The sequence below is a fragment of the Lytechinus pictus genome, chromosome 1 (genome assembly GCF_037042905.1).
Source record: "Lytechinus pictus isolate F3 Inbred chromosome 1, Lp3.0, whole genome shotgun sequence".
In the NCBI taxonomy this organism is placed as follows: Eukaryota; Metazoa; Echinodermata; class Echinoidea; order Temnopleuroida; family Toxopneustidae; genus Lytechinus; species Lytechinus pictus.
In genome coordinates, this window is record NC_087245.1 from 24,559,279 (window position 1) to 24,679,990 (window position 120,712).

Sequence of the window (120,712 nt, forward strand, 5' to 3'; positions counted from 1 at the left end):
TCTTGGTTGATCTTTGTCACGAAGGGCATTCGACAATACATTTTCTATGTTCTTGAAAGCGTTTTGGTTCGAAAACTCCCTGATTGCCGTATTTCAACGGAAAACCCAAGCTATCATGAATTGTTCCAATACACAGAGCAAGCAAACAGTCGAATTTCAAAAGAGAGCAGCGTCTTAAATTCTTCAGTTTCCTTCGTTTCCCGAAAGGACCGGTCGCACGCCTTATCCGACAAAGTTTAATCCAACGGTTACCATAGTAGCAACGCTTCTCAGTCAATCAAAACCAAGGAAAGTTTTCAAATCTGACAGCTTGTCAGACTACAAAATGTTGATAAAATGCTCCCAATAACAGACTCCCTTTAAACACCGCCATGTAAAAGTAAAAGTAAAAAAAAACACGTTGGTATAGTATCATCATGCTCAGCATGGGCATTTTAGGAGCAACGGTTAACGTATTAAGGAGTGGGTGTGCGTTTATTGAATGATTTTATGAAGATGGTGAATGGAATAAAAATCAAAGAAATTTTTTGTCGTCAGATAGGTGTTGGGTCTTGTGAGCAAACAATGCATTCTCTGCATGTGATAATATAAGAAGACTTGGAATTGGGGATAGAGGAGGGTGTGGTGTGGAATGATGAATATGCAGAAGAAGTTAAAAAAATATGTTTTTATTTCCTCTTTTCTTTATCTTTATAAAACATAAAAAAGGAAAGCAGAAAGAGACAGACATGACATGCAATTCAAATGAATTTCTGGAGTCGGGGACATTAAAATAAACGAATTATTTCAGTTTGGGCGACGTCATGAGTCGATTGTCTAGCGAAACCTCGTAACCTTACACCTCAAATTCTTTCACTGGCAAAATCTCAGCGATAGAGTGTCCTTTGTATCATGTGAGGAAGCGCTAGAATATTTCATCTCAACACTAATCCTTTGAGACACCGTTGACGCCGAACGAATGCACCAATTACTCGTTCCACCTCTTTCCCTTTGTAACTTGTTCCTTCTCATTGTTCGATCTGACTATGGTATCTTCAAAGTTTCACGATGTTCTTTAAAATGCATGTAATCGCCAGAAGCATGACCACATTTAGATGCAACATGAACATGATACTGATAGGTGTCACTCCCTCCGGGGTTCTATGTATTCACTCGTAAACCGATTTTTCTATCCGTCTATCTGTTCGTTTCTTTAGTTAAGATTCTTAAAGGAAGAACTATTTTCCCTGTCTTTCCAGATTATTCCATGCATTAATATGTTTCAGAAAATTTCGGATATCTTGTCTTCTACAATAAATGGCGAAAATAATATATCATTTCAGATTAACATTTCATAAGATATTCAATCGTGTGCTTGCTACTATAATTGTTTTTGCAGAGTTGTGTTTTGGTAGAAATTTAAAAAAGATACAAGGACTCAATTTACAGGTCAAGAGTAAATTATCGAAGTGCAAGAAAAGTAAATTCACGATTAATAAATTGGATTAAGTTTGATAGTTCGAGGAATAGAATTACATTAAGCATTGTTAATTTAGAATTATGTAATAAAGGATCATTATTATTGGCGTAAATCTAAACCAACATTGGCGACTCCGTTGAAACATCTAATAAATGTATTTCATACCCTACATCTTCTAACATACATAGTACTCTTCTCGTTATATGAAATATTCTGACTGTTTAGTAAAACATCGATGGATTGGTTTTGATATATTTCATGCCAGGAGCCAAAGTTTATTGAAGGGGGGGGGGGGCAAGAGTATACAAAGGGACATTATATTTCTCTGTACGATAAAAGGGTATTACAAAAGCTCGACACCCATGTCCCACTTTTCGATAATTTAATGTTTTATGGCTTTCGGTTCCTATCCCATGTTATGTTGATTTTTTTATCCCTTGATTATAGGTTAAAGAGGTCAGTTGCCCTCTGCGCCCCACCCACTTTGCTTTTTATCTAAAGAAATTCAATTTGTGTCACTTGCTTCTTTTCCTATTTTGCGACAGATTAATAAGGCCTTGTAAACTCTACAAAAAATATGGCTTTTGACTGATAGGAGAGCGCCCTCTGAGTTTATAACGAATCAAGAACACCACGATTCTAGCTGCTTTTATTATGTTTCATAATACCAAATTTTATTATGTTTCATGATTCTTGGTAATGCATTAAGCATTTCATTTAAGTAGAAAATGAAGAATGTACAGACTTATACTTCCATCTAAAGTACAATGTTTCCCATGACATGTTTTGCACCTAGGAACATTAATTCAAGGATGATCTATTGTCTTCGTTATCGCGTTTAAGGAGTTCGTGGCAACATGGTGAATGTTTGATTGATTGATCCTGTATGAGACTTCTTAACCATCAAGACTCGATCTTTAACAGAAAACAATGCGTACAGGCTTCCAACCTGACCGAATACTTCGCCCTGCCATTCTCCTCTTTCCCCGGTGGACGAAAAACTAATTTAGCGACGAGTTAAATATTCATGGATTCGAGCGAGAAACATTAATTTGGACGGAATGCGAGTTCGGGGACCCTAACCTTCCACCAGAGAAATAATTTAAGACGAGAGTTTTAGATATCGGTCACGTCTGTTTCATGGAGAACTATGAGAAACAAATCAAAACAAATAAACTTTGGAATATGGATGCCTGGGAACAAACTGCTAACGGATAAAGAACGACGACTCGGGAATATTATAAACATTTTCTTTGATAGAAAAGTTGCCTTTCCGTCCTATAATTTTATGGCAAAGAAAGTGCACGAAATAAAGACTTAGCCAAGTATGCTTTTTTTTCGTTTAAAAAACGTAAGGGAGATAAAGTCGTTTTAGCTCCTTCTACCCCCCCCCCCCTCCTCTCTCTCTTTCTTTCTTTCTTTCTCTATCTCTCTCTATTTCCCTAACTCTAGATCTGACTCCCCAAGAATAAATGTTTTTTTATTCACATATTCTCATTTTGAAGAAGATAAAACAGCAACATTATCAAATATAATTTCTTCTTTTCTTTTTAATTCCTTGTGTCAAAAGAAAATGCATTTTTCTTTTTTGTTCTTTTTTTCCAACATGAGAAAATATTAGATTGGTGATATACTTGTATTCTATTACGCTTTTCATGCTTTGGCGCCTTCTGAAAAATAACTGTCATATTTTTTTCTTTCAGGAATTATAATATTAAGGCATTTCCAAGACGAAAACAGAATTTAATGTAGTGGATTAACGACTTACAAAGCTTTTAAAAGTCGTTTCCCTTTACATTTTCAGTGGGGATTGCACTACCGTTAGTACTACCGTTAGTATTAATTATCAATCGATACAGTTGTCACTCTATTAACATTTGCTGATTTAAGAAATAAATGTATGGCAATGGGAACCTTCCTTGTAAATCTAACGATTTATGAGACAATCCAAATATAATGTCTGTAGGCCTGATTCAAGATTAATTTGATGGATGAACTGTCATCATCTCCACACAACACAACAATAAAAATATGGCTTATTGAATATTATCACATCCTTTAGAAATATGCTTTTAAGTTCTACTTAATCTGAAGGCGATTAAATTCCATTAAAGAATCCGATATAGGGTAAAGAGTTTTGTTACCTCACTTTATCGTGGAGATAAACTTTCATTTAGAAGGCAATACGCAACAACAACAAAAATTGAAATATAATTTCATAAACTCTTTATTTTCTCAATATTTTCTACCCAGAATGCAACATTCTCATCACAACTTGCCATCATGGTCTATTAAAATGTTTGCATAAATTGTGGGAAAATGTCAAAGAAATTGTATATGTTACATAACAATTTACTATGTTCTTTGCATACTTTGATCATGAAACAGGCATAAATCGGGTACACCGTAAAAAAAAATATTGGGTAAATTTTTAACCAGCGCGAGGGCAATTATATGTCCAACCAATTTGGGGCAGTATTTTACCCAATGCGGGAAGAATATTGTCCAGTAAGATTAAACAATAAACAGCAATTATTGGCAAAATTTTCATGACACTGGATGAATAAAAATGCCCAAAAGAAATGCCCAATATTACCTTATAATGTATCTCGATTGATATTAGCATTGTCATTTTTAATGTCATTTTATTTATTCTATTTAATATATTGTGTAATGATATACATATATATGTTTTTACTTTGTTAATATGCTATTATGAGTCTTTGGACATTTGTAATGTAACCATTCACAATAAAACCGGAATCAAATGTTGGCTGGACACATTATTACCCTCATGGAGCATTTTTACCCAATGTTATTTTAGAGTGTAACATTCCAAGATATTTACCAATTATTTGACGTAAGTGTGGTTATAATGTATTTTGAGTGTCAAATGATTATTCAAAATATTTGACGATCTGTTATTGTTCCTGATGAAATCCATTTCATTAGCACTACGATAACAAATTACCGAGAGCCTAAATAACAGAAAATCATTACGGAATAGTGATATATAACAATTTACAAATCAAAATGTCATATTCAACGACTTGTCAACCCGAAGAAAGACTGAAAACGATCGATTACATTTGAAGTTTCCAGACTGACCACAAACAAGCAGTTTATGTTTGATTGGGGGAAATGTCGATATTATACCTCCCAGGAAAGAGACAACTGAAGAAAGATGGAAAAGCTTTGCCATCGATAAGAGAGTGAAAATGTCACAGGAAAATTGAAGCAAATTGAGGAAGCGACGTCACAATCAAAAGTTGAATCAAAATTTCATATCTTAGAAATGGTTAAAAATAACCACCGAAAAACCTTTTCGTCTGCATATCCAGGTCCATTGAGATGATTCGGAAGTATCTAACATTGTAATTTAATCAGGTCACCCTCATTTTCTTTTTCTTTTACCTCATTGTCACTGTAAATGTGAACGTACTCTTCTTAGTGGACCGAACTTTTTTAGTTTTACAGCGTTAATACTTTTTTTTTATCCTTTGGTTAAATTCTGACCTATCCTTTCTTTCACCCCACCCTCCCCTTCTCTCTTGTCATTTGCATTCATGTTTTGTCGGAATAGAGTACATCTCTTTGTGCGACAATTTTGGCTAATACTTTCATTACAATTTTCAGTTTAAGTACATTCTTGCAATAGATCTTCATAATATTTATAACTGAATAGATACTACATGTACTTCGAACAACTAAGGCGTCGAGATGACAATGTTTATCGTGTTGATAAACTGTTTTATAATTTGTTTTAGTTCTATATAGCTTGGCTTCGTCCTGAATTAGAATGGCAACTAAAATTGCATCAGAGGGCACATTCGCCCCCCCCCCCCCCCTGAGGACCATACCCAAATTATAATTATAATGGAAAACGTCGGGCATACGCAAGTAACGATTTTTTGTGTGTTGTTTTTCAGAACAAAAATTTCCCTTTGGATCCGCTCCTAAACTCCATCATAAGAAAATATCGATCTTTTTTGCCATTTCGCAATACTGTACACCAAAATAAGTTTATTTTATAGCAAATCATAGGTTTGACATAGGTTTGGTACATTACACAGCCAAATCTAACTTACTTCCGGTCATCTTCCGGAAAGGGGCGCCAAGATGCAATAATCGTAGATTTCTGGTAGATTTGCAAAGGTAAATTTTTTGTGAAAGTATCATCAAAAGTTATGATTCATAACCCCAACACCTATAGTTTATAAGATTTCAAAGAACTTCTTTAATCAAAGGTTTTAATTCAATTGCTTAAATATGATAATTTTGGCCCGAAATGTGAATTGCTACCAAACAAAGATACAAAAATACCAGACAATTAGATTATTGGTTCGGTGATTTCATTCGTTATTATTAATTTATCTATTTTAAGTCAATTCAATTTGATTGAATTTTATATTTCAAAAAAATCATTCCTCCATTTGTTTTCTTAATCAATTCACTTGTTTCCGTTACTTTCTTCAATCTATATTCCCATGTGTGGTAGGGGGTGTACAACGGATGGGCCAAGTACCTTTTGATGTCCCGCTGGGTAATGGTATCTTCTGCTATCTATCAGGAGCCACGACCTCCAGTCTCGTCACGAACTGTATCTTGCAACAATTAATGTGATGCAAATGCTACACTTTCGTGGAGAAAAATCGATTTCGTTATAAAATAATAATCACGAGCAAGAAGGAAAAAAAAGAACACCACGTTTTCTCGATTATACCGATTGACGATGGAAGATCAGACCTGAAGGCGTTTAAAGAGAAAAGAGCGATCTTTTACGACAAATGTCAAGGTCGAACACTCATTCATTGATCTCAGCGCTACAGTCAAATCAACGAAACCGACTCCAGACCGATCACAGTTATTGTGTTTTAAGCATGGCATATCGTCCAGCGGTTTGAAGTCGGTTCGTTGATATGGCTGTCGCTTAAGATACCACACTCATTCTACCGAAGAATGGCTCTGACGAGAAAGTATAAAGTAATCTATTCAGATCGAAACGTTATCACGTTTTCAGCATTTGATATTTCTATTCCCGTGTGTCCTATTGATGTTATTCGTGGCCATGGGTCTTCTGCTGTGATTATGACAGTGAAGGCTTTCTTTATACGAGGTATAATGCGACTCTTAAAAAAAAATGAAGTTGCCACTAAGATTGCTGTTATCTTGGTTTTGCAAACCTCTCTTTGGCTCATAGGGATTCTTCTGTACGGAACAGGTAGAATTTTTTTCTACCACGGATTTAATAAAAATGGATATTGACCTTGCACCTCAGCAAATGCAATCCACATGAAAAGAAAATAGTTACGTTACATCAGGAATTTTTTACAAAAAACTCCCTGGTTACAGAGCTGTAATCCCTAAAGGTTTAATGATTATCAAGATGGCAGTCACATCGTTCTCTATTCCAGTAATGTAACACATGGGGAAAAAATGAAAACCCATATTTTATTTTTCGTAATATAAATTTGAGAATATAAATATTTCGAAAAATTATTTTGCCCAAAGGACCGACAGCCACTGTGCAACCCAAGATCGACGTAGCTCTATCAGGGCAGCAGCGACTCCCATCTTCTAACGTCTCTTGGGTTGACGCGGCCGGGGTTCGGTTTGAACTCCCGAACTCCCTGTTGCGAGACGGACACCGTACCAGCTGAGCCAACACACATGGGCTTTGTAAGATTTGATGAAGAATCAGCTTCTGGGTTATTTCCCTCTCGTAACATGATGAAATTCATGTACCATAAAATCGTTATGAATATAAATGACACATTAACACCGTTCTTCATTGCATGATGGAAATCACGTGGGGTATAAACTTGATCGATTCTAGCTTTTAAAGGCTCGGTCCCATTGGCCGATGGACACAAAACGTATACATAAGGACGAATGGACGAGCAAAATTTCGGGGGTGATGCCATCCGTTTTCATCCGCTCCAGAAATGGACAACATTGGCGAAAATCACAGTGAACGGATTTGGATTAGGGCGTATGGAACACGTATGCAATGAGTGCACAACCGATGCATTCATTGCGTTTTCCAACGGATGGCAATATTTGTTTACGTTTCACGCCCTCTTCGCATCCGTATGGAAGTGCAGTGGGACCGTGCCTTAATCAGCGAACTCGAATCCCCGAAGTCTGGCAGTGTCCACACCGTTTACTCTATCAGAGCTGCTCTGAAACATGAGGTATACTTTCCATGGCCTTGGCAGTCCGTGCATGCATCAGTATGAACTGCCACATTCACAGCCGAGAAACCGATCCCAGACCAACCAAATATATGACGTAATTTCACATGGCATGTCATCGGTCGGTTTGGAGTCGGTTTCGTGTGTGTGACCTTTGGTGTGACCGTATCATTGCGCGTTTCTTTTCAAGGAATACATCTCCGGTCCTATACATATCCTCTTGACCTGACTTGGATGAATGTGAGCGCTACGAAGAACTACTCTGCGATACAGAAGTAGGATATATTCATTATAGATAGCGGGATTGAGAAAACTGATTGGTTGACATAACTAAGATGTTATAGGGTAATGAATAAAATATATTTTGACAGTTCACCTTAAATGACAGATTCGGACAAGTCTACCACATCAGAAAGTTGATTTGAATAAGAAGAGAAAAAATACAACACTGAAAATTTCATCGAAATGGGATAAAAAAAAATAAGAAAGTTATGACATTTTGAAGTTAAGCTTAATATCACAAAACAGTTAGATGCACATCCTGGAGGGTATACAAATGAGAGGACTGATGGCATCACCCACTCACTATTTATTTTGTGCTTTTTTATCTAAAATATAAAATATTTTGATTTTCACCTTATTGTCCTTTGAAACAAAGTTTTATTTCTCCCTGAATATGTGGAACTACCATTATTATAACATTTTATGGTTAGGTAAAGTTGGTCCTGAATGTCGAATCTGTAAAAATGAAAATATTGTATAATACAAACAATAAAAAAAAAATCGTGAGTGAGGGACATCATCGACTCTCTAGTTTGCAGAACACAGAGTTGTGCATGTAACTGTTTTGTGAAAAATATTAAGCAAAACTTTGAAATGTCGGAACTTTCTTATTTTACATCCGATTTTGATGAAATTGTGAACGTTATGTTCGTTTGATTATTCTCTATTGATTCAAATCAACATTTTCCTGGGCTGGTCTTGACCTCTAAAACTCATGTTTCTAAAGAACGAAGGGATTTTATTTTGCAAAATGTTCCAATGTGTCACGATATCAAGAAGTGATATTACTGATCGGTTCAGTAATAGACAACATAATGGAGTATAAAAGGTCAAGGGAACACACCCTTTCTTGCAAAACGGGCTTCTCTGAATAAAATAGGTTAAGGTATGAAACGGCAAATGAAAGCACTTTAAATGCAAATTTTTCAATATGATCCAAAGTCATGCGAGACAGGGTGTTATGTTTCTAACTATAAATGACTAAATCCAAGGTCTTACAGACCCCTCTGTCTTCACATCTATAGCAAGTGGGTATAAGCGTGCTGGCGCGTGAGTCCCACGGCCTTGCATGATTGTCGGCCTTCGCAAATGAGATCCCATTTTAGGCAAATGATACCTCTGACTTTCCAGTTCTCAATTTCGAATTTCCATTTTTCGTGGAGGTAGATATGTCCTTACTAAAATAAAACGATTTAAAATCTGGTACTTTTGTGTTGTGGTTTTTTATCACAGATTTGAAAATGCGAATTATTTAACTAGCAACCCCTCACCTCCTATAAATTCCAAACCCTGACCCTCCCCCATCAATCATAAGTAAGTCAAAATGAAGTTGGTAATGTTCATGGACTTAAGAGTTAAGAAATTATCAGATTTATCAGTACGTATTATTTTCAGCTTCAAAATACACTGCCATCTATCCATTGATTCGATAAAAGGAGAGGGATTCCTGAAATTTTAGGCTTGTTGGTATGAAATGATAAAGAATTTCACTTTTTGTACGAAACACCTTAAGGCCTTCCTCCTCCCATTTTTTACACGGCCATTCCAAAGAACTCCACTGAACACCGATCAAAGGCTATTCCTTTATTTCAAATGGCAAAATGTTGGTCGGTTTTGCTAATGTGACAGCAGTATAATGCTGATGTAATCTTTTTTAAAAGCTGAAATATTCCAATGCAATGACGTTGTGGTCCTACTTTTAAAGATGAAAATTATAAGGGGGAGAAAACATGCGATACAAATATATCATCAAATCCTACCATTACACCAAAATTGATTCGTAAGTGTACCATTCAGATATGACAATTGAATCTGAGCAGACCAGGACCCTGTTGCATAAAAGCTACCATTATGGTATCCTTGTGATCCAAAGGTAACTTGCATGGAATCCTTGATTCTTATTGGCTATTGATCAGCGTTACCATTGGATGCAAAGTTACCATAATATTAACTTCGATGCAACGGGGTCCAGATACTAGTCGAAATCATCAACGAAATCGATGGGCGAGGTGAGTCTCGAATCGCAATTGGCTCGGTAAAGCTGTATTCTTCAAAGTAGCTGGATTAAGCACCATTCAAAGTTGATACTGTAACTATTATGATTGCACGACAGGCTCTTTTAATCTCCGATCGCAATCGATTTCATCAGGTCACAAAAAGACAGTCACAATATTAATTTTTTATTAGAAGTGCCGACCAACGCGACTAAGCTCGTTTGATTAGCCGTGTGTTCACATGCCCATGTTGCACAAATGGATTGGCGCCAATCGTAGCCCATTTGCATGTTCGTGGGAGGGGACGTGTGACCGAGCGATCGGTCTCGCGATTTGATGGGACTAGTCTTTACGACTTGTATTACGATCATAAATACCTAGTTCCCATTGTAACGATTTGCGCCACAATTCAAACGGCGTACTCAATCGTGGAGTAATCGTAGTGATCTTATCAGATCATTAAGATCAGTCGTGGCAATCGCATTGATCGTAGAAAATTTTTGAATGGTTAAAAAAAATCGCGATCGGTAGCGGCCACTTGTGCCTTTCGCAAAGGATCACACGACATTGGGAACGGGGTATAAACCAATTTCACCATTGGTCTGCGACTATTTGCGACCTTTTGGTCGCACGACAGGCTGCAACAGGCGTCAATCTTTTTCTTTCTCATAAGATCGCAGAAAGGCTTTAACAAAATAAACAGCTGTCGTACAACAAACGTGATCAGTAAACACCGTTACACCAGTAAGTCGCATATGATCGTGCGAGTGGTCGTGCGTTCACGTACGAATGTTGCACGAGTGATATCGAGTCAGAAAAAAATATTGAAGGCGGTCGTAATCTAATTGGGGATCAATTGTAAAAGGGCCTTATGTGACAAAAATAATCTCTGAAAAACAAAGCATACACGCGAATGTTTCACAACAACCATCCACACATTGCGCAACAAATCGTGACGACCTCTGTGCATGCGAATGTCGCAGCATTTTGCTTTTTCTTTTATGATTTTTTTCATGGTCAAACTATAATGACAGTCTACAGTAATGGTCCCCAATTCGGGAGCGTTGGCATCATTATCACAAGGCGCAGACTCTTCGGTTTGCTATTGTAAAGATTGGATTAAAGTATTGATATATGTAATTTATGTCAAATACTACTGCTTTAGATCCTTGATCCTGAATGAGAATGGATTAAAGACTCTAACTAAACAATATTTTTATGCATTATTGCTAAAATGATACATTCCACAGTTAAGCTCGACATTATATACACATATATATTAATGATGAGATTGTGCCACGATGTGTGAGTTTAAGAGCATGCGTTGTTGATAATGTGGATAGGTGTTGTGTAACAGTCACACCATCGAGTCCGACACAAAACCTATATAAAATAGAAATAGTCTGCTTCGGCATATTATGGAACAAAGCGATCACAAAAGGTTTAGTAAATGCCGTGGAAATAAAATAGATTTTGAAAGGAACATAACTCTCTCAAAATATGTATATATATATATATATTATATATATGCATCCATTGCCCCAACCGAGGGCCCCCACCAAATCCAACTAGCTTCAGTGTCCTGATGAGCCGCCCGTGATCGAGGCGCGAAACCATTGGTAGACCAGAGGTGAGGAAATTTCTATATATATATATATATATATTATATATATGTGTGAAGTTATACATGTACTACAGCTTTGGCAACTCTTTTATTTAAATATTGTGTGAAAGAAAGGGATGAAGAGAACAATGGTAGGCGTAGCTTAAATCAAGGTTCCCCAGAGCTATCTACCCTTTTGGAAAAATTGGTGATGCCGAAAAAATGTCTCTGCCGGGAATCGAACCCGGGCCCCCAGCTTTGAACGCCGGTGCCTTAACCACTATATATTATATATATATATATATATATATATATATGCATACGGCATGTGCGATGCACTTTCGTGAAATAAAGTGAAATCGCTTCAAACAAGTAGTTACTCTTTGCCTACTCTTCCATCATCTTAGAAACGAAATATATTGACGGTATAATTCGAATTTCTAAATACCAGAACGCCGTCTTACAAAGAGTTACGATTGATCCGATCAACCTCAAGTATATGGAAATCCATCAATGTCATGGGTTTTTTTTTTCTTCAGGAAAGTTGTACAATATCCTTTGTAAACAAAGAGAAGCACACTGGATTATCAAGTAAAATGTGAATATAATATATACATCATATCTAGAAATTATTTTTAAACAAACATATATTTTAGATGTTTTACGTTGCTGGCTTTCCATAGATATGGTTGATTGGATCAATCGTTTTGTAAGACGGGGGACGGATGGATTTTCTGATATTCCAACGCAGCAGTGCGTGGACATATAAAAGGGCAATGTTATTCATAGGCTGAATAATTATGACATGATGTAAAGAAAAAAAAAAACCTTCGAACGGAAGAATGTCGTTTTAATATTTAATGTCCGGATATAAGTAAAGGATTGCTGAATACGTTAGCTACATGAACCATGCATGCATAAAGAAGAATCGCCGATAACTTACCTTCCACTGCTTCGGTTTTCCTGACAGACCTCTGTTCCGAGTTTGGGCAGAATCCTTTTCTTTTTAAGAAAGTAATTTCACAAAATTTACCTATAGGGAGAAGACTCTTTTCAAGATGAGATGTTCTTGTGATGATGACTTGGGAACGAAAGAATGCTGACGGTGATGCAGAATTACGTGGGTTAGATACGGTAGCAGAAAGGATGGATGGATTTCTTATCCCCTAATTCGTTGTCTTCAATGGACATCCGTGGATTAACTAAAGTGACGGCTCACCAATCCAAGCTTGGGGTATTTATGCCCGCCCCACTAACTCTTTTGCCTTCAAAGTGACGTAGCTGCGCAGACAACTCGAAGATGATTCATTTACCATCCTCATCTTATGCCCTCTTTCATAGCTCTCTCTCTCTCTCTCTCTCTCTCTCTCTCCCTTTCACTCACTCGATCTCCCTTGCCACTTGTTTTTAGTACGTAATAAATTACTAGTATTTCATTAATTTGTAGAATTCTGTATTAGATGTGTTTACCTTGTATTCATTCTTACAAGGAAAAGAAAAAGATGATTGTTAATAGCAATTATCATCATCTTTCACCTTGTCTTTCTGTACGTGTGTATCTGTCTGTTCGCCTGTCTCTGTCTGTCTGCATCTCTTGCTAAAATGACTCTCTCTCTCTCCCTTTCTGACCTTCTCTCTCCCCATCTCCGTCTATCTTTCCCTCAAGCTCAACAGTACCCCCCCCCCCTCTCCCCCTTTCTGACGTTCTCTCTCTCTCCATGTCCGCGCCTTTCTCACTCTTATATATATAATTATGTTTCTCTTTACCCCCCCCCCTCCTTCTCACATTCTGTCTGCCTGTGTATGCGATATGCGAGGATCGTCATCTTTTAGAGTGCGTGGGTGAGGGATGTGTATGTGGGTGACTTTTGGTCCCCTGATTTTATCTCTCCTAATATCAGTCGCATCCAATTTACATTCATCCCCTCTCTTTATCTTTTACTTTTCTCTACTTCCCTCTGTATTCAAATCTCGTTTACCATTACTACCAACTTTTTTTCTTTTTACACCTCCGCCTCACTCCCCCCCCCCTGAATTCTCTTCATTTCTCTCTAGTTTGGTCTGTCTCTCAAACATGTCATCCGTCTTTTTTTTTAGCTTTCCACATTATTCAAAATAAATAATAAAGGATTTGTATAGCGCACGTATCCACCTTGCTAGGTGCTCAAGGCGCTCCTATATTACCCAGGCTAAGCTGTCGTCTGCTAGTTCCGGTGCGCACAGCTTTTTCAGGAATTACTTCCTGCCGGTACCCATTTACCTCACCTGGGTTGAGTGCAGCACAATGCAGGTGAATTTCTTGCTGAAGGAAAACACGCCATGGCTTGGAATCGAACTCATGTCCTTCATATTACATTTCCAGATGAGATAGTTAATATATTTTGTCCTTAGATATAAGATAATCGAACTGATTTCTGCCCTACTTTGGCAAAAGGAAGCAAGTTACAAAAGTATGATTTGTTGTAAATGAGTAATGTGTGTTCATCATTTACGTAGGCGTCAATGCAATTGAGCAGCACATTTTCTTCATTATCTTTCCATAAAACAATCATTTCTTCCCCACGTGCAACATACAAAGGGTGTTTCAGAAACAACAATAACTCAAATTTGACTGATGAGTCACTTGCTTCCTTTTGCCAAAGTTGGACAGGTTTATTCGCGATGTATTTGAGACATCTCGATGATGTATACATGAATGATCATGATATCAAGACATATTTCTTATCAACGTTTCAAATCTATTTTTTATTACATGTAGGGCTTAAGATATATGATTCAAAATCATTTATAATCTTTGCCATGAAATCTTCCGGGACACCCCCATGTCATGTGATTGAGTTATTACAGTACCCTTTAATTACACCGAAAAGAAATAAACCAACTTGGCGTTCCATACCTCTCAAGTTGCAAGTTGCCCGGTGGTCATGATCCAATTAAAACAAAAAGACGGAGTAATTTAGGACAGAATAAATTTGCTCGTATGACATAAAGGCATTTTCCATATTAATTTGTACACTTTCCCCTTCTTTGCTTCCATATTGACAATGACAAATCCTCGTGTTTTCTCTTCTTTCTCTCACAATTAAATATATAGATATGTATCTCTTCAAGTCCCGGGGGTGTCAAAGTATTGGTTTCAAAGTAGTATAACTTCATACATCTCCGTCTTTCATTGTTTCCACTTTCTGTTTCTGTTGATAGTGAGACAAGATATCAAAGTGTTCCATATTGCAAATACCTCACTTTTATACACCGCTCAAACATGCCAACAGAATTAATGGAATTATGGAATATAACTAGAAGTTGTACAAACATCATTCAAAATGTATTTGGAGAGATCTCCCACATCAGTTCTAAACATTTGAAAGGTTTTATTCAAAAGATTCTTATCTTACCTTTGTAAATGTCGTCACCCTTTGCGAACTCTCTTATCCCCGTGTGGAATAATTATGGAAGAAGGAAATCTGATTTATGTGACAAAATAGTGAGACGAATAACTTTTTTTTTCATTCGATATGAGTAATAATAAACAATACACATGGATTTTGAAGGCACTGGAAATGCACTATAGTTGTCTGTGAAAGATCGCCTCAAGAAAATTTCAAAGATATCTTGAGCTCGTGTTAAAAATCTACGCTTGAAATAATAATTCCATCTCTTTTTTATTATTATTCATTAAAATAAAAATGATGCATCACATTTTCATGATTCAGCATCAATCAACGTCATACGCCATTCAATTAGTGTCAATCTGACAAGAATCCTTCGAGTATAAAATTATGTTCAAGAAAATGTAACAATATTCATCTTTATTGCGAACGTGTCAACGAGGAAATTGAAAAGAAAAACGTTCGTTTTCCCCCTTATTTATTCATATTCACTTTTTATTCACTGTAGCTTCCCCTGTTAAATAAATTACCACCCTCGAGCGCCCCATTAAAAGAACGCATATATCGTATTATTGCATAATCATGGAAAGCTCCTTTTTCTTTTGTTTTTCGTGAGAAGAAATACACTCACACAGGTATTAATATGCTAATCACCATTTATGTATTCAATACATAGAGTAAAGCTCTACTGGAGGGCATTACGCTTTCCACTCGGCTATTACCTAGCAAGAAATAAAGTCCTGCTTGTTCTTTTGATTCAATATAGTCCACTTACTTTAATTTTTGCGATATGATTGGTTATCGTAGAATGGTTGGCATGTCTTTCTTTATAGATAAAGGTGTGGATTATCAATAACCATTTTCGTTTCTGTTTGTACTATCATGGCTATGACAACTCCTATAGGAACTCGGCGGGACAGGTTATTTGCTGGTATAACGCCAAGCTGGTGTATAACTAAATGTAATTACATAGGTAACACTGTACGTCTGAGTTAATCAGGCATAGGGTCTTACTCGGGTCTTTTTTTTTTTTAATCTAAGTGGAGACAATTTCAGAGCGGGGATCGAAGCTCACAACCGTACGATTAAGAGCCCAATGCTCTAACCACTAGACCACACTTTTGATATCAGATCATGAAGTATTTTATCAATATTGTTCATCGAAAATGTTCAATCAAAACTATAGCAAGATTCATATTTCATTTGAAATTAATTCCTGTAAACTGCAATCTCATTATTCCATAATAACAGTTTAAGCCTTCAAAAGAGGACAGAGGCTTTGAAGCAGGGATTGGGTTACCGACCCTAAAGATTATATGGAGAAAAAAAGAAAAGAGAAATATTAATAAGAATTAAGTACGAAACAGAGACGATTCGGTGGTGAATACAATAACCCAATTTTGTCATTTCAAAATTAACTGAAATCAGCGTTAGGTTATCTAGTCTTCCCCTCTTAAAACACAAGGGCATCTTCCCGTTAGATGGGGGGGAAACGCACTTGAATGCTAATAATACAACAAGCTATGTGATATTCAATTCATTGGATCATTAAAAGATTAGGTCAATCATCAGCAGAACCGAACTAAAAAGAGGAAGCGATTTACAAAATAAAGATAATTACAATGGTCTTCCTTGATTAGAGAAGCAGTCAGTGACGCCGACGCCTGTCAGACAAAAGTTTTGGAGGGGCGATAATTGTTTACACACGATCGTTCGATCCTCTAAAGTTTGTCTGCTCGAGTTTTCCGGAAACAATAAGTTATGAATTGGAATATAATCATTATATTTCTCGTATTCACAAGATAACTTGAATTCGTGCTATATATTGTGTTCTTCCTTTGTGACGCCAATTAAGACACGTATATTACGGGGGACACGTGTTCTAATAAACATTCCGTTTTCTAGTCATTGTACACGAAATACATTTCCTCGCGCTTCGAGTTATTATTGTTTTATGTAGTGACATTTTCTTCTTTTTCATGACTACTAAAACTGATTTCCCCATTTTAAGGTCTTAATATAAAACATTTCCATTCCGTGCTTACGCTCGCATTAGTAGATTGGTGAGATATGTTTGCTCTTCATGAATTCCTAAGAACAGTCCTTAAAATGTCCCTCTTTCTTGTCTGAATATAAAAAAATTTCAGCTCGCGCTTCGCTCCCCCATCATTTGGTGAGTGAAATACGTATGGTCCTAGTGAATTCCTCCAAACGCCTTAGAATGTTCCTCTTTAGGTCTAAATTTCCCAAAAAAAATCAGCTCGCGCTTCGTGCTCGCACTTTTGATTAGTGGGATACGTATTATATTAATGATTACAAAGACTACAGAAAATGCTTTATGTGTTTAGGTGTAATTCTAACAAAAGCAGCATGAGATGACTATGGTGAGATATATGTACTACGCTCTTCATAAATTCCTAGAAACTAGTCCTTAAAATGTCCGTTCGGGGTCAATACATACAAACATTACTGCTCGCGTTCGTATTTTTTCTTTAGTGAGACAGGTACGTACCATGATTACAAAACTTTGCTCGGTTTTTTAGGTCTTAATATCAACAAGTTTCAGCTCGCATTCTTTGATCAGCGAGATACATATCCCTTTAATCCGTACTTAAAATGTCTCTAAGTGACACAAATTTTTAGCTGGTACCCCCCCCCCTCCCCCCCCCCTCCCCCCCCCCCCCCATGCCGTGACCTACGGTATGCCACTGCTTCCTGGGAATAAAAGTGTGATAGCCTGTCAACACTGGTAGAATGCGTCACATTTGACTATCTATAGATAAATCGTGAGTTTAACTGCAAAACCTACTACCCCTTTCTGAACACTTGGAGAACTGCCTTTAATAGTCATCGAGTGAATTATCGAAAATGTTGCTTTAATGGCGGTAGTTTAAACGAATACAGTACCCTAAAAAAAAACTTCATGTGCTTCACTGCCCAATAATCGGCAAAATCCCCTCGCTCATTTCACGCTTGGATTTAAGCTGCCACACCGTATCTAATCAAAGCGTGAACACGTGAATAGCCAACAAACTTCGTCAAGCACACCTTGAATACAGACCAATCAATGATGACAGCACATCATTTCACTCTTACCCCAAGCATCGAACACTATAATCATTCTTATCTACTTTCATCATGTTCACCATCATAAATGGAATGTTATTTTGGACGAAACATCCCCAGGTAAATCGGAGAATGATATTTATCATAAAGACTTGCATTATGAGATCCCTCATATCCCGCCCCAAGCGTGAAACACAGATTGATCCGCGTTGCAGCTAAGGCATACTCTGTCCATTGTTGAACTTTAAATTAGATGTTGCGGCTATAGCAGGTAATAGCTTCCATGTTGTTTCACATGTGTTACCTGTATCAAACCCATATGTATGAGGTAACTGGATAAAAATTCCATCGACAGAGGAGGACTTTTATCTGGGCTGAGTATCCATCTGATTATTCTGTCCAATAAACATTCAGAACAGGGAAGCGTTTCATGAAAGGATTTGTCGGACGTTTTATCCGACAAGTATCATTTTATCCGAGTTAACGTGGTAACAATACCTCTCAGCCAATCAGAATCAAGGAAAGATATCAGATCTGACTGCTTGTCGAACGAAAATGTTGATGAAACGCTCCCCAGGACACTTCTACTGGGTGCAGCCGAGACTTGGTAATATCAAAGGTTTGATATTACTTACAAATCAGCGAACGATAAGATGTGAACATGTTTAAAAGCAGAAAATATCTATCCTCATTGCTGATATATTCCTTTATTGATGCTCGGTGTCCTTAATATTTATAATCAGTTCTAATCAAACCAAAATAAATTTAAAAGAATTCATGCCAAGTATCCAGATATTATGGTATGTATGATATAATAGAGATATCAGAGATATACATCTTAAGTAGATGTGAACATAATGCAGCAATTATGACAACGAATATACACAAACGTTAATTTGATTGTCACCTACTAACTGCCTCAACCAAAGCAGGGAAGTCATATGCTCACACTTTGTGGTTGTCACTGACGAATTCCTTTTCGACCAATTAGATGTCAGGATTTTGAAGTAGGTTTTTTATGTCAGTGAAAACACCGACAACTCGTTTCACATAACGCTTTCCATGTGTTCCTGAAGCAATTAATGGTACTGTACATGAAGAAAAGGTAGATATGTGAGTACTTAATGGGAAAGGCTGAAGAAGAAGTAGTAGTAGTAGTAGTAGTAGAAGAAGAAGAAGATGATGATGATGATGATTATGCTATCGAATTATCCACAGTCCTCTATATATTTTACACCATGTAACTTGTGTAAGAAGAAAGTATTCAGAGCGATATGACGAAACAGATCAGATAAAAAAATGAATACGGTACGCTTGATACCAATCTGGAAAAGGTCAGATATAAGGTCTGTGAGACCGTACTCCCAGTAAGAGCGAGGATGTTAAAAAATCACTCGATTTTAAGAACGCTTTCAACAATAATCAAACCACGTTTAACCTCGATATGCATTCATGTTTTTATGGAACCGAAATTTTTTTAACGATTTGTATATTACCCCACAATTTTATCCCAGAATATTGAAAATTATGTTCCTTCTATTGACGAAAAAATGGCTTCACATTTTTCATACTCCAATTGTCCTAAAAGCCGACAGCTTTTCGAAAAGCCCTTATAAATTTGAGCACCATAATCATTATTCCTTTAAACTGATTTTTACAAACATGCACAGTTGGCCTTGGGAGGCACTTAAATAGGCGGTTACATTCTGAATTGTCAAAACATATTGATTCTCCAGTAAATAACTAAAATATATTCTTTTCATGAAGAGTTTAATCGCAACACTGATAAAATTACATTTCATAAATGTTAAAACACGTCAACAAATCCATGTACTCAAAGATAGGGGGAGGGATATTTGTTTTTGCAAGCTTCTATTTGTGTTTCATATTTGAAAATTATTTAATGACAATAAGAAGAAAAAGAATTAGAAGAGAAAAATGAACAGATTTCTTTTTAAATACTCGAACACAACGATATTTATTTTTTTCATAAACGGATGCTCATTATTTGATAGGTCACTCACATCTAATGTCATGATGTGTCATAATGTCAATCAACATGCATAAGTATAACTACGTAACAGGCACAATTCATGTCCCTTCATGACTGTGTACGCTATCAACCATTCGTTGATATCCAATTCGTCACCCTGCATCGAACCTCATTATCATACCATACATGTATCCATGGAGCTAGTAGATCCATGATGTATCTATCGAAACAAGGCTAGCTCCATGGCTAAACACATTGGCCCGTATTCTGTGTAGGAAGTATAAATATATGACTGTCTTTACCATCGATGAATCAGGAAAGAGCACAGTAAACATAAGAAACATACAACTTAATAAAAAAAATTTTGATACTATTGGCTTCCCATACTTAAACCACAACTTTAAACCTGAGTTTAACTTAGACCCGACTTCAGAATACGGGCCATTGTCGTCTACCAGCATTTTTTTAACGCATTAAACATAACAAAGCTAATTATGTCCAAAGGTTCATTTTGATCGACACAATCACGAATGTTCACTTCCATTGCGCAGGAGTAAATTGAAAACATTGCATTTTTAATGGACATTTTCTGTTTTGCAACGCATTTGTTTTCTTTTATTACACCGAAGCAGGTGGTCTTTGAAGTATAACATATTCTTACCTTGAATTTGAGCCTGAAACAGTATTTTCTGATAAAACGATGCTTTCTACCTATAATATATGGTTAATACCACCAATTTATTTCAAATCTCTAGCAAACCACCTGTTTGTGTCAGAGGTAGAATTTATTTTGCCAAACAGCTATTATATATTTTTCTTAAAACTTCCATCGAGAGCAATGCTTTGAAGCTTTACAAAAATATAGAGTTCATGTTGCGTGAAAATACATATTTTTTATATATATATGATTTGATTGTTAAAAATCACCCATTTCTTTTCTTTGTTTACACATTACTTTTATATATTTTACCACCATTTAGACGCGTCATGTACCTCAAGATCATACAAACCTGTCAAACCTACTGATTGAAATGTAGACTGGAAACGGAATAAGCACTCGATAAATTTACTGCAAAGTCTACGGACGTATGAGTGATTAAAACATCTTAACATAGCACGATTGTCCATTTTTAAAAGTCAAGTTCATACTATCGAGTCCATCTCCTGCCGCCAGCGTCATCACCACTGGCAGAATTAGAAGTATGGTACTCGTAGTCCGGATACAGTTACCAGGTCAGAGGCGAATGGTACAAATCAGAGGCAAGATTTCCATGCAGAATTTTTATTCAAATTCGAACACGAAGCTTTGGTGCTTGTTATTATTGTGGTGGATCCAGGAAGGAGGGGGGGCTCCCCTTCCTTTGGATGATCCGCAAATTGGACAGAAGGTTGCGCTCCAGCCCCCCCCCCCGTCTTGATGTAGCGATCCTTTTGGCACCTTAAACAGGAAGTTATACTGGGATGATTCGTTATAAATTCTTTTTGCCGACGTTTGCGCAGTTTGCAAAGTTTAACGGCACCTTCTTCTGAGGTGGTCTAATAACACTTCTAATCCCCCCTCTTCTTCTCCTTAAGAAAATCTTATATCCGATACTGACGGTATTTACAGAGAAAAGTAGACTGGCTAGCAGCACAAGCATAGACCCCTAACCCTGACTCAGTCACGGAACCAATTATGGAACTATTTCTTAATATTTCGATATTAAGGCTCTGTAATGTAGTTCATGCTTTTAACCATTGGTTCGAGTCGCTCTCCATCTACAGTGGCTAGGATATACTTATCTGCCAACATGGAATGGTGTTTGTAAAAGTGCTCATTTTTGGCACTGTAAGATACCCAACAATGATTATTTTGTCTCAGATTTTCTTTTTTACTCCTGTGGACAATCATCTTTTTACATTTGCCTTCTCGACTTTTCCCCATGTATAAAACTTAAAATGGATAATTGTTTAAACTTTTGTCCTGTATTTTTTTTCCTGTTTTACAGGTTTAAGGACAAAGAACTTGAAACCTATTGTTAATCCTCACGAAGAAATAATCTGAGCTAAAATATCAGTTTGCCACAACAAACAACTTTCGCTAAATCTAAGTGAATTTTCATTTGTCATTAAAATAGGAAAGTTGATGGCGGTGACTCTTTTTACCCATACTGCACGTTGCAAACAATGGAGTCTCCAGAGATATGGGCTTTTCACCAGATTGATGAAGGATGTCATGCAGAGTATCATTTACAAACAATTTGACCCCAGAAATGTTATTGTGAGTTCTATTTTAGCCTTTACATAACATCTACAGTGCATGTAATTGTTATGCCATGCCCGTTAGTTGGTTGTTGTACTTGACCCAATTCGTGCCAGGTGGAATCATGTTTTCTGTGATTGTCCATCTAATTTATGGTATATTTCGGTTTAAAGGACAATTTTACAGTTATTTCTGAGGTTAATGACCTAAAAAAAGAGGAACATCATAAAAATGACCATAAGTCAAATAATGATACATGAAGTTGCAGTAATGATAATGAAACAAGGACCATTAATGACAAATGATGTCTCACCCATTCTATTCGTCTGTCTCTGCATATCTGTCTGTCTTGTCTGTCTACCCACCACCCACCCCCCCCCCCCCACTCTCTCTCTCTAAAAATAAGACACAACACTTTTTATTTTGAATAAATCCTTTAAATTTTAATACACGATACATTACTGCAGGCTTCAGGAAAGATGGCATCACATCGATGACGTCATATTGATGACGTCCTATCTAAACAAGATATGAAGTAAGCATTCCTCTTGATGAACTCGTGTACAAGCCCTGAATATTTTAACCAGGTATGAAGAGGAGGAGGAAAACCGAGCAAAGTTCCACAGATCATTGGTGTTTTTTTCACGTGAGATGAGAGATTATATTACAAGTTTTTTAACTCCCAACAACTCGAACAAATTACTTTCAAAGTTGAGTAGCAACTACCACATGACGTGTGTACTTAGTACGTGGCATAAACACATCAATGTACCAAATCCTTTTCTCTCTCTCTCACTTACACGCACACACTCTCTCTCTCCCTTTCTCTCTCCCCTTTCTCCATCTCTCTCTCTTCCATTTCTCTATCTCATTATGATGATTGTAGTTGAAAAGACACTAAGCCGAAACTACAAGCCAACATTGCAGTAAGTCCATCCCTCCCCCTCAAAATGTTATCATGGTGCGCCAAAATTCTGGGGCGGCCATCCCTCTTGATTTTTCAAGAAGCAAAGAAAAATATATTTTAAAAAGCGCAGAAATACAAAAATATAGGAGAGAAAATTAAAAGAGAGGTAACAGGGAAGAAAAAAACGAAAAAGTATATAAAAGGAGAGATCGAGGCCGCGTAGCTATGCATGTATATTAACCCTATAATTCAATTGCCCCCCCCCCCCGTCAAACCCTACCCAAAATATTATAGTGTGCTACTTCATAGGTGTGCCACAGTGTAGAAAACAATGTGAAATCCCCTTTCACACTGTTAATAAGGATCATTCAATCAGTATGAAACACAACATTTTATTCATATAATCGACCGTGTGAACACGTTGTGAACAGTCACACTGTCGAGGTCTCCACAGTGTGAAAATATTTTCACACTGTTGAAATTTGAACATTTTACCAGAGTGAATCATATCATCACAATAAGTCCACTGTGTGAACACACTGTGATCACACTGTGTGAAATTGTGTTCTTTCCAGCGGGGAAATAACCTGGTGCCGCCTCTGTATACCATTGCTAACTTATCGCTTGTGTACCATTCATTTCATTTGCCAGAAAGACGTAATGATCACCTTAAAGTCACATGATCGATCGAAGTATCGCAAAATAAGAACAAAAAATTATTGTAAATCCCCAGCTTGTGTAGTTTGAAGTCGAAGGGAGGTATTCATTGCATATGATACATATAGCAAACCATATCCGATGGGGCTGCTCTAACCCGGTTAACCAGTATTGCTATCACTCTTTTATACATTCCAAAACATGACGCTAAAAGTATTACAATCTTACAACTCGAAATATATCTTCGTTGCCATCGCTCATATCTCGCATTTGAAGAGCCTCGGGTTATTCACTCGATGTAGTCGTCATTAATGTCTACTGTATTTAGGGAAAGTTTAGATACTTTATCCATGAGGGAAGTGAAAGTGAGCATAGCCGCAGTAATTGCAAAATGCATTATGGTCACAAAGTAAATTTATCGGATTTCGATTATCAAAGTAAATGCACATTTCTGTTTTGTTTCTGAAAGCAATCATTTTCTTCGTCCCCCTTTCTGCGATTAACTCCATCTCTTTCTATCTCTCTCATTCTCTTTCTTTTTTCTTTCTTTCTGTCTTTCTTTCTTTCCTTCTGTATTTCTTTCCTTCTTTCATCCTCTCTCTAGCTTTCTTTCTGTATTTTTCTATATTTTATCCCCCTTGCTACTCTCCCATCCTCTGTTCCCCCTTGCTTTCTTTTTTCCCCAGTTTTCTATCTTTCTCCTTATTTCACTCTCTTTGTTATTTTCTTTCTTACAACCAGAGAAGTGAATATGACGCAACTCCAAAACTTCACAAGCTTTTTACTGCATATTACTAACGCGCGCTCACCGATTTATCTCTCTATCCTCTCTGACTTGAACAATGCCCCCATTTGCGTGGCAAAAAAGAGAAGTTAGAAGCATGTGTAAGTATGCTAAATGAAATTTCTAGAGTAAGCAAGAAATTTGATGGGCATATTACAATGTGAAGATCAATCTCAAATGACTTATGTCCTTTCACTTCTGCCTAGATAAAATCACTGTGTTGAAAATACCGAAATTGTCATCTATTTCCTCACAATTCCAAATACCCCCTACAGCCGCACTATTTACGTCCCTCTGTCATGTCTGTGCGGTCACTACAGACCTCGTTGCACCCTCCCTGGTAAATGCCCTCCTGCAACCGTCTCTCAATTTTAAAACATAATATCCAGCACCAATTATATAAGAGTCCCTGGTCATCCACTCCATGTATAATTGATCACATTTCTTGAAGACAGGGTCTGATAGAAATGTGTTATCCACCTTTCGACGAACCTAAGTTAGATAGATGTAACAATGTTCCTGATATTTGAAAAGCTCCTATTTTTATATCAAGTTCTTACAGTAAAGAGAAAATCAGATGTTTAAAAAAAAGTTTATAATTTAATAGGGTAAGATTTAAGCTTTGAATCAGGGGTGGATCCAGGATTTTCCCGAGAAAAAAATTGGAAAGCCCCCCCCCCCCCCCTAGCAAAAAAAAGGTTTTCAACCCAAAATTAAGTATATTTCGTCCACAAACAAAAGGGAGGGAGGCACACTTGTGTTTTAACGGTATTTTTACATTACAAATTTCAATTGTGCCTCTCAAAGGGGGGGGGGGGCACGAGCCGGCTGTGCCCCCCCCCCCCGGCCCCTGGTGGATCCGCCAGTACTTTGAATAAAGGTTACTATGTCTATATGTTTTAAACCAATTTTCTACTAAAAGTTGGTATGAATATTTCTTAAGTTACCCGAAATGAATCCATTTTCCCTTTTTTACAAGAAAACATTTTTTTGTGTGTTTTTGCTTCAAAATTGCTTCAAAATGCAAGCAAACGCCTTTGCCATTAAGGTCTTTAAAAACTCTAGAAATACATGTAATAACAGATCTACTCTAGCACTGAACTTCATAATTAATGAAGGCATGATATGGAAATTACATCTAACCAATATTTATACCATTATACTTCTGTCATCGTTAGAGGGACATTAAATGTTATTCAATATACACTGTTACTTCAAGTTAAACATAGACACAAACATTGTATCAATCTAGTGGGCAATATCGCCGCAAAATTGCGGATTCAAACGATTCTGAACACAACGTTGGAGTTCTCACTACACTGCAAAAACTCCGGTGTTGATCTAACACCAGCCCGGAATCTATATATGTCCACACCATGCAGAGAAGTGTTAAACAACACCGGTTTTGGTACCAATTAGTTTTAAAACAGCATCGGTTTGATTCCAAACTGGTGTTGTTTCAATACTTCTCTGGTGTGGACATATAGGGATGCCAGTTGGAATTGATCAGAGGGCCTGAAAATCACCTATATAGAATACAATATTTTGTACACAAAGGTGCTAAAACTATGGCCTGAAAATAAATTGCCAGAGCCTGAATTCAGGCTTTTGCCTGAAGACTGGCATCCCTGTATATAGATTCCGGGCTGGTGTTACATCAACACCGGAGTTTTTGCAGTGTATCCACCACAAATTCCATTAGTCACCACAAAATAATTTCAGTGGAATTGAATTATAATGACATCCAAGATTCGCTATAACCACAAATATATCGTTTACATGCTTCAATAACCCATTATTTCAGTGTTTAACTACTTTTCTTCTATCCCAACCCTCCTAACAACGTGAATTGTAAATGGATTTGGTAATGTCGGGATTTTATCGTGCATTATAAATCAAACCCTATCTCATTATTCTTTTTTTTTTCAAACTACGATATTTTCTTTCAATACCATATTATTTCTGAATTGATTGCATCCTTTTATTTGAAACCAAAATATCGACTCTTTTTTTTTTTTTTTTTTTTTTTTTGGAGAAAATACATTGAGTATGAATTTCAGAAGCTTTAAATACAATAGATGAAGGAAATATTTCGAACTATGGCCAGCATTACCTCGCAATTAGACAAAATATTGTAAAAAACACAACAACTTATCCCTTTCTTTATAAAATATCGAAATATTATCTTTCTGATTTCATTCGAAAGCTATCACGATCATTTATCATAGCTTTTCTTTTTTCATCGATTCGCTTGACACCAAATTATTCTTAATCACATTAATACTATAGTATAAATAATATGTCCTCGTCCTATTGATACAAAAAATTGCTATAATGATGATGATTGTGAATATAATTTCCTTTTGTTATGATCTATCTCAAAGCGCCCTAAATAGTGCGTTTAATATTTATTCATTTATTGATATATTCATATTCCACAAATCCTCAAAGTACGTTTTCATATTGTGATTGTGTTTGATTGTAAAACCAATAAAACTTAAAAATAAAATGTAAAAAATATAATATTGTTGTTGTATACGAAGGATGTAAAAAGTAAGCCATTTTAAATGTCACTTTGTATATAAAAACGTTGTTATCGTAAACATTCCTTCGATCATATATTTTTTTAGAAAATTTGAACTGCTTTCTTTGACCTGATTTTACATCTCTTCCAGAAAATTGTTATAGTTGATATAAAACAACTTTGAAACAGCCTTATTCAGAATCGATAGAAATGGAAATATGGGATTAGAGCAATATGGATCTTAGGGCGAGCCCAGGCGAGGCGAGCGTGACCGGATCTCAGTTGTTTGCAGTGAATCAACATGAACATAAATGCATTGGTGACATGACAAAGTTGTATCGTTTCTTTTCCCATTTTGTCAGCACCTCTTGTATTCACGCGCTAAACTATTGTCCGGAACACTGGCACCCAGGGGAGAAAACTGCGTCTTCAAATTTCCTTCATTCTATCTGCATTCATTTCTTCACAAATGCCGTGGTTTCCTATTCGTGGAACGTTGCAATTAATCCCCTAAACAGTATATACCTATGCCTATCTTTGACAACCGCTCTACATTTCCTCCCAACAATTTGAATCAAATCTCTTGTGGGACCTTGTAACGCGCCATCGTAGCCTGAACCCATTTCTCCTGATTTTCACAAAGGGAGGCTGATGATAAAGCCCTAACATTATTACCAGCGGCGGTTGTTGGCATCGTATTTCTAAACGGTAGCAAAAGGGGTCTTAACGCTCCAAGCCTCTACACATCCAATTAGAAATTTGTTTATTTGTATGTGCCAAGAGCGACAGAAATGCGATACACGGCGAGTCCAAGCAGCCTATATATGCCAAGAAACTTGATTTTATTTTGACTCGGAATCATCTCAATTCCCTCATCGACAAAGTCGTCGTGAATTCATCAACTTTGCGACTTTGTGCAACTCGGCAATGAATGATAAGGAAATATAGGGTTACAGTATCATTATACATCCTATTCAGTCCATGTAGTATACATGAATGAAGATACCACCCATTTTCTGCGGTGATATTGAAATGAGGATGGCGTTCAAGGTGGGTAATATAGGCAGATATGAATCCTATTCCCATAGACGATGAGTCCTTCTTTACAAACTCTCTCACTCGTCATGTTAGATTATAGAGCGCGTTTCACTTCCCATTTTCTGTAACCAACCGAATGAGAACATCGCCAATTTTTCGTAAGCCAAATATCCAAGACGTATGTATTTTTGAAAGGTTGTAAATCATTTGAAATTGTGATTAATCAAAACGAAAATAATCCAGCTGATTGACCAGGCATGGCACAATCTTTATTTCTCTCTCAATAAAACCACCCTTTGTGAGAAAGACTTGTTCCTGTTGTAACTGAATATTCATTCCTTATAATCTGACTGAATAGTAAGATGGAACGATTTACATATTTTTTTAGAAATGAATGCATACAAAAGCAAATTTTAATCTACGATAAATTGTATAAATTTGCATGCTAAGAGTGCAAAAGCTAGCTTATTGCACCCTTTTGCACCCTTAGGTAAATGCACAAGTTTAAAATACAACGTCAAAAGATCCATAAATTAAAGGTCCCCATTTGCTACCGTAGAAGCAGCTCGGGTGCGAATTCGCGCCTAAAAATCATGGATAATGCAAAATGCACAATTTTCATGCAAATATCAATTTACCATTGTGTCTATACTGCAAAATGGATATTTAGAGGTACAGGCAAGTAAAAAACGTCATATAGCCTTCCTTCCACACAATATTGCCCCACAAATTTTATTTAGAATTACCACGTATTTCATTTTTCATTTTTCATTTTTTCCGAGGGTGAGAATAAGTTTACAAATGAAAAGTTGCACCGAGTATTTAATTGAGGAAGACATCTTTCAAATTCACATTATACTCAACTCACTTTCTATATCTTAATATTCTTTATGTCGTACACAATTAATGTCCAAACAAAACAACTATTATAGAATTCTATTGTATGCAGGGAAAGGTAATTAAGTTGCAAAATGACATAAGTTTGCTATACAATATCAATTCTTTAATCATGCTATTCTGTTGCACAATTGATCTCACTTGACAGTTGAGAAGCAAAGTTTTATTCATAAACTCTTTCAATTTGGGCGGTTCAAGAGGACGCCTCTTTTGAAAAAAAAAGTAATTACTAGTACAAAGAAGATTTTAAAAAATCATCATTAAGGCCACTTGAGGCAGTGGACGCGATCTTTCGTATGTGCTTGAATAAGGCTTCATCTAATAATAAGTTATTGTTTTGTTTTGATTTGGATAGTTAACACGACTGTGTCACTTGTGTATTGAAATTACAACAATAAACTTTTGGAATAGGTTTTTAAATTCTTCCCATCGTTTTTAACAAAGTAATATCAACTTGTCGAAATCTAAAATATCCATATTTTTTCCATGGAAGTAGCTTTCCTACCACACTTTCCATAAAAACTAGTATATAAAAATTGTCCCCCAAAACAGTTGGCGGTATCACACACACACACGCACAAATTATTATAAGAATATTTCATACTGAAATTTCTATTGCAAGTATTGGGAAATTAGGATTGAATTCAATATTTTTTATTTGTTTTATTACGTTGAATGGTAATCCTCCCATTTCTCGGACTAGAAATTACTACATCATAATTGTCATTACCATTTTTATTAATACATGTATATCAATATGATTTTAAATTGAATATATTTAACATTTTACTTTTTTCAAACATAACATAAATCATAAAAACAAACATAATCATAATTTATTTTTGGTGTATAGTTCCATGGGCTATAAAGTCAAATTGTAAGGAGGTACAAAAACAACAAAACACACGAACAGGTAGTTATGGTGCCAGTGCAGCAGTCTACAAACCGTCACCCGACGAAGAAACCTGGTAATCGTGAAAACGTGAACGGAAATTCACATTTTATCTCGTCACACCTGCCTCGGGACAATTTCATAAAACTGAAATCAGTGGTTAGTTTTTTATCACAAACGTGTCCTGTTAGTCATTGAGTGTTTCCGCGATATCAGGAGTGTATTTCTATAGTTTGTGAATCTCCTTTCGCAATCTCGACGGGAACGGATTATACAACATAGAAAATCTATTAAATATGCCCGTCAAATCACAAAGTACAGCAATAAGAGGTCTTTGCCGAAAATTGGTGAAACGGGACAGCTGGTCGTCGTAAGATTCCGAACTGACGAATATTTGCAAATGTGTCGTTTGTCCCAAGTCAGGGACGAACGTGAGGAAACTGCTGTTTTGATACACCGATTTTCGACAAGACTATGCTTTGTCATGAAGGGTTTTTGACAATAGATTCTTTACGTTCGAGAAAGTGTCTGCGTATGTAGTGGTTGCCAATATCCCCTATTCTAATTTGTAAAAAATACGGTGCCGGGATATTTTGGTAGGGTCTAGGATGACCTAACAGTGACGTCATATTTTTTCTCCATCTGTCCATTGAGTTATATGGGTATTATAGAGTTACACGGCTCGTGCAGAATTCCCCCTTTCATTCTTTTCTTCCTTTCATACATGATATTTATATATTTCGCTTTCTCTTTCATTATGCATTTGATCATCGGTCGTTATAACATTTAACGGTGAGATTTTATTTCACTTGCTTTCCTTGCTTAAATATATCTAACTACATGGGAAATGGATTGATAAATAAATCGATAAACACACAAACGAATTAATCAGTAAATGAATAGATAAGCAAAACTTAAGGAAATACATATAAATATAAATAAAGACAGACAGAAGGAAAGGGGAAAAAATCCGAGAATATAATGTAGAAATGAACAACTGTAATCAAATTTTATTAAAAAGGGTTTCGTCATCGTTCGTTACTTCAAGTTGTTCAATCGATCCAACTAATTTACAACTGACCTATTTGGTACTGACCCTGTGTCCACAATTTATTTCGACTTGATTAAACCAACCATTTTAATTACATTGCAATTGTCATAACATCTTATATATGCAAGAAACAATAGCATCCTCAACACTCATCAGCGTCTCCTTTGTGAAGCATCACTTGAAGGCGACGTTGTGCAAGGAGGCAATTTAATTTGAGTAGTGCTCAACAACAAAAAAAGATAATGCAGAATATACGTGTCATTGCAAGAAGGCTCTTTAAGAAATGCTTTTGTTCGAAAATAATAATGTTGATCACACCCAGCGTGCATGGGTGGCTAAAATCCATATAAAGGATAGAAGTATTTATTCTCATTTGGGTGCACAATAAACACAATTACAGATTTCTTTTATTCCAGTTCACGAAAAGCCAGTGCGAAGTCTTTTGGCGCCGATAACTCTTTGGAACTAAAGAAAATTTAATGATTCAGTTTTATTTAAAAAAGTGTGGAAGGGAAGCAACATGAATTGTCCAAGAGTGAGGGAGAAATAAATTGTGGTCGAAATGTGTTATTTATTTGTCAACGTTCACTTTGAGGCTAAGATATCTTATTCTATCTCATTCTACGGAATATTGCCTCCATCGCGTTATCGACGATTGGTTCCGAAGCATTGAATAATCATGAAATGGTTGGGGCATGTTTCCTTGACATATCAAAATGTTTCGGTAGTATAAACCATGTATTAATATTATTTGAATTGAAGAAATATGGTATTATTGATATTGAATTCAAATGGTTTGAAAGTTATTTATCAAACAGAAGACAGTCTGTCAAATGTCATGGTCTTCAATCTCAACTGGTTAATCTCGATATTGAAATTCCTCAATGGAGAGTCCTTGGCCCTGATCTCTTTCTGATTTTTATCAATGACATAGTCCAAAGTGTTTCAAAAAAGACTTGTAACATATTTGCCGATGACGTTATTATTTATTGTGCTGATCCATCACAAGATTGGAGAAAACTTACAAAATTGTATTAATGATATCAACAACTGGTATACTGAAAACCGTCTCCAGATAAATGCTTCAAAGACTAATATCATGCTCATCTCTTCTCGTAAATCAAGAAGTAGATGAGAGCTTAAAATTGAACTTGATGGAATTGAATTGAAATAAGTAAACAGCGTAAGATATTTGGGTGTTGAAGTTCATTGTAATCTTTTATGGGAAAATCATGTATATTAACTTTGCAGATCGTTATCGTTCAAAGTACAAGCACTATAAGTTTGATTTCAATACTTAATAAATAATTGTTAAATACATTGTACAAACCACACTAAAAACATGTATTGACTATGCCTGTTTAGTCTCGAGTACCTACTCTGAAAAAACAAACAAACAGAAACTTTATTCCCAAACTTGAAAAAGAGAAGCCCGTATTATTACCGAACAATTCGATTTTTCAGTAAGCAGCGCCGATCTATTCAAAGAATTAAAGCCATTTGAGAAAAGACGTGACGAGTATATCAGTGCATTTATGCGGTCTTGCACCTTTGAGATTGTGTAATGAAATAGAAATGTATTTTGACAGACATGATATCAATGCCAGGAATTAGAACTATTTAAACGCAGTCTTGCCAAAATCCAATACGGATTTTTTTTTTTTAACTCTCAATGGTCTTGCACCTTCGAGATTGTGTAATGAAATAAAAATGTATTTTGACAGACATGATAACAACGCGAGGAATTAGAACTATTTAAACGCAGTCTTGCCAAAATCCAATACGGATTTTTTTTTGTACTCTCGTCTTAATACGCTGCTATTAAAGTATGGAATGCCTTGCCCATATCAACCCAAAATATCCAATCCCTGCAGTCCTTTAAACGTGCGTATAAATTATAAAGATGCCTTTATTGCTTGCCTTGCTCACTTTTTGAATATTTCTTTGTCTATTTGCTACCGATTTTTTTAGTGACTTTTTGATATATACTTTGTTTCATTTGTCATGTTTGTAATTTATTTATAGCAATACATTGTTTTCTCGTAATTTCCTATCATGAATTTTCCTATTGTCATTTTGTTAGATAAAAAAGTTAATGCAATGTTTTTGATGTTTTTAATATACAATTGATGATATCATTATTATCATATATGTTTTTTTAACTTATCGTATCAGGACCATGATATAAAACAGCTGTGCTGATCATGTTTTACCCTGTATAAATAAAATAAAATAGAATCATAAATAATGATAAATAAAAATCTAAAACAAAGGCGTCTATAGATCACCATCTTATATAATCTGCAAACTAAGTCAGACTTTGTTCAACGCCTTGCTTTATACAGTCCAAAACCAGCGAGTCAAGCGATTGAAACGTATGAATTTTCTAGATTCGTCACCAAAGTACAATGAAGAATAACGGAGAATACAATATTTGATGGCCTAATATCAAGGCTGGCATGTAATTGGGCATCTCATTGCTGAAATAAGTGTGATCGCTGCTCACTGCAGAAACCAACACATGCTCAACAAAACTTTGCGAACAAGCGAAGTGAACGAGTGAGAAAAATACTGAGAACAATAGGAGTTCAATCTTACCAAAATGATAATGTTGATAATAAAATAAGACATTTGCATACCACCATATATCAAAATATAATCTGATTTGCGTACTATATACATTGTTAAAGCTTTTGCTACATTCATCTGTTGACCGTGTGATGACAAACAGATCGAATGCAGATGTATACTTGGAATTTTATTTTAAAACATTGGAAGATATCCCAAATTTTGTATAGGAGCCTTTCATCATCGACTAAAGACCTTACCAGGCTCTTGTATGCATTTTTTAAAATCAAAGTGTCTAATTAAAATCATGTTTTTCCGTTTGCTTCGTTTTGTGTGTGTGTGTGTGTGTGTGTGCGAGGGAGGGTGTGGGTGTACGCGTGTGTGTGTATTATTCTGTCGTGGTTCTTTTGTCTATACGCTCTTATGTTTGTTAATTTTGTTGTTATATATTGCGGTCTTTGATTCCGGAAATAAAGAGACTTGAAACAAAATAAAATCGGGAAAATGTTGATTGTCATAAATGCTGTGGGAAAGTGGACTTACCAACCCTGGACTCTGGAATAATCCTTGAAATTACGTAATATTGCAGAGGATTTTATCAAGTAAAAAACCTTGTAAAGTCTTGAAACGCGGGTCATGATCAGCTCATATGGTGCCTTTCGTTTCATGGAGATTCGGACAAAAATGTGACGAGCGTGTTATATGCGCACTTTAATTAGTATTTCGCAAACTCCGTACGATCTCGCGATGAGTGCCCATCTGCCTGTGGCTTCGATAATCAACACAATTCATTCATTTTAAATTATCCCGAGCTGAAGTCCCCCATCCCGCTTTCTAATTTATATGATTATTATCCAATCAGCGTGTCGTATGTGGATTGTGTAACTCAAAATGTTGAATACCACATGCAGTGCATTGTATTTTCGTCGTTATTTGTATAATTCGGTAAAGATATTTTGAATTTATCTTCAATTTTTTCCTTGTATAGTTTATTTGACGCTTGGATTTCATTAGTAATTTCGTAACTTTTATGGCCCAATTTCACGATGAAAATAGTGTAAAATGTATGAAAGACCCAAATTAACGGTGAAATCGGTGAAAAAGCCCCCTAAATTTTACGATAAACCGTAAGATTTAACTTGGAAAGTCGCGCGGCAAGTTGCCAGGAATTAACCGTTAAAAATGAAAACGTTAATTCCTGGCAACATTAACTTTTTGCGCAACTTTCCACCGTAAATGGTAAGGTTTCTCGTAAAATTTTGGGGCCTTTTTTAACCGATTTCACCTTTATTTGATTTAGGTCTTTCATAAATTTTACACTATTTTCACCGTAAAATGGGGGCGTAAAATTACGATAATTTTTTTTACAGGATATGTTCAACCTTTGATGAGGCATTTTCAACTACTAGTGAATCCAGTGAGCCTATATGGGGATCATCGAGACATGCGCGCCACCAGCTTCTGAAAGATGAGGGATGGGCGCTGAAGCGAGACATGCTGTGGAAGGGGGCTTGGGCTTGCCCCTCTAACGCTATGGACTTTTTTATTTTTGTCATCAAAATTGACCCTTTAATGCACTTTGTATATAGCATACATCAAACGAAGTGTATTGTCGTTCAAATTTTATGGAGTAGAGTCTCATAATAACGAGCAGCAATGTACATTCTCTCATAAGCCAAGATTTTGCATCATTTCCCTCACCCCCCCCCCCCCCGGCCACTTCTGGGGATGAAACACGAAACATTGGCTTATGAAAGAATGTACATTGCCGCATTCCTTGAATGATCACGATTTAAATCCTTTCTGTGAATTAAAACACACACGTTCACTCTTCAAAAGAAAAATAATACTTTTTTTATTTAAGATGGCCTGCACTTCCTTCTTAAGTCTGCTCTTGAATGGCGGTTCCCTGACGGAACAGATATGGGTTCCGGTATGGATATACACCACATTAACCATTCTACGGTGCACAATGGTGATTTATTATCATCTCATGTTTCTTATGATGTATGGGGGTCTGCTGCTTACCTATATTTAGCATATATCATAAATGTCACCACTTCTATGTGTGACGAGATTCCTGTCCGGTCGCTTCTTTTTTTTTCTTTTTTCCGTTTTTTTTCGTTTTTCCCAGAATGATATTATTATGTATGATTAGATATGGATTTAATAATGTTACAAAAAGAGAAAACGGGGCAATGTACCATATACATGTACCTTGAAGTGCATGTATGGAAGCGTATTATGAAATGCAAGGGGGTGTCTCTGACGTCAAGTCGGTTCAAATAAAAGCAGAACAAAGAGGATTAGGGGAAAGCTGTCCCCCACATTCACATTGTGATATAAAATCACATTGCGAATACTAATAACGCAATTTTCACAGAAAATTGAAAGCGATCTTTATGTTCATTCACTGGATAATCACCCTCATCTTACACATATAAGTGCCTCAAGTTACAATAGAATAATGAAGAACCATTATATGCCATCGAAAATGGCAAGTTATGGAATTAATTTATAGCATGACGTGCCGTGGGCGACCTCCTATTTCACAGAAAAAAATATATATTTCCCAGTTTATTCCTCGGTGGATTCCCGCCAAACCTTTATTTTTATTTAGTTCTCTATTCTTTAATTTCAAATCAAAATCTAATAGGTATCAACATGGAACGTGATTAAAAATTGGTATGAGGTCCACAGTGCCCCTCAATTCTACGCATAACAAATTTGGAGGCGTGACTTTTTGAAGTTTTTTGTTTCATCCCAAGAGTAACTGTTGGCGTTCTTTTTGGTGTTGATTCATCCATCTGGCAAAATGAGCTATCATGATTCATCAAACAGTTCGTAATTACCCCTTTCTTCTTCTTCTTCTTCTTATTTTTCTTCTTCCTCTTGTTCTTCTTCTCCCTCCTCTTCCTCCCCCTCTCTCTCCCTCTTTCTCAATGCTGTTTGCGAGGCCTTGCATACTTTCGGAGGCCAAGGACAACGCCCAAGGCCAAGACAATACAGTTGTCGTTGAGGCCAAGTCAGGCGTCAAGAATTGCAGCATTACATAAAAGATCTATTGTCCTTTTTTTAAGTTTCCTGGCCCCCTCCAGTGACCTACCCCTGAAAACAAGGCCAAGAATTCATACTTCCGAGGCCAGGGACGTTGCAGAGGCCACAGAATTGTCCTTGAGGCCAAGGACGGACCCAATAACAAGGTTTTAAAAAATTCCCTAAACTTAGTATTTCCAAGACCAAGGACTTGACCCAAGGAAAATGACACGACCAAGGCCACATTACTGTCCTTGCCATGCTAACAGCTCCATTCCCTTTCCATGCCATATCATATCGTTTCTTTCAATTGATTTTTTTGTTCTTCACAGTCTCGTTTAAACCTGGCAAGCGTTTCATGAAATGATTTTTTCGGATGTTTTATCTAACAAAGTGTTTTTTTATTTATTTTGACGGTTACTATAGGAACTGTGCTTCTCAGCCAATGAAAATCAAGGAAAGACGTCAGATCTGACCACCTGTCAGTCGATATATTAAAGATTCTCCAAACTTTTGTACTCATTCCACATGAAGTTAGAACTAGGCAGTACTTATTCGCTATCGTCAAGGTGCCTATCAAAAACGCCATCTCAAGTCCACCCTCAGAAAATGTTTATTTGAATAAATAGATAAAAATCAAACAAGCACGACACTGAAAATTTCATCAAAATCGGATGTAAAATAAGAAAGTTATTACATTTTTAAGTTCGCTTATTTTTCACAAAACAGTTATATGCACAACTCGGTGATATGCAAATGCGAGAGTAGATGATGTGCCTCACTCACTATTACTTTTTTTATTGTTTTAATTATACAATATTTCATTATTTATATATTTGGCAATAATGACCAACATGACTGAACCACATTATGTAAGGACAGTGGTAATCCACATGTTTAGGGAGTATTTTTTTTCTTCACATGACAATGAGGCAGAAATTTAAATATTTCATATTTCATAATAATGAAATACAAAAGAAATAGTGAGTGTGTGATGTCATCAGTCCCTCATTTGCACACCGACCGGGATGTGCATATAATTACTGTTTTGTGAAATTAAGCGATTCTTTAAAATGTCATAACTTTCTTATATTAACATCCGATTTTGATGAAACTTCCAGTGTTATGCTTGTTGGGTTTTTCTCCTTTTATCCAAATCAACTTTTTGTTGGGGTGGACTTGTCCTTTAACTCGTTTTCTTTAACAATTTGTTCACTTACTTACAACAGATGATTATGTATACTTTCGAAAGTAAAACTGAGTATTTGTTATTTCGTTATATCAAACATACGAATATTCTTCTAAGTTTTTGTTAAATGGGTTTTTATGTGAAAGTTCATTTCCTGCATTGAGTGAAGATGTGGGAAGTCTGTCAGTAGGGAACTAAATTAAAACAATACTCAATATTGCAATCCTGATTTTATTGCGAGTTGTTGAAACTAAAAGCAACAGTCATAAAGACCATAAAAACATCGCTTATTATCAGCATGACAATACTCCTTTCACGCTATATTTCCTTCATTTCACTGCTCTGTCTCTGTCTCCCCTCTGTCCCTCCCTCCCCCTCCCTCTCTCGCTCTTTCTGTATTTTGCCCCCTCCCCCGTCACTCATACTTTCTCTCTCCAAAGAATATCCCCTAAGCGTGAACTCATTTTTTTATTATTATTATATTGACAATGGAGTGGCTGCATTTTTTTAAGGTGTTAACTTTTGCTATTTTTGTCCACCCGGCATCTAATCCTAATACCAAAGAAAGAGGGAGAAAGAACGAAAGAAAGAAATAAATAAAAAGAAAGAAAGAAAGAAAGAAAGAAAGAAAGAAAGTAATAGTCAAGGAGGGGGAGGGTAACACACTCTTAGACAAATTTAGATGGAGATCCAAGGTTTTAACAGAAAGTGGATAACATGCTGACTGTGAGCCTATTTAAATCTTCCAACCATACCATGTTATGCAAGGAATCTCTTCCGACTTCTACCGCAGTCAACTCAGGTTATATCGATTGCGCCATCTATTGGGGAATATGGACGTAATTACAGCAAGCAATTTTGATTCACCAAGACCAACAGACCAAACACAACTGATGAAAAAGAGGTGAAAACGAAAAAAAAAGGTGAACAAAAAATATTAAAAAATAAAGAAGCGTATAATATAAATATAGGTCTTGCAGGTTTATGATATTCAATGGGAAAAATATCACTTTTAGGACGCCCTCATAATACGCCCTCATAATACTCTAGAAGCGTTCCAGAAAGAATATTTTGACGTCAAGTTTGCTTAAATAGAAGCAAGATGAGCGAATTATATGTAAATCACTCCCAAAAATTTATTTATTAAATATAATTCATAAAAACAGATAGATAGCCATTTCTAATGTACATGACGAGATATGTATAATATAATTTTGTGACTCCAGAAATCAAAATTAAAACTCGAAAAACATTGTTGAAATTGTTTTCTGAACGCATGATCAGTTTATGATTGTTTTAAGTTGATAAAATAGGAACTGAAATCGAATTGTGATATTTTAGATGAAATCTGTTTCGGTAAATCTGACGATAGAAATTCCTAGGGACGAAATCTTTCATGAAATGATAATAATGACCGTTATGATGGGCATGATATTTCAAAAAGTACAATCGTGCACTACATATACACTCTATATACATTTCTGTCCCGAATCCATATTATATACATTTACATGGTATGACACTGTCGGGACAATCGAAATAATTCCGACAGAAAATCACTCAATCACCTCTTGTATATATACACATTAGAATGATATTTAAAAAAAACAGAAAATTTGCTAAGTGTTATTATAAACTAGGGCCCGTTTTTAAGAACTTGTTACAATAACAAATTTACAGAGTAACAGTGTAAAGCTCCTTAAGTCATTCAATTTGATTAGCTTATGTTACAGACATGTTCATTTTATTCGTTTAACAAGTACTTATGAAACGGGATCCATGTCTTTAAAAAAATCCTTTGCAATAAACATATTCATTTTCGTAAAAAATAATATTTAGAACCTTTCGTGTTTTCATGTACGCGACAAGAAATGTCAAATATCTTTTTTTTTTTCAAGAGTGTTATTGATACAGTACAAAAATAGATCTGATATTCTCAACAATTAAAATATGAGTATAATAATTATCAACATGTGCAGTACACCGGTAATTTTGATAGCGGGCATAACAACCAAAAATGTGGGTCCTTAGAATATAAGTATATTGTATCATTAAACAACCAACAAATCACGTTCCCCTGCTATTTCATTCATATTCTTCATCCACCTCGTCTATGCTCCTACATTTTTTCACTTCTCAAAAAAAAAAAAGATAAAATCATAGCGAGTGGTCACCCTATATCCGATCCCTGTAGCGCCGCCCCTGTATAGCTTCTCCATTTTTTTTTACTATAATTATTTTGACCTAGAATCCACTCTGCCATCGGTCAGCGAAACCAACAATACCAAACTGCATGAGATTCCCCTTATTTTATTTCCTTCCTTGTTTGTGACGTTTTGACGTTGGTTTAGGTCTTATGATATCGCTACTATTGCTACATTCATCAAGTCTACTACTCTATAATCTTTGGTGTCCAAACGTACCGGATCTGCTTTGGCTTTTACACGGTATGGCGAAATAACACTTCAAAGGAATGAAAATGATGCGAAATTGAAATGAACGATTCAACTACATTTTTTCTCTCTCTGTTCGTAGGTATATATCCGCGTACAGACTGTACTTTATATCTGGAGTGGCGCTTATTTCAATCTCTTTCAAAATAATCAAATAAAAAATACATGTCTGAGCATCGATGTGCATCATATTATATACAATTTCTAGAGAGTGAAAAATGTAGGGTTTGATATCGGCTAATGTACAATATTATTGCCTGCATAGATCATTCATGACGTCAACCATATTTACAGTGCCCCAAGCCTCTGTAAAGAATATTTAATTCTTGTAATTCTAAGATAAATTCAATTCACTTTCACAAAATAAATTATTGTATGTATTTAATGCATTTAACATAACAGATGATAGTCAAAAACTTGCCATGAAAACATTGAATCGAAATATTTTAGCAAAGCTGCTCAATACTTTCCAAAAAAAAAAACATTCTAAAGTCTCTATTCCCAAGTATCTTTACCGATTACTTATTTACTTTAGGCCTATTTTACTATTGCTTAGATGAACGCATGATCTTAACTAAACGAGGTTGCCGTGGAGATTCCTCAGTCGTATTATTAATCTACGCGACAAATCCACTATTTGGACGTCCTACACTCTTAAAATAGTTGGGCAAAAATGCCCAACTTTAAACCAACCCTGGGCAACATACTGTCCACACAACTAGTGGTTAAAATCTGTCCAAATTGGGTAATAAAAACTTATAATTGGGTAATGAATTTGCTCAATTGGATAATGATTGCCCAGAATATATATACAATGTGTCCCACAAAAAACGAAACCGAGATTTAGCGATGATTTAGTGGATTAGTGGATTAGTCTTCGGACTTTGAAACAGAGGGTCGTGGGTTCGAATCCCAGCCATGGCGTAATTTCCTTCGGCAAGAAATTTATCCACATTGTGCTGCACTCGACCCAGGTGAGGGAAATGGGTACCCGGCAGGATTAATTCCTTGAATGCTTGAGCGCCTAGGCATCCCAGCTAAAGCCGGGGTAATAATAGCAGGGCCCGCTGGGAGAACAGTTTTCGGAACTGAAGCGGCTACCCTGGGTAAATATACCGCTATTATTATTATTATTATTAATCATAAATACAATAGACAAATGACCTACCAATGTAAAGCTTAGAATCCCTTCTTTCACCTAAAATTACTTCCATTATTCCTCACTCACGCATGAGCAAAAATAATTTGAAGAATGGATACCAAACACTCATTTGGCGGGGGGTATCTGAATTTCAAAAAGAAAATCACATGCCTAAAAAGTTCAATATCTGCTCTTTTATTTGATACCGTAATCAAAGAAAATTGTCAAGAAGTAAAAAAGTTCTGTTCCCTCGAAACAATGTTTGTTTTTCCATAATTTCATTAAATAAACGTGTTTTCACCGGTTTCCTACAGAAGTTATCACACGGTTAACAACAAACTTAATACATGGCTGATCGTCAACAAAACGGAGTGTCGGGTGAGTCTGGACCCTAGCCTGTAAAACCTCTTCATTTTATGAAATTATTGACATTCAAGCCTTGTTTCAAATATCCAGAACTTTGTTATTACTTGACCATTATTTGTAATTGAGGTATCAAATTAAAGAGCATATATTGAACTTTTTAAAAATGAGGTTTTATTTTTTAAACCCGGCCAGATACAGCCCGCCAAGTGACATTTTGGTAGTCCCTCTTCAAATTGCTTTTGCCCTCTCATCCGTGAATGTGAAATAATCTAGGTAATTTCAGATGAAAGAGGGGATTCTAAAATGGTAGGTAATTTGGCTATTGTATTTGTGATTAAGTTATAATAAATCATCGATAAATCCCGGTTTCGTTTTTTTGTGGGACGCACTGTATATATATACATATTTACCAACATACATTACCCAACACAGTGGACAGTATGTTGCCCAACATTTTAAAGTTGGTTCATAAAGAGAGAGAAAGAGACTCTTATATGCGGATGAAAGACATATATAATTGGCTGTTTTTAATTTTCAACACACCTTTCACATCTGACAAACCATTTCCTTTTATCGCCTTTGCATCGATCAAGCTGCAGGAAGTAGCGAAAGTTTTTGCGAAAATGGACGTTGAAAGCAGCATAGATCAGGGGATTGATGGTCGAGTTGCACCAGGCCAGAACCTCGGTGACTTCCCAGGTAACATCGGAAACACATTCAGATCCACATATTGAAAAAAACACCGTCATGATCTTGTACGGTAACCAGAATGCCATGAAGGTCCCCGTGAGTATGGACAAAACTATGGCTGCTTTTCGGTGTCTCGCAAGGGCCATTTTCTCCTTTTTCACAGTCCTTGCGATTTCGCTGTAGTCGGGCAGGCCTTTTTCCGGATGAGACCTCGGGATTTTACGAGTTGGCGTCGGGTTGTTTTCAGGCCTGACCTCTTGGACATGCTCGAGGCAAGCCGAACCTTCAGAAGGTGTGTAACGACAGGATGACTCGTTGGTGTCTTGATCCACGGAGTGGCTTGGGGTATTCTTGTTGCGATACGGAGGGCTGATCTGTCTTCCTTTAGATCTTCGATAGATGTTGACGTAGACGGACACATTCATCGCGATCGCAATTGACAGCAAGGCACTGAATGGTAGTAGGTTTATGTAGAGTGGGGCTAAACGGGTGTAATTGAACTCCATTCTGCATGTGACACCGTAATTAACAGCATCCATCTTCCTAAAGGGACCCCAGGTGAAAGCGATCAGGGTCCAGTAGATCACGACGAATATCCAACAGATGATGAGGATTGACCCTACACGATGCTTCGTCTGGTAGGTCTTATACTGGATGCCCAGCCTGACCAGGGTGTAGCGATCCCAACTAATCAGGACAATCGTGATGATAGACATCCAGCACACGGTGAAGTCCAGGATAGTCCAAAGCTTGCAGAGGACCTCACCGTACGGCCAGAACCCACGTACGAACCTTGAGAAATTGAAAATAAGACTGAACACTCCCACGATCAGATCCGTGATGGCGAGATTTAGAATCAAGAGATTGGCCACCTTGTCACGGATGCGAGGATCCCGACAGTAAGCAAGGATCACAAGGATGTTGCCAGTCACTGTCAGGGTTATAATGATAGAAACGACCAAATATATCAGCACAATACCGGCTTGGGTGTAAAGTTGCTGAGGACCGTCTGAGGTTGTCATCATAGACATAGTTGTATTTGTCGCAATTTTCCCTTCTCCTTCCATACTCGTGATATTCTATACACAGTACAATAATAGAGATGTTGTTTGCTCGACTGTGTTATTCTGATGAATTCTGGTTCAGGACCGAGTGCTGTTGGAAGGTGACTGCGTCAAAATGGTAACTGGAACTCACGTATTATGATTGGATAAATCTCTTTTATATGGTATGATAATTGTAATTTGCAAAGTCTTTTAGTTTTTTTTATCGTCTTTCGAAGAAACTCCGCGGGTTTCTGCGACTAATTATTGCGAAAACATGCAGAAACTTCAAAAACTTCTTCCTGGTCCAAATGGAGAATCGGACGTGAAGTAGAGGAAATATTTGAGGCTGGGTCAGCGAGAGCATCGAGCATCATTCTGTTAAGAGCACGCCACTACCATCAACAATCGCTCTTATATATCGCTTTCATATTTTTAATTTCCTAGATATGAAACAAGGAACTGATCACTAATTGATTGATGACACGTGATACACGTCATCCATCCATACACCAACACCATGATAAAACATTTTCTTTAAAACCTTTTTGACATTGTCGACTTCTGGGGGCTGCTGAGTCGTAAACCCGACTTAATAAGGAAATTATGTCATTGCAGTGGGAAATTGAGCGTGACGGGGTTACATGAACTTATCAGGTTCAAGGTGACCAATGCTTAGCTGGTATAAAATTCACAGCTCTTGATAATATTTCCCTCGCGTGAGTGACAGATTGCTTTACAGGGTTTGCGCAGAGCAGAGAATAGATAGCATGTTAAATTTCTTCTTTCAGTTTAAATTCATTCTCAATCACCATGGTATTGAACACTCATCTGTTAAACAAAGATATAGATTTTAATGAAATGATAGCGCTTGATTGTATATCCATCGCGTGAGTGAAAACTGTTTTACAAGGTCTTAGGCTTAATTTGAAATAGATTATATATCGAATTTCCTTTCACTTTTATGTCATTCTCAAGTGTCATAATATACATTATACTCATACCCTCACCAAGGCGGATATGTTTTCGATCGATATTTTTCATGGTAAGCTGACTTTACGTACATTATAATGATGTATTTTATTTGTTTAATTGACTTCATTATTTCACTTCGTCATTTCATTAGTATACACAATTTTCAAAAACTTAATTTTTAGCACTGCTACATGGATTTCTTCGTACCGGGTACTCATTCAACTCACCTGGGTTAAATGCAGCACAATGTTTGTTTGTTTGTTTTATTTTTCACCATGCATAACAAGAAATGAATTGACAAAATATAATGTTACATTGATAATAAAAATACACAGTAGGAACTAAGCATAAACAAAAATTTGGGTAACTTTCTTGCTGTTTATAGGAAGACACGCCATGGCTTGGAATCGAACCCACGTCCCTCAGATTGAAATGCGAGAGTCATAAAAATTATAGTTTGGTCCCTCTATAGTTTCCCTTTAACCCAGGCATCTTTTTCCCCCTTAAAAAGGTCTTCCAATTATGTTCCCATTGTGTAATGATATGTGTAAAGTTAGCTTAATATGATTTATGTATTTGTTTAATCACTTCTAATTCCATAGGCGGATCCAGGGGGGGGGGGCGAGGGAAACGGCCTCCCCCCCCCCCCCCCCCCCCCCCCATTGGCGAAGCAAAAAAAAATGAGAAAAAGGGGAAAAGAAAAAAAAGAGGGGAAAGAAAGGAGGAAAAATAAGAGGAGGGAGACGAGTGAATAAAATAAGGTCAGGGGAAGACTTGCAATTTTTTTTTTTAATAGGGCCTATTTCATGTCACTTCGCGCTCGCATTGCCCGTTCGATGAGATACATAATTATCTTGCTCAATAGGCTGATATGTAGCTTAAAATATCAAGGTTTGAAGTCAATATACCAACCATATTTCAGCTCGGGCTTTCATTTATGTGTTTGATTTACAAATTGATTTGTTTAAAGTGCTCTGTAAAATGTCCGTTTTATGGTGTGAATATCAACATTTGCAGCTTGCGCTGTGCGCTCGTATTATTTGATGTGTAGGACTATTGTCTTTGTGTATTCCATAAGATTCTCAAAATATCCCTTTTCAGGTGTCTGATGGCCTATGAGCTATCGCTGTGCGCTATGTATAACTCTATATCAATTCTATAACAAACTACTTAAAACCCACCTCATATGACAGTTTATCAAACAGTTCGGCTCTCGATTTGCGCTCGCATTAGTAGTTAAAAATATATCAACCCATGAATCCTATATATGATTACAAAAGTGCTTAAAATGTCAATTTTTCAGGCCTCAATGTCAACAAATATCACGCACTCATTAAGCTTATTACAATATGAATATGATAATAAAATTTTCATTAATTCCTAATAACTTAATTGTCCCTTTTTCAGGAAGGAATAACGACAAGTTTCATATCGCGCTTAGGAAGAGGGATAGGAAGATAGTCATCATTTTCATATGATGACAAATAATCCTAAGTCCTTCGCACTCGCATCATTTATTAAGGGCTATCCAAATCTACTTCACAATATCCCTACACAGTGCTTTAGATAGTTCTTAAATTCACCCTTTTCATATCGGAATATCAAATATTTTCAGCTCGCGCTTCGCGCTCGCATTATTGATTTTCATGATAAAAATGAAATGTATTCAGAATGCCCAGATTCTGTCTAACTCTAAAACACGCGCACGCATGTTTATTGAGATACGCAGCTTGATCTTTATTCAAAATGTGCTTAAATTATCCAGTTTCAGATCACAATATCAAAAATTTTCTGCTCGCGCTTTGCGCTCGCATAATTAATGTTGGAAGATACCAAATTACCCATCCGTTTTCATGATTTACAAAACATGAATAGACAGTCTCGTTTTTTATCTGAAATCTCAATTCTTTTTTCCGCTAGCGCTTCGCACTCGTATCAAGCATTTGGTTATTATACCTATACCGTTAATGGTTACAAAAAGTGCTTAGAATTTCATTTTTTTAGGTCGGAGTGTAAAAAAATAATTCTGCTCGCGCTTCGCGCTCGCAATATTTAAATAGGGCTTATGAGATTATTACACATTTATGTCACTTGTTTTATAAGAATAAAGCTAAGAAATGACTGCTAGGATATGAGCGTTTTGCTTCCCCCCCCCAAAAAAAAAAAAAAAAATCACGACCAAGAAAAAAAAAGACAAATATTATTATTTTCAAAATGTTATGTCAAAATCTATCACAAACTTCGATTTTTGTAATAAAAAATTTAAAAAATGTCGAAATATTTGCTTGCTCGCTCGCTCGCAACTCCTTATTAATTTTACGCCATACGCCTTATCAAGCCCCCTCAAATTTGTTGGTTCATTACGCCACTGGAACAACCCCTTTAAAGAAACAAATAAATATCAACTTTGAGTGGCCGATCGGGGAAAATATGGGTGAAAAAAATTCGCTTTGTTTTGGTTTTGGTTTTATTGTTGACAGGCTTATTGGTTATTCGGGCAATGGTGTTCATAAACCTTTATTTCAAAATTAGAAAAATCCCCCAGAGCGGCGTTCCAAAGTGCAACACTTACGATTAAAAACACTTCACTCGCCAGACAACTCGTATTTGTGTTTTTGTTATCCAGAAAAAGTACTTGGATCGGAAATGTTGTTTGAATGGTTCGTTCTTAGTCATGTTAGTTTATACCAGTGGCGGATCCAGGGGGGGGGGCACATCCGGACCGGGATTTTTTCCCCCGACGAACCTTTCTTCCTCGCGTAAGAATAGTGTTTATTTTAGTCAAAGACTACACATCATGACTGTTTACAAACACAAATCATATTAAAGCTAAAGTAAAAGTTAACGACTCGAACAACTGGTCAGCTTGGCGCAATGGGATAATCCTTGCGCTTACAGTGGCAAGGTTGCGGACTCGAAGCTCATAATAGGCAAGAACTTAGAATTAAAATAAAAATCCTTTCTGATAAAAAAATGATGAGATATCTTAAGCAAAATACAAATAAAAATCTTGTAGTCCACTTCGGCGTAAAATAAAAAGTACAAAAAATCGGAAGAAATAGCATCCGGCCCATTCCCCCCTCTCATTATTTTGAGAGCCTAAAAAGAAAATAGTGGAAAATGTCGGGCATACGCAGTGGACACTTAGTACAACTTACAGACTTTTGACTAGTCAGGATGGTAAATCCGTTTCATTATTAACCAGTCAAAGACACTTTCAAAGTCATTTTTGACACAAGGAAGTTATTAGCGGCGATAGAGATATTAACAAAGTTACGCTTCCTTTTAGAAATTACGTTATAGGGCGGCGCCGGGATAGTTTCATATGGGGGAAAGACTTCCCAAAATGTGACGTATTTATTTCTCATTTGAATACCAATAACATGCGTATTATAAAGTTACTCGGGCCTAGACCAATTCTTAGCATGGGGCCTACTCTTTTCTTCTACCTAGAAACTGTTATCCTCTTTTTTTCCCTCCCCCTCCCCTTCCCCGCTACTTGAAACTTTAAAGGGATGGTCGCCCCTGTGCCCCCGACCCTGATCAATGATGTTAAATAATTATGAAATTATATTATGTAACACAACTCTCCAATCGTATTCACTCTCAGTGTTTATTCTCTACTTGTAGTTCCTTGGTAATGTCCAAGGCTAACTGACCAAAAGCGAAAATGAGACTGGTTTTTTTTTTTTTTTTATCATTCTGTGCGTGTCAATAGTCTGCATCAGCCACAGGAAACGCACTTTAATAATTGTTTTTGAAGAGCACTTCTTAAACAAACAAATGACCATAAATGACAAAAAATATTCTTTGGGAACTTCTTAAAGCGGATGACTTTCTGTTTCGGTAAACATGTCGTAGTTAATTTTTAAAACATGTTTATAAAGACTTTCTTGAAAGTGTCATTGCATTAATGACTAAAATTGTAGAAATACAAATATTGACAATGTTAGTAATTATAATAATATTCATTATATTTTAATAAAGACGATGATTTTCTTATTTTATTTGATTCAATCAATTTAGTCATTCAAGGGAAAGGCAGTATTAACTGTATATTGTTTTACAAAGTAGGGTCCGTGCCAAAAAAAATAAAAACTCGAATCACACATGACATTGAAATAAAAATGTAATGATGTAGAATTACCAATGAATACGCGATGAGCAAAGTGTGTGGGGGTAGGGTTGGGAGTTAATGGGAGGGTGTGTGCGGGTTGGTGTTTGTGTGTATGTATAAATGCATAGATTTGTATTTGAATTGGCAATTTGCTTGAATCGCTTAGCAATCCAATGAAAGCTTTTGTAAACATTGCCGAGCCTATTTTTACAAATAATTTCGTTTCTTCGGTATTAGGCGTGTCCAAACATAGCTTAATTCGAATGTTACTTACCCACCCAAACTGTCTAATTATAACAATACCTCCTGACACTTCAAGTTTTTATTGATTACAAAATGCAGGTACACTCTTAAAATAAAAAAAGGTTTACCCAATATTGGGTAAAATGGGAACATGCATTTTGGTTGGGTAAAATATATTGTAAATTTTACGCAATGTTGCGTTGAAATAGTAAAAAAAAATACTCAGCAAATATGCATGTTCCCTTTTACTCAATGTTTTTTTAGTGTATATGTATCCGATATCCGATCCTCTGTATACCGGATGCAGTATTTGCAACCTTATTCAAATACGGTAGACATTGGATATATTGCATATTGCGTCTTCTTCTGCCTAATCTATAAAGGTTTTATTTCTCCGTATTTACTACCCTTATTCTTTTCGAGAAAAAGAAACCGTTTTGAGATAGGAGTCCATACGGTTATACTTCATACTTGTCAATCAGTGGTTCTTTAATGAAACCGTTTGTATGTTATACACTTGATTTTAGGAGCGACTTGAACATGAGATGACAAAAATTTTACCAGGGAGGTTCTAATCAAAGAGGAACTAGATTTCTTTTTTTTTTCATCATAATTAATATCTGACAAATGATAAACTTCGCATGGAGATATTTGTTATCAACGAGAACTTAATCTGCAAGATAAAAAAGCTAAGTTGAAACATTCTAAAACTGTTCTGAGTTGAAAGTGATTTAGTATTTTGAAGGACATTCATGAAACATTGCCTGGTAAGTGGTAACACATATAAAACACACACACACAAATCCCATTATATTGCAACCCCCTTCTCTTCCACTGTGTTTGAAATCACTATCGTATCGGCTATCAGTTTTCCTGACACAAAACTTAAAAGGAACTATTAGATTACCAGTTTAAAACACTTATATGTATATTGTCATTAAGTATAGGCCTTTAATGGAGAATTCCCATTTGTACATTTTCTTTTTCCGAATAGATGATTATTTACAACCACAAAGAGAGCACAAGATCTAAACTTGTTTCTGTTGTATCGGTATTAGGAATCGATAATTATTTATTACAGATTGTGATTAGGGGGAATCCTATTTTGAACAATTTTTAAAAATTACTGTAAGTTTCGAAGGTTTTTCAGTTTAATGTTGATTTTTACTTTAGTTAATTACAAAAGTGTAAAATGCATGCTCTGTTTATATACTGTACCTCAGTTCAGAAGCACAAAGTACGGTTCCTCACGCATCTAATGAAATTCTTACTGAATGATTACATGATCTAGTTAATGCTGCTTTTTCATAAGACTACTAATTATAAGCAAATAAAAAAGTGCTGGTTTATCCCATCAGACCTACCGCTCAAGCACAGCCCTGGGCGTATGGGTTGGTTCCCAGCCACGGTGTAGCAATTTTTTTTTTTTGCAGAGGGGGGAGCTTGATTTTTTTAGGTGTATCAAAATAATATGTTATGACTTTGAATGGATTCAAAAATGGATGAAGAGCAGTGGTGTACAGATGGAGTCCTGGGGCTCTTGTCTCCCCCTTAAAAAATCACGACCGAGAAAAAAAAAGGAAAAAGGAAAGATAATTAACGGGAGAAGGGTGAAGTATTATATTATTCTCTGAATATTATGTCAAAACCTATCACAAAATTGAATGTTTGTAATGAAATTGTCGAAATTTTTATTTCTTAAAATAAATTTTGCCCGATAAGCCATATCTGCCCCCTCAATTTTTTTGCCTCATTACGCCAATGATAAGGACAAATATAATGTACCAAGCAGGGGATGCGGAAGCGGGCGGGGGGGGGGGGGGCTGGGGGCTTCAGCCCCCCCCCCCCACCCACTTTTTTCCAAAACCGTGTACAAAAACGTAAAAAATACCATATGATTTTTTTGCATGGTCAGCCCCCCCCCCCCACTTTTGGCTCAGCCCCCCCCCCCCCTCACACTTTGAAAACCATTCCGCGGCCCCTGCCAAGTTGGTGTTTCATAAAGCTGTTCGTAAGTTTACGAGTTACTTTACGCTCGGACTAATCAGCCTTTTGTGGACCTTCGCAGCTAAAATTGATCAATTTCAGTTGATTTTCAATATAACATTTTAATAAATTGCTTATTTTTCATTTCATTAAGAAAATTCAAAGAAAATGTATTTATTTTTAGTCAATGACAAATAAAAAGTAGACATTTCAAGATTCATATTTTCATCTTTAAAACTATATTATATCAATCAATACATAGGAAACATCTTCAAATGTACACATTTTTTCAAACATAATTTTCTTTAACCCAAATAAATTATTGTGCATTTTTTAATCAATAATGTCTGATAATGTCTGAAAAATGCGACCTCATTGACTTTTGTTCAAGTTTTTTCAATGTTCATTAGTGCTGTTGGTGTTGCTGCTGCTGTTGTCATCGTGATTGCTGGAATTGCTGTTTGTTTTTGCTGCTCTTGGTGTTGTGGGTGTGGTTGTTGCATCTCCTGGTGCAATTAGTTATTTTTGCTACTGATGTTGCTCAAGGTGCTGCCTGTGTGGTTGCTGTTGTCATCGCTGCTACTGCTGCTGTTTACAAGTGTGGCTGTTGCATCTCCTGATGCATTTATTGATGTTGTTGCTTGTATGATTGATTGTTAGAATCCTTGCTGTTGACTTTGTTTCTACTGTCGTTGTTGCTACTGCTGTTGATGTTAAGCACTGTGGGTGTTGCATCTCTTGATGAAGTTATTTATGTTGCGCCCGATGTTCCCTGCATGGTTGTTGGAGCTCCTGCTGCTGTTGATGTTGTCGGTGTGGTTGTTGCATCTCTTACTGCAGTTGTAGTTTCGGCTGCTGATGCTGTTGTTGCTCCTGCTGCTGTCCATGTTCATTGAAGTAACTGAAATGGATTTAATTTATAGAGCATGTGATATTTTATTAATAAAGATATCAATTTCCATCATTATTGATATCAGTCATTTATTCTTAATTTAATTACCATTGTTAAAACTTACATTTTTTTATTTCTAATGTATGAAATAAGAACTTTAAGTTCTAAATGGTTGAAATATTTTCACCAAAGCCTTATTAAACAATGAAAACAAAAAAGTTAATAACAAAGAAATGCATAAGAAAATGATTAAAATTTCCTCTTTTTTTATACAAAATTGATTTTAATGACTTGGGTTTTTCTCATTGGTTTACCAAAGAAAGGGAGTCAAAATCCAAAATTATCACATTTGGTCTTTATTTCTTGAGCCAAATGCTGATTTCATGCAAGAGTCATGTTATCATATTAAATTAAAAAAAAACAACATCAGGAACAGCAGCATGATTTCTGAAGCGAGTGCACAATCAACAGGCAAGATCCTGAGGCACCCCCCCCCCCTACCAAGATAATTGAATTAATGAGGTTTCATGACTGCTTTTGTAGGCATTACATTTATACAGGCCTACAAGAGATATAATTTTTTTTTTTTTTTTTTTTTTTTGGGGGGTAATCTCCCAGTGTTACTCCCATACAAAGCAGATGGTGATGGGGCGGGGGGGGGGGGGGGGGGGTCTAATATAAATGCAGAACAATGGAACATTCATTTACTACTTTGGCAATAGAAAGCAAGTCACACCATCTAGCATTGATTGATATTGGTTGTTTTACAACTGTCCAATAAATATCACCATTAATCAATTAAGCATCTAAGCACTTATAGATGTCATTGTTTTCAAATATTTGAGTAGACCAAATAAAGAAGAGAGCAGTACCAGTAATTTAATTTTTTTTTTAATGTGACTTTACTTTCTTTGCCAAAGTGAGGCAGTCATAATTAAGAGTGTTTTAACTTACAAGTGACATCACATGTCCTGCCTTCTTGTCTGGCTCTCCTAAACCTTCAACCATTTATACTTGTGTAACTTTGTATCTCATGTCTGTCTGAAAAGTTTGGTTGAAGCCTCCACCTGAAGGAAAAATAGTATTGAAATAACTAATTAAAATATTTGCCATAATCTGGTATTTATTCTCACATGTATATGTACATGTCTAAAAACAGGAAATAAAACATCTTTTGATTACCAGGTTTCATATAGAAGGGGGTAAATTAAAGGGTTCAAGTTTTTATTATGTTAATAAAAAATACAAACAATAGTAAATGACATATGCTCTGGCTGAGAAACTTAAAAAGTGAAATTATTCCGTACAATGTAGCTTGTATGTACATACACATGAGCAAGTAGTGCTAAATGGATTGAGGGGTGAGAGCAGGGGCTCCGGAAACCGGGGGGGGGGGGGGGTGCATGTTAGCTGCAGGGTCAGTGGAACGGTTTTTACAGTGAGCGGGCTGACCATGCAAAAAATCGTAACCAGATGGTCATTTCATATTTTTCAGCCCCCGCACTGTTTTCCAAAACCATGTACAAAAATGTAAAATTGACCATCTGCTTATGATTTTTTGCATGGTCAGCCCCCCCCCCCACTTTCAGCTCAGCCCCCTCACTTTCAAAACCGTTCCGCTGACCCTGCAGCTAACATGCAAAATATATTGAATCTATTATGTCTTTCATGCTTATGTAATGTTTGCATTTCAAACTGACTTTAAATAGAAAATCTAGTCACAGTCCGATTTCATTGTCATTGATGTGGGTTTTTATGATTTTACATTCTGCAACCAAAACAATATCCTTCATTATTTTTTAATCATTATCGCATTTTACTAGTCTACATGTTACCTGTGGTTGCATTTCAATCTCAGTATTTCTTCACCCATTGCCAAATCTTCTGTCACATGTTCATCAGATTGGCCGCTGGCACATTCCTTGCTGTAGTAGACCAGTCAAAGCCTTGCTTTCTAGTTCCAGATCCGTCTTCTTCTGCATACTGTTCAAATGTCCATAGTCTGAAATTAAAATATTAATAATATCACATTGTTATACATGTAGCAAAGAAAATATGTAGATTTACAGTGATCATTGAAAAATACTGCACTTTCAATAAATATTGTTGACATTTCATAAAGGGGAATGATCGATATACCAATCATTTTTCTTCTTTTATTATCCTGAAATTTCTAGAATTTACCAACAATCGGTCAACAATTTATCCTTGTTAATTCATATAATTTTCACTTGATTATAAACAAGACGGTAATTAACACATTAACCACACAAAATAGTAAAACAGCTTTTTTAATAATTTTTTTTTTAATTCAAAAATAAAAAGAACAGTTTTTTTTCTAACTCAATAGCGCTTGGATACCTTGCTGGTTAAAAGCCACGATCAAATTAATAAAAAATATGAATAGGCTCCTAATTCATAACTGCAGCAAATTGCATCCCCATCAAACTGTCAACTATTTCTGGACTGTGACCTTTGTTCAATGGAACTTTAATATGAGATTCAAGGCAGAAAAATACTTGGGATTGATGAGATCCATTGCATATTCTCCTATATTTTTTTCTAATGAAGAGACCTTTAACCTTTACATGCTATTTAAGGTTAGGTATGACTAGACTAACTTTATGTGGTACGACAATATTTTTCAAAAAATAGATTAAGAGACATTATCAACAATAATTTAATTTATATACCCCAATAACACCGATGCTATTGCAGATTCATGAATGCTAAATAGTAATTGGTCTAAAAAATTGACTAAGAAAAATAAAAGCAAAACAAACTTCATAATCGCACACAAATGAAGAGCATTATTTCGTCACTTGGGTGCGCAAAGTCAAAGATAATTTAAGATAGATCTAGGCCTATAAGCTCTACCAGTACGGCCACGGGCCGGGTGCACTATTTAAAACTTAGATCTAATAATTTTTTTTTATCTAGATTTTAATTTTTATTGGGTGTGAACGCACCTCTGCCACAATCGCATCGCCCCCCCCCCCCCCCGAATCCTCGCCAGCTGTCGAGAGCCTTCACTTCATTCGACTTGTGACTTGCTAAGGCTAAGCCTACATTAATAGTTGAGAACATCCACTTTACAAATTTACCACTCACACTATTACCATGTGATTTAGCTCCTGTTCAATTCCAATATCTGTAACACAGAATTAGGATGGCCCCATTGGATATGTGTACATTAACAATTGCACACGCTGGTTTGCTTGGTGATCAAGGATATCTCCGACCACACCGAGCAACAAAATTAATACAAAACCAAAGGAAATGAAAAAATATGATTTGTAACATAGAATGACATAAAGGTAGAACAATAAAAAGAATTCTCTTTGCAAAATTTATAAAATTGCAGCCATGTGCGGATCATAAAAACGTGACAGCCGTGAGCCATGTCGTTAGTTTGGACCCGAGTCTCTGAGATAGTTATACAGACACAGAAACACGGGTATGGGACTAGACTGGATTATGTACTGTCAAGTTCACCGATCGTATCGACAGGGGTCCTGCCAGAAGATCCTCTTTTCTTGTAATTCATTTGATAATCACGCACAACGAATAATTCAATCACCTTACGTACAATATGAACGTCATTTTGAAGGGTTTTACTTACGGTAAAGTCCTCATTCACCTCTTCGGGGACCTTCGCTTCTACTTATTTCTTCGTTTCACTTCGAATCGACGCGGCGAAAACATCAACCAATTTTACATCTTCTTCACAACTTTGGGAGTGGGCGTGGCCTAATTAGTCAGCGAACCTCGTTCAAGACGATTTGTAAAATAAAAATTCACTGACAATAGTCAGAGAAGCTCCGAGAGTTTGATGAAACGAATTTTTGTCAGCGCTGACTAAATTGTCAGCGCTGACAATTTTAGTCAGCGCTGACAGTTGTCGGACGAAAATATTGATGAAACACCCCCCAGGATTACTCACTAGGAGATATAGAAAATTAATGATGAATTTTAAGTTGTCTGTAAAGGTTCAACGTTTGATGTCGCTTACACGATTAGGCCTACTGTATCGAAAACGGGGTGGAAATCTGATTTTTTTTTTTTTTTTCGTTTCGTTTCGATCTGTTGGGGAGACGTGTTTTCAGAAACAAACAAAAATTGACATGTTTTCAGAAACAAACGTTTAGAAAAACATGCGTGTTTTCAGAAACAAGGGTTTTCACGAGAAAAGACACGATTTCAGAAATCCGTTTACGGAAACAGAGGCCATGATTTCCTAAGAGTGTGACACCGTGTGAGGGTGGAATAGAGTTCCATTGTTATGCCATGGGCCGCGGAACGGTTTTGAAAGTGGTGGGGCTTACCATGCACGCAAAAAACCACATTCAGTTGCTTATTTTTACGTTTTACGTTTTTTATACACGGTTTTGGAAAAAAAAGTGTGTGTGGGGGGGGGGGGAGGGCTGAAGCCCCTCCTCCCATTTCCGCGGCCCCTGGATGCGAAGTGTGTTTGAATTTTTCAAAGTAAGGGTCATTTTGAATTCATAAAGTAACATCCCACAAGGTAGTCCGGAATGACGACCTATATAAGTCCACCCCAACAAAAAATTGATTTGAATAAAAAGAGAAAAATCCAGCAAGCAAAATACTGAAAATTTCATCAAAATTTTATGTAAAATAAGAAAGTTATGACATTTTAAAGTTTCGCTTAATTTCCCCAAACAGTTATATGCACATCCTGGTTGATATGCAAATGAGGGGACTGATGACGTCACCAACTCACTATTTCTTTTGTATTTTATATGAAATATGAAATATTCTGACTTTCTCCCCCTTGTCATGTGAAATCGGGTTTTGTTCCTTCCTGAACATGTGAAATGAACATGTTTAACATTATGTGGTTCAATAAAAGTTAGTCCTATATAAATGTCAAAATGGTAAAAAATGAAATATTGTATAATTCAAATAATAAAAAAACAAAAGAAATAGTGAGTGATGGACATCATCGACTCTCTCATTTGCATGTTACTAAGTTGTGCATATAACTGTTTTGTGAAAAATAAGCGAAACTTTAAAATGTCATAACTTTCTTCAGTATTTTACATCCGATTTTGATCAAATTTTCAGCATTATTCTTGTTAGATTTTTCTCTATTGATTTTAATCAACATTTTTTATGGAGTGGACTTGACCTTTAAAGATGAGTATTTAATCTCTTCTATAATCAGCTAGGCATAGTTACGCAATTTGGACATTTTTTTTCAAGCCTTTATAATAGTTTTATGAATCATTCTGCCGTGAACAGCTATATTTAGTCCACATATTCATTGATGTGCCTTCTAGAATTCTATTTAAAATCAAATCATACATTATCAGGGGCGGATCCAGCTTTCGCCATTAGCGAGGGGGGGGGGGACTATTTCCATCAATGTTTTTCACCATCCGGTCGTTAAAAGCCGATTTTGTTGTCGTTTTTGAGGGAGTAGTTCTTACTAAATGAGTTATTTAACATTTGGCTATATTCCTATATACAAACAAGTTAAGGAAGATCTATTTCAGACAGCCAAATAAAATAATGCAAGCGCGAAGCGCGAGCTAAATTTTGGGGAATTTTATGTAGACCTATTTAACACTTGAAATTGAACATTAATCTGAACAGTTTTATAAGCATGAGTAGGATGGGTATCTAACCAAACAATTGATGAGACCATTTTGAAAATTCTTAATTTTCTTACCATACACTTGGACATTCTAAGCACTTTTGGTGATCATGAACACGCATTTTGATGGGAGCACTTTAAGCTCAAAATAATTTTTTTTGATATTCTCGACCTAAAATGTGGACCTTCTAAGCACTATATTGTAACCATGCACAGGATGGGGATCTATGAACAATTGTTGCGAGCGAGAAGCACGAGCTGAAAATGTTTGATATTTTTGACCTATTCTAGATGCGTATCCAACAAAACAACTTATTTGATATTGCAAATACAAAGTGGGAGCTGGAAATATTTGATATACTGACCTAAAAAAAAGGATTATCCAAAGACAGTTTGTTGGAATTCAAGGATAGGTCTGCATACGTATCTCGGCTTATCATAAATAATGCCAGCGTTTTTTGTTTTTTTTTTTTACACCCAACATTTTAATCTTTGTAATCATGCGGATGTAGGCCTATATCTCGCTGAATTACAATAATATATAATATGATGAAAACTCGAATTCCGGCAGAGCAGAGGAATTTGTGCATATTGACTTAAAACAAACGGGATATATATTAAGCCCCGTGTTCTTGAGATGATTATCCTTATACCTCCTCCAGGCAGCCGGCAATGATTATAATGACCTGACAGTTTGTTTATTTTCCAATATTTTCCCCTTCCTTTACTTCATCAATTCACTTTTATCGATATCCCTCGACCCTTTTTTCTTTTTTTTTTATATCCTTCTCACTAGCGTACCTAAGGGGGGGGGGGACAGGGGGCAGACTGCCCCCCTGACGAATCACAATTTATGCAGGGGACGTACCCCTGCCCCCCTGACGAGTCACAACTGATCCAGGGGACGTCCCCCCCCCCCCGGTTGCTTGTCAATTTTTTTCCAGGTACGATATCCTTTATTTGTGGTTGAAGACCTTTTTTTTTTTTTTTCAAATTTTTTCGCTGACGAAATATCCTCCAAGATATATTTGCCCCCCATTTGGAAAATCTTGGGTACGCCGCTGATCCTTCTCCTTCCCTTTTTTTCTTTCTGTTTTTTTTTTTTTTGCACCACCAGTAAGGCGGGGGGGGGGTACTGCAGCCCCTTCAGCCCCACGTGGATCTGCCTATGATTACCCCCCCCCCTGGTATCTGTAAATTTTGACATGTTTTACTCTATATCTCGCTTTTTTTCCTTTCTTTTTCGACATTTCGGCGACACGTTGGTCGCGCCAAATTCAATTTTTTTTTTATCATGTAGGGCTTATAGCCTTAAGCTTGTCGCCTTTTCGAAGCACTGACAGATGACGTCTGGTTCTTCTGACATAATTTATAACTACAGCAATGGTCCTCTCCTTCAACCCCTGCCTTTCGGATATATGGTACGTTTATCGAAATTTCATGTAACTGTGCTGTAGTTTCATAATCATGTGTACATTGCTTTCGCTGCTTCGCATGCCCACTGACACTGTAAATTGTACTTTTGTAGCACGCCAATAAATGGCATGGCAATGCATTCAGTCCCACACACACTGATTTCTGTTGTCCCTAACCTAAGTCCACCCATGCCCATGGGTGCATCGCTGCCGCCGTGCATGGTAAATTCAAGGCACGACGCATGCAACTCTCTCTAGACTATGAGCTGATCCTTCCACAGAACTTAATACACATAAACATATGGCCATTGAGTCCCCTGTACAGATCGCGCTAGAACTTCGGTCTCTGTATTTGGTGAGCATGGTGAGTGAAGCCAACGGAGTTCAGCTGAACAACCAACATAACATTAACAGAGACCGAAGCTTTTGGTATAATCAAAGACATGACAAGGGAAAGACTAGGGCCTAGGCACCTAAACTATTTTACACGCAAATCGACACAAAGCATTACGCGAAGTCCGTGAAGTGTCCAATCTTTTCATCATATAGACTTTGGTAGACCGTATTATTGACGTTCGTTAAACTAAACTAAGCTTGTAGGCCTAGGCCTACTGCTGGTTTCGTTCACTCCTAGTACCAATGAGGTCCAAACATTAACATGTATGGACCTCATAGGCGACATTACCCAAATTATGGGTTGGACAATGCTGTTCTGATTTCCAACCCAAGACTTTGGTAAATGTACACCTTAATACAAGTTAGAGTTATCCGATATACCTTTCATTCGGACGGCAAACCTTTATTTAGTTGTAAAAATAGTTGAAATTAAAATCGATTGTTGTTAAACTTACATTTCAGGCCCTTTTTGTTGATTTTCTGTGAGCGTTCCACACAGCTGCGACGAGTGATCAACTCCGAAGTGATACGCGTACTGGTCAGCTGATCGGTTGGTTATCTTTTTGTCAGACGTTCATAATTTATGTTAAGCGTATCAATCTTCAGTATCTTGATTTCAAAGCATCAGTATTGCAGAGAAAAGTCATTATTGATTGGAATCAGTGGCGGGGGGGGGGAGGGGGGGGGTTGGGGTGAGCATTTCTGCCCGTTCCCCCTTTTGAGATTTATAGTAAACATTTTGGAATTAAATTAATACTAGTTATGTGCCCCCCCCCCCCTCATGAGAATCACGTACAGCATTATTTGTAATGGGGATATTTCGTTCATATTCTTTTCTCTTTTTTTTATGGGGGTGGGGGTTGGGGGCTTGCCAAATATAATCAATGGTGGAAAAAATGACCTTCTTTTTAGTGACAACTTTATAAAAAAATTGTCAAATTTTACGCGAGACAAAATGACCTTCGATCATTGCTATAGTTAAAACCTTTTTTTTTTGGGGGGGGGGGGTTGCCAAATATCATGTGGACAAAATGACTTTCATTTTGAGTGACCATTTTTTTTTTACTTGTCAAACTTTACGCGAGACAATATAATGACCGTTTTTTTTTTTTTTAGTAAGAACCTTTTTTGGGAGTTGTCAAATTTTACTTGAGAAAATTCACCCCGCCCCCCCCCCCCCCTACTTAATTTGGAAAATCTTGGATGCGCCTCTATATAGTTTGAATCATAATGAAGATTAAGATCATGCGTATATATAGCTTACATCCACGGCAGAGGCGTAAACCGCCGGGGGCATGCAGGCTGGCCCTTGATCCCCGGTCCAGTGGATTTCACCACAAAAAAAAACGGGATAAGAGAAAAGGAATGAAGGAAGGAAAAGAAAGAAAGAAAGAAAGAAACTAAAGACAGAAAGAGAAAGGGAAGAGAAATAAAAGGCCATAAAAAAGCAAAAGGAAAGAAAAATGCATGCGAGAATAATTCCGAATGTTATGTCAAAATCTATTGCAAAATTGATATTTGTAATAAAAGTGACAAAGGTTTTGCTCGCTCGCCTCTTCATCTGGTAGGCGCGTAGCTAGGGGCGGTGCCCCCCGAAAAGGTCCCTCCCCAAAAAAAAAAATAAGGAGGGAATAGAGAAAATAAAAAGCGAAATGAGAAAAGGGGGATGTATATAACTTAGTTTATAATTGTTTTTCCTTTTTTTTTGGGGGAAGGGGTCAAAACATTAATGTTATGTTTTTCTATAAATAGGTCTAATTGCTAAATATCCAGAGTTATCGAGACCCACCTGCTGATATTGCACTGGGGGTACACAATGGAAGGGTTAGGCCTAGGGGCCCCCGAAAGTTCTACAACCAAGATAAAAAAGAAATGAAGGGAATTAATGAAAAGAAAAGGAAAAGTGTAAGTTAAGATATCTATCTCAAATTTAGATTTGCACGAAAAGTTTTTTTCTCGCTTGCTTCACTCGCTTGGAACATATAAAGCAACTTTATTCCCACGCGCCATGTATGCCTACATTGGCCCTCTTTCTTTCTTTTATTTTATTTTTTTTTTACTCATCACGCTACCGTACTGCCACACACGGGTTTGCCCTAATGATCGTGGACAATCATAAAAAATATCATTTTCATACCATGTGACTGGGAAATTTTTGGCTCCACCCCCCCCCCTCTCGATCCCTGTATCGATTTTGACTTGATAGGGGCCTATACCTGATGGAATTAGCTTCATTCAATATAAAATCATAACGGATAGAACGCCTTGAATACAGGCCAAACAGCCTAACGACATTGCCGTGTCACGTGACAACCAGTATTAAACGAGAATGTGCACAACCCTATGGCGACAAAATTTGCCGCAAAAGTTGAGCAAGTTCTGGACAAAAAGGCTTCAATACCCCAAGAAAAGACCAGGCGAGTACTATTTATACATTTTTTCAATTTAGTAATATCTAGAGTCTAATTTAAGAACAGATTTCGTCATGGAGCTCCATGGTAAGATCTAGTAATTTAAGTCCAACATTTAATTCCCGTGTACTCACTTTTTTAACACAGGAATTAATAGCCTTGGTGCTTAGAGTGGTTTCGTTCCAGGTACGTAGATTTTTTCAATTTTTTTTTATTAGTCATCGTTTTAAATTATTTATTTGCAAAAAAGTGTTATCATCGCCAATAATAATCTTGAATTATGTTTATGAAGGTATTCCATTTATAACTGCGCATTCAAAGAATTTAGACACAGTTATAAAATTACAGAGGAGCTGAATCAAGGTTGTGAAATTTATTAGCGCCACCAACGGGCTTCCTTGTATTTCCGTAAAAAGACATGCGAAGTCACTTTCCAGGCCGAGGTAAGCGAATTTGCTCTTTTTTGTACGATTTTGATATTGAATTTCAATATAAAAATTATTATTGTATTGCTACTTACCGGAAAGAGCCCCGATGAGTAGCGGGATGGAGTTTTGGCAAATATTACTTCTGCAATGAAGCGATGTTTGCAGACTACTTAGAAATCCAGGGTCAAACGCGGTACGGTGTACGAGGTTAGTATACATACTAACCTCGTACTAGTGTGAGTGACCAAAGTCAGAACACAGATGCTGATCCGAATGCACTCGAGGGTTCATTACTTCATTACATGCCGCTGCGCACAGAAAAATCAAGCCATATAAGTCGTGTGTTATGGACACCAGAAGTGGGATCGCAGCACGCGCGACCCACTAGTTAGAAATCCACTGACAAACGCGGTTCATGGTGCGAGGTTAGTATATACTAACCTCACAATACGTGTGAGTGATCTGAATGGGTATACGTAACAGTTAGACAGCTGGCAGCCGTCTGTTTCGAGGAGTTTTTATTTTTGTTTATTCCTCCTCGTACACAGATGGCTCGGGATCATGCAGCCGCCATTATTAGGGGATTAACAATGCAAAATCACTCCAACTGGGCTCATAGATTTTTGTCTTAGTCATATTAGAACGAGACCAAAGGAGACCAGGAGTCATCCGTGCATAACGAGGCAGACACGGGACTGGGTAGATTGGGGTCGCAATAGCACTCTAAATAAAATGTGGAAACAGAAATTATGCACTTACCACGATATGGATGAAGGTCTATCGTGATCGTGACACACAAATCCTGACAAAAATCCCAAAAAATGAAAAGTTCTGTCGCGATACCTCTCCTTCTTTCACAATTTAAAACAAAATGGCCGATCGAGACCGAGGCTATATAGCGCTAGGTCATATAGACTTGGCCAAATTCGCACATGCGCCCTACAGCCTCGGTACCGGTCTCGCGGGCCTGAAATGCACCAAAACGGGAAAAATTAACTGAAAAGGGAAAAAAAAACAGTGACTTACTTCGGCTGTCGCGCAGCTCCTACTTCCCTGGTTTATCCGAACTTAATACATAAACATATGGCCATTTATTGGCATTGAGTCCCTGTACTACACTGAGGCTGTACAGATCAAGACTCAAGTTAGAAGTCAGAACTTCGGTCTCTGTAATTGGTGAGTGGAGCCAACGGAGTTCAGCAGAACAACCAATATAACACAACAGAGACCGAAGTTTTTCGGTCTAGCATATATGTAGCAGCCCAGGAGGCTCCTGGAGATCACTCGCACTAGTACGAGGTTAGTATGCTCGTGAGTCGTACACCGAACTGTGTTTGGCCCTGGATTTCTATGTTGTCAGCAAACATTGCTTCATTAAAGAAGTAATATTTGCCCAAACTCCTCGCTACTCACCGTGGGCTCTTTCCTGTGAGTAGCCATAGATCTACAGTTGTAATTTTTTTTTAAATTCATAAATCAAAATCATACAAATAAGAGCAAATTTGCTTACCTCGGCCTGGAAAATGACTTTGCATGTCTCTTCTACGGAAATAAAAGGAAGACCAATGGTGGCACTAATAAATTTCAGCTCATAGAGAGAGTTGCATGCGTCGTGCCTTGAATTTCCTGTGTTCGGCGGCATGTAATGAACCCTTGGGTTCCTGGAGATTAAAGTCATACCACTGACGTGCTTAATTTCCATGGAGCCAGCCATTGCACTACACGCACCGTCTATTTTAAACTTTGCCACAATTATAACTTTTCTTTACGGTTTTGAGCCCAAACTTATGTAAATGGGCTACCGCCCGCACGCACTAATGGTCCATGTATTTATAATAATAGTAATGATATAAGGGTATTTATATTGCGCACATATCCACCTTGTTAGGTGCTCAAGGCGCTCCTATATTACCCGGCTAAGCTAGGCATTCATACTATCTAGGCTCTAGCGCACACAGCTTTTTAAGAAATTCAATTAAGGAATTTATTCACATAAAGTGTAAAAATAATGAAAAATAATTAAGAGCAGGAGCGTTTACTCACAGTCTGTTATTGTCGCCATCTTGTCTTCTTTATTACAGATGTAGCCTAGCTACCAGGCGCGTATAGAGGGCGGCAAAATCATGAGCGGTGCTAGATTACAAAAAATGTGTGCATTTGCCGAGAAATATCATGAATCTCACCTCGATGCTAAAAATATATCCGCACGCTAGACCAGTTGAAGCAGGATCTCTCTTTGAACAAATTTTTTTTAAAGAAATCAGGAATTTGTATTCAAGAATTTCCAAGCCATTCTTGTGTTTCTGTATAAATATATTTTAGTGGGATTTTCCAGCAACGAGAGATTAGGGTTATGAAAAAAAAAATCATCATGCGTTATAATCAGTTTCTCCTTTTCTATTCCTTCCCTCATTTGCAGCTGTTAAAATGGACATCAGAAGTGAATTTTTGGCATCTCTATGAAAATGATGCCAAGTTTGTGGCAAGAGAAGAAAGAAAGAGCCAAGACCTGACATCATGGAGGAGTTCCGTTCCATTCTAGCCTGGGAAAATGGCCGGAGAATCAAGAGCCATTTTGTTTTACCATCACCAAGACTTATGTATGTAGAGTCATTCATGAGTTCCAGTCCTCCCTACTCAAGGACCTTGTTGGACTATCTTCAGTGCCACACCCCCTCAAAGCCACACCCCAGAGCCTCGCCCCTGTTTCCACTCTACTGCTTGGCCTTCAGGTTCACAAACCCCTACCTGTAGGTGCACCAATCTTTGCCTCTGCATCTGAGTGACAAGGAAGCCGTCAGACGCACAATAAGTGGATGGCAAAATAAAGTCCAAGCTCTCGTTCAACATTAGACTCAAGATGTCTCCTGGGGTTGCGGCAGAAAATAAATGACTGATGCAAAGCCTTCTTTCATCAAGCCAAAATTGGAGATGGCTCCTGATTCCAATAAATTGGGAGCACAGGTAAGTTGACTCTTTCTCACCGCGAGATGAATTTGAACAAGTGTCTGACAAAATAAATAAAGAATGGAATTTATCCTTTGAGAAAATATCCTTCGTGCAATAAACTTGGCTCATGCATTTAAAAAAGTATTTTGTGATCTTGTTAGCATTTCATGAAACAAATCTCAGTCTTTTTATATACTTAATAAACAAGTCTTTTTGCTGATTATCATTAAAACCAACTGCAAAACCTTGCAACTACATCAAATTGGCTGAAAGTAGGTACCATAGCTGTATCATAATGAAGTTTTAAAAGTATCTCACTACTGTTTTATTTGTCAAAATTATTTTAGAGCTCAATGAAAGATGAATTTTGATACCCCATTTATCCAATTTGGAGTTCTACTTTTGCAAATATAGCAGAATATGTGATTGACGAAATGGTCAAATTTTGCATAAGTACGCTAAAATCTTGATGTCGGCATAGGAAATGTTTCTAACATGTCGACATGCACGCACCCATATTGATACAACAACTTGAAATAAATATAAAAGGGGTCTAACCTATGTGTAAGTCACAAGTAAAAGGCTTTCCTTTTATGTTTTATTCATCTTCATTTATTTCTTTCTCTTTTTAAGAATTAGTTTTTGCTTTAATTTATGCAGGCCTACGCTACATTTTTTGCTTGAAATTCCATACCTGCATCTGCGGAAGCTCCGTTTACCTGCAGTTGAATGGACTATTAAGTTACATGTACATGTAATCAACATCAACCAGATTTAAACAAGGTGAGCATATTATATGTACATGTATGATGGAAAAGGAAATTAAAAACAAATATATATATTTCAAGTGCATTTTCTGATTGACAAAGAAATCATTGCAGCTATACATTCATTATTTCATTATATTGTCTGCCTAAGAACTTGTTAATATATTTATAAAGCTCTATTTCATTCTTTATTCCTTCTTCATATTGAGGAACAATGGGGATGCAAATACATAATTACTTTCACTTTTACTATTGATTCATTGATTCATTTTACTCTCATTTAGAGCTATGCTCCAGATTTTAACCTGCTCTCTGATACACCACTGCCCTTGTCTACTCTAGCAGCTCGGAATAGATCAGCTCACCTGTGACCTAATAGAAACCGGTAATCAAGAATTCAAGCTTGATTCAACTTTCAACTGATCAGATCAAGGTGAGCAAAAAAATGAGATAGAAATACTTCTATCTGTTCTCCAAGTTCATTATATTCTAATTGGCAAAGTAATTGTTGCAACCATAACTTTATATTCCACTCAGAGTCAGTCTAGTATAGTCAAAGAACTTTTTGTATTGATACTTAATATTCATGCTTTATTCTGTCTTCAATCAAGGCAGAATGGAAATGTAATAAACAATTAATTTGGGCCATTACTGAAAGGTCAAGTCCACCCCAGAAAAATGTTGGGTTGAATCAACAGAGGAAAATCAAACAAGTTTAATGCTTCAAATTTCATCAAAATCAGATTTAAAATAAAAAAGTTATGACATTTTAAAGCTTTGCTTATTTTTCACAAAACAGTTATAAGTAGAGCTGGGCTATAAATGGGTGATATTGTAAAACCAAGTTTTACATATCTCATTTGAAGCAGATTGTTGTCCTGATCAATATGACACCATTTTAAAGAAAATTGGCCTAAAAGTGCTGAGTCATCATTTCTTGAGAATGGAAAAGGTCCTTATTTTCTTATTTGAAGGCCTGTTGAGCTTATTCTGGTGTTTACCGGTAAATGTTTACTAGCCTGATAAATCTATTGGCATTGTCAAAAATGCATAAAATATTCTAAAAAGTATCAATTTTTTAACGGTTGAATTGAAACCGCTGCGTTTTATGCCGGGCCACTTCCTGATTTTGTTTTAGACTTGTGCATCTTTTGACACCAAATTTATGAAATTTGGTTTTACCATTACAGAATTATGTGACTTTTGGTGACCTTGCGTAAGCCTAAAAATTGAGGATTTCTCAGTTATATGTATAAAGCGTTTCCATTCATTCTTCCATAATATTTTTTAAAATTTATTTCTTTATGTTCTTATCAACTTTTCTTACTGAATACTGGTTAAAGTAAAATCCTGGAACAGTTGAACTTGAAAAAAAGCACATAGGGCTTAAAACAAGTTAAACTTGAAAAAACAAAGAAATACATAAGAAATGCATTAAACAATAGAATTTATTAAAATTAGAATCATATTGTTCTTTATTTTCCTTATTATATTTTCAATGTTTGTTTCCAAGCCTTTAACAAAGAAAAAAATATCTTTTGGACTTTTAATACTGATTATCAATTAAAATTTATATTTATTTTGGCCCTTTCGTTTGTACACAAAATTCTCAATTTTGGGTTCACATGAGGTCAAAAGAGGTCATGTGCTTCGCTACTGGTAAGGACCAAATTTCATGCATTTGGTGTCAATAAGATGCACAAGTCTGTATAAAACAAAATTCAGGAAGCGGCCTGGCATATAACACAGTTGTTTCAATTCAACTGCAAAATTTGAAAAGGTATGGCCCCTAAGAATTCAAATGTGTTGTTGTTGTTGTTAACTTAGGTTTTAAGGCGCGTGTCATTCAGATATGAATATTTACGCCTGTGATTAATTTGTCGTTCTTATGGTTATAAAATTTGATGCATTATGGATCAGCGCTGCTTTAAGAAAATTTATAATGAGATCGTGAAAGGCGGCTCATCACAAATCATTGATTGTTTAATGGTTAAATGGTTTTAATGGTTAAAATAAGAATGGCCTTGTTTCAATACTTTTTAGAATATTTCAAGCATTTTTTACAATGCCAATAGATTTTTCAGGCTAGTAAACATAAATTGACACCAGAATCAGCTCCATACTGTAGGTCTTCAAATTAGAAAATGAGGACTTTTTTTCCATTATCAAGAAACGATGACTCGGCACTTTTAGGCCACACCCCCTCAAAATCGTTTTCATGGCCCGCACTGTCCCATTTTTCAACCGATTTTCTTTAAAATGGTGTCATTTTGATCAGGACATGATTCTGAAATATCACCCATTTTTTACCCCTCTATAGCCCACCTCTATTATAAGCACAACCCAGTGACATGCATATGAGAGAGTCAATGATGTCCCTCACTCACTACTTACACGACTTATGTTTTGTTATTGTTTGAATTATACAATATTTCAATTTTTACAATAAGGATCAACTTGACTGAATCATAAAATATAAAAACAGTGGTAATTACACATGTTCAGGGAGGAATATAGCTTTGTTTCACAAGACAATGAGGAGAAAATTAGAATATTTTATAAAACAAAGTACAAAGAAATAGTGAGTAGGTGACATCAGTCCCCTCATTTGCATACAAACTATGATGGGGATATAACTATTTTGTGAAAAAAAGCAAAATTTGAAAATGTCGTAACATTCTTATTTTACTTTACATCCAATTTTGATGAAATTTTCAGTGTTTTGCTTGTTGGATTTTTCTCTTGTTATTCAAATTAAATCAACTTTTTGTTGGGGTGGACTTGTCCTTTAATGACTTATGAATTTGTTTCAGCCTGATGCCCAGAGATTTGAACCACTGTGAATCTTCTACCACTGGTACCAATAACATCTTCCCATTGCCCCTGACGACTGGACTGCAGCAGCTCCGAACATCAGATCAGGGTCCCATACCATGAAGCTAGTCTATTGATCATAGGGCTGATTTTTATGATTAATCACACACCACAATCAATGCAATCAGTCATTGAAATCAGCCCCATAATCAATGCAATCAGTCATTGAAATCAGCCCCATAATCAATGCAATCAGTCATTGAAATCAGCCCCATAATCAATGCAATCAGTTATTGAAATCAGCCCCATAATCAATGCAATCAGTCATTGAAATCAGCCCCATAATCAATGCAATCAGACATTGAAATCAGCCCCATAATCAATGCAATCAGACATTGAAATCAGCCCCATAATCAATGCAATCAGTTATTGAAATCAGCCCCATAATCAATGCAATCAGTTATTGAAATCAGCCCCATAATCAATGCAATCAGTTATTGAAATCAGCCCCATAATCAATGCAATCAGACATTGAAATCAGCCCCATAATCAATGCAATCAGTCATTGAAATCAGCCCCATAATCAATGCAATCAGACATTGAAATCAGCCCCATAATCAATGCAATCAGTCATTGAAATCAGCCCCATAATCAATGCAATCAGTTATTGAAATCAGCCCCATTATCAATCGGTAAAGCTTTGTGTTACGGGGCCATGATCATCAGCTCAGCTCACCTGCAAAGCTTGGATGCGTTGCTACCAGATCATCAGCTCACCTCACCTGCAAAGCTTGGATGCGTCGCTACCAGATCTTCAGCTCACCTGCCAAGCTTGGATGAGTAGTAACCAGATCATCAGCTCAGCTCACCTGCAATGCTTGGATGCTTAGCAACCAGATCATCAGCTCAGCTCACCTGCAAAGCTTGGATGCTCAGCAACCAGATCATCATTCAGCTCACCTGCAAAGCTTGGATGCGTCGCTACCAGATCATCAGCTCAGCTCACCTGCAAAGCTTGTATGCGTCGCTACCAGATCTTCAGCTCAGCTCACCTGCAATGCTTGGATGCATAGCAACCAGATCATCAGCTCAGCTCACCTGCAAAGCTTGGATGCGTCGCTACCAGATCATCAGCTCAGCTCACCTGCAAAGCTTGGATGCATAGCAACCAGATCATCAGCTCAGCTCACCTGCAAAGCTTGGATGCGTCGCTACCAGATCATCAGCTCAGCTCACCTGCAAAGCTTGTATGCGTCGCTACCAGATCATCAGCTCAGCTCACCTGCAAAGCTTGTATGCGTCGCTACCAGATCTTCAGCTCAGCTCACCTGCAATGCTTGGATGCGTCGCTACCAGATCATCAGCTCAGCTCACCTGCAAAGCTTGTATGCGTCGCTACCAGATCATCAGCTCAGCTCACCTGCAAAGCTTGGATGCGTCGCTACCAGATCATCAGCTCAGCTCACCTGCAAAGCTTGGATGCGTATCAAGTAGATCGATCAAGACAAGTCAAGGTAAGCAAAAACTATAAATGCAAAAATATCACATTCGATGTCTATGTTACATGAATACTTAATAGGCATTAGGCACCAGTGAATTTGACTATTGAACTCACCAAATTGAATAATATGCTCCAGTATAATTAACCATGTCATTGTCCCAGTTGTGGCTCTGTTTTCCCGTCTAACTCAGCCAGTGGTAGTAGTATTATGGTATTTATTCAATCAAGAAAACTGGCAAAACAGTCCAAAGACTAAAAAATCCAGTGCACAGTATAAACAAAGGCAAAGTACAATATTCACAATGATAAATAAAAAGCAAAAAACTACATCCAATCGATTATCATATTACACATAAAAGATATACCAGCTAAGGAAAGGCTGCTCGTGATAAAGTTATACTTGAGGACCTCTGACCCCAAATTGGATCAATTAATTATTTTATCTCAGATATTAAAAGCACTCAGTCTTTATGATTATCAGGATTTGGCTACATAATGTAGAGTTAATCTTAAGGAGCTTTTTAAATTTGCTGAAATTTAAGAAATATACTCTTTACTGTCAGGATAAGGTGTAATGTTGGCATGTAATGTGATGCCATTAAATTATGGTCTTCAATTTGTCAATCTCTAATGTTGGCCTTCCCATGGGAAAATCATATCAAGTAAATATGCTGTGAACATCATAAACTTTGTTTTTTTTTTCGGTTGGATGACATATTTCAAATGTAAAATAAGAAATCATTTTTAGTCTGGTATTGTGCAGTAACAACATTTTTTGGTTTTAGATTTGTTTTTTCTTTGTTGCCATGGATCTATCCACATATGTACATGCCTTTATCATCCTGGGCTGGAATTAAACAAAATTGTAAGCTCACAATATGTCCTTTACCTTATTTCTGCAATGAAGTCATAGTTATAATAATATCAAACAAACTTTTGTTGTATTGTTTTTTGGACAGGATGTCTCCATGGAGGGGATCAGATGAAAATGTCAACATTGTTAGACTAAATATGGTTGCAAATGAGAGGTGACTTTCCTTTGAATTCTTTTTGAGAATAAACTACATGTAAATCAAAATATTAACCAAGGTTACTCCTTATAGAAATATAAATGTACAACTATGTGTTCATGAACCTTGGACAAAAGGGTAATCAGCTATCACTGATCAGCTTGCATGAATTGCAGGTCACATGATCAAGGTCAAAAGTCATTTAGGGTCAATGAACTTTAACCAAGTTATGGAACGTACATGTATGCTATCAATAACTAACCAAGGTTAAGATTTTTGAAATCATTATGATTTAAATGCAGGTGAGACTGGCAGAGATATTCTTTCCAATTGTGAATTTTAAAGGTGATTTTTAGTTTGAGTATTATGGAAACATGGATATAATGGTTAATAGTTATCAGAATTTAGATGATTATAATTTCAGGTAACTGGTTCTAGGTCAAGGGTCATTTCAGATAAAAATGATAAGAATAATGATATATCATTCATTATCTTTTAATAGGATATTCAAGCTCGCATTCAATGAAATTTATATGAGATGGTTATCACAAATGATATAAAAACGCTGTACAAGTTTCTAAATGTTTGCTAAATGTATCATCAGTTTACTTTTACTGACTAAAAGCAATCAATATTATGTTATTCATGACTGAAATAGTGTCGCTGAAAATTTCCTTTTAAGAAAGAACAATAAATTACTAAAAGTTGAAAAACAAACAAACAGAAATGAAATTTTGAAAACAGTGAAATGCGTCAGAAAAAATAAAGCTTTGGGGCTGTATTTTTTAGTTAATGAGAGCATTTTTTTAAATTTAAACATAAAATTGCATAATTCATATTAAAAACTATATTATTATTTCATAAAAATTATCCAAACAGCCTTGGAGATTACATCGCAGTCTACCAGTGTGCAAATTTTTGTATAATCGAAGACCAAGATCCCCCCCCCCCTCCCCGTGTTTGAGATGGGTCAAAATAACCCAGCTCAAATAGAGTTTAGATCAAACACCTGATCTTATATGCATTTTCAGCATAATTTGACAATCACTCTGAGTCAATTCTATTTATCAAATTGATAACTGAGAACTGAATTTTTTATTAAATGTACCTATTTCTCTGCAGTGAGTGTACAATGTTATTCATGAGAGCAAAACCCTACAAGGTTCATCTGGCAGAAGTGGCCCAACAAGATGGAGCAAGATTATAAGGAAGTCATCATGATAGAGGATTAACTCAGCATACTCAGGTCAAAGGTCAAGAAGGTGTCCAGAAATATGCCACCAGCGGTAAGTTGAGCAGTGTTTATGATTATGGTAATGTTTTAAATAGCAGCGCATTTTGAAAATGCTTATTTCACTACGCATGATTTGTCTGTGCAATATCAGAGATTATAAAACGGGTTCAAGGTCGAGCCAATGATGAGGGAACTATTTTTCTGGTACTGCGCAAAGAATGAGATGCCATCTGAAATAAGTGTACTTTCAAAGTAAAATCTATTGCAAGGATTTTGATGGGCTTACTAATAAGTTTGCATGCTAGATTCAAATTATGATATACAAACAATATAATCAAGCTGAGGGAAGTCGATAGGCATGGGCTATCGGTATCTTCTCGGCTTCTTCACGAGGTACGTTGAGGAGCTCAGCGAAGGCAGACGTCATCTTGACCAAAACATTTTCATCTTCTTCCTGATCAATACCATAAAGTAGCAAATTCATCTTTCCTGCAAGATTAACTTTTCCTCTAAATCATTCACTAATTTCTTGCAATCAGCAGCAACATTTGGTAAGATGACAAATTCCATGGTACTTACTCATGCCGAGTTGCCGATGACACATGCTTCAAGATCAGCAACAAGTTGCTTGGTGGCTGCCAGATCAGCCTTAAATGTTGATATCTCACGTAGTACTAGGTCAAGCTTCTTGTTGATTTCTCTGTATGATTTGGCGTTAGATTTCTGTACCGCTGCTTTTACTATAGCCGCTAGTTGAGGGTCGGTCCTTTGTGTGGAGGCAGCTGTGCGTGGCGAAGCCCCAGTTGCTATGTTGGGTCTCCTATTGTCGGAATGAGGTGTGACACCACTTGCCGCTGGTTTCTGACCAGTGTTCTTCTCCTTGTTTGACGGGGTTGGCTTGCGCACTGGAGTAGCTAGACCTCCGTGTGAATCCTCTTGAGAGCTAGTCGGCATTTTAATGGAGATTGGTGACAGAATTCTCCCTTTTTGACTTTCGAATGTAGGTGATCCTTCATAAGCTGCTAAGTGCAGTACACCTCAGGATATAACACAGATAGTCAATATGTAGGTGTGTATTTTGAAGGGTTTTCTTGACATCAGATTCACAATGTTATACAAAGCATACAGCACAAGCACCTTGTGCTTGTGACTTATTGTAAATAACCTCAAGGGCGATTCCACACTAGAACTTCAAAAATATCATAAATTTCAACATGCTTTCAATAAGTCATAAGTAGTGTAATATTTTACTATGATACCTAAATTTTATGAAAATTATGAGTTTTAACCAAAAGTGAAATCAGATATAGTTTTTTTGGGGAAGAATAATGGAATTTTCAATTTTCAATAATTTTGCTATTTAAATAGTCAAGTACAAACACTGTCTAAAACAATTATTGGCAAAGCACGAGAAGATTGAAAATATTGCAGGTCAATGGAATAATGTATCATTGATGGTTCCAAATGATATCTACAACATTTTCATGATCCATAATAGGGGCAGCCCTGATTTTTCCGAACCTATTTTTGGCAATGTCCCGTACGACACATAAAGATGCAAAAGTTTGTCCTACAATTTTATTTTTGATGATGCAATTTCACAATATCAGTTTCTCTTTCTTTGACCCATGGGTGATCGATTTATCCCATAAGGATCTAATCACAGCCCTTCATTTTTCAATAATTGTCCTATTAAAAGTTGTCCCGTACGACACACAATATATAATGCATTTAATTGCAGGATTTTGATTCAGAAACTGTAAATAGTAGGCCTATTTTAATTCAAGTAATTGATTTGACATAAAGTGAACTGAAAAAAAATACTTTTTTTTATCTCCATAGAACATGAAATAGGTGATTCTAACCATTTTAATTGATGTCATGTAGGTGTATTCTATTGTGAATCCCTTCAGCTAAACTGGTGATTTTCACTGGTCAGAGCAGGTTAATTTCTTTGTCACTGAGCATGAAAAGAAAACATTTATAATTGATTCACCCTAGCCTGGAAGATGACTTCATCTTGCATGGAATTATTATAAGATGTAAAAAAATTACATATCAATCAACTATTTGGACTTCCCTTGATGATCACTAATTTTTTTATATACAGTATATTGAAACTCCTTACTTTTTTCAAGTTGTAAAAAAATCTGGAAAATAAGACAAACCATATGGTTTCATGAAATGCAGAAAGGTTTGAAAAAGTAGAACCGCATTTCTTTAGAAAAAAATATTTTGTGGAATTATAAGTGACAGTTGTGACATATATCATAAAAATTATAACATTTTAGCCCCATAATTTACACAAACAGTTTCATTCATTCATTGTTTAAATAGTGTATTGGAAATCATCAATTAATTCACTAAAATATAACTTCACACAAAACCTCAAGTTCTTCAGCTTGGAAAAAATGCTGCGAACCCTTGTACATTTCCCATCATGAAAAAAAAAATGATAACATATTGCTCCCGATTGTATACATTGAGGTTACTTAATTATATTGTCCTGAATGACTACTTATTAAAAGACTTTTCATTAAAAAGGAAGAATTTAGGGGCAATGCTCCCCTTCTAATTGAGAAAAGTTCATTGTTTTATTCAGACTGCCCAGTACAACACGCAAGTGCCTGTACAACACACAAGTGTCCCGTATGACACACAAGTGTCCCGTACGACACAGAAGTGTCCTGTACGACACACAAGTTTCCCGTACGACACATTATTTTGTTTATGATATATTGACAGAAATATTCAGCCAATTGCGGTTTCTAACATAATGAATGTCTTTAGTTTGATAGGACTATCATTATCATCAGCCAAATAAACTGATTGAAGAAGTCAAAGAGACATAAAGTAAGAAAGTTTGGCTTCAATTTAGAGATGTCCCGTACGACACATTTTTAGTGTCCCGTACGCCACAATGTTCTCGAAAATTGTAATTTGCTTTATTTATTCATGAATGTTTATTTTGCTTTCTTTCATAGATGTGTTTGTTCTTGGGTAATTGAATATCAATTTGAGTTCAGTTTCTATGAAAATTATCTGTCCAACTCACAGACTTTAGAGTACAAACTTGAGGTTTCGAAAAAAGCCACTTTTCTGCGTCCGTACGACACATTACTATTTTAAATCTGTATTATCCAGGATGGGAATTCAAGTCATTTTAAGTCTTGGTTTTTCTAACACTCTGGTAGTACTTGATGATCACCTTTAGTTACTGGAATATTTTTTGTTTTTCTTGTCAAAAAACTGTCAAATGTTCTCTAAATGTCCCGTACGACACGTATGGAATCACCCTCAAGTGCACTGCATCACCACAACACACTTACATCTGTATTATTTGTATTATAGCAGGCAAAAAAAATTTCAGGGGCTACATTTCACAACCTTCTGCTGAAATAGATCTTAATACTGTAGTAAATGGGGAATTTTCTGGGGGGTTTTATGGTGTAATTTCCAGGGCTCTATCAAGTATTTCGGAGGTGATTATCACCGCAAGACAGAGGAGACCATGTCGGTGGGAAAGCTGCTAGTGGTAATAAAGCAGATGATGTTGCTGGCTGATCTTGTGGCTATTCCCTCACAAGAATATTGTTAATGATTGTCTGTTCTTCACAGCTGACATGTTGCAGCTTTACGGCTGGAATCGATATTGGCACAGCTGCAGGAGCATCTTTATAGGAGCTTGACTGGTGATCATCAGTAACATCCAGCTGATGTTGTCCAATCTTACGGCTCATTTCCTTCTTTCTCCCTGCATTTGTCTCTGTGTAGATTTTGATGGAGCTTTCTTTTCTCACAGACATTGTGTCCCTGGATGGAACCTAGACTGATCCAGTTTAGTGACACAAGTGGTCCACAAACAATGATTTGTCACAAATCATTGTTTGTGGACCACTTGTTTGTGTATACTTGACTACATTTCTTACTTGTGAAGATGTCAAGGTGTTGAAGCTGATTGGGTTCACTATCATTCATTGGCCATTACAGTTTAGGCTTCTGCGAAAACCATTGATATACAGGGTTTAGTTAGACATCTTTCAGTATTTGGAGTTTTATACATCAAACTTCCGATAGCTTTCTCATCTCTGTGTTTACGCTTTTGAACATGCGTTGACCCATGATAATCATCGACACAAACCATAAAATCTTTAGAGCAGGTGCACATTTTCTCTTCTGCTGTTGCAGAAATAGGTTAACAAGTCCTAAAACATCTTATTCTGCAGGATTGTTAAAATCCAACTCGGCCGAGGTCTGACTTTGTCTCAATATCAGCATGAGAAATGGTATCTTTATGCTTAGTACTTCTTAATCCTTCCGGCGTTAGTTTGATCAAAAATGCCTTGAAAGTGTGTTCTTGCAAATGTCTATGTTACGATTTTCCAAATAGTGATGCTGGAACCTGTACCTAATGTACTGCATTGACTTTGTTGTGTAGGACTTTCCATCACCCTTACGCAGTGATGCATAGATAGCAGACGACAGCAAGTCCAAATCCGCTGTGTTCTCTCCAACAGTTATGATAGTATCTTCCTTTTGTTTTAGTCTGGCAAAGTGTTCCAGTGTGGAAAATCCAAATCTTTGCTAACTGCATCTGTCAGAAGTTTGAGCATGGTCCCTCTGTGGTGGACGGCATACATATATTTCTTATTTAGAAAAGATACCGTTTCATAAAAGATAGCTATAGTGCACTAAAGTGGATATCATTCATGCATCCAGTAAAAAAAGTCATCTGCATGACCAATCAGATTGCAGGACAACAAAAAGTAGACCCATTCTGTAAAAAGGGTCGGCACTATGAAATTGTAGTGGAAAGTTTGTTTGAATCTTTCCAAATGTTTAACCTTAAAAGGCCCGGCATCTTTTGCAATAAATCCGCTGCACAATATTAATTTAAAACCGCACCACTCACTGACTTTTTACTTGCAAGTCTTGTGCAACCTTTGAGATCAAATTTGCGGAACCCGTCTGCGAAGTTCCAAAGACATGTAACATTATGGGAATTGCTCAAAAATGTGATTTCATGTCAAAATCCACAGCAAGTTCTGTATGTTGCCAAAATGGTAAATGTATCCTTACTTTTACTGAGTATTATGCAATTGATCTCATTGTGTTAAGTGTCAGAAATACATCAATTAAAAAAAAATATGAAGATAAATAAAAAAAATGTGATGTCAATTGTTTTTAACTACATTTGATCAGAATCTTACAAAGACTCTTTGAATAGAAAGTAAGCAGTTGGGGGGGCATATTTGTTGATCAACTAGAGTAGATTTATCATCATATGCATAAATTAGCATGAGAAATTTACCATACATCATTGTAGACTACATCATACTCGACCACTTTGCAAATTTTTGCATCGCTTGAGATCTCAAGTATGGGGCGGATCCCCTCCCCCTGGGTCAAAATACTATTAGGATGTGTGTTTTTCTCTTACATGTACATGTATGTACATTGCTATCTAATACATATGTGCTTATGTTTGCCTGACAGCACATCAAAATCCTTGCCATAATCTTTTCTTTGAAAGAATGCGTTATTTCGGATGGTGTTTCAGTTTTTATGCGCTACAAGAAAAATATCCACCCAAATGTACACTAAATGACTAGATGCACCCCTGACATCCTGTGGGTAAGGGGAATCTTGGTTCTACCTCTCCCCCTTTTCAGTTTACAAAATACCCCAGTATTAATTGGGTTACCATGTGGCATACAGTATGAAAAGTGCTGCATATTTGGACAAATACTCAGAATGTTTGCATGCATTGAAAATAACATATATATGGTTATGTATACATGAAGGTTTCTCAGTCAATTATGTATCAGTTACACAAGTTCAATTCTCATGGCAGGATTTTCTTAAAGGGAATGTCCAAGCTAGAGATCCTGGATATTGATATCTCAATAAATAGAGTAAAATTCACAAAGCTAAATGCTGAAAATTTGATCAAAATCGGATACCACATAACAAAGTTATTGAATTTTAAAGATTTGCATTATTCCGGTGAAACAGTTCTAGGCACGTCTTTATGAATATTCATTAGGTGGGCTGATGATGTCATATCCCCACCTGTTCTTTTGTATTTTATTATATGAAATTAGGTTTATATAAAAATTTTCTACTAAAGTGCATTAGTTATTTATTGCCGTAACTTATTTCATCATAGTGGAGACACATCATTTACACATGTATGAAAAAATGAAAAATTGATGATTTCAGATGATAACATAATATAAGAAGAGGGAAAGTGGAGATGTGACATCATCATGACGATGTGCATATAAATGTTTTCACAAAATATTGATAAACTTTGAAATTCAATAACTTTGTTATTTGTTTAGATATAAATATTTTCAGTATAGACCATCCCTTTAAACATTCTTGCTGTTATGGTTTATTAGTGGCTTAATATTGTGAAGGCATTTGATTTATCTCTTGGTGTGTCATCATTGATCATTATACCTAAATACTCTTTGTTTTTGTGTCATTTTTGCTGCAGCCATTATAACAAGGGAGTGAATGCTAGAAGAGAGACGAACGGATTCTGATCCTTGTCATCTTGCCAAACGTAAAGGACCTAATGACTTTTCAACAGAGGCAAAGGAAACTGAAGGCTGTGAAAGCACTGATTGAATGTAAGTCAAAAGCATGTATCTTATTTGATCTGGTTGACAATTTGTGCTTTCTGCTATACAGCCAGTGGTTTATTTCAATTTGTCTAATGCCGATTCGTCCAATTGCCAACTTGTCTACTATCATTTGGTCTACCATCAGTTCGTCCACTCACCACATGGTCTACTTTCATTTAGTCTAATGCCATTCCGTGTAATAACCAGTTGGTCCAATAGCCATTTAGTCCATATACCATTTGGTTTGATTGGACCAAGTGTTAAATTGTGCAAAATGAATGAAAATGAAAAGGATATTAGACCAACTGGTTATGAGATGAAATGGTCATAGACAAAATGGTGATTAGACGAAGTGACGATTGGACCAAATGGTTGTTAGACAAATTGTTGATGGGTGGAATGGCATTAGACTAATTGAAAGTAGACCATGTGGTGTGTGGACAAGTTGGCAGTAAGACGAATTGGCAATTTACCCAGCCAGTAGACTTGATTATCCTGCATTAATAAAAACTCTGGGCAACATTTCTTCTATTTTTCTCAAATAAGTATGTAAATATTTTTACCATTAAATGATTTTTATGCTATGATAAAGCTGAGGCCCCATTTTAGGATTTACAAAGGAAATAAATCTTTTTTGAGGAGTACACATTTCAAACATTTTCATTTCCAGTTTATAGCTTGAAGTGTATTGTCTATAACAATTCAGATTTTCTTTACCACACCGTCAACAGGTCCCTATGTTGTTACTGTGTTTTGGTGCAATTTTGTTGTGTTATCCTGCAATGTGATACCACACAGCATACCCAGAGAATTTGTTGATATCCATATTTGTTACATTTAACATTGACATCACAGATTTGTAGCACAAAGACAAAGATCCACAAATTTCTTTGTGTTCAGTAGAGAAGAAGAAAGGTCATATGTGGAACATAGCCAGATCACATGACTACTGCACAATCCTCATATGGATAACGGAAACCATATGTACGTCCAATCTGATGTGAAAGAAGAATAAATGACATGTCGGAATAGTTTTCTGACATATATCAAGGCAGCAATTATGTAAAAGACTAAATACATCAAACTGTAAAAAAAAAAAGGAAAGGAAAAGCATCTATCGGTAGTGCATTTGTCCCAATGCATACTTTGATTTATTTCCTATGGACATATGTCAAAGTATGTTGTAAGAATTATATTTTGTTCTTTCACTTTACATTTGCAGTCATGTCACTCAGTGTACAACATGGATCCACCCCCTATCTGGTGCTAACCATCTTCTACGAATAGATTAGAGAGCTGGGGAGCGTTTCATCAACATTTATGTTCGACAAGTTTTCAGATTTGACAACTTTCCCCAATTCTGATTGGCTGAGAGGTACTGTTGCTATGGTAATTGTCGGATAAAACAGGACTTGTCAGATAAAATCCTTTCATGAAACGCTCCCCTGGTCTACCAGAGATGAGAACATGACCCCAATCCTCGAGTTTTCATCTACACGGAATGTCTGGTGTGAAGGTCTTTGCTGAAGTATGCTCAACATAAGAATGGATTTGACACCGAAATCTTCATATACACCCTCCATCTTGTGTTAATATTGTAGCATTCATGATAGAGATAGTTTACAGGGATATTCTCTTGACACCATTCATTATCTACACTCTATGTCTGATGTTAGCCCTATTTCAACTGGGCTTTTAAAGATTTATCCGTTAAAGAGTGTAGATGATGGAAAATGGTTAAACCTTAGTAAGATATTAGTTGAAATTTGATGTAAATTATCGAGACATTTTTAGTATGAAATATGTGACTTGCAAATGCATTCATTACTTAAGATAGAACCCATTTAAATTTGATGAATATTGTGTAGCTCTGAGGAGCAGGTCCAAGCTATTATAATTTTAAAATAGTTTTAGGAGATATTTGTGTAGTTAATAGTTAACTATATAACTTTTGTATTTTTTTAGTTTGTATTTGTGTTTGTATTTTACTTAATATTTAAATGTGAACTCTAAGGTTTTCCAGAGTTATTCCTGATTGAGTTTTATCCGTTTTTTTTTCTTTCTTCTTCTTTCCCCCTCTAGATCTACTTGTCGTACTACTCAATGGAGGGGAAGGGGGGTTGGGTTGGGGTTGGGCTGACTATTCTGCAAAAGTGGACCCAAAGGTTTTCCAGAGTTTTTCCTTATTGAGTTTTATCTCTGGTTTTTTACCCTGGATCTACTTGTCGTAGAACTAGTCGGGAGGGGGTGGGGGTTGGGGTTGTCTTAGCGCAATAAATCTAAATCACAAAAAGATTTTGTAGCAACATAAATTACATAATCAATGGAATCATTCCTTTTTTTAAATAACTATACAATATGGTTGATTGGAACACTTGACTGCCAAGATCATCAGAGGAAAAAAGTTTGTAATATTAATGTTTTTATTTTCAGTATTACCTATTTCAATTGCCAATTAGAGAAAAGGGTATTTCAAATGTACAGATATCATGTGTTTGACATTGTTAATCTTGAATATTTTTTGTTTATACCGTACCTATCAGCCACAAGCGCAGCTCATTAGCTTATTAAATTGATTAGACTGTTCATTTTTATGTGACAAAATATTTTAGTATCATCTGCATAAGCAATTTGAATTTGATATTTCAGAGGAATCATTAAAATGGTCCGAGTACTTCCTTGCGGGACACTGTACGTTATGGGCAGAAAATCATATTTAACATTAATTAAACAAAAGGTAGACTTTTCGTGAACAAAGAGCAAATTTTCAAACCATTAAAGCAGCAGACCTGATGCTGTAGTTCCGAGGATTTTAGGGTCACAAGGTCAGGTCGCAATGGCCACAGAGGCTATTACTTCAAATTAATAGAAGTTGGTTGTGTAATATATTCTATATTTGGCAATCAATTTTGTGCAGTCAAAAATCCCATCAGTTTCTATCAAATTTAGCATTGCCCACTACCTATACTTTTATTGTTCCAGTCACGTAGGGTCTTTTTGATTAAGAAAAAAAAAACCTCTACTGTATTATTGTTTGAAAAGTGATTTTATAAATATTAGATCATTTTGAAATTAATGTAAAGTTTTTCACAGTGTTCCACAAATAGTTAAAACTGACTAAAAGTCATGCTTAATTATTAATACGCACATGATAATTTGACTTTGAAGTCTTTTTTCTAAGTACATGTATGCAGTAGTGCGTATCCTCAGATTCTGATCCAAACAATGTGTTATTTTCCAATTTCCACATACAAGTGCAAAAAAAGAGAGAAATTTTAATCACTTAAAATCTTTGTGAAACACCTCATTGAGTTGTATCTTCAAGTCAAATGTTCTAGGGACAGTGATATTTCATTCATTAGCAAATCAAAATGGTAAATCTGTGTTCTTTAATTTTCATGTCTGTAAAAAATCAATGAATTTACCTTTGACAAACGGAATTTGTTTTTGCTGTGTACATTTTAATGACAAAATGGATAATCCATTTTAGATCAAATTTTCATAAACCGGAAAGACCATTTATAAAACCGAAAATTACTGTCCCTAATGTCATGTCAAATAGCTTGGACCTGCCCTATACATGTACATGTGTAAAATTTTCAGTACTTTATACTTACTTTGTATTTTTGCATTTCTTTATGAAAAAACTGATGTAAGACCAGCAGCCGAGAAGATTCATTCAAGTTGGAGGACCAGAGCATTTGACCTCATTGATTGCTGGGGTAGGCCCTAGACCTCACAAACATGGCCTGCTGTCTGGTTTGAGCTGGGATCTTCCTGCCAAAATCACACAATATGTGACATCACTACCAAGAGTTCTATTTTTCAGTGTGCAGAGGAGGGCACTTGACACTGGTGTGCGTGGTATACAACCTCTAGAATGTAAGTGCTTTATTAATGATTTCAATGATATTTTGTGTAGCCGAGAGTATGTGAGACAATGCAATTGGTTTTCCAGCAATCATTACTGAGGGCATTTCTGATTAGTTTTGGAGATATTGGGCAGCAATTTTACCAACATTGGGCTTTTTATCCACGTTTTGCACTTTTTGATTTAATTACATTCTGTGTAATCCCTGGAATGATATTCTTTGTATTTTGAAAATCAGTCAAAATAATACATTCCTGATGGAAAATTTGATAAATTTGTAGGGGCTTTTGTTGATCCATTGATTGCCATCTGTATTTTACCTCCCTGTACTATATGTATTTATCTGCGCTACCTCTTAATTCATCTTTCACATTCTTGCAACATGATATTCGCCATGACTGATATGATAATGTGCTGAGGGGACAAAAACAATTTTTTTTTCAATTTTCAATTATTTACATACTTGATCTCGTTATTTTTTTAAATTAATTATTTAATTAAGTATTGTCAATTATTTTGCAATATATTTATTCCTGTGTTCTGTACATGTCAATGTTTTAGACAAACCTATCAGAGATACTACTAGTATTCAAAACTTTATCTTGATCTATTCCCCATTCACCATAAAATTCATGTTTGTGACGTTTGCTGAGTGTGTATCCATCATGAAATCAAAGCAATGTGTAGAGATTTAGTGGCCTGCATTGGAATGACATAGTGATGAGGGTGGCTTCTCGATATCGGTTAGTCCGCAAAAAAAATCAAATGGAAAAAAAAATGTATTTACTCAATTTTGGTTATCAAGTTTTAACCCATTTTTATGAGGATTGTGTGCTTCAATGGTTTTTCCACAATGTGTAAAAAAAAATGCTCCTCAATTAAAGCAATACATGTACATGTTAGTCTGAAATCCAGTTTTAGAAGTGCAATGTCAAATTTTGATTTCTTTCCTGCCATCAGTTGTCATTTACTTCTTGATCCATATTACAAGAGCCTTGCCATTGTAGTGTTTCTATTTGACCCTTGGTGAGATTTGTATTAAGACTTGCATGATTGCTAAATTTCATCAATGGAGCTGTTTAGCAAAGACAGCTTTGGGGCCTTGTGGCATTGATTAAGATCGTTCAAGAACCAGTTTGTACTCAGAATTGACCCAGGTATCCATTTGGTCTGCACAAGAAGAGAAGAGAGGAACTGTTGACCTATCTTTGAACACAGCACTGCTGGCTCTCGGAAATTTGGTTCAGTTACATACATATTTTTATTTGGTGTTTGGAAATCTTGTTATGTCAGGATAGCTCAGGTGTTGTCTGACCAAGATGAATGGTGTCCTTTTCAGTTTACTTGTGGTATCCAGAGCTCTTCAAAACTTGCACATTATCTTTTGTGTGAAATCAAATGCTGATATCTTATGCAAAGCTGCCAACCAGTAAATTTTTGCCAAAATTAGTATATTTTTTCCAAACAAAATATGGCATTTTGTTTTTCTTCATAAAATGAATGAAAAAAAAATCATGTCATTGAGAAAATTACCTCTGTGTATATCTCTATTTCATAAAACTTATACAAGTATGGTTCATGGGATAAACTTAATTTCAGGTAACTTTCATCTAACAGTTTTTTTTTTTTTTCTTTTTCCAATCAGTAAACTTGAACCATTTTGTTAAATCCACAGTGAGATAGCATTATTAATTCTAATGTTTTCAGTTTACAAGAGCAGTGCACATTTTGGCATAGAATACATTTCCCCCCCCCCCTTTTTTTTTTTGGGGGGGGTGAACGAAAATACAGTTTGGGGATCAAAGAATATAATTATTCATTCCCAGAGGTTGGCAGGTTTGTTTATTAGGTGCTGTGCCTTTGATTGTTTTACCAAAGTATGATGCCATGCTTATGGTCTGATGAGGATATTAATTGTTTCGTTTGCTAGACATCATGGCACTCTGATATGCATAGCCCTCGTCATCTAAACTTATCACCATCTGGGATTGTCTTTTTCTGATATCCAATGAGAGTGTTGGCTTCTTTGTGGTCGCATGTGGATAGAGACCTAAGTTTTCCATTTTCTAAACTGCCGATTCTGTGTCCTTTGTTCTAAACATCACAATCTGTGTTCATCAGTGACATATCCCTGGATATCTTGCACCATCTGCATTGTAAAATCTTTCCTGGGAACTTGCAAGTCTTTCAGTGTCTTTATAATGATGTATAGGTCATATTTGCAGACCATCATAGAGCTGGTTCCTGCTTCTTTATTGTTCATCTTATCAGTATCGGGCGAGGTTGAAGGTTCTCAGCCACGTTCTTGGGCTTGACATGAGGTGCTGACCGTGCTGTAGGGCTGTTCATCCGCCTTCTGGTCCTTGAGTGTTGCAAAGATCCACCCGATCGTCCAATTCATGTTTTTTCAATCATTGAATCGTCTGGCAGTTTTTCCCTAGGGAAGTCGTATCCTGTGTGAACGAGAAGTGCATTTATTCACTTGGCTGGAGAGAGGTTACAATGTTCAAGAAGGCATTTGGTGGAACTTGGCATATCTGATTTGGTTGATCCCATTGTCTTTCAAATTCACATTAGCTCTTTTCTTGGCTTAAAAAAGAGCTGCTTCATGACCCAAGAGGTGACCTGAGAATCTTGATTATGGTGATTGATGAAAGAGGCTTCAAAGGAGATTATTTTTCTGTTTAATTTCTTCCAACTGGAGATTTCATTGGATGCCATCTGAAATTTGACATTGCTTCCCTAGACCCTTTGGCTAAGAAATGTTTTTTGCTTTCAGTCTAGAACGAGTTTGTGAAGTTTAATTGGGTGCTGTCTGTGAAAATTTGACATTGCGCTTCACTACTAGGGTTCATACATTGTACTGTAATGATTGATGGAGCATTATAAGTTATTGTGGGATATAAAGTGCACTTCCTCTGGATTAGCCTATGTTGAGGGCTCGATAAATAGATCTAGATTCACTTGTCGTTTCATTGCCTTGCCTTGTCTCTCAGAGTTCATGGTGGAGTGATGGAGAAGTAGCAATCACAAATATTTGATTCCTGTATGGTGGTGAATGAATTCATATGGGAAAACAAAAAAAGCATATATAAAAAACGTCCCGTCCCCCCCCCCAAAAAAAAAAAAAGTGTCCATGTTGGTTTCTTTCTAAATATTTGACCAACATGCAATATACATTTGAGTTCATAAAAGAATTGCATCATGTACAGAAAGGGTGTATTTATTTGCAAAATTGTTTCATTTGCACATTTGATAAGAAAGCCCCCCCCCCCTCAAAAAAAAAGATTAATAAATAAATAAAATTATAACTATGATAAATAACTGATAATAAATGAATAAAATTTAATAATAAATACCAAATTAATCAATTAAAAAAATGAAATTTAAAAATGAAAAAGAATAGAAAGTAATTTTAAAATTAAATATGAAAATGAAGAAAAAAGATGTTAATGTATAAATTATTAAGATAAATGAAATGATACAAATACATAAATAAATAAAGATATAAAAGTAATTTGTAATAATACTCATAAATTCTATTTTTTAAGAATTTAAAAGACTACTTAAATATCAGTCATGGCTAGTAAATGTTGAATGATGTGAAATGAAGGCAGATATGGGGAGTGTTTCATGGAGAGGTTTATCAGTGATTTTCACTGATTAGCTCTCAGCCAATCAGATGCAAGGATTTTTAGTCGGTGAAAATCACAGACAGAAATCTTCATGAAACGCTCCCTAAGATGGACAGTACAGGGAGGTATGGAGAAAGGTCACACTCAGTGGATTAACTGGTATATATGTAGAGGGGAGGGGGTGGTAATGAAGAAGAGGGTTTTGTTCTAGACCAATTCTGGGGGGGGGGGGTAGAAAATCAATGCATTGTCTTGCATACATTTGGCTACACAAAGTAGCATTGAACTTGGAAATAAAGCACCTACATTAAAGATGTTGTTTGCCATGCATGGCAGTGTCCAGTGCCTTGCTCTGCACACTGAGGACTATTGGTGGCGCTGTTACACATTGTGTGATTTCTGTCAAGAAGACCTCAGCTCACATTAGGCTGTTGGCCATTTTGTGAGGTTTAGGGGTTTACCCCATTGTCTCAAGAGGTCATTTGCTCTGGTAACCTCTTTACTTGAATGAATCTTCTTGGCTGCTGGTCATTTTTTTTTGTAATTATTTTTCTTTGACAAAATTGATAATAAACCCCTTTAAAAATGAAAAATTATTACTTCTCACTTATGTTTATTTGTGTACACTGACTCGCCCTTCCCCTTTGTTTATCCATCGTGATGGCCCCCCATCTGAAACTTTTTTATCCATTGTGACCCCTTCCCTGCCCCCTTTTATCCATTGTGACCCCCATGACCTTCCCCTTTTTATCCATTGGGATCCCCCTGCCCCCTTTATCTATATGACCCCGACCCTGCCCCTTTTATCCATTGTGACCCCTCCCCAAGTCCTGCTCCTTTTATCCACTGTGACCCCCTCCCTGCCTCTCTTTAATCAACTGTGACCCCCCCCCCCCCAGTTGCCCTGCCCCTTTTTATCCATTTTGCAAGCCAAAGTTGACATTTTTCCTGAAACCTCCAGGAATGGTATTCTAATAATTTTGGTAGGTAATCTAAAAATGTTGAAGGATTAAAATAAATTAAAATTTATAGATGCATTATCCGGTTCAAATTTTTAAAAAGAAAGGCCAAGTTATCAATAGAAAGTCAATGATATCTTATTTTCATCCAATTTGGATTTTTGAATTTTCTTTTGCACTTAAACATGCAGATTTTTTAATTTTGTGGGTAATCAACTTGAAAAAATCAGTTAAATGCAAAATCATGATTTTTACTTATACAGTACTTTCAAGGAAAATGTCATATTTTGGCTTGCAGTAGATCAGGTTTAATCACCCTTAAATTGAGCATTGCACATCCACAAAAATCACTTCGCTATCTGGGGAAAAAGAATTTGATAAAATAAAAAATTCGAAAAATTGTAACCCTTGTAGATGTGCAACCCTCCACTAGTGTTCCTCCACCCCCCCCCCTCCTGATCATGGACTTGATAAAATGTTGCAAAATTGATTGAAATTGATGGTAAACTCTTACTATTTTCAAATATTGATGTCTTCTCATACCATAGCAGCAATTGCTATATTATCCCGTTATTTAGAGATTGAACACGGGTATTTTCACTATACATCCAAATGGATGCTTGATCAACCACAAAATTTTCCATAATCCAAAATAAAAATCATTAAAATTCATAGAGTGTAACTAGATACCAATCCACTTTGCAACATTTCGAGTATATTTTTATTTAGAAATAAGGGATATACCCAGAGTGAACTTCATAAAATGAAAGTAATTAAATAGATTTTTGATTAAATTTGTTTGAAGGGTGTACCAAAATGTGCTATATATTTTTGTTATACATTGAGAGATTAAATACATGAAGAAAAAATGTCATTTCAAAGTGAGAATGAACTTTGGATCAAGTTAATGTTTCGTGCACATTTTAAGTGTATATCACAAGGGTTTTGGATCCAAGGATAATTGAAAATTTGTTCAGTTTTTATTTACCATTAAATTGTTGTTTGCTGAAGTAATAATTTATTTCATGAAGTTCACTCTCTGTCCGCTGTGTGAAAATTGGGTTGACATGGTGAGCATTTCATGAAACAGACCGCCCGTGATTTTCATTCACTATTGTTATAAGCTCATGTGAATCCTTGCATGTAATTGGCTCAGAGCAAATTGGTAAATGAAATTCACTGGCAAAACGTCTCATGAAATTCACCCCATTGAGCATGGGGGGAGAGATAGAAAGAGGAATGATGAAATGAAGTTTTTAATAGAGAAAGTGACCAATGACAGAGTCGTGGGTTAAGTTGGATGTGACTGAGCAAGAGATATAGACCAACATGAATAGGTGAAATAGTCAGGGTTAAGTTGGATGTGACTGAGCAAGAGATATAGACCAACATTGATAGGTAATATAGGACTAAGGTGAGAACAGATGAGTGATTACTGAAAATTGAAATAAACAAAAAAGGCTTTAAAAAACAAAAAAACACGATGACAATTGGGAATGAAATGCAAAGATGTTCAAGATGGCCCGGATGTGAAAATGGAAAGGGTGATTTTTTGGGGGGAGGGGGGTAGAATAAGAAAGTATGAATTCAAAATTTGAAGTATAGAGAATGATGTTTAAGGATGAGTTAGAAGGGAGAGGATGGATTGTATTGGGTTGAGAAAGAAAGTTGGAAAGATTTACAAAGAAAGCATGGTTGAAATAATGAATGCAAATCGTTAATATAAAAACAGTGATGGAAGTAGAGACAATGGGAATTGGGTAATTATGGAATAGACTTCAAGAGAAGACAGAGGGTGAGGAAGGGGGGAGGGGGCAAGTATTATACGAAACCAGTACGAGAATAAATACAAATAACCAAACGGAGATTAAGGTAACCGCACACCTTACGATTGGTCTGCGACCTGATTTTACAATAAAACGTTGTTACGTTTGATGCCAATATTTTATAGACATGGTACGTCTTACTGTGAAAAAAGTAGTAAATCATCGTAAAAATGATGACTATGATAATTATCCTTATTATAATAAAATCGTATATAATATCTAATCGTAATGATGTCATAGCAAGCTAAACATCGGCTACGATTTGAAACCAATTAGACCTATACGCCAAAATAAGGCTCTATCAATTATCCAAAATTTTGATGTTAGTATTTTGCAGTCACTTGGAACAGATTCATTCATAATTTTCAGATAACGAGCAAAGTGGGATTTTACCAAAATCGGGTCGTAGACCAATCTTAAGGTGTGCGGTGGCCATAACACAAAATACCATTTAATAATCAATCAATTTGGGCAAATTTAACCCAAATGTCATTTGCAGAGATATTTATACTTCGATTTTTTTCAGTGAAGTTCAGAAAAAAGCCCTATACCATTTTATCATTCTACGCCAAGGCTTCAAGAGATATCAGCAAATGAAAGCCTACAATACAGTTTTACTTTTCAAATTCTATGCATAATTGCTTGGTCGAACTAATTCTGACGATCTAAAGTTTATCAAATGATGATTACCGTAGGTTGTTGCTCTAAAAGTTCACAGGAAATAAATATCAATAACAGGTCTATTATAATGTTGAAGAACCACAAAAGCTGCATTTTTTACTGAAATGGCATTGAAATGGAGGGATTCTTTAGTGTTCTACTACAAACTTTATGAAGGCAATCAAGTTTAATAAACTCCATAAAACTATGTTTAAATAGTCCTCTATCTATCTATCTGTCTATCTATCTATCTATTTATCTAATATAATCTACTCATATTGTGGTCTTACTTATCCATTCCTTCAAGTGTTTCAAAAATGCTGCAAAATTCAACAGATTACACAGTATAATCATGACCTAAGCAATAGTAATGTACGAAACCGATAAGAAAGGAAATTACTAATTGAGTATACGAATTTAAGAATGACCACAAAAGTCCACAATAATTCATTTTGAGAAATCAAGGGAAATGAAAGAATTTTTGTATTCATCTAATCATTTGGTGCACTTTTTGGTAGATTTGCAGGATTATAAATTATTAGTACAAACAAGATCCTGCATGGACCTGGGTCGTTCTTATATTCCATTTCTCAATTGAACGTCAATTCTTAATAGCGGCCACATTCAAAATAAGATATATATTTTCATAAAAACGTGGAGCACCTTACCATACTAAGATATACATATAATTATTAAATAAACAGTTCTCAAAAAGTCAGTGAACCCCACCACAAAATGCACTCCTTCATGCTGAGTGAAGACAACAAGCCCAGAGCCCAGCGAAACAAACTTAATTGAATGTATTACTTTATCACCTGACTTGACAATCAAATATCTAAGACATGGCAGAACACTTGAACACCTTAAATATGTTTATTTTCTGGTGGGGTTCACTAACTTTTGAGCACCACTCACTGCATACAAGCATGATGATTCAATTATGATTTGATTACCGATTCAGTGACGCGATACAAACTCGTAAATGAAAGGATATATATCAGGGGCCGCGAAACGGTTTTGAAAGTGGGGGGGGGGGCTGACCATGCGAAAAATCACAATCAAATGGTAATTGTTACGTTTTTGTACAATATTTTGGAAAGAAAATGGGGGGGGGGGGCTGAAGCCCCCCCCCCTCCCCCTCCTCGGTTCCGCGGCCCCTGTTTATGTGTGATCCTGTTGCTGACTTAATTAGAGTTTAGTCATGCAAAACATAAATTAAATATTAAAATGAGGATTCGATTAAAAAAAAAAGAATAAAAACAAGGATATGAGACGGTGCCCTTTTCCTGCAGGCGATCTGGGACAAGTGTTACTTGTGCGCCCCTTCAAACCATTTTTTTTTCACGAGGGGGGGGGGGTAGATAGCCTTTTAAGCACATCCTTAAAGTGGCGCCGATCAGGTCGCATGTCCAAAATAAGTATTAAACGAATTCCATGACGTATGTTTGACAATAAATTAATACCACCTCTTCCATCACACTTTGAAAGTCGTTATTACAGCATGAGAATGTCCCAGGGAACGTTATATACTAAAATAGAATTCAGTAGTACAGGTAATAGACGAGGGTTACAACTCCCTCGTTTTTTGCAAACATTTTGTCTGAATAAAGCCATAAAAAAGAGCCAGTTTGGTTGACCCGTTTTGTTGCATTGAATCCTATCGTAGTATCTAACGTCCTCCTGGACATTCCTGTTGGCCAACTGAATCCTTGATCAACCCTCACCATGATGAGAGTGCATCGGGTGAACTTTCCAATCATCTTGACCATCGTCACCGACCGGAAATACACCGTCCACATCATATTCCTTCTCTTCATGGTAAGACTATCGGTCCTCTCAATATGGTGAACTGTGACGTCAGACCTCATCTCACCGTAAGATAGTCGTATGAGGATGCCTTCCAGAACCGCCTCACCTCCCGATGAGAACCTGCCTCCATTCCTCGCTGACCCACGCCAGATGGATGATGATGATGACTTGTGTACTCTAGAGCAGACCTATTCCATTTCAAAATGTGGTTCAGCATGCATGAGACGGGAATTGATCGTATTCAGTGGGACAGAAGTCTTGGTCGATATGTCAGGCTGATTCTTAGCCTGATGTAAAACAAAAGAAAACAAACTCAAGTGAAAAAGTCTTATGCGCACATGACAAAAAAGTAACAAACCTATAGGGCCGGTTTCAGGAAGAATTAAATCTATAGTAACTTTTTTTGGGGGGCAACAACCATGGCATCATGTCTCGGAAGCCAATCGCAATTAATCTAAAGTTAATATAGTTTTAATTATTTAATTTTTGTTTGATCTGGTGTGTCTCGTATAGAACACTTCAACTCCATTAAAGTTGAACCTATGTGGATAAACTGTGCTGGAAAAAGTACAGAACACCCGCCCCGGCGAAAAGGAAAGTGGGAGAAAGAGGGAGGGGAAAGAGAAGTAAGGGAAAAGGGATAGTGGGGAGAAAAGAAAGGGGACAAGAAAGAAAAAGAAACGAAATGAAAGGGGGCAGAGAGGGGGGGGGGGTAGATAAGGAATAGAATTGAAAGAGAAAGGCGAAATTAATAAAGGAGGGAGAGAGAGAGAAATGAGAAGGAAGAAATAGAGAGACGAATGAAAAGGAAGGGAAAATGTCAAAGTTAAAAAAAAGAAAAGGGCAGCTCTATCCTGGCTTGAGCGTATGTTGATATGAAGGGCGGGGACTCACTGAATTTTTTTTTAATTTTTTTATTATTTTTCTCTTTTTTTGCTTCAAAAGAATGGAAGATAAAAAGGTGATAACTAAAGAAAAGGGAAAATTAAGGTAAGGTGCATGTGGAAAAAGACATTGTCTTTGGCAGGCGCGTATCCGTGGGCAGGGTGGGGGCAGAAAGGTGATCGACGAAAGGGGATCGAAATGTTCCCATTTCAGGTCAATATTTAAAGGAATAGTCCGGGCTGAAAATATTTATATCTACATAAATAAAGTAGAATTCACAGAGCAAAATGCTTAAATTTCATCAAAATTGGATAACACATAACAAAGTTATTGAATTTTAAAGTTTATCAATATTTTGTGAATACAGTAATATATATTCATTCGGTGGGCTGATGATGTCGTATCCCTACGTTCCTTTTTCTTATGTTATTACATGAAATCATAATTGTTTCATTTTTTCATACATGTGTAAATGGAGTAGTCGTTTTCATGAAATCGTCATAAATGTGAGATTTTGTAGTTATCTCGTCCCAAGTTAAGTTGTTCGGGGAGGGGGTACCCTTTTAGGGAGTTATCCTCAGTGGGACTTATTCTAGGAGGTATCCGTTAGCTGGGAGTTGTCTCCTAGAGTTGACCTCCGGGAAGATGTCTTGATACGTTATTATTATTCTTACAATATCATATTTTTTGATAATCATTTATACCGTCACGCTCAGCATCCCTCAAGCACTCATTGAACAAGCTGGGGAATGTACAACGTTGCAGTTAGTAGAGCAACTCATCATCCTGTTCACCACAAGTTGGCGAGCAAAACCAGTCTCGGTCTAAAATCGAATTGCCAAAAAAATGATAATCATAATGATGATGATACTCTCATGATGCCACGGATATTAAATTGAAATAAAGCTACATGTAGGGAATTGTCCGATGGACAATTCTTATATGAGCGCAGGGTGGAGCAAAATTTTATGTTTTTAGAATGCAAAATTAGGTCAATGTAAGCACGTTGACTACATTTAAAGATGTGATAGTTTTTCCAAGCATTATCATAAATATTCATCATAAAATCAAGGAGCTTCAAAACGGAGCTCCTTGATAAAATATATCGTTTCTGTCTTGAAAGGCGGTGTGGATGACATGCTATCACTCCTCTCTGAAAGGTTGGTGGTGATATTTCCCCACGGATTACATCCGTGACGCGAATTAATTCCCTGGTTCGTGACTTAGTTGTGCAGTTGGACCAATATGTTTTAAAATTTACCTTGAGAAATCGTAGTCGATCTCACGCAGGAGTGATGGAAGGACTTCCCCTTCTCACAGGAACTGTTCGAACAAGTCCATTTTAAAATGCCTCCATCTGTACTCCTGCATATACAGAATTGGCCGTTACCAGATTCTGTGCATTCTTTACTGCAGAACCAGTCAGTCTCTTCTTCCCCGTCTGTCACCATCACGCAGTCCATATGGAACCATCTATCCTTGCAGGTTACATTAGAGCACTCCACCACTGACGTACCATCAAGTTCTGAAAAGTATATGCATAGTTTGTTGATGTGTTATTATTATCACAATTATTATCATCAGATGATTTGTCATTACATACAGATTAGATTTGATGCAGTACAACTCAGATATTATTATGATTATCATCATCACCATTATCATTATCATCGAGAGAGAAACGCATCTCTTTTATTTTGTTCAGTTAATTAATAACCCTCTTTTAGGTCAGGATATCAGGGCATTGATTGTATATATGAATACAAAATGTCATTGTGTTATGATGTCATGTAGACACAAATAATTGGACCTCTAGGTCGCTCTCACGTCCCTGATTATATCAATGGCTCAGAATAGAGTGATCCATTCGTATTATTTTTGTAATGTTGACATAATAATCTTAATATATTGTACGATGTACTTTGTTGTGATTTTAAACGGTCAATAAAACCAAACCAAACCAAAGAATTGTAATAATTCTGATGATTAATTATACTGAGAACAGTTTATGTCATGGCCCTGGGAAGCGGGGTGCAGATTTTCCAGGGGGGTGATGTCGTATATTTTCCACAGGCAGCACTCACTGGAAATCCGGTAGATGTGGCAAAATGCACAAATACAACCAGAAGTGCATGCCTACAAAATGACCTTAACGTTTTAGCACTATCCACTTTACCGCCTTTTATTCACTTATTTGATTTATTTATTTATTATAATTTTTTTGGGGTTTAAGGTTTGTACAATTTTTCGGAATCCAAATGACCTTCACATTTCAGTGAAATCCTTTTCTGCTTGTAAAATTTGTCCGGACAGAAATTACCTTCATTTTTTATTGAAATTAATTCTTTGCCTGTCAAATCTCTTGGGACCAAAATAACCTTTATTTTTTCATGAAATACTTTTTCTGCTTTTAAAATTTACATCAGCACCCACCCCCTCTGAAAATATCCTTCCAAGGGTCCTGGTTTATGTATGAAATTCAAGGACTATGTATGTTATTGCTCAATTTGAATAATTTTTGCACTCCAAAAAAATTCGTCATTATTTTGTACCCCCTCCCTCCCTTCTATGATTCAGATTGGGCTCTCACAAACAAAAGTTTTACCTTCTTTGCAAAAGCATAGATTATCGTCATATCCTTCGGTGGTTGCATTAATGGTATCTGCAACTTGGTTCATTGGTAATTGGAACCAAGTTCTCCTAAGAATTTCTTCAGCCGCTGAGTCGAGGTCTGGATCTTTGTTGCCTTCATTGGCCTGTTCCCGAATTATTTCATGTGCGAAAAGCCGACCACAAATGACCTGGATATGAACTGGATCAAGATAGAAGGAATACATAGAACATTTTTACTGGCCATGCTGATCAGAGGTTCAAACATTTTATTTTAATGAACACAATCATGATGTTGTGTATTTCTTTTCAACACGATCATGACAATATTTATACAAAATTTAAAGAGCGTCAAATATCCATCCAAATTACCCCCGCCCTGAAGAACGAGACGCGTATTCTGAAGTCCAGTTGATTTTTAAAATCACAGAGTGAGACCATGTCATAGGATTAACCAGACTTCAAAACTTATTATTTTCTGTACTTAGCATCGTATAATAATGTTTTAAAAAGGGCCGTACCAACTTGGGGTTTGATGGGCTCGAACTTTCATCGTTTTGGTTTTGTTTGTCAAATTTTCACCGACACGAATTTTGGCCTATTTTAGATGTTTTCTGCGGAGGAAAATATGTACGAATTTGGTTTACATCTACTTTATTTATTTATTCAATTTGTTTATTCACTTTATCATTTATCTATTTTTACAGAAGAAAAAGTAATCTTGCACGGTTCTGTACATTATTACTTGTTCGAGCAACCGATTGAACACATACATGTACCAAGAGAAAATCATCTGTGTGATTGAAACTGGTCATCTGTTCATTCACGGAACGGTGCCCGAATGCCTCTCTGATGTTCTTTATAACGAGTCTTTCTCCGTGTGAGAGGAGTTTGAATACAATTCAGTGATGATGTCCTTCACGGAGATAAAAAGAAAATCAACAGAGTTAGGCTGTCATCTTGTCATTACCTTTATTGTATTTTTTCAGCCACTTGTATTTAAACGGTCTTGATGGTTTTCAGAGAACCTGAATCTCATCTTGTTTAAAGGCAAACGAAGTGGGAGTTCTCACTATTAGGACTAAACAATTTAAAATCATATTATTATAACAACCTATATATAAGATTTACCTTTTCTTCTACAGTGCATATAAAGTTTACATTTTGTAAAATTCCAATAAAATGATATATTTGAATTGTTTGTTTTTGTTACACATTTATGCTTAGGTCTCTAAGTGAATGACGATAATATAATCATTGCATATTTGTTCCGCTTTAGTGAGTATCACTTATATTCTTTTTTTTTAATAGTTCGTGGAAAATAATTTGAGAAAAATTGAAAATAGTTATATGAATAAAAATAGATGTTGATTATGAAGAGCGCATAGACTTTAGCTAAAATTAATGATTTCAAGATATATATAAATAACTTTTTACATTGGTCAAAACACTCCCTCGAGCGCCATTGCCCCTCCCTCCCCACCACACACCATTATGACCCTTGCGATGATAATGTGCGTTACATGTAGCAGGGATTATATAATAGACTTGATCTTCTGTTAATCATTGTAATGTCTAGGGAAGTGTGGATACAAAATTATGACATGAAGAATGAATAATCATACTTTCATCTGGTAGATCGTAGACCAAAGCCTACGAATATGTGCGTAATGTTATCCCCAAAATTTAATTTTAAATATTAAGGGCCTTTTTACAAAGTGTTAACTTTTTATTGATATGCAATATATGCAATATACAAATACAAATATGACATTGTGTATTTTCTTTATATTTTATTGCATGTATATTAAAGAAAATCGATTTGATCGTAGTCAATTCGACTGGAGACATAGTAGGCCCAACGAAGTTATAGTAGAAAATAATAACAGACATGTATGCCATTTACGACAAATTTGTTTAAGTATGTGGCCGCTATGAAAGCATTTGCACATCGCCCACACTGTGAATACTCTTTATGCTGAACTGTTAAAATTCCAAAACGATTAATTTGATACTGTATAAACTTTATGGGATTTTGTTTAATTCCAAGAATTAACTGTGTGATTGTGTTCATTTCTTTTTAGGCATACATTAATGATGATTACGAGAAATATTATACAGACCTTCATTACAAGAGACCGGAAATGGAAATCCTGGGGGATTGGATGGAATTCTCTGAGTCTATATTTTTTGGTAGGGACCATCGCGGCCGCAAGCTTCGCCTTGTTCAGGCGCGGATCCAGGAGGGGGCCGAGCCGGCCCCGGCCCCCCCTATTTTTTGACAACCTGCAGAAAAAGTGTACTATAGGAAAAACACTAAAGAAAAGTAGGAAAGAGGTATCATACCCAGAATGTGTAATTTACAACCTCGTAACGGCCGGCCCGACCCCGAAAGGAAACAAGAAAAGGGTGAGGGGAAGAATTGGAAAAAGAACTTTATATAAAAAATTTCGCTCGCGCTTCGCGCTCGCATTGCCTGTGCCAATGAATCCCATTCAAGAGGATTAAATGATACTTATATATCCAGATCTGAAATCAATTTGCACACAATATTTTAGCTCGCACATCAAGCTTTAATTATTTTGTTTGTTTTACACAAATTGTTTATATCAAAATTTTCAGCTCGCGCTGCGTGCTCGCACTGTTTGATTTGTGAGTTACCTATCCTCTTTGGAAATTCTTACCAAAATTTGTCAAAATGCTCCTTTATCATGTCAGTATATAAAAAAAATTGAGCTTGTGCTTCGCGCTCGCATTTAATTGTTTGAGACACACAGCTTTTTCTGTATTTAAATAAAAACGCGCTTAGACTGTCCAGTTTTCAGGTCGGAATATCAAAAATTTTGAGCTCACGCTTCGCACTCTCATTATTTAATTGGTGATACTTGTATCCTCTTCATTAATCACTAAAAACAGTCCTAATTGAGTCCCTTTTCACGTTACTATGATAAAATTTCGGCTCGCGCTTCGCGCTCGCATTGTTTAGTTGGATACTTATCTTTTTCATGATTATCTCCTCAGAATCTTCAGGTCTAAGGACATAAAATATCAAAGGATTTGAGCTCGCGCTCCGCGCTCGCATTATATATTAAGACCACATGAGATACCTTATCTTGTTTATAACAATAAAAACTAACATATACTTAAAACTTCAGTCTTTAGTTAGGACTACCCCCTGAACCCCCCACCAAAAAAAAAATCAGATTATAGCGGCCAATCGAGAAAAATGTTGATAAAAATATTTTTCGGCCCCCCCTATTGGCGAAAGCTGGATCCGCCCCTGTTGTTGGTGGTGTCAACGGTTTTTTGGTCTCCATGGAAACAGATTGGGTAGTCCTCGGGAACGCACTGCACAAGTTCATTGAGGATTGCGTGCATACCTGCAGTTGTACTTGGGTTCTCTGAAAAAATGCAATGAGGACAGAAAAATTAAAATCCTTGTCTTGGAACTTATTTCTAATCACCATAACACAGGGGCAGTCGAACAGGGGTGGGCACTTGCCCTTCAAACGTTTCCCGTATGACAAAATAGTATTCTTTTTTCAGCTAGATGACATCACTCCCTTACAAAAAAGTTTAATTACATGTCTAGCGACAGACAGATGAATGGTCATAGGCAGATCCAGGGGGACCGAGCTCCCCCCCCCCCCCCCCTATTGGCGGAGCAAAAAGGGGGGAGGCAGAGGAGGAAAAAAGAAGAGGAAAAATAAGAGGAAGACGAGTGAATAAAATAAGGTGAGAGGAAGACTTGAAAACAAAAATCATGTCACTATATGAAATTTTCGCTCGCGCTTTGCTCTCACATTACCTCTTTGATGAGGCTGATATAGCTGATAGGAGTTTAAAATACCAAGTCTTGAAGTCAATATACAATATATTTTTCAGCTCGATCATGGAGCTTTCATTATATTGTTTCATTAACTGATTAATTTTAAAAAGTGCTCATGTCCGTTTTTATTGTCTGAATATCAACATTTTCCTTGCAATGCGCTTGCATTATGTGATTTTCCAAGTGTATGTATATATTGTGTGAGGGTGTGTGTGTGTGAATGTGTGAAGATGCAAATAAATCAATTGTAATCATAAACAGGAGAAGTATCTCCCTAATCAATATCGCGAGTGTGAAGCGCGAGCTGCATTTTTTTTTATTCAGAACTGAAAAAGGGACACCTTTTGATGACTGCTTGACGGAATTCATGAAGAACTAGGTATGAAACTGATAAAATAATTAGAGAGCGAAGCGCGAGCCTTTTTTATTTATATTCAGACCTAGAAATGTGAATTTTAAGTAATATTTGTAGAAATTTATGAAGAATAAACATATTTATCTCATTATTAACATGATTTATCAAAGGCGACGTGATTTTTGAGGAACTTTTAGTAATCATAAAATGCGTAGTATTACCACTATTTCCCTTCTATCCTCCCCCCCCCCCCCCCTCGTTCTTAGGATGAGTGATTTGTCACATTTGTGAAGTACTAAATGCTTTTGGGGTTCAATTTTGTTCGGAGGTTTATTTTGACAACATATTACAGACACATGCAGTGGCGTACCTGGCATATTTCATCAGGGGGAGCAAGCGCCCAAAAAATGAGCAAGGTGGGGGGGTGGGTAGTAGGCATAGACGTATAGGCACAATTTTTTAAGGGGGGTTGATAATCATTGCCCAAATATCAACTTCACAGTTTTTAATTTTCGAGCCAGCGAAGCGAGCGAACATTTTTTTCAATTATTATTTAGCCATTTAACATATGAAACTTGCAGAAATTATACATTCGGTTATCAAATTACCAATACACGAGGATATTTGGGCACCTCGTAGTCCTCGTTGCCCTGCATTTTGCAGCCCCCCCCCCCCCATACACGTTTGGATGTGTAGGTCTGGAAGTGGCACTGAAGGTGGGAAAGGTTACCCAGGGGATGCCCAATAAAACAGTTGAGATCTTGCTACTACTAATTATTTGCTATCGGGCGATTGCACTTTATTGTCGAAATTATTATTTATTCTTTTGTATATCATTCCAGAAATGAAATGTATTAGATGGTGATCGATATATTTCTAATCAAGTGGTAATTGCAATGTTTATATTAAAATAATTATTTTATTCCTCTTTGAAGGTGTTTACATTATGTTCCCAATTCTGCTCATTTTGGAGACGTTATAAAAGAGGTATTTGACATTGAAATCAGTTGTATTAATGTATTGATTTGCATTTGTTTTATTTCCATTTACACAGTTAAAGCAAAAATAAATGCATCCTTTCACTCATAAAAAAAAAAATATGAAAAAAAAAAATATATGCGACAGTAGCACGATATATCACTAGATATGGGGAAAATCACTCACTCACTGGCAGGAATGTCAGAAGGTTGAGGGAATTGAAATTGGAAAAGATAGATAGGCGGACGAAGGGATCAGGTACATAGGATAGAAAGGGGGACGGTAATAACCAGAGGAATGTGTAAGCAGGGTTATAGCTAGGCCTTTACCCGACAGATATCAGTATACCGATTACTGACGTCCGACGAACAGTACTCATCTATATCCAACCCAGGGGCAGATCCAGGATTTTCAAGGGGGACATATTGTTTACAAAAAATTGACAAGCCCCACCCCAAAAAGTCTTCACTTTCAATTGCACGTGCCTAACAATTTACACTAAAATTATATATATAAATAATAATTGCGAGCGCGAAGCGCGAGCTGAAATTTTCTAAGAATTTAGACCTAAAACGATACATTTTTATGCACTTAACTATGAATAGGATGGATATCTTCCTTAATAAATTATGCGAGCGCGAAGCGCGAGCTAAAATTTTTGATATTCCTAACTGGACACTAGACATTCTAATCAGTTTTATAAGATTGGTATCTAAAGAATCGTGCGGGCGCAAAGCGCGAGCTAAAACTTTTGATATTCCAACTTAAGAACTGGATATTCCGAGCACTTTTAGTAACCATGAACAAATTGGTTTCTTACTAATCAATTGACGCGAGCGCGAAGTGCGAGCTGAAAATTTTTGATATTTCAACCTGAAAACTAGACATTTATCTTAGGTACCCAGTACTAGTACCCAACTAAATAATTGATGCGAGCGCGTAGCGCGAGCGAAATTTTTATTGTTATAATTATATTACCTGCAAGTTGTTCTCTACCTTTTTCCTGTCCCTGGTCAGCCCAGTCCATGCTCAGAGAGCTCTAAAAGTCGCATTGCGTAAAAATCAAAATTTACCGATAAAAGTGTACAGTTAAAATTTACCGACAAAGATGGTGGAACTAAAAAAACAAAGCCCCCTGCCCCCCCCCCCCTCTTAGGTATACGCTAGTGGACTCATGTAAAAAATACAATGCAGCTCAGATTTTCAAAGTTAAATCAATGTTAAACCTCCTTGGCAAACATCAATACTTTGACTGGTACTCGGCGTTGGAAAACTAACGTCTCTGAGCCTGAAATGTTCCCAAAGTTTCGAACATTCTTCGAACATGTAGGTTATTAATTCACTTACCTTGTTATCACCAATGTTTAAAATCAAAGCCGAAGTCAGTTCCTGAAGTTTCCAGCATTAATTTTTCCTCACATCCCCAGAAATATCAGGAAAAGAAAGTCTCTCGGATGTCTAGTCATAACAAAACATGTATAGGCCTACGCTGTTTAAAATGTCATTCCTTCCCTCAGTATTGTGTAGGCTAGCTTACATTCCTATCTCGCGCCTGTCTCGTCAGCCTTTTCAAATTTCCCACTATTGTGCGCTCGTTTCATCGCCCCAGTGCATTACAATGGACCTGTTATCATGGGTGGACATTCGGCGTTTGTGAATGGATTCACAGTGATTGCCTCCGTCGACGTCGTTTCAATAAATTAATAGATCAATAGTTAATATCAATGTTCTGAAATAATGGGAAATCCATGTGCAGCAGTAGGCTGTTTATTGCATAAGAATTGATGCATTGATTTTACCGGTAAGGGTTATACATGTAATTTACTTCGATTTGATTTTTTTTGTTTTAAATCTAGCTTTTAGTAATATATACTAATTAAGAGGGTCTCCATTCATACTAGGGTGTTTCACTCTGCGACGTACGGATGATTCAAGAACAGTGTAAATGTATTGAAAATGCCCTGAAATGACAAAGAACAGCTGAAGAGGGCTTTGTCGAAAATTGGTGAACCGGAACAGCAATTTTGTGCTAAGTTTCAGAGCTGTCGAAAAATTGCAAATATGTCGTTTGTCCAGAGTCAAGGACTAAAGCTGCTGTTTTGATTCACCAATTTTCGACAAAGACTTCTTTGCTTTTTTTTCTTTGTCAAAACAGGCATATGACAATACATTTAATCTGTCCTTGGAACCATTCGTACGTAGCTGAGCAAAGCCTTCCATTATGTAAAACATAGCTGTATAGACTACTAACCAGTGGTGTTATGAACCCCCCCAAAAAAATTATGAGGATGCACAACATGGAGTGTGTGCAAAAAATTCATAGAAATCACAAGGGAGCGAAGCAAGAGAGAAAACTTATCTTTTCAAAATGAAAATTAAATTGTGTAATATGTTTTGACATACTGTAATATTAAGAAAAAAACGTGATAGGCCTATACTATCCCCTTCCCCGAACTTTTCTTTCATTTTTCCTTTTTCTATATTTTTTATCGGTAGTGAAACTGTTTTTTGGGGGTATGGCCCAGAGGCCCCCTATCTGTAAGCCATTGGTAATAACATATTAATTTACTTCTATCCATTAACATGATAAGGGTATACTATAACAACTGAGGGGGGGGGGGCTTGGGGCAAACCCTCTACTGTACTAGTCCAAAGGGGAGGGGGCGAGGGCTAGGTGGAGAATACTGCACTAAATTTATGCGTTGTTGCAGGGTTGCGAACAAGGCATATCAACACGCGACTTGCATTTTGATAATTCTTTAACGTGATTCATGAAGTAGTACCCTGTAACCATCATTAATCAAAAAGTTTTTTTTTCTGGCTCGCTTCGCTCTTACGAACCATATAAAGGAGGTTGGTCACGTGGTCAACGAGCTGCCATTGTAGAGCCTTTTTTAGTTTCATTCGGCAACACCTTTATCAGCCCTACATTTTGATAGACAAGAAAACGTAGTACGAAGTAAGGATAACAGAATTCGATTAACACCATTTGGGAAACATAACCTGCGAGATGGGTTTCAATTTCAATTTGAAATTTATTTTCCATCTTTGAAAAACCAAGATACATTGTAAATATAACATAGTATTGACGTGATATATACATATATAAAATGGAGGGATACCAAAAGCAGATTGCTTGCAAGCAGGGTCCCAACATACCAATCAACATTCATTAAGAAAGACAGTATATAACCATTTAAAATGAATTCCCTCCATACACGCACGCACGCACGCACACACGCACACACACCCTCACAATAAATAGAAGAAGTAATGAGGTCAGGTCATGACAAAGAAATGAATTAAGATTGTGAATAGAAAATGAGAGGAGAATTATGTAGTACACAGTAAAAACGCTGTTTAAGATTTTATACAACGCTGTTTACTATATGAACCTTACAGTAGTTGTTTAACACTTTAAACAATCATGTTTAATTTATTGAAGATTATATATTGAAAACTGAACTATGTTGTTTAAGATTTTAAACACTTGTTTAAACTGTTTAAACAATTACTGTAAGGTTCATATAGTAAACAGCGTTGTATTAAAAAAATAAACAGCGTGTTTACTGTGTAGAGAGGAGAAAGGCAATAAGATAGAGGAAGATGACTATAACATTGTAAAATCTACTCAGAATGTAATAATTTTATAAAATAAAAATACATTTTTTTTTAATAAAGTGAGTTTGAATGTGGAAAGAGTTGAGCTTTGTTGGGTAGCGTGATAAAAGTCATTCCATAGTGCAATATGATGTTGTGCAGGGGATTAATTTAAAGCCATGGAAGAGGAAAGTTTTGATTTAGTTTTCAAGTTCTGCAGCAGTGTTATCTTCGTCACACTTCTCGAGTTCAGTCATTTTATCCTTTTCTTTCTCTGCTGCCTTGCTGGCTTCTTTCGCTTTCTTCTTCAATTTCATAGTCTCTCTCTTTTCACTGTCAATGATACCAATCCCTGATCCGAGCACTCGAAGGACCCTTCCCTGTGATGTTTCGATGCCGGTCCCTAAGACCTCAAACTCGACGCCATCTTGGTTCCATGTGGCCTTGGTATCCAAGGCGAGGCCAAGCGAGAAACCGAGGCAACCGAGAATACAATTTGCGCTGCAGAGTTCCATCGTACAGTCGGTTACGAGCTGCAAGCCATCGTCACAGCCACAGGACAACTCACAGCCAACGTTTGGATACCTGCATTCTAGATTGGTAAACCCGTCACAAAAGTCCTTTGAAGCTGACCCCACCCCCGCCGAAGCGGATAGACATGCCCCGGGGACGATGGCCAATTCGTATTCGAGCTTTGAACTTCCTTCGATGTCGACATCGATGTCGCTTAGAGCTGTGGTCTTTCCGGCATCCTTGGTCGATGAGTTTGGTTGAGTTGTGATAACATTTGCTGGATTCTATGAAAATAGAAATCAAACTTTCATAAACATCACTATCATCATCATTATTATCATCGTTATCATCGTCAATATCATCACCAACAAAATTGTAATCATACTCTCTTTTAAATTAAAAAAAGATATCGGGGTTATCCTAAAATATGAACAATTTCTTTCAGTTGAAATATTTTCGAAAGTTTCAATTTGTGGGTAAATTTGTGGGTTTTGTAATCAGAGCTGATAAACGTGATAAATTTCAATATATTCGAAGCATTGGCAAACATTTAAATTTGAATCATTCTGGACTGATTGCGATAAGCATAATACTTTCCCAATAATTGCATTAGCCGTTTGCATGTATATAACACTAATAAGCAATGATAGATTACAGGAAAGCCTGGAATGGGAGGAGATAAAGTTATCGTATAAAGTTAATGTATTTTTTTTTATTGTTTTATTTTGTTTGTTTGTATTTGCGACGTACCAGTGTAGAATCAATGTCTGAATTAGGCGTATTGTTTCCTTTCTCCGTTCTACTTTGTCCGGTCACGCGGCTCTCATTTTCCTCCTCCTCGGTGTGATGATCTTCCTTGGTACTTTTATTCTCCTTTTCATCAACCAGATCGTTCTCGTCATCAAAACCTTTATTAGACTGGCCGAGGTCTTTAGCTCCACATTGATCGTCATCATGAAGCACGATTGGTTCTCCTTCATCGTCATGGTCATGGTGATCGTCTTCGACATCATTGATGTGATCATCTGATTTCTCATTGACCTTGTCATCGATGCTGGTCACAGATGTTTTGATTTCAACGGCGTTCTCCATCCTCACGCTCTATTATCCTTTATTCTTTGTCTTTTTATTTATTACTGTCAGTAGCTTTCTAATTCAGAGCGTTTTGTATCACAAATACCACAATGACAATCATCAATCAGCACACAAGTTTGAATAAAACCAAATCCAACTGTTTAGATTCTTTAAATGATATTCTTGCATTTTCCCTCGGATTTATAACCTTAACGGGTTCCAACCCATTATACAGCCCCTACCATTAGGTTATTTCCCCAATTCTAATGCCTGTCATTGTTCTATTTTGGCTTCTTCATTATCAGTCGATTGAATTGATCAACCTATTTGGGTTTCATCTATAGTCCTGAATGTAAACAAGAATAATCAAGTATTGATATGTCGCATGACAAATGTTTTGACATGTTTGTGGGAGATGATAAGACATCGTGTTGAAATAATCTACCTCGAATTGATATAGAGATCCTGTTTTGACGTCACATATTCGGCAAAGTGACGACGAAGAGTTTTGTCTTTCGAAATCCAGATTATATACTCTAATAATTGGGGGATGTTATAATAGTTCATGAAGTTCAAAACGATTAGAACAATACAGCCCTCACAATTTTCCAAGGGGTGGCATTTTTTGTTGAGAAAAAAAAATGACAAGCAAAAAAAGATCTATACTCCCGAGTTATGATGGCGAGTTATGTCACATTTTCATCTTCATTTGTGTATGGCCCCGACAAATTCCATTACCAAATATTTTTCAATGGCTTTCAAAGGGGGAGGGGCAAGGGCCGAGGCCTGGTGTTCCCATATCTGGTCATTCACTGACGGAGACTACATTGTAATTAACTAATTAATCATGATTAATTATCGAAATATGATAAGATGCTCCTGAGTGGAATGTTAGCTATTTGAATAATTATATCCATATTTATTAACGGTATTAGTATGTGCAATATTTTGGTATTATTCTCGTTAAAAAATTTAAAGACTAATTTAGCTCTTAAAAGTGAAACATGCATGATCAGATTATTGACAGCTTTCCCTCAGCATTATCACTGTACAGTATCATGATTATTACGTCATGATCATCAATGTATTTTTCTCTGAGCATTACATTGTCGCGTCATAATCATTTTTAATGCGCGCTGACTGCGTAACAACCGGCCATTATCATTAATGCAAGCAAAAAGACAAAACAAAAAGCATAATATACCCCAGCAAGACTAAACATGTAGGGATAAAAAAGATTCACGGAAAACAGAGCTGAAAACAAGATAAACAGCAAATATGCGATTTTCACTAAAAATAAACGTTTTTATGTTACTAATTTATGACATAGGAATATCAACTGTGGTGGCGGAACTTGGAAGATTTAAGGCAAGTTTGATTCGTCATAAATTATTGTTTTTTTTTAGGGTTTTCCAAAAAAAATATTATATACACCTTGCATTGGTACATTTACATGTATCTTCAAGACTCTTCTTAATATTTACGTAGTTTTAAATATCAGATCTTAGTGAAAAAATGTAAATATTACTTCATAAAAACTTTCTCCCATATCAATGGCAGCAGAGGCGTATATCAAACGGGGGGGGGGGACGGATCACATGTCCCATATAGGTCTCATGCACTCGATCTTTCAAAGGGGCGAAAAAGTTAAGAAAAATATATATTAAAAAAAGGCAAAGAGCGGGAAGCAAGGAGGGGGGGCAATAACGAGCCAAATCAGACATAAAGTTCAAAGGGGTGCGATTTGATTGCTGGCCCCAGGTATGTTTGATTATAAGTAAACTTATTTGCCTTATCTTAGCAAAGGGCACAATGGATTGAATCCGTGTTTGTATTTCCAATCTTGATTAGAATTGCCATTTGGAACCAAGGAATGATTATTTCCCTGTATACATTACACAATTTTCATTGCTGACGAGTGTTGATTTTCCCCCTCTGATGAAAGAATTATGACGTCGTACATTCGTATTAAATTTACTTTAATACTATGAACATCGTATGAAGACAAGTAACGGGGAAGACCGCCCTGACAAAAAGTTTATTGAAATTTTTTTTTTATATAAGAAAAATATTAAAAACTTATTCGTGACGTCATATACAAGCAGGTTTCCCACATATCGTATGTCTTAAAAACTCAGTGGATAATTGTCATTTGCCAAGAAAATTGAACATATTTTTTATTCAACCTTCAGTTTATCAATAGAGAAGTCATTTCACACACGCTCGGCGCGCCATGCAGAAAGAGAAAAGAAACCGAGTTATCATGAACCATTAAATATTTGAAATGTAGGGCCTATAAATTGTATTTTACATGGGGCAGATTCTCTTAGGCCTATATGACGTCACAAATGAAAAAAAAACTTAAAATTCCTTAAACCTTTACCAATATTTTCATTATTATAGTTTTTATTTCTACTATTTATAAAACAAACTTTCTGGGTGAACTTCTCCTTTTAAGACAGATTTTCGTCAGTTTCATGGGTCAGAATCATTATTTTTTGCTGATCCTCAAAATTATGTAATATTGGGAATATATACATGTATGAAGAAAGTTACATCGGTGGAGCCTTGGGGCGATTGTATGGTGTCCAAAATCGGGTAAAATTATGAAAGATTGAAAGGATCTCTAATGGGGTGTTGCAAGAAACTTGCGATTGAACGCAAATCGAACGCAACTCCCAAAATTGAGCGTAAGTCCTCCGATTAAACGCAAATCTGCAATTGAACGCAAGTTACGTTCAATCCTGTTGCAAGAAGAAGTTGCGTTTGATCAATTGAACGTAGATCAAGCGCAAATTGATTGCAAATCGAACGTAACTTATGTGAGATTTTGGAGGACACGCAAAATTTGCGTTCGATTTACGTTCAATTGATTGTCCATAGGCTTGTGTACTAAAAATTCTGCAAAATTTTTTTTTTTTGTATTTTGTTTTGAAAACTTGTGTAAATTATGCCATTTTCAACTTTCCATGGGTTTTTTTCAAGAAAAACTTGAAATAATGTTATTTTTAATCTTTATAGGCCTCTTCAGCAATTATGCCATTATTATCACACAATTTCACTACATTCTCTCCTAATATCATTTTAAAGTGTGTCAATCACCAAAAATATTCTGCTCTTGTTATCAGAGGTCATGGAATATTCAAATTGTGATTTCTGAAATAATTTGTATGAAAAAATATTGAAGAAATATTAATTCTCCATAAGCACAAAAAAGCCACTCTTCATTAAAACACTTCATGCACTGGCAAATTCTTATCAATATTTCTGAGGGTTTGCAGTAAATACAACTCAGAATTTGTTTTGCAAGAGCACCAAATTGCTTCAATGCTTTCATTCATAAATATCATAATGAATAACATGCCCAATTAAGTTATTTTAGTTTGATTTTCAAATAAAACATACATTTCAGGAGATTGCTACACTTCAAAATCTGAAGCTCTCTTGTTTCTCTCTCTTTAATCATGAGATTGCATGGTAGATATATATCACACTTGCATACAGGGATGAGGTCGAGGCTGATTCTTCCGAGTCATGAGTCAGCTTGAGAGAACTTCCCATAGATTCTGTACAGTGACTCGGACCAAGGCCAGCAAAATGTTGTCTCGAGGTCAGCATTGACTACATCCCTGCTTGGAAATGAAAAGATCCATTGATCTGTGCACAAAAAGAACACTGCTCAAGACATTCATTATTGATGGACCTTTTATTTTTAATTTTCATTGTTTCTTACTCCTGAGGAATTACTTCTGAGATTCATTTATATCAAATAAAAATTCATATCATCTTCAAGTGTTTTACCACTGAATGTCAGCCCACAGTCCTTAATGTTGGCAAGAAGAATCCATAGAAGTCCAGTCAGGAAAGCCAGTCAGGAAAGCCACAAGCTTCTCTGCTTGAAGGAACAAATTTGGTTTCCAGAAGCAGTCTAATTTGAGATGAATATGGAGAGCTCCATGGAGTGAAGTTTTTAAACCAACACCCTCATTCTGAAGTCCACTCTAATAAGATGTTACGACAGACAGGAGCAGCTCTGAATTCAGTTCTGATAACCAACCTGTTCGTAAAAAAATAATAATATAGGAAATAATGCAAGCCCATAACCATACATAGCTTGGGTTAGTTCAAATTTTGTCCTTTCAGTGCAAGAACGCCCTTAGCAAAACATTTTTGTGCACCCCATCAGTGCAGAAATGCCCCTATGCCTGCTGGTAAGGGCGTTGTTTGCAACGACAAGATGATATGATAGAGGGATAGTGGCTTACTCCTGAGACCATAATAATTGGCAATTTGCCATGATGTAATCTAAAAAAGTGTGAAAACTTATTGTTTTTCCCCCAAATAAATGAATCATGGAAATTGAAATATGCAATAAATTAAATCAATGACAGCAAAATTCACAATTTCATTCAGTACACATTGGATGAGCACAACAACCACCCCCTCCCCCCCCCCCCCCATCAATGGGGATGTCTTCATTGCTGAGAAGTCCAAGTCAAGATAGAGATTTGTATTTGCCTTTTTCATTTTGCATTATCCTTGGGTTAATGTGTACAGATTTCACCCCCATCCGCATTACGATCATGGTGAATAATTAATAATACAGTTTACATGTAACCTACCATTTGAGAGTTGATAAAATGAATCAATCAGCTGGTTGCAAGAACACACATTGTAGCAGACACATTTATGGTGGTTCGGAGGTTTCTTGTTTATTCCAGACTTCTTTGTCATCATAACTGTAGTAAGCAATTAAAAGCAAAAAGCAAAGAGATAAAACATGTTCATGAAATTAATATACAAGTTAAGCTCAGTTGCCAGGGTGTTAATCATTATAGTAGTCCCAGGGTGTTTTGATTAAAGTCACTTCTGGCCTGGGGAGGGGCACTATGGTTCCTCATCCATGGGCGGTGCAATTAAAACAATTATGAAATCATACCTTTGATTTACTAAAAAAAGCTCGTAATAGAATGCTAAACTTTGTTGTACATATTCCTTTCTAGAGCATTCCTAACAACTTTACTTTAAAAAATCTGGTATAAAAATAAATTCCTTTCATGTTTTTTTTTAAATATTTTTTCTTAACTTCTTAAATGTATTTCTTTTAATTGTTATTTTCAACACAAAGTTCATCAGTGACATTGAATTACTATTGTCAATAAAAAAATTACCCAATTATGAATATTGACTTTTTACATGTAATCATGTTTTTGTCTGACATGTACTTAAACAAACACAATGTTGCAAAATTTCCTGACCCTGTACCTGGGAATTGCAAATTTGGTCTCAAAAGTTGCGTGAGACTTGAAAGTAAAACGTCAGTCAATGGTGCGGTAATACAATTTTGAGTGGCAGATTTATTCTGAAAAATGTCAAGGGAGACCATATGCCCCCCCCCCCCGAGTATTGTGCTTGATGTAAAAGGATGTAAAAAAAAAATTGATTATGCATTCAATATTAATAATGATGCACCAAATGAGACACCCTTTTACTGTAAGCACCTGGAAAAGCATTGTAATCATCCATTAAATAATTTAAAGTGAAAAAAAAAATCTGTCATCTATATAGCACCTCATGTGCTTGCATAAAAATCAAGTTAAGACTAGAGTCAGTTACATAGTAGCCCGGGGGGGGGGGGGGTTACTCACGAAATAATGCATATGGGGATGTGCCGCTGGAATGGGTCGCCTTTTTTGAAGAAATCCCTAAACATGGGGTATGGATTTATGCTGGAAAATCCCTAAACATGGCCCAATTTTTAGATACTGGACTTAAACATGGGTCCATATTCTACTCCAATGTCTTAGGTGCAAATGCAAAATTACCTTACATTTTGGGCGATAACCTTTTTCTTTTTTTTTTTGCTTGTCAAGTTTTCCAGGCGAAAATGTGCCCCCCCCCCCTTTTGGAAATCCTGGATCCGCCCCTGTAATGAATCCCCAATAATGGGCCCCTTTTTAGCCAAAATGACCTGTAAATATGGGTACGGGTTTCAAACCTTCAGCCGCACACCTTTGTCCAAACCAAATCTAAGTACCTCCCCCCCCCCCCCCCCCGGCATAGTAGACCTACATATTGAATCTAAAAAATAGATGTATTTAGGCTTACATGTATATCTTTTTATATTTATATGTGATGGATATTAAAAATGTGACTCATACGGCACATCATTACATATCAACGTCACAAATAGACTGCCCTTGCAAAGAACCTCTTGTGCAATCTGCCCGTAAGAAATTTTAAAAAGAGCCCCGGGCGGGCAACTCCCTATTCAATGTTAAAACTTCCCCAAGAATGAGGCAGATGTGGCCAATAGATTCTGAAAAGTAGCCCAATACATGTAGACCCCCTATACTTTTTTCTTTTTTTTTCTTGTCTGGCGAGATATGTGGAGTCTTGAGAACCCCCCCCCAAAAAAAAAAAAAAAAAAAAAAAGAATAAATAAATAAAAATTGAAATGAAATTTTTTTAATCCTCCAAAGACAAAAGTCGAAAAAGCAAAATTTTCACTTTATCCCAGGCCAGGCCAAGGAAAGTCCTTAAAAGGGAGGTTAACGTTAGACAGACTCTTAAGAGACAAATGGAGAGGATTTTTTTTCTTGTGGAAAAAAAAATAGAAGGTAAACTAATGAAATTGTTAAAGTCTTTAATTTATATTTACTGGATGGCTATTCGCCGTTGAAACCGATATAACTTAAAAATCATTTTCAATATGAACAAAAATTATCTTTAAAGGTCATTTTCGATGTTTCATACATAATTGGAGCCTACAGTACATTTACTTGCTTCAGGGTGATTTTTAACAGCACTGCACCGGCAATGACCTGCCGTGTTGTTGATACAACCGTGCATTACCGACACAAAAAGTCAAGTATGGGACTGGGATTAAAAGTGTGCAGTAGAAAATTTGTTGAAGGTGAAATTTCGACCGGCGATGAAGATACATTTTCCCTCTTTTCAAAATAATTTTTTCCCTGGCATAGGTCTAAAATATATAAATTCTCTGAAAACATACATAATGGAGAAAGAATTGTCTGAAAAATGAATATTTTCTACTTACTCTCTTCCAGGTTCAAGATTGTTGCAAGCCAATATTTTGCTTTTTCGGCTAGTCTTGTGCTGCAGACCCTGTTTACAGCTGCAAATCAGCTGCAACTTGCGTTCAATCGCAAGCCGTTTTCTTGCAACGCAAATTGGCGATTGATTGCTAGTTGCAGTCAATCGGGATCGGCTGCAAAGTTGCAGTCGATTTGCAATCAATTGCAACGTAACTTTCTTGCAACACCCCATAAATGTCATTGTGAGAAGGCGATGCGCGTGAGCCTTTAAAAGCTTTCCTCAGTCGTTTGATAAGTTTAAGGATAGTTCAAAATACAAAAAACACGATACAAAATATATAAGAGGGAAAAGGCGTTCTTACCAAAAAAGAAATCACAATTCAGAAAAGAAAGTGAAAAAATGTGTAATTATTTTCAAAACAAGCGAATAAAGGTTGAATTTTGCGCAAAAATGTATTTGTCATGCAAAGCACAATCAAAATCTATAATATTAATAATAATAATAAAGGTATATTTACCCAGGGTAGCCACTTCAGTTCCGAAAACTGTTCTCCCAGCGGGCCCTGCTGTTCTTACCCGGCTAAGCTAGGCTACCTATTCGGTGCACACAGCTTTTTGAGGAATTATTTCCTGCCGGACACCCTGCCGGTATCTATTACCCCGTACCCCCTACCACTTTTTAAAAATTAATGAATGAAAGATTCAGCTGTGACCAACTGAACTTAAGCCAAATTTTACTATTTTATAGTCAAATTTTACTATGACACAACTATTTTTTACTCCAAAAATGTATGACTGGAGTTGTCAGTTGCATTCAGCTGACGACATATTTGTCATATAACATGGTTTACTTTTAGAATAGCAATTACGTCCGAGAGGGGCGGGAATGACCAATGGTTGCCTGAAGAAGGACAACTTTCATCCAATTGTTTAGGTTAAACATTCTTTCTCAGGATAATGATTATACTGTATAATCAGATGTTAACTTTTTTACTATTTCCTGGTATAAAGAAATCCATTTTTTTTTTCACAGTTCAGCAATAAATGTATTGATTTGAAAGGCATACGTAGCATTGGAGGTATATAAATCTGACAAGGTTTCATATATTCTTTGTCCATGGTTTAGAGGGGTTTTGAACTTTCTAAAGAAGACTTGGAACTCTACACCAGGAATCATGATACTATTGAAGGTAAGGGACTCATCACGTGTTATTTTATCATGATAGGGAAATTTCGCAACAGCTACGCAGAACGCTTGCTGGAACGTAGATAATCTATTGCTTAATGCAATTTATCATAATTCATAATGAAGTCATTGTCAAGGGGATGTGAATAGAAACAGCAGTTTCGTTCGTGAAACGAAATAATTTGCTATTTTTCGTCAGCTTCGAAACGTTGGACGAAACTACTCTTTCGGCTCACCAATATCGACAAAGACCGTCCATATCCCTTTGCGTGCGACGGGCTTCCACAGAAGCCCAGCGAGTCATTCACTTAGCTACGACGGGCTTCTACAGAAGCCGAGAAATGTTTGGTTTAATTCAATTAAGTTTTTCAGCTTTTTCGTAATTGTTATGTACTAAAACCTCTGCCACTATTTCCTTCATAAACCTATTTCGATAACAGATTGAAAAAAATATACAGCTACGTGGGGAAAAATCCCGAAAATAGGAAATCATTTCAACTTTACCCGATTTTTTCGTTGGAGTCGGACGGGGAGGATAAATTTTGTGACGAGCACGTACGCGCGCGCATAAGGCCTGATCACGTGATTTGTTCTGATCACATGATTTGATCCATATCGTTGTTCTGATAGAGCATCTTGGTTTTCCACGTATTGGCAATAATAATAATAAGACATCAGAAATGCGAAACAAATTCACGAGTAATGCAGTTTTTACAGTGCCAACATTAAGTTCTTTTATTCTGATAGATATACGCTAACATCTTTTCTGCAAGATCGTCACGTAATAAGCTACGCGTTTCTTCACCATTTTCGTCTTATTTGTTTCATCAAGAAGATATCACTCTAGATAGAATGATATCTCCTTGGTTTCATCGATCGATTGCATTTTCAGAAAAGCAAAAAGCTTGTAATGTCTTAGTACTTTGAGCTGATCTCGGTGCACTTTTGAACTTTTTCCCTCCCAATCATCCCTCTTCTTCTCATTATTTTTGTCTACTATTCTGAAAAAAGGAGAAAAGAAGGCAGCTTAGCACACCATTCATCTTCTGCTCTTTTCAAAAGGGGAACGTCCATGTAGTTCATGATATCGGCACTACCCGAACAAAAGAATGTCTGGGCGGCCACTCAAACAAATTCCTTTCGAAAAGAGCAGGATACAAATGGTCAACGCCCCGAACAAAAGGAAGATTAGTGTTTATCGGCAGGATGACCCATTGAACGCCTTTCGTACTTAGCAATACAAAAAGCTTTTATGAATCATTTTTTTCGACCAACATACCGTATCTAAAAAAAAAATGTCTCATTACCGACAACACAGGTGCTTATGACATCCGTCAGTAATTCTTATTGCAAAAAGGCGCTTCCCCTGGGTGATGATGCATATAAGGATGAACGAATAATTATTTAGGGAAATTATCGAAAAAATATGTTCAAATGTCAGGGAGGACGAGAGAGAATGAGAGACAGAGATAAAAGGGGGAACAGACAAGTGCGCTTTTGCTAAAATTCTATGAATATCTACTTAAACGAATTACAACATGACTTTATTTTTTGGTTAGATTACTTTTAAAAAATCCCACAATGTTTGTTTCTTGCAACTCGGTCATCAGACCCTTCCCAAACTTATGACTTTTTATTATTGTTCTTGTTTGACCCCCCTCCCCTGATGGAAATGTTCTGACCTACACTCTAATATTGCTTGTTTGTCTCCTGTCTCCGATTTTCTGTTTTTAATTGCGAGTAACGCGGTAGAAAAGATAAGAATAAAGACCGTCCTGGACCCCTTTCCCCCCCCCCGTTACGACCAAAAAAAAAATCGCATTTGGGGCGCTTACCATGGTTAGCATCTAAACCATTTTGGTTTAGATGGTTTGGAAAAAGAAGGGACAGCAATGTTTTTTATGGTGCAGGTGTTGAGCTGTGGGACGGGGATGAAGCGGCTAAAAAATACAATTTGTTAATTCATGTCATTTTACAGAATGAATTTATAATAGGTTAGGTTTTAGAAGCTCTTCATCTTATTTCCTTTTCTCACCCAGATTAAAACTTTTGCATTAAAAAGTTGACGGAAACATAATTACTTCAAATGATAAAACCAATAATGAACTAAAAGTTTCCTCGCGCGAAATGGAGGAAATAGAATGATACAGGATGATAAATAACGCTGAGGCACCCCCTATAAAGAAAACACGTTTGTATGGCATGTCACCCGATAGAATGCTATCAATCCTACAAACTTTTATTCATGTGTAACCTACATCCTCCCCCCCCCCCCAAGAAAAAAAAGGTTGATACCGACCCAAATTTTATTGATTTTCCTACTTTTTTGCCAATTTCTTTCTCATTTTTTAACTGGCGAATAGCGTGCTAGAAAAGATTCATAGAGGACAAAAAATGTTTCCGTGACTGAATGTGGGAGGGAGTGGACCAGCCGAAAAAAAATCAGAAATTTATATAGACTTCGGATTTTTTGTACATGTTTGCTGAAAGGGGTGAGGACGGTGAGGACTGAAACTTCCTACCAACTCCGCCGCGTCTGTACTATTAGATTGAACGATTAAAACGATAGAGACAAAAATGAATTCTAACTATTGTGAATATTTTTCTAATGATTTATTATCGGTTGTGAAATCAAGGAGACAATAGAACAAAACGAAAGAACAAATAAAAAACCACATATGATTGCGGATGCTATAATTTATTCAAGAAAAAATACTTTCTTTTACTTTCAGTAATTGCTTTGCTCTTTTTGAGGGAATAGTAAGATAAAGAAAGAAACGTAGAAAGTGACAAGAAGAGAGTTGGGAGGTATCAGTTTAGACTTACAATTTTAGTCACTTTTATTCGTTTAACTCTTTGAAATAATTTCAGGATATTACAAATCGAATACCGATGCGCAAACTTCAGGAAAAAAATGTATTTTATTACTATAATATCTGCGTGGGAAATCAAATTAAATGAAACATATAATTTATGAAAAAATCTAAAAAAGAAAATAACTTTTAGTGAAAGATTGAGGCCTCTGTCTTGCCATAACCCTAAGCCCCAGGTTCACAAAAAATAGTTTAGTCGTGCATTTTTATACGATGATGATGATGATCATCATCATATTGTCTTTTGCGAAAGACTCACGTTATCAATATAGAAAATGGAAGATAATATAGAATTTATTGTGAAATGACAGTTACAATAGTAATTTTAGAAGGTTTTTCGGGACATTATATGAGAAACAGGGGAAAAACGCCAAAATTTTCGACATGATGAACACGATGCAAAAGGACGAGAGGCCCACAAATGCAACCATCTCCGATCAATACAAGTTGGCAAAAACGAGGCATTCTCTCGGAACCGTTACCGATGAAGAGAGAGGGGGGGATGTTAGATGTAATGTAAAATGACAGGTACTAGAAGAAAAAATCAGAAAGAAAGGATTGAGGGGGGTGGGGGCGGGTATATACCCAGAAGCGGATCTAGAGGGGGGGTTGGGGGGGTTGCAACCCCCCCAAAAAAAAAAAAATCCGGGGACCATTTTTTTTAATCTTATCTTTTTTTTAAAACTTGTAATTTTATTTTATTCTATTTTATGCAAGAAAACGCCATTTTCACACACAGATTTTCAAAAATTTTCCCTACTGTGGGAGGGGGGACACCCCCCTCCCACACCCTCCCCCCTCGCTCGCTCTGCTCGCTTGGACTCGGTCGCTACGCTCCCTCGCATACCACCCCAACCCCCCCTTTATAAAAAGCTGGATCCGCCCCTGATACCTCGTAATCCAAATCGGGAAGAAAGAAGACGATACAGATATAATTCAAATGAAAAGAACTCCGAGAAAAAAGGTGTAGAAGGGAGGGGAAATAGAAAGACGATAGATATAATGGAATGAAAGCGGTAGATAATACATTCCGTTACAGGTTAGGAACCAGAGAAAGGGAAAACGAGGAAATCCCTAATTGGTACCGTTTTATAAATACATTATGCATGCACATGTTACATTGAAAAATGCGCAATAATTTAAACAAATTTACCATCCGCCAGTCAAATAGAATGATATAGCTTTCAAGTGTTATTGAAAATTTGTAAACAAATTTTATATAAAACGGGCCCCTGGAAAACTTTTGACTTTCTCTCGTTCTCTCATCCGATATTGTTCTTATTTTTGTCTTCTATTTCAAAGGAAACAAACAGAAAACAAAGGAATTAAAAACACCGTTTATCCTCTGCTTTTTTAAAAATGAACAAAAGAAAGTCATGGCGGACGCTCAAACAAATTCCTTATAAAAAAGAGCAGGGGACTAATAGCCAACGCCCTGAATAATAGGAAGATTAGTGTATTTCGTCAGGATGACCTAGTAAATGCTTCTCGTATTTAGCGATACAAAAAGCTCTTAGGAATACAGCTTTTCATATTACGACAGTAACAATAAACTAGATTTTAATTCGTCATGCGGACGAATTAGGTGGTCTGTCCTTATTCTCGCCATCATGATCACTATTACCATGTTCAAGCAGATCAATATGATCTTCATGATGACAACGGAATGTTCATTATGGATGGAATACTTGTGAAAGAAGGGAGATGATAAAGCACTGTGAAAAGGGTCTCTTTGATATATGAAAATACATGTGATATGAAAAAAGTTATTATAATCTGTTTAATCTTGCTAAATTTTAACTTTCATACCTTTTAATTATCATAAAGGATCATGTACGAGGTGGTAAAAAGAAAAAAAAAAAGAAAAAAAAAATCGTCTTGTTCACCCCCAGGACTCGAACCTGCGCCCCCGAGAACTCAAGTCAAGTGCGTTATCCATTGAGCCACGATATTCCCCATAGAGATTACACGTTCCCATAGAGATTACACGTAAGCAAATTTGAGAATTACAAATCCAATTTTGCAAGCAAAAAACGGGCATGATCCTGACATCTGATCGAAAAATGGAGGGCACATTCCGAAAGCTTAGAATCTCAGCTACATCATACCAAAAGCTCAGGGATAACTAACAAGAAAAAATGGAGATATAGCTCACGAAATAGAGGAATGTAGAATCTAGTTTTGAGAAAAAGTCATGTCCCATAGAGATTACACGTAAAATGAGGAAAAATGACATGCCTCTTTTCATCGCAATTTTACACCATGATGCGTTTTTCAAAATGAAAATTCATGGTTACTGACGAGAAAGAGTACATTCTAATCTACGACATATCGAAATCTGGGCGACAAATGATCAATATTCACGGAGTTATGATCAAATTTGCATAAATTTGATGACGTCATTTTTGAAAAAATGAAATTTTCAGTTTAGGCGCAATTTTGATGACGTCATGATCAAATTGAGGGACAATGGTGACATAAAATCAAATTTACAACTCATACTCTATCGATATATGAAAAAAAATTGGGGGTCAACGGACTATTTAAAGAGCTACAGTGAATTTTTATTAGGCATGTTTTTGCCCATATATGGCCTATAGTAAGAGCTCGCGCGCACACGTGCTGCAAACTTTAACGGGTGTTAATTTCGTTATTAATGGTCGTAGAAGGTTGATCAAGGTATAAAATTGCTCAGAATTATATTATCAATGCAATGATATAAAAAAATGGCGTTTCTGCGTTGCGTTGAAGGCGTTACGCGCGGAAACGCGCGCGCATACGTGTGCGTGCGCAAATTTTTGAAATGCTTGAAATGACCTGAAACGTACTTTACTTTGGTCAAAAAGTGATTTTGAGCATTTTAAAAATTTGACGAGCGCGTACGCGCGCGTCGTGACCTCCAGGTGACCTTTGATGACATGACCTGTTGACCCTTGACCTGAAGTTGATGTGATGTTAATTTGATCGATTTTTAATTATTGATAATGGAGATATGATCGACAATGTGATTTTACAAAATGGCGCCTGGATGACGTCATCATGACCTGATGACCTTGACAAAGTTGATTTTACTTGAAATCATAGAGCTTGATGACTGACAGAAATTTGAAGGAAATTGACCATGTCGATTTCGAGTGAACGTGTGTACAAAAAAGTGTACGGAAGAAATAAAAATTCTGGCGAAATCAATAGGTGATCTGTCGTTGACAGACCACCTAATAAAGAAGAAAGAATTGAGCTAGAGTATTTCCCATAGACTTTACACGTAAGGAAAATACGAGAATATCCAATCCAATTTTGCAAGTGAAATACGGGCATGATCCCGGCATCTGATCGAAAAGATAGGGTGACATTTTCGAAAGCTTAGAATCTCAGCTACAACATACTAAAAGCTCAGGAAAAACTGACAAGAAGAAATGGAGATATGGCTCACGAAATAGAGGAATGTCGAATCTAGTTTTGAGAAAAAGTCATGTCCCATAGAGATTGCACGCAAAATGAGGAAAAATGACATGTCTTTATTATTTGCAATTTTTGAGGATGATCCGTTCATTAAAATGAAAATTGAAGGCAATAATTCAGAAAGAGTAAGACTTAAGCTACAACATATCGAAAAATGGGCGAAAATTGACCAATATTCACGGAGTTAGAGCCTAATTTGCATAATTGTTATGACGTCATAACAAGGAAAATGGATATTTTAACTTCCGATGCCATTTTGATGATGTCATGATCGAATTGAGGGACAATGGAGACATGAAATCAAATTTACAACTCATACTCTATCGATATATGAAAAAAAATTGGGGGTCAACGGACTATTTAAAGAACTACAGTGAATTTTTAATAGGCATGTTTTTGCCCATATATGGCCTATAGTAAGAGCTCGCGCGCACACGTGCTGCAAACTTTAACGGGTGTTAATTTCGTTATTAATGGTCGTAGAAGGTTGATCAAGGTATCAAATTGCTCAGAATTATATTATCAATGCAATGATATAAAAAAATGGCGTTTCTGCGTTGCGTTGAAGGCGTTACGCGCGGAAACGCGCGCGCATACGTGTGCGTGCGCAAATTTTTGAAATGCTTGAAATGACCTGAAACGTACTTTATTTTGGTCAAAAAGTGATTTTGAGCATTTTAA

General features: G+C 36.5%; 3 protein-coding genes and 2 long non-coding RNA genes across 6 annotated transcripts; 1 reads left to right on the forward strand and 4 right to left on the reverse strand.

The window, feature by feature from the left end:
• Nucleotides 1-38,863: 38,863 nt before the first annotated feature.
• On the reverse strand, nucleotides 38,864-43,956 carry LOC129273043 (muscarinic acetylcholine receptor M4-like). Its single transcript, XM_064098864.1, has one exon. The coding sequence runs from the start codon at nucleotides 43,480-43,482 to the stop codon at nucleotides 42,253-42,255; it is 1,230 nt and encodes a 409-aa protein (XP_063954934.1). The 5' UTR covers nucleotides 43,483-43,956; the 3' UTR covers nucleotides 38,864-42,252.
• Nucleotides 43,957-49,838: 5,882 nt separating this feature from the next.
• On the reverse strand, nucleotides 49,839-55,384 carry LOC135155644 (uncharacterized). Its single transcript, XR_010294800.1, has 4 exons — nucleotides 55,294-55,384; nucleotides 53,507-53,673; nucleotides 52,626-52,738; nucleotides 49,839-51,680 (listed from the first exon to the last, which is right to left on the reverse strand). It is a non-coding gene; the product is annotated as an uncharacterized LOC135155644 (long non-coding RNA).
• Nucleotides 55,385-58,598: 3,214 nt separating this feature from the next.
• LOC129273150 (uncharacterized) lies at nucleotides 58,599-86,947 on the forward strand. 2 transcript variants are annotated; one of them, XR_010293439.1, is made up of 9 exons: nucleotides 58,599-58,712; nucleotides 64,361-64,905; nucleotides 65,551-65,673; nucleotides 65,942-66,090; nucleotides 68,471-69,985; nucleotides 70,932-71,000; nucleotides 72,105-72,268; nucleotides 78,719-78,854; nucleotides 80,071-86,947. It is a non-coding gene; the product is annotated as an uncharacterized LOC129273150 (long non-coding RNA). The 2 variants fall into 2 exon arrangements; XR_008585814.2 differs by lacking the exon at nucleotides 65,551-65,673.
• A 3,993-nt stretch (nucleotides 86,948-90,940) lies between these two features.
• Nucleotides 90,941-101,292, reverse strand: LOC135155153 (uncharacterized). Its single transcript, XM_064103934.1, has 5 exons — nucleotides 101,244-101,292; nucleotides 98,484-98,504; nucleotides 95,099-95,305; nucleotides 93,755-94,018; nucleotides 90,941-91,895 (listed from the first exon to the last, which is right to left on the reverse strand). The coding sequence occupies exons 1-5, from the start codon at nucleotides 101,290-101,292 to the stop codon at nucleotides 91,891-91,893; spliced, it is 546 nt and encodes a 181-aa protein (XP_063960004.1). The 3' UTR covers nucleotides 90,941-91,890.
• Nucleotides 101,293-103,276: 1,984 nt separating this feature from the next.
• LOC129273222 (uncharacterized) lies at nucleotides 103,277-112,594 on the reverse strand. Its single transcript, XM_064098881.1, has 4 exons — nucleotides 112,513-112,594; nucleotides 110,075-110,191; nucleotides 105,129-109,509; nucleotides 103,277-104,662 (listed from the first exon to the last, which is right to left on the reverse strand). The coding sequence occupies exons 3-4, from the start codon at nucleotides 105,468-105,470 to the stop codon at nucleotides 104,066-104,068; spliced, it is 939 nt and encodes a 312-aa protein (XP_063954951.1). The 5' UTR covers nucleotides 105,471-109,509; nucleotides 110,075-110,191; nucleotides 112,513-112,594; the 3' UTR covers nucleotides 103,277-104,065.
• Between the last annotated feature and the right edge of the window lie 8,118 nt (nucleotides 112,595-120,712).

What these genes read in the sequence shown, in the direction of transcription:
- LOC129273043 (XM_064098864.1), bottom strand. Translation starts at nt 43,482, where the DNA reads ATGGAAGGAGAAGGGAAAATTGCGACAAATACAACTATGTCTATGATG.
- LOC135155153 (XM_064103934.1), bottom strand. Translation starts at nt 101,292, where the DNA reads ATGGACTGGGCTGACCAGGGACAGGAAAAAGGTAGAGAACAACTTGCA. An exon ending in AGGTAGAGAACAACTTGCAG is followed by an intron (nt 98,505 to 101,243) that starts GTAATATAATTA and finishes GCATTTTTTCAG; the next exon opens with AGAACCCAAGTACAACTGCA. An exon ending in TCTATGCTTTTGCAAAGAAG is followed by an intron (nt 94,019 to 95,098) that starts GTAAAACTTTTG and finishes TATACTTTTCAG; the next exon opens with AACTTGATGGTACGTCAGTG.
- LOC129273222 (XM_064098881.1), bottom strand. Translation starts at nt 105,470, where the DNA reads ATGGAGAACGCCGTTGAAATCAAAACATCTGTGACCAGCATCGATGAC. An exon ending in CAGACATTGATTCTACACTG is followed by an intron (nt 104,663 to 105,128) that starts GTACGTCGCAAA and finishes CTATTTTCATAG; the next exon opens with AATCCAGCAAATGTTATCAC.